General features: G+C 48.4%; 5 protein-coding genes across 14 annotated transcripts; 1 reads left to right on the top strand and 4 right to left on the bottom strand.

Annotated features, from left to right (window-relative positions):
• Window positions 1–8,653: 8,653 nt before the first annotated feature.
• On the top strand, window positions 8,654–23,805 carry TBC1D20 (TBC1 domain family member 20). 4 transcript variants are annotated; one of them, XM_033094413.1, is made up of 8 exons: window positions 8,654–8,900; window positions 15,456–15,641; window positions 17,274–17,351; window positions 20,292–20,478; window positions 20,635–20,736; window positions 21,657–21,798; window positions 22,622–22,809; window positions 23,065–23,805. In XM_033094413.1, the coding sequence occupies exons 1-8, from the start codon at window positions 8,831–8,833 to the stop codon at window positions 23,318–23,320; spliced, it is 1,209 nt and encodes a 402-aa protein (XP_032950304.1). In that variant the 5' UTR covers window positions 8,654–8,830; the 3' UTR covers window positions 23,321–23,805. The 4 variants fall into 4 exon arrangements, with proteins under 4 accessions (XP_032950304.1, XP_032950302.1, XP_032950305.1 ...); XM_033094411.1 differs by having other exon boundaries at window positions 8,655–8,900; window positions 17,271–17,351; XM_033094414.1 differs by lacking the exon at window positions 8,654–8,900 and adding an exon at window positions 9,115–9,343 and having other exon boundaries at window positions 17,271–17,351.
• A 153-nt stretch (window positions 23,806–23,958) lies between these two features.
• RBCK1 (RANBP2-type and C3HC4-type zinc finger containing 1) lies at window positions 23,959–45,776 on the bottom strand. 5 transcript variants are annotated; one of them, XM_033094407.1, is made up of 13 exons: window positions 45,724–45,776; window positions 45,029–45,317; window positions 43,836–43,980; window positions 39,473–39,566; window positions 39,149–39,347; window positions 38,146–38,267; window positions 37,892–38,065; window positions 36,599–36,759; window positions 35,448–35,559; window positions 32,790–32,969; window positions 32,032–32,130; window positions 31,565–31,708; window positions 23,959–25,164 (listed from the first exon to the last, which is right to left on the bottom strand). In XM_033094407.1, the coding sequence occupies exons 2-13, from the start codon at window positions 45,048–45,050 to the stop codon at window positions 24,835–24,837; spliced, it is 1,782 nt and encodes a 593-aa protein (XP_032950298.1). In that variant the 5' UTR covers window positions 45,051–45,317; window positions 45,724–45,776; the 3' UTR covers window positions 23,959–24,834. The 5 variants fall into 5 exon arrangements, with proteins under 5 accessions (XP_032950298.1, XP_032950300.1, XP_032950299.1 ...); XM_033094409.1 differs by having other exon boundaries at window positions 45,029–45,117; window positions 45,724–45,773; XM_033094408.1 differs by having other exon boundaries at window positions 45,029–45,277; window positions 45,724–45,758.
• A 2,786-nt stretch (window positions 45,777–48,562) lies between these two features.
• Window positions 48,563–61,226, bottom strand: TRIB3 (tribbles pseudokinase 3). The gene is made up of 4 exons (XM_033095442.1): window positions 61,006–61,226; window positions 57,422–57,709; window positions 54,913–55,205; window positions 48,563–51,721 (listed from the first exon to the last, which is right to left on the bottom strand). The coding sequence occupies exons 2-4, from the start codon at window positions 57,707–57,709 to the stop codon at window positions 51,229–51,231; spliced, it is 1,074 nt and encodes a 357-aa protein (XP_032951333.1). The 5' UTR covers window positions 61,006–61,226; the 3' UTR covers window positions 48,563–51,228.
• An 18,499-nt stretch (window positions 61,227–79,725) lies between these two features.
• On the bottom strand, window positions 79,726–87,037 carry NRSN2 (neurensin 2). Of its 3 annotated transcripts, none has more exons than XM_033094272.1 (4): window positions 86,998–87,037; window positions 86,158–86,194; window positions 83,225–83,419; window positions 79,726–81,548 (listed from the first exon to the last, which is right to left on the bottom strand). In XM_033094272.1, the coding sequence occupies exons 3-4, from the start codon at window positions 83,408–83,410 to the stop codon at window positions 81,123–81,125; spliced, it is 612 nt and encodes a 203-aa protein (XP_032950163.1). In that variant the 5' UTR covers window positions 83,411–83,419; window positions 86,158–86,194; window positions 86,998–87,037; the 3' UTR covers window positions 79,726–81,122. The 3 variants fall into 3 exon arrangements, with proteins under 3 accessions (XP_032950163.1, XP_032950161.1, XP_032950162.1); XM_033094270.1 differs by lacking the exon at window positions 86,998–87,037 and adding an exon at window positions 86,646–86,832; XM_033094271.1 differs by lacking the exon at window positions 86,998–87,037 and adding an exon at window positions 86,483–86,628.
• A 9,335-nt stretch (window positions 87,038–96,372) lies between these two features.
• On the bottom strand, window positions 96,373–101,380 carry SOX12 (SRY-box transcription factor 12). The gene has a single exon (XM_033095398.1). It carries the CDS (start codon window positions 101,003–101,005, stop codon window positions 100,058–100,060), a length of 948 nt encoding a protein of 315 aa, XP_032951289.1. The 5' UTR covers window positions 101,006–101,380; the 3' UTR covers window positions 96,373–100,057.
• Between the last annotated feature and the right edge of the window lie 6,857 nt (window positions 101,381–108,237).

The raw sequence follows: 108,237 nt of genomic DNA, 5'->3' as shown, positions 1-108,237 counted from the left end.
CGAAATTCAGACTATTCTCCAAGTAGAACAGACATATAGAGGGTGTCACAAGAGGAATCTGTTCCTGGAGTCAGTCCTAATATAGAAGTACTTTCTAGATTTTATAACCTTACTATGACTGTGCTAAATTTAACCATTTCAGAGAAGCAACCTGTTAAAACTGCAATGTCCTGGTGGTCTAATCAGAGGTCTGTCTGGCTGTCTGGTTTTGGATCAGTTATGTAACCTCTTTGAATCTTCACAAGTGACTTAAATTATTATTGTAAAACATTTTAGACATGTACCAAGTTATAAAGAAGTTGTAACACACCCTTGAACCTACTGCCCAAGTTAAATCTACCAATACAGATGAAGCCCTTTTGTCCTTTCCTGATCATGCCCTCTTCTGTTCCTCCCTGCCACAGAGGTCCTCACATTTCATCTTAAAATTGGGGTGTAAACACCTGTTCTGTAGGATGGTTGTTCAGATTAGACGATAAATATTTGGAAAATACCCAGCAAAGTGTCTGACATATAGTAGAGTTAGATTAAATGTTCATTTCCACTCTGAATTGTGTAGTGCAAATTATGTGCAGAAAAAGTTCACATCTACAAGGATGCTATAGACTTGTACATTTATTCTTACAATTTTACAGTAGATGGCAGTCAAGTGTCTCGTTCTAGAAGGAAACAAATCCATGCATTAAATATAACAGGTTTTGGGGGTGGCTGGTTAGCTCAGCTGGTTAGAGTGTGGTGCTCTTAACAACGAGGTTGTCGGTTCGATCCCCACATGGGCCACTGAGATTCCCCCTCCACAACTAGATGGAAACAACTACTTGACTTGGAGCTGATGGGCCTTGGAAAAACACACATACATACATACATACATACATACATACATAGTTTAAAAAAAAAAGATAGGTTTTCAACAGATGCAAGTTTCTAATTTACATTGCCCTGTTGCCACTCCCACTTTCCTTCCAAGATCCTATCACTCTGTCTCCTCTAAATTTTTAATTTCTCTACTAAAAGCCAACAACTTTTGCACTGTAGCAAATTACAATCTGGATTTGCCTTCCTGTAGCCATAATTACCAGGGATTCTTAGTGGCCTCCATGTAAGAAGCTCTCCCCCAGGTACTTCCAGATGGGAGTTTATAGGATGGCTAATCTGTTTCCTGGGGAAATTCCTGAGGGGATTGGGTATTTCTGAGTCATCTTCATTCTTGCATCACCTGTTTGGCAGCATTTTCTTGGCTCCTCTAGTGAGAAAGGAAGAACAGCAGCATTTGGTAAGTGGTTTCCAGATCCCACCCTGTGAGTCAGAGTCAAACGTTTGTAGACTTCATCTAGAAAGGCAGGACCTTGTTCTATGTTGAGCAGTTCTAGTAACTCCACAGTGAACACCCTATGAAGAAGAAGTCCAGATACCCACAGCTCTCCACACTCTGGTGTATACCTCTCATTCTGTTCACTCAGCTTCATCTCAGACCAGGGTTCCTTATGCATTCACCTTCTTGAATGGTCTTGTCAGAGTTAATTTGTTTATATTAGATGCCCTTCAACATTCATTGGTGTCTACGAGCCTGGTCCTATGCTAAAAACACTGAAGATAGAGATGAGACACACGCCCATGGGGAAATGTATTCTTTTCAAATAGAAAAGCAGGAAACTAAACTGTATATGAAATAATTTCAACTGCGTAAAAAAATGAAGTTCCTCAGGAAAAAATCAGATTGCCAGTCAACATGGTAGACTGATCTAACTAATGTCGGTATGTACTTTCTGCTCCAAACATGTGAGGATGCTGACTAACAATTTGCTTTTAAATAGCCAATTTCCAAGAAAATAATGTCAGTTCCCAGGTGGCAGAAAGGAAGACAATTCATCCTGAAGGTAAGTGGGTCTTGAAGTCACAGTGGACATAGATGGGCCTTAGGGACTAGGGTTTGAATGACCCCGGGGAGATAGGAGACAACCTCAGGACCATAACTGTAGTTGTCAGGGAGTTGAGGTTAAGCTAGATGTCACAGAAAAACTCAATAGGAAGAAAGGCCTGAACTTGGGGCAGGGAAAATGGTCAGGGAAGCCTTCCCAGTGGAGGGGCTGATAGGGCTGGCTGGGAAAAATCCTGCTCTCAGCAACTGTGAGCTGTCAGGGCCAGCACCTGGGATCAGAACCCATGTCTTCTGGCTCAGTTCTGCTTCCTGGACTGTCTTTGTATAGCTGTGCTGCCAGGAATCTATCCAGGTTTCTAGCCAGTCATTATAGTTAAACTTTTTCTTTCACTTGCTTTTGTTCTCTGGTCCTTTCAACGAAAAGATTTATCTTCACACAGATCTTTAGGTCAACTGTAGTTCATCCGATCTAAACTGGGTGCAGCCAAGCACCTCTTCTACAGGTTGAGGATTGGCTGGGCTAGACTTCTAGGGCTGGGAAACTGTTGATTGGACTCAGGTTTGTTCCGTATGGCTCCTCTGGGTCCCATGCTGAAGTCACAACAGGCACCCAGGGCATGTCTCTTGGATTGCTGGAGAACAAGAGGCCAAATGGAAGTCATACAAACAAATATGTGAAGAAATAAAGGTTAGGAATTTTCCAAAATGGGAAACACACCATGCCACAGATCAAAGAAGTTCAAAGAACACAAAGCAGAATAAATTATCCACACAACTAGGCATATCATATTCAAAAGGCTAAAAGAAAAAAATCTTACAGGTAGCCCAGAAAATAAAGTGACACATTACAGAGGAAGCTAAGAATTACCAGAAATCATGCAAGCTAGAAGACAATGGAGTGCCTTTAGTGCTGGGGAAAAAAAAAACTGTCAACCCAGAATCCTGTACCTAGTGAAAATATCTTTCAAAGTGAAGGAGAAATAAAGTCTCAGACAAAGAAAAACTGAAGAAATACATTGCCAGAAGACTTACAAGAAATGTTAAAGGAAGTTCTTCAGGCAGAAGGAATATGGTACCAAACAGAAATTGAGATCTACACAACAAAATCAAGAGTACTGGAGGGGCGGCCAGATGGCTCAGTTGGTTAGAGCGCGAGCTCTTAACAAGGTTGCACGTTCAACTCCTGCATGGGATGGGGGGCTGCACCCCCTGCAACTAAAGATTGAAAACAGCAACTGGACTTGGAGCTGAGCTGCGCCCTCCGAAACTAGATTGAAGGACAATGACTTGGAGCTGATGAGCCCTGGAAAAACACTGTTCCCCAATATTCCCCAATAAAAAAAAAATTAAAAAATGAATACTGGAAATGGAATAAATGAAAAATATTTTAATTACCTTAAAAAATAACAATTCAGTTTTGTAGGTCATGATCTCTATTGCAACCACTCAACTCTACTGTTGTAGAATGAGAGCATGTCTTTGTTTCAATAAAACTTTATGGAGTGAAATTAGAATTACAATTTCTATGTGCCACTAATCTACTTTTGATGTTTTCCCCAATCTTTTAAAACTGTAAAAGCTATTCTTAGCTGATGGGCCATACAAAATCAGGCATCGGGCTGGTTTTGGCTCGGGAATGGGCCATCCTTTGCTAACCCCTGGTTTAAAGCAAAAATATTAGCAGTGAGTTGTGTATTTATAGCGTATGGGTAAATGAACTGTATAATCATATAATGAAATGTGAGCAATAAACAGAATTGATACATGTAACAACATGGATTAATCTTAAAATTGTACCGACTGAAAGCTATTCTAAAAAGACTACGTACTGTATTATTCCATCCATATAAAGTTCTAGAAAGTACAAACTAGCGACAAAATGCAGTCACATCGTTGTCTGCAAGTGTTGGGTGAGGCAAGCAGTGAGAGAAGGGGGAAGAGAAGGAATTTAAGAATAAAGTGTATGACAGCATGAAGAACAGAAGGAAGGAAATGGGAATCTTTTGTAAGGTCTTTAGACTTAACTATGTATGCAGCAGCGTATTGTTTGAAGGCAAACTGGTTAATTAAAGATGGCGTGTTGTAAATTTGAGAGCAATCAATCTCTTCCACCTCTTTCTCACTCAGTTCCAGGGTTTTGGACAGAATTCCACCCCTGGCTCAATGGTGGAGCATAAGACTCAGGCCTAACCAGTCAGCACATGGTGGCCTCTGTTTCAGGCTTAGGCAGGTGACAGAGTTAGCTGTGAGACATGTAAAGACTTTTCTTGGAAATGCTGGGGGCAAAGATTATTCAGCTGTATTTCACAGGGTCAGATACAGAAAGTATGGAGAGACCTGGAGCTGTCAGGGTCATGTTACCACTCCAAGGCCTGTGGGAGAATTCAGTCAACGTGAAGAGGTGGGCAGCTGAGAGGGGATGAAGACGGGCAAGAGCTTTTCAGTTATGTGAGCCAATAAATCTTTCAGCTTCTTTGGGGTGAGATTTCCAGTCACTTGCTGTGTAACAAAATACCACACATTTGATTGTCTCAGTTTCTGCGGTTCAGGTATCCCAAGTATGGGTTAGCCAGGTCCTTTGCTCAAGGTCTCACCAGGCTCAAATCAAGTTGGCAGCCAAGGCTGTGATCTCAACTGTGAAGTTCCGTGTCCTCTTCTAAGCTTACTGTTGGCCCACTTCAGTTCCTTTTGGTGTAGGGTTGAGGCCCTCCTCTCCTACAGGCTGCCCACCTCTCCCTGCCATGTGGCCTCCACAACATGGAAGTTCACTTCTTGGAGGCCACCAGGAGAAGGTCTCTGCTGCTTTGAATTTCTTCAGTGAAGGCCTGCACCTTCTTTTGAAGGACTCACCTGATTAGGTCTACCCAGGCCAGTCTCCCTTTTGACTGCTTCAAAGTCAGAAGGTTAGGGACCTTCATTACATCTACAGAATCCTTTCATCTCTTGTCTTACAACATCACCTAATCACAAGAGTGAAATCCCATCATACTCACAAGTGCTGCCAACATTCAAGGAGAAGGGATTATGCAGGCATGTGCACCATGGAGTGGAAAGATTGAGGACCGTCTTAGAATTCCGCCTACCACAGACCTCACATGCCCCCGTTTCTGGGATTTTCCATGTTTTCCCAGACTTACAGGTTGTGCCGACTCACCTCTATTCACTTGGCCTTACTTGTCTCCTCTATTAGAATCTTAATTCAACATTTGTCACTACGTCCCAGCTCACAGCCTGGCACGGGTTTTGTGCTTCATAAACCTTTGCTGTATTGGACTTGAATTCCAGTCCAGACTCGAGTATGGGGTCTTGCCTGACCTGCCCCAGCACACTTCTCTGCCCTCACTAGTGTCAAAGTCCACTTTCTCTTTTGGACTGCTGTAAGAACACTAAAGCATTTCCAGTTTCTAGACTGATTTGCTTTTGTTTAGCTTCACAACAGTGCCTGTGTTATTTCCTCAGCCAAGAATGCTCTTCCCGACATCAACTGACTGACTGCTACCCTCCTTCTATGTAAGCTTAGAAGTCACTACCCCAGGAAATTTTCCTTCATCATCCTCTCCTGCCCCTACATGTGGTTGGTGCTCCTCTTTGGACTTCTACAAACCTCTAAGCTTCTTCCCCCTTTCCTAGTACTCATCACCTTTTGTAAGTTGAAGAGGCCATCTCCCCTACCAACGTGAGCTGTCCTGGAGAGTAGAGAATAAATAAAGCATTATGTCGTGTCTCAGCACAGGCCTGGTCTGTGTAAGGACCATGAATATTTGTTGATCAAACAAATGGATTCAGTAATCTCCGTGTTTGTGGTTGGGGGTTTTACAAGATATTTATGCTTCCTGGTGTTCTGGGCCCCATGGCAGACCAGTCCAGCAGGCTCTGACTCACCTACAGGCTCCAAGCCCAGGCCACAGGGCAATGAACGTCACCATCACAATGCTCAGATCATAGGCTTATTTCTATTGACCCAGGAAGACTTCCTTAAAATTTTCATCTGCCACCTAGAGCTCTTTTTAAATAGAGTGGCCATGAAGAATTATGAGGCAAAACGACTGGCATTCCTGATCGCGCTGACATTTAGAGCTCCACGGTGATGAACTGCAGTTAGGCAATGTGCTGCCCAGAAAATGGGGAATCAGCCTGGGACAGGGACTGGTTATCTCCTTTGGACACATTGTTCATCTTCCTGAGCACTTGGCAGTAGCTTGAGTCTCTCTTTTCCTTGAGAGCCAGCCACTTCCTTGTTTTATGGAGGATGAGAGCTGGCCCAAGCCTCACAATGACCACTCACTGTTTAGTCCTAGAGTTGTGATGGTGGGGAGCCGAGCAGATCACTGTCCCATCACTACCACAGGCAAGAATCTAGCTGGCACACCAGCCAGCACAGTAACAGAAGGAAATAAATACCCCAGATTGCTGGAGCATATTACTCCCATATTGGGATGACAGTTCTTTCTTCAGGGCAATCAGCATCCTTTAACCTCAACTACGATTTAGAATAAGGACTAGAAATGTTTCAAACTCCCAGTGCTAATACTTTTGCATTAAGCGATCTATGAGGTGTGACCATAAAAATATGGTGAATGTTTAAATTAAAAAATTATAGTAAAAAAGACATTGCTATTAATCCCCCTCAAAATGCTTCCCCTCACTTCAAACACACTTATCCCATCATTCTTGCCACTTTGAAGCAGTTCTGGAAGTCCTCTTTCATGGGTTTCTTTAGTTGTGCTGTCGTGTCCGCCTTGATATTATGAATTGATTCAAAATGTTTACCTTTCATGGTCATTTTGACTTTGAGGAAGAACCAGAAGTCGCCCGGTGCCAGATCCAGTGAATAAGGTGGATGAGGACACACCATAATGTTTTTGTTTGACAGAAATTGCCGTACCAGGAGCAATGTGTGACACGGAGCCTTTCCGTTGTGGTCACAAAATACAGTGAATGCTGCTGCTGAGTGCCATCCAAAGGAAAGGCAGGATCTTCAATATGGGAAGCAGCACATCGAACCCTAGTAATGGTGTGTGACAAGTTTCAACTTGTTCAGTGCAGTCAGTCAGGTGTGAGGTCCGGTTGAGAGAAGGTGTGTTTTAAAGTGTGCCATAAATCATCCTCCATCATGACAATGCTCCGTGTCACACATCGCTTCTGGTATATGGCAATTTCTGTCAAAAACATTAAGGTGTGTCCTCATCCACCTCACTCACTGGATCTGGCACCAAGCGACTTCTGGCTGTTTCCCAAAGTCAAATTGATTCAGGACATCGAGGCAGCCACAACAGCGCAACTAAAGACATGAAAGAGGACTTCCAGAACTGCTTCAGAAAGTGGCAAGAACGATGGGATAAGTGTGTTCGAAGAGAGGTGGAGTATATTGAGGGAGATTAATGGCAATGTGTCTTTTACTGTAATAAATTTTTTTATTTAAACATTCACCATATTTGATCACACCTTGTATATAAATGTGATCGTTTAAATTTCTTATATATTTAAGATAATTTTGAGAATTCTAACAGATTCCTGCAGTACTAATTACAAATGTATATTTGAATAATAGATTTAGACTTGTGATTTTAAGTTGAAGGCTTATTAAATTTGTACTGATGTTTAAAAGTTCATGACAACATATTTATAAGTTTATTTCATTTACAGGAATTACATAAGGACTCAAGGCTTTGTTAGAAAATTGTGGTATTTAAAGAAGGAAAGTGAATTATTAAATTTATAAATGCAGTTTCAAATCTTCAGTTCCTTTGAATCTTCAAAGGAATTTAATTAACCAATTTTATTAATGGGACCAAAGTCCCATTAATAAGTGACTGTTATAATTTACTAGATTTATGAATGGAGTTGTAAAATTTGTCAGTTGGAATTAAGAAATAACTTTGGGATTTCTAATTTTAATAAATTGAATATTAGTTTTAAAAATCAAATTATCTTCAGAGTGATCTTTTTTGCTCATGAAAGATACCCAGAGGACCTTTTAAAAAAAAAAAAAGTTACAATATAATGCTAGACCATGGAACCTGGATTGAACAGGATGGGCATGAAACCAAGGGGAGCCAGTAGTAATGGGTTGTGTGCATTGCAGATTTCGGAGAATAAAGAACTGTTATGGTAGGGGTCATCCAGCAACCATTATCATGGGAACTTTGAGTGGGGGGAGGTGATGCATTGGAGATTTGTAAAGTGGGGTAGTTTCTGGCAATGACAATAGGGGTGTGTGTGACCGAGGGAATGGGTGGCCAATTGGAGAGAAAGGGCTGTCGCTGGAGACGAGAAGATGGTCAAAGACCTCAGCCAGATTCTCATTTTGGAGGCGTGGCCAGTTTTGTACAACTCAAAGGGGATCACTGCTCTCGTAATCATCTATATGAAGGGCGCCTCCCGGCGTGGGGCAGTGCACAGCCTGCGGAGCCGTGTACGGAGGTTCTGATAAAACCCCGAAGTAGACAGGAGTACGTGTGGGAAGGAGAGACGGGAGGTATAATCCCTGGCAAGCAAAAATAATAGCTCATAATTATGGCGTAGTTACTATCTGCTTGGTAGTATTCTACGCACTTTCCCAATAACTGAGTTCAGCACTTTTATTATCATCAGTATCATTATACAAATAAAAGCAAAAGCAATGACAACATCTGGTCCTGAACACACTTGTTCAAGAGCGCCACGCTCCACAGCTCAGATGGAAGTCTCCTGGCGCGCTCCCTGCGCCCTTCCTCAGCTTACCGCGCCTGCACGCGTGCTCCGGAGACCGCCGCCCGCCCCAGCGTAGCGAACGGTCACGTGTCGGCACCGGGCTGGGGCCCGCGCGGGGATGCCTACGCGCCTGCGCACCGCGGGCGACCGAGCGGAGCCTGCCCCGCGGAGCGGGCGGTGGGTCCCGCGGCCACAGCCGCGTCTTCTGGAGGCTCCGCCACCAGCCGGAGCTCGGGCCCGAGTCCGGGCCCCCGGGACATGGCCTCCCGGAGGGCGCAGGGCGACGGCCTCACTTCCAGCCGCTGGGACGGCAACACGGAGAAGGCAGGTACGGAAGCCGGCCGGGGCGCGGAGGAGTGGCTTGCGAGGACGGCCTGAGGGGCAAAGGCGGCCGAGGGGCAGGGGACAGCTGTCGGAGGAGAGGGCCCGTGCGCAGGCGGCGCCTGAGGGGCCGCCGGCTGAGGGGGCCCGGCGGCGACTGCGCAGGGTGCGCCCCGGGCCGCGGGCGGGGTCGGGACGGCGGGAGAGGAAAAGGCTGGAGGAGAGGAGAGCCTGGAATCGGGGGGTCAGCGGGTGATGAGACCGGAAGAAACCGGGGGGCAGAACCGCGTCCCCAGTGAAACGGACAGGGTGGGGGGACTCTGCTTTCGGCCTCGTCTCGCCTGAAACGGAGCATCGGGTCCCTCCGAGAACTCAGGCCAAGCCTCAGCCGGGGCCTGAAACTGTCCGGCCACGTCCGCAGACTCCTGGTGGCGCCTCCCTAGTTGTAAGGCAGGTTTCCCAAACTTCATTCATCTGTCGCCGGCTTCATTTACGCGGTGTGCATGCCCACCTATTTCTTTTAATTACCATAACATACACCCCTTTCAAGTGTACGGCTCAGTGGTTCTTAGGACTTTCACACGGTCGTCCAACCATCACCGCTGTCTAGGTCCACAGTGATAATTCGGGGGGGAAGAAAAAAAAGGCTGTTACCTCCCATTCCCCAGTCTCCACCGCTCCTGGCAGCCACTCATCTACTTTCTGTATCATGCCTGTCCCACCTATTGTAATGTTATTTGATTGTGTAAAAAGCGATTTTCTATTTTTTAATACCGTTTCATCTAAGCAATAATTTGTGTGAAATCATGGTTTTGCTGTGCACTGTATTTTCAACTATATTTTACATATAATTAAGACATGACAGTTCAAGTTATTGTTTACTCCGTACCAAGTAAAACAATCTGTTTTTCCTCTGGAGAAGACTAACGGAGCTTTCCCACCTTTCCCTCCTCTAATGGGTGGTGCCCAGAATAGAACCAGCAACATATTCAACCCATAAGTTTCGATGCAGCATCCATTCACATCTTGTTTCTCTGGTCTCATTTTCTTTTATCCTCTTTTTCTCCTATTCTAGTCCTGGATGGAAGTGGAGCTCACTCATATTACTTCTCTGGGCCCTTTGGCCTTGTAACCCTTTGCTGGTGTTTGTATGACATCTGTCCTGGTGGCATAATAGTGTCCCAGGTGGTATGGGTCCTTTGACCTGTTGTAAGTGCAACTGTGCCTAAGTTAAGAGACTTCACCCCCCACCTAGTTTCCTTGACTTTGCTTCTCTGAATGGATTTAGAAAACGGTTTTTGTTGTTGTTTTGTTTTTTCCTGTTTGTTTTTAATCATATTCGCAAGTTATTAATACTAGAAGCTCTCCTTTGTAGAGTTTATGATCAGATTGATTTACTCTGTAGAATATTTTTCTCCGTTTTGGGGGTAAAGCTGTCTTAGCACATACTTGTCTTTATGTTTCCAGTAGTTAATGAATCTGCTAGTTCCAGTACTGTTTGTTGAAACTAAATAGAACCTTCAAAAACAGAGGCTACTTTGTTTTATTTTGTTTTTAATAGGAGCCTTAGAAAAAGGTAAGGTTTCCCTCTCCCATTGTCTTTCCAGTACAGATATGAAGTTCAAGCATAAAATTTTAAGTTAATTTCCAATGTCAACTTCAGGAGTTCATAGGGGTGGGATAGGAGATCTCTCTCGCACGTTCTCTCCCTCTCTGACTAGTTCTTCCATTGTTTTGATTAAGACTAGCATTGCTTAGTTTGAGTTTAATGTCTATTGACTGCAAAGCTTTCTTGATAGGCAAGATTAAACCAAATAATTGGTATGGAATTTTGTATTCTCACATAAGATTCCATTATTAAGTATATGGATCTTCTTAGCTGATGTAAGTCACTAATATGTATTTTGGAAAAATACGTAAGGAAAAACTTTTAGAGGAAGCATAGCTAGTGTTGATCTTTAGTCATTGTTCTTTCCCTATATGTTTAGTTCCCCAAGCAGGTGCTTTCAGAGATACCTGTTGTTCTGAGGAGGCAGAAATCTTTACCTTGCTTCTGTAGCCAGAATTGGGGAAGGTTTGCGACAATAATGGGCTGAACCATCATTATCTGAGCCGTTCAAGAATTGCTTCAGTGCCTCTTATTAAAATGATCATTTTAATGGTGAGCTAGCCAAGCAGTATCTATATCATTTCTTTTTCCTTTGTTGAATGAATTGCTTTTTCAGGCATCAGGGATTTACTTACAGCAGTGTCTTGTATTTTGCAGCCAACTGTAGGATAGTCATTTCATTCTGTCACAGTTATGATAGCCCAGACCTTTTACTGTAAAGGAATTTGGAAGATATCAACTTTGGAATATGTAAAACCTCTCATATAAGTCGGGCAAAAAGAAATTGGAGAAGAAAGGATTCAGGGATTTGTATTATCACATATATGCTACCTCCCGATGAAATGTGGGCTTTTTTTTTTTTTTCTTAAGATTTTATTGGGGAAGGGGAACAGGACTTTATTGGGGAACAGTGTGTACTTCCAGGACTTTTTTCCAAATCAAGTTGTTGTCCTTTCAATCTTAGTTGTGGAGGGTGACGTTCAGCTTCAAGTTGTTGTCCTTTCAGTCTTAGTTGTGGAGGGCGCAGCTCAGCTCCAGGTCCAGTTGCGGTTGTTAGTTGCAGGGGGTGCAGCCCACCATCCCTTGGTGGGAGTCGAACCCGCAACCTTGTGGTTGAGAGGACGCGCTCCAACCAACTGAGCCATCCGGGAGCTCAGCTGCAGCTCAGCTCAAGGTGCCGTGTTCAATCTTAGTTGCAGGGGGCGGAGCCGTGGTTGAGAGCCCACTGGCCCATGTGGGAATCCAACCGGCAGCCTTCGGAGTTAGGAGCATGGAGCTCCAACCGCCTGAGCCACTGGGCGGCCCCGAAATGTGGGCTTTTATCCCAAGCCCAAATTAGCATTCTCAAGTCCAGAAATGTGTGTCCCACCCCAAAATCCATGTATAAAATATTTCTTAAAATAGCTATTAGGCATTAATTTTAATCTTTTCCTGAGCATCCCAAGAACAGCTCTATGATTTTTCTCTTTCTGAGAGGGAGGGGATATGTGTAAATCGGTTGTTGAGTTGAGACTGCTAACCTTCTGTCCCTCAGTGTGTAGTTTAGAAGTTGACCTTATCACTCTGTAATTTACACATCCCTAGCTCACTTGAGTTTTCTGTTTTCTCCTCCCTTTTTAGGTCACAATGAGAGCCCATGTATTAGGTGTCATAAATATTTGTGGGGGAGGGGATGGCACACTTAGGAGGACCTTCCTCATCTGCCATTAATACATAATCACTAGAATTGAAGAACGTGATACTGGAGCCTGAACAGACTGCAGCTAAAATGCACATTTGAGCAGCATCCTACTCTGGGAAGTACCAGTAGCTTTAGAAAAAGGGCAGAGCCTACAAAGCTACAATCATGTGCCACACATAGTGATGTTTCAGTCGATGGGCCACATGTACAAAGGTAACACACCACATAGCCTAGGTGTGTAGTAGGATATGCCACGTAGGTTTGTGTAAGTGTATGATACTCTGTCATGCTGGCACAATGACAAAACGCCTGACGACACATTTCTCAGAACATATCCTAGTTAAGCGGTGTGTGACTGTATTTAGAGGTGTGCAGTGGGCATATCCTTAACAATAGTATGGAGAAATAGTCATTTACTCCGGGCCAGTTTTTCCAGAGGAACAGTAGCTAACCTAAATTATTTTTTCTGTTCTGCCCATGTTTATTGAGTTCCTACAGAGCACCGAAATCCAGAAGATCATAATAAATTTTGAAATGCAGGATTAAAAATAGAATCAGAACAGAGTGCTAAGAGGACTAGGTATTGGAGCTGTGGTTTGGGTTCAGAATTAGTAAAAATTCTGGCAGATTATTTGTCAAAACCTAACAGAAATCCAACTGATTGCAAACAGCGTTATTTTCCTCAAGACAGAAGCAACAGTTTTCCCTTCCCCCAGATTGCTGAACAGTTACTTGGAAAGAGGGGCAAGGGGATATATGTCTAAACAAACTGAGAAAATTTTTCTACACTCATAGCAAGTAGGTTAACAAGATTTCTACGTGTCAACTTACCATATTCATATTACCATGTAAGTGTTCTTAATTTGTGATAGTTAGAAAGGTACAAGGAAGCTCTTGTAAGTAAAAAAATAATAATAATGTAGGCTATCTGGGACTTTTTTTCTTTGTTGGAAATTAATTCAATTCCTTGTTATATTTTGTCTCGTCTGTGTTATATAAAAAGTCTTCTCTGTTTCCTGTGTCTGTCATCCCTCTTTGGAAGCAGACAGTCTTCTCTTACAAAGGATGGCCCTTCCACCCAAAGTGAAATCCCTCCCTGTCTTCCCGTGAGTGCAGGACAAAGCCCCGACTCTTCCATAAGCCACATTTACTGCAGTGTTTCCAGCCTCTGTTTTCTCCCTGTACCTAACACTTCAGCCTCACAGAATTTTTGCTGTGTTTTCTGGACATGACATTTCTTTCATGTGACAAAGTCTTTACACACGCTCTTTTCTCTGCCTGGAATACTCTCCCTTCAACTACTCTTCCGTGTGCAAAGTTTTCTTTGAGAACGTACCAGAACATATTCTTGGCGAAGCCTTTCCTGATTGCCTAAGAAGTAGTCATTCCTTCCCCTGGATTTTCATAATTCTTCATGATTCTGTTATATCATGTGTAATAATTGTTTGTGTCCCTCAGGGCTGGGAGGGAGTCACATTCATCTTTTTAAGCCCAGTACAGTGCTTGCTACAAGTAGACGTTCATTAAATGATGGACTGATAAATGAATGGATAGACTAATGAACAAGTGGAAGGATGGATGGACAGATGAATGGAGGGATGGATGGACACACTCAAGCCAAGAGCTTAAAGCACCTTGTAAACCAAGCATTTGACTAGTTCGGTGCTGTGCTAACAAAGGGAATTGGGATTTGATTTTTCATGATTTCTAGATAGAGTAACCATTTAATTCAGCATACAAACTGGGACATTTTTGAGAGTGCAAATAGCAGGAAGGGTTTACTATGAATAGTTATACCAGGATTATAGGTAGGAATCAGGACTCTCAGACGAACTGAAAGAGATAGACGGTCACCCTACTCGGCTACCAGGGAAAATAACAGTCTAGCCAGGAGAACAGGTTTACCGAGGTGAAAAGTCACCCGTGTTCTTTTCCTGACTGCACCTCCAATTGCATATGACGCCAGCCCGGTCGGTGTACATGTCGCAGCTCTCATAGGTGGGTAACCAGGACCATTAGTACCAGCTTTCATTTGTGTTAATAATGTGCAGCTTTGTCATGGAAACAGTTTGTAGACTATTGTCTCAGAATAGAACATTACTGAGGAAAGCTGCTTATGTCCTTTCTAAAACCTAATCTACCTTCCGATGTTAGTCCCTTCCAAAGCCTAACCTACCGTCTAATCTTCCACTTCACATAACTCTAGTGCCTTATACCTGGTATGTGCTACATAAATGGTTTTTAATGAGTCTGTTCACAGTGCAGTGAAAGGGTCTTGTGTGTCCTGTCTCGAGCCTTTCTTCTGCTCTCCACCTCTACTCCCAGCCTCTTGAAACCCTCCTTTTCCTATTTAAGCTACGTTCAGTAATGCCCTCTCAGCTGAGCCTGACCCACAGTGCTCTCTGAGCCCTTGGTGTCTGCACGTGCCTTTTTTGGGCAATTATAGTGCACTGCTTTGTGACATCTCTTTTGTGGTGTCTTGTTTAACTTTCCTTGTGTTTGCCGTTCCTAAAATTAGACATTGTGTATGAAAACTCTGAGAACCCATCACTTCATTATTTTAAATAGTTAAATTATAATGTGATAAACATCAACCACAAACTCTCAACCAATTTCCTAAAAAGTAATTTAAACACAGTAAAATGCCAATGTATAAATAACGAACTATCACATAAGGATGTAAGATGCTTAAAATCTTACTTCCTGGTCATAGTAATTAATATGGTTGTTAAGCAGTTGCTTTGTGTGCAGTATTATGCCTCTTACCGCCAGTCACACTGGAGACCTGAGTGTACCCTTTGATATTCTGATTTTGAAAATATTTCTGTGTGATTCTGATCAATATTTCTATGTGATTCATATAACTGGAGACTGTTGTGGTTTTGTTTAAAAGTGTAGTATTGAATTTTGGTGGCCTACATATACATTTTTCTTCTGTAAACAACAGGAAACAATTATTATATTAAGAGATATATATGCTCTGAAGGTTAGTATTAACAAAGAACAGGCATTCTATTAGGAAAACATTAACAGTAACTGTTAGATATGCCTGAATTTACTGAGCATTTATTATAACTAATTCCTTACTTGTCACTTACATGGTATATCTCTCTAATGTTTTGCACATTACGTGCTAATTAAACATCTGTAGGTTGGCTTTAAATATACCAACCTGTACCTCAGACCATACAAGGAGATTGAGCCCTGAACAGAAAATGTACACGTGCTGAGTATGTGCCTAATGCCTCCCCGCCTCCTTTTTTCTTTTCCAGACTTTAATGCCAAAAGGAAAAAGAAAGTGGCAGAGATACACCAGGCTCTGAACAGCGATCCCACGGATGTGGCTGCCCTTAGACGCATGGCGATCAGCGAAGGAGGGCTCCTGACCGATGAGATCCGGCAGAAAGTGTGGCCCAAGCTCCTGGATGTCGATGCCAGTGACCCACCTCCAACGGCAGGTAAGGAGGGGGCTGGTCTAGTGAGGGGAGCTTGTCCAGGAGGCAAGAAAACGAGAATTCCAGGGTCCTTGATTTTTATGCTCATGTCAAACCAAGAGTAGATGAGTAAATCTAAAGCATTTTAGGATATGCTCGGGCCCCGTCTCAAAAGCAGGCCAAACTATAAGTAGAATTTTATTCAAAAATGGAATGAGCTTTTATTATTAGGTAGGTATGTAGATAGCTTTTATTGGCTAGGTAGGGGAGTTTATTAAATCTGCATATTGCAGTCTTGAACATCTTAGAGGTGGGTTGTGCGCATCTGTATTTTAATAAGCACCCCAACCTACTTCTGATGCAGATGGATTACATTCTGAGAAACATTGGCTATGGAGAGAGATGATACCTTTATGGTCCTTTAAAAAAACCACAAAACACCTTTTTATTGGACATACTGAGATCCTTTTGAATTCTAAAATTCTGTAATTGTGTGAAAAGCTGTTAAGTAACTTGCAAGGTCCTTGTAGTAAAAGGAGTTCCTTGGAATACAGTGCAGAACAGGGAGCCTACTTCGTCACTCATTCACTCAACAAACATTTATTGCCCTCCTGGTACGCATGGCCAAAATCCAGGTGCTGGGGATTCTTTCACTCATTTGGCAGATATTCACTGTGCTCCTGTTGTGTGCCAGGTATCGGAGATGATTAAACCAGCCTCTGCCAATAAAAGTTCACAGTGTCAGAGTGCAGCCGAGTACGCGTTAAGTTGCCGCTTGTTATCGTCTTTGAAACTGGCTGCCTCAGAGCAGTCGGCTTTTTCTTGGAAGGAAAAGGCATTGCCATAGTCACACTCTGAATCCTGAGATGATGTTCTTCTGTCACATTCCAAATTTCCCAAATCTTTATAAGAAAAAGTCTGGGGTGGAAAATGGGGGAAGTATTGCACAGGCTCCTCTGGTAGCTTTTGATGTCAGTTTGTGAAGGAAATGCAGACTTGTTATACAACACTCGGTTGGGGTGAGGGAAATGTACACTTGTGAGACATAACAGCTAGCCGCTGCCTCCTTACTTTCACACTGTTGTGGGCTTATCACCTGAACACAAGTACTATCTCCTATTTGCAGTGTCTTAGTTTTAGGATTTCTGGGTCAAGAGAGGTTATCTTATGAGTTTCTTAGTAGTCCTTTCTGAACAGCTCAGTGCTCCTTGACTTTATAGATGCTAGAGTTTTTCCAGTGGTCTGTGGTTTCCACATTCATGATCTTGTTTGATCCTTACACTAACCTGAGAGGTCCATTAAGGAAAGGATTATTGCCATTTTACAGACGTGGACTTTGCAGTTCAGAGCAGTTCCCCCCTGGCAGCCACACTAGGCCTCTGGCCTCCTGACCACTCCTCTGCTGCTCTTTCTACCTCGCTCAGTTGCCTCCTGGACAGTGCGTTCCCTCCTCCTCGATCATCAGGACTCGCATCAAACAGCATGTTTGGAACTAAATTAAAGATTCCTCTCCAAGTGTTGTATCTTGAGTTATGTCCTTTTCAGGAAAAAAACCAAAGTATGTCCTCCAGGCTGTTGCTGTCATACCAGAATGTTTTACTCCTGCTCTGGCTTCCCAGACTGTCCTACAATAACACGTTCCTTTTCCTCCAGCAGGGAAGGACCTGCGACAGAGCAAGGACTACCAGCAAGTGCTGCTGGATGTCAGGCGGTCCCTGCGGCGGTTCCCTCCTGGTGAGAAACTCTCTTGGTCTTGCTACACCGGCTTTCTGTCCCAGTTCCACTTACTGTCTTGTGTTGGTGCCTGCCAGCCCTGGGGAGTTTCCATCCCAGCACACAGTGTGAACCAACATGCAGGACCTTGCTTTCTCGGGGACCCTGTGTGCTCCCAATCTGCTGAGTCATTCTTTCATTTACCAGGTCACACTCACACTCCCGACTGTGAAGGCATGAGCCAAAAATAATTTCTCTTGGCCTAGAAGTGGTAAATGAGAGAAGAGGTTTTTTTCCCCCTTTTCAGAGCCAGGAAGAGACTTCACAGGGATTGCTAGAGCCATAAGTCTGGCTTTAGAACGTAGCTTGGTTTAGAAGTGGGCACTAACAAGAACTATTAATATCTTCATTTGATTAGATTTATAAATAGTGATATCTTGCATATACATATATTGAGTTCTTTGGACTGGAAAGGAGGCCATTCCATGAATGTTTAGAGAGTCAGTCCTAAAATTGCCTCCCCATTCCAGGAAGAATGAGAATGACCATTGTCTCCAGTTTTACAGTCAAGGAAACTGGGCGACAAATCTCATATTTGTGATCTATTTCTCTTCATTTGGCAACTCCATCCTTAGGTCCATAAAGAGAGGGGAATTGCTAGAGGAAACAGGACCTCCAAACCCATTGCTTCACTCTTCGGAACCTATGCTCTTGCTTGGATTTTGTCTTTTTAAGGTCCTTCTTTTCTGCTTGCATCCTTACTCCCTGGAGAGGTTCTTGGGATTCTCACGTAGCCAGTGGCCTGCCATCTTGCTTTTCAAATTTTTATTTATTTTTATTGAGGTATAATTGACATCCAACATTATATTAGTTTCAAGAGAACAACATGATTTTATATTTGTTTGGATCCAACTTGGTTTTGATGAAAACATATGCCCATGGTCCTGTCCCCTTTTCCTATCATGCTTTGGGTGAGACTATACAGGACGGACACCTCCCATTTTTCTCCCGAGGTAACCCATTTTCCCTCTGAGCCATTTAGTTATCTTCCGTTTATGAAACATCAGTCTATGGTATTCTTTCTAGACGCTGAACTTTCCATGTGGTTTCTTTTTTTTTTTTTTAGTTTATTAGGGTGACAATTGTTAGTAAAATTACATAGATTTCAGGTGTACAATTCTGTATTACATCATCTATAAATCCCATTGTGTGTTCACCACCCAGAGTCCGTTCTCCTTCCATCACCATATATTTGATCCCCCTTACCCTCATCTCCCACCCCCCACCCCCCGTACCCTCTGGTAACCACTAAACTATTGTCTGTGTCTATGAGTTTTTGTTTCTCTTATGTTTGTCTTGTTCTTTTGTTGTTTTCGGTTTATATACCACATATCAGTGAAATCATATGGCTCTCTGCTTTTTCTGTCTGACTTATTTCGCTTAGCATTATACTTTCAAGATCCATCCATGTTGTCACAAATGGTCCTATTTCATCTTTTCTTACCGCCAAATAGTATTCCATTGTGTATATATACCACAAATTCTTTATCCATTCATCTATCGAAGGACATTTTGGTTCCATGTGGTTTCATACTCTGCATTCATGTTCTCAGCTTAGCTGACCACTCTTATACGGAAAATTCAAACATGGTTTAATTTTTTCTTTCACTACTTCCATGACTTTACCTATCCATAGTACTTAGTTTACTTCATTTTCTTTTTTATTTTATCTTTTAGAGTATGCCCTTTTGAGAAGCAGTAGGGTAAATATGGGCAAGAGATGAGCTTTGCTCTTGTCTTAAACCCTTTGTTCAGTTTAGTCTGAGCCCTTCCATTAGCTGTTTCAACTGGGAAAACTAATGGCGTAGGAAATCTGTGCTATGTGCCATTGTTCTAAAGCAGGTCACAAGGCCAAGGTTTGGCGTCTTTATACGAAAAGCCAGATGAGCTGAGAAGCAACACTGCCAGAGTCAGCTGCATACTCAGAAGGAGCTCCCAAGACAGGCTCCCCTGCTTCCAGCTGCATCTTTGGATCAAGGAGATCAGTATTTCCTGTGATAATTTGGTTTGGTTTAGAAGGGAACACGCAATTACATTTTTTTATTTTTATATAATTTCATACCTACAGAAAAGTAGCAAAAATAGGACAAAGAATTCCCCAGATAGCTTTTACCAGATTTTGTTACGTGTTAACATCTTACTATATTTGCTTTCTCTCCTTCTCCATACACACACACACACACACACTTTTTTCTGAACTATTTAAAAATAAATTACAGACATGGTGCCCCTTTGTCTCTAAATATTTCAGGGTGTATTTCCTAAAAGCGAGGCTCTTACCTAATCACAGTACACTTGTCAAAATCAGTAAAATGTTGAAAAATACTGCCACCTTGATTACAGATTTTATTCAGATTTCACCATTTATCTCAATAATGTCCTTTATAGGAAAAGGAAATGCAAATTCATGCATTTCTCATTCAGGCATCGATTCTCTTTAGCCTCCTTTAATCTGGAATAGTTCTTTTGTGTTTTATGACAGGCCAGATATTTCATAAAATTTCCCTCAATTTGGATTTGTCCAGCATTTCCTCATTATTCGATCTAGGTTTATACACTCTTGATAGAGATTGCACAGAAGTGATGCTGAGTTCTTCTCAGTGCATCGCACCAGAAGATACATGGTGCCAAATAGTCACACTGCTGGCAATGTGAACTGTGGTGTCTTGGTCAAGATGGGTGCTGTATGTGCCCCCAGTGTAAGGCTGCTGGTCTGTGGCTCTTTCCTGTATGCCACGTATTTCCTGTATGTATGTGGGCCTTGATATGTGTTACCAAGACACAAACTTTCTTTTATTAAATACTTTCTAAACATCCATTACCCACTGTCTTGCGAGCCTCCGTGTTACTGGGTGGCTCTCCGTGTTCAAGTGCGTCTCTGTCCCTCTCACCCCGTGGCAGGCATGCCGGAGGAGCAGAGAGCGGGGCTCCAGGAGGACCTGATTGACATCATCCTCCTCATCTTGGAGCGCAACCCTCAGCTGCACTACTACCAGGGCTACCATGACATCGTGGTCACATTTCTGCTGGTGGTAGGCAAGAGGCTGGCAACTTCCCTGGTAGAAAAGCTGTCTACTCACCACCTCAGGTACCAGTGCAGAGGCACATAAGAGCCCCCCGCCCCCCGGGATAACTCCTCAGCCCATTTTCTAGTCAGTGTTTTCAGCGGTTTGAGCCCCATTCCATCCCCACCCCTGACCTAAGTATTTGGTCTTACCAAGCTCATTGAATCGTCTCCCTCTAGGGATTTCATGGACCCAACAATGGACAACACCAAGCATATATTAAACTATCTGATGCCCATCATTGACCAGGTGAATCCAGAACTCCATGACTTCATGCAGAGGTATTTATGTGACTACGTTTATGTGTACACGCACACACACACACCTTCCACTTGCTCTAGCCTTTGTTTCTTCCTCACAAGTCTAGCTCATCATCATCTTACATTGATTAGTGTTAAGTTCTTCCAAGGTGTCCTTTTCAGTTCTGTACACAGATAATTCAGTTCTGTACACAGTCTTGGAGCACTTTTGGGGTGCTATGCTCTTTGGGGATACAAGAGATGTCCCAGCCCAGGGCTTGGAGGAGCTTGCATGTAGCTGGGAGAGGTGGATACGGTAAGTATGCCAGGGTGGACTTTGCGGTTATTGCCACCAGAGAAGTACAGTCCTGTAGTACCCGGAGGCGAGAAAGATAAGCCCACCTGTGGGGGGTTTTATTCACCACGTACCAAGAAGAAATATTTCTTTGTAAATCTCTTTTTTTTTTTTCCCCTTTCTCTTGAGTTGGAAATGTGTCCTTGGCCAATGCGTCACTTTTTTCTTTTTTTAATCATGGCTATGTCTTAAGATGTTTCAATCATCTCAGGTTAACTGAAAAATTAATACAGTGTGTTTTCAAGCCTGAATATGTGCCTGTGCCCCACTAAAGGGTATGAATTTCTCAGATGGAAAATCCTGGTATAGTGTTCTGAAAACAGATACTTCTTGTTCCTGTAGTAGACATTTGTTGGCCATTGGGAGAGCACCCAGTACGATAACGCAACCAGGACCCTATTGTAGTTGATAATGTCAGGATGGTAGGTACATTTTAAGGACTTTGTATTTTGTGAGGAGGAAATGCTGAATTCCTAGGTGGCTGAATTTTCCAGAAAGCATATTTCCCAGATGCTTTCTTCAAACAGCACTGAGGACAAAGAAGGCCCAGAGAAAGGAAAGGGATGACTCAGCAGGGAACCTAACCTCTGGATTTCCTTGCTCCTAGAGCCGAGGTGGGGACCATCTTTGCCCTCAGCTGGCTCATCACCTGGTTTGGCCATGTCCTGTCTGACTTCAGGCACGTTGTGCGGTTATACGACTTCTTCCTGGCCTGCCACCCCCTGATGCCCATTTACTTTGCAGCTGTGGTAGGTACAGGCCGTAAGCCTACAGCAAGGTTCACCATCACACGTTCTAGCTTGATCATTTCTTAAAGGGAAACCTGGTGATTTTGGAAAGACGTGAAAGACAGCATTTACCAAACTGGTGTGCCTGGACACCATTCTGTGCTACAGTAATGGCAGTGTCATGGAAAAATATGTTCTGTGTAAAAATAAGTTTGGGAAATGCTGGTTAAACGAAGTTAAACAGATTTGTTTATGGCATGATTTTTCTGACCTTTAAAATGCTCACCTGCGTTGTGAATTATGTACTCCTGCTGACATCTCCTAACCTAGTACAAACTGCCAACTCTGGGTTTAAGAAAAGAAGAGATGTGGTATTATGATAGAAAATTGAGATGGTTTGCGGGGGGCAGGGGTGCAGTTATTAAGGACCTGAGTCATTGGGGGGTGGGGTGAGGGTAGGGACTCGTGGGTGCTCTTCATTGCTCTTTAAAGGGCGCAAGACCAATCTTTTGACTGTTTTGAACCATTTTTTCCTGTGCTGGACCTCCAGAAATCTTCCAGTAATCCCTCTCCTCTTCTCCCTCCTAAAAGAATCTCCTTTATTTCATTGGTCAGTGTCTCGTATCATGGAGTAGAGGTTTGCCTCTAATAGGAAGGGCCAGCCCAGCAGGACAAGCACTCAGATAGGTACATTATTGCTCCCTTGATGGAGACAACCATTTGCCAGACATTTGGGGTGAGCCCCGTCTGGTGCCAATTTAAATCCATCCCTAAGGAGAATGAAATGCATATGGCCAAGTCCTTGTGTGTTCTGGTCTCCAATGCAAAGTCTTGCTCTTCACAGATTGTGTTGTACCGAGAGCAGGAAGTCCAGGATTGCGACTGCGACATGGCGTCGGTTCACCACCTGTTGTCTCAGATCCCGCAGGACCTGCCCTATGAGACGCTCATCAGTAGAGCTGGCGACCTGTTTGTTCAGTTTCCCTCCTCCAAACTTGCTGAGAAGGCAGCTGCCCAACAGCAATCCGTGAAGTGAGTGAGACTGAGGCACTGCGTGGGAGTGGGGAGTTGTCAGTGAGCAGAAATGGCGGGAGCTTGTGTCAGTGGGGACGGCTGCGGGGAGGTTTCCAGAGCTCGAAGCTTAGGCCAGCGGAATCCCCACTTTGGTCCTCATGGGTCTTTATAAAGAAGAGTTTCCTGAGCAATGAATGGCTGAGCCCTCAGCCTACTTCTTTCCTTCTCTGTTTCTTTCATACTATTTCCTTCTTTCTGTCTCCTTCTCTACAGAACGGCAGCCTCCACCTTCAAAGACTTTGAGCTGGCGTCGGCTCAGCAGAGGCCTGACATGGTACTGCGGCAGCGGTTTCGGGGACTTCTGCAGCCTGAGGAGCGAACAAAAGATGTCCTGACCAAACCAAGGACCAACCGCTTTGTGAAACTGGCAGTGATGGGCTTGACAGTGGCACTTGGGGCGGCCGCTCTGGCTGTGGTGAAAAGCGCCCTGGAGTGGGCTCCTAAGTTTCAGCTGCAGCTGTTCCCCTGAACGCCAGAGAAGACACTGCCTCTGACGTTACGTTAAGGTCTTGTCCTTCTGTGGAAGGATGGGGAGGGGTGGGATGTCCTTTATTAAAAGGGTTTCTGTCAAGGGTTTTCTGTTCCTGCCACCCTGCCCTGCCCGTCCACAGTTCGCCTTTGCTTCAGAGGCCAGTAGCAGCGCCTGCCTGACACTGGGCCCTGGGGGGCCTGGGCAGCGAACTCCTGTTCCCTTATGGGGGCTTCTGAATGAGCTCACCGTACCTCCTCTTGTGTTGGAGGAAATGAAGTTTTTTAGCTCCCCGATGCCTTTGGAACCCACTGGGCCTGGTTACTGGGGACCCTCCGGGCTGCCCAGTAGTAAGTAAGCTGGACCGCTGAATGCCCGCCTCACAGCTTCTCCTGTTCTGTCTGCTTCAGCCGGACAAGGAAGGAGGGAGCTTCTGCTGAAGAAGGCTGGCCCGGGAATAAGACTGGCCCCTGTAAGAGCAGCCCCACTAGCTGGTCAGAAATCAAGGAGACAGATGTGAATTAGGTTACTGGGTAAATCCTACCAATTTTCAGCCTAGAAAGCGCTGGGGCATTTCCCGTCAGATGGGAAGGAGTGTTAGGTTTTAGGGCCCGGACACAGGCTGGTTTTGCCTGCACTTTTTTTTTTTTTGCTTTTCCCCCTACCTACTTGATTCTACAAGCCACACAAAGTTGCTTATAAAAGACACTTTTATTACTATTTTTAGAATTACATAACACCCAACATGTGAAGTAACTTCACTTTAAAAATAATAGTTCCTTCATGGAAAAAAATAGCTCTTATCAGAAGGATGAGCTTCCAAGGCCTTTTTATTCAATTATTTAACATTTTATTTTAGCCAGAGTTGCTATTTGTAAATGGCCCCACACTTCCAAAGTGCCCACTTCCTGTCCAGCTTTCCTTCCTGTTTTCCTCAGATCACCCATCTATTTCCAAATAGGTACCCACTCACCTCCTTGACTTTGTTTTTTTGGTTTATCTCAACTGTTGGTCTCTCCTTCTCAGTTGGAAATGAAATGTCACTGGAAACTTGTTAACACCCAGAAAGGGACAGCCTGCAGCCCGAATAGTGTGGTAGGAGCCGGGAACACCCAGCTCCCTGCCCCAAGCTGCCTGAGGACTCTCCAAGCCTCAGGGAACGAGATGGATCATTTCAGTCCTTCCCAGACAACTTTTCCTGTAAGCAAAGCCAGGTGTGTTTTAGATTAACTCTGGCTTGAAATAAAAGTGCCTTTTGCTGCTTCAAAGAATTGGGGTAAGTAGTATAAAGCAGCTGTGTACTTTAATATTCCTGGTCTGTCTCCAGCACTGTTCCCTCTTGACAGGTGTTTTCTTAAAGTGAACATGCCAGAGGCACTCTACCCTACCCTCCACATCCTTCCCACATACCCACTGTGCAGAGTGGGGGGCATTTAACATGCTGGGCAGCCGGCGAGCCCAGAGAGGTTAGGACAGGTGTCAACACTAAGTTGCACTTTAAAACCAAAAAAAGCTCATAGTGATGGATCATTCTTCATAGCCGAGTCCCACCTGGGGTGAGTTCGATGTGCATGAATTAATCTAGAAAGTGGTGGATACATCGAGACAAAGGAAATTCTTCCAGGATCCACAGGTAATGATGTGACAGATATTCCCAGTCTTTCCCCACAGCAAGTTCGTCCTTTGTCATCTTTACAAAAGAACAGCAGCGTTGGCTGCTCCTGCCACAAGCACTGAAGCCTGTTGGCAAATACGGAAGGAATTGATGGGGAAAAGGAAAGGAGGTCCCAGCACCACAGCATTTTGAATTCCAGGAAACAGGCGGCATTTCCTTTCATTGTGGCCTAAGGAAAAGAAAGTTCATGTGTTTTAGAGCTTTGCTGACATCAGGATTCTCCCCACCAATGAGAAGAAGGCATTATCTTTTTACCTTTAGGTGGTTTACTATTCTGTAAAGAATGTGTGTAAATATTTTGTACAGAGCCCTGTATGAAATAAACAGCCATATGTGGTTACTAATCTGTCATTCTGTCCTGTCCACCACTTGTGGGCCGTGGACCCTGGTCTCCTGGCCTTGACGTTGCCTCCCCGCCTTCCACCCCTGGCCCGTGACTGTGTCTGGTCTGTGGACTGGTCTGTGGACTGTGGACTGGTCTGTGTCTGGTTGGCGTTGATGTGTCTGGAGGCCTGCAGTCTGGGTTCTATTTCCACTGCAGGAAGTGTGACCTACACGTTCCAGCTGCTGCCTGCGCCGCTGGTCACAGTTAAGCAGCACAAGTGGTGTGGGATGTTAGTCTCGGGTGATCTTGACTGTTTGTCACACACTGTTCTGGGGATGCCTTTGTCTCTGACGGCTGACATTCGCTTTTGGAACCTAACCAGAGCCTGATGTGAATGCAACCGTGTCTCTACATATAATTTCCATCCACCAAGGAGCTGTGAGAACTGTTCTTGCCAACCTCTTCCAACATCTTAACACGCCCAGCTATTGGGTAGTGGGAGCCCAGAGCAGCCAAGTGCCTGTCACCTCCACCCTGAAGGTGGGCCGGTTACGGAGACAAGAATCCATGTCATCTGGGATGTTTCTTCATGTTTCTCTGGCACAGAGGGGAGAGGTGAGCTGGCATCGCAGCTCCCTGACCACGTCCCACCACCATAGCCCGGCCACCTGCTGACCTCTGATCTGACTCCGAGAATACAGGGCAGGCCAGGACGCTGCCCTGCCTCTGGGAGCTCACACCAGAGTTGCACTGGAGGAGTAATTTCAGTGGCAGTTTCATAGGAGTTGATGGTTGAATGTAAAGAGTAGAATTTTGAAAATTGGAACATTGAAGAAAAGGTGTATGTGGTATAATAAATACTTGGTCTTTGTCCCCGGTTCCCCTAAAATTCTTAGAATTTCCTGAGTGATAGGAGTCTGTTTTTGTTGCCTTTTGATCAGTCCCACCCACGTTGATGCTCAGGAGATGACTTAACGTGGCATCCCCAGATCGCCTCAGAATGGGGCAGGTCACCGGAAAGGACCAGTGATTTGAGGGTGGGAACTTTCAGCCCCACCCCCTGACCTCTTGGAAGAGATGGGGCGGCTGGAGATGGAACTCTACAAAAACTTGATTTAGAGATTCCCAGAGCTTTTGGGTTGAACACACCAAGACGCTGGAGGGTGATGCACCCAGAGATGGCGAGGGGTCTCTGCACCCTTCCCGCATGTCTTGCTCTATTCATCTCTTCCATTGGGCTGTTTCTGAATTGTATCCTTTATAATAAATCAGTAAACGTAAGTGTTTTCCTGAGTTCTGAGAGCCCTTCTAGCAAATACTGACCCTGAGGGGGAGTTGTGGAGACCCCTGAATTTGAAGTTGGCCAGGCAGAGGTGTGGGTAGCCTGGGCACCCCATTTGCGGCTCGCATCTGACGTGGGGCTGAGCCCTGTAACTTGAGGGATCTGATGTTAACTCCAGGGAGTGTCAGGACTGGATTGAATTGTTGGGAACCGAGTGGTGTTGGAGAAGTGGTGTCAGAAAAAGAGCACACAACCTGCAAAGCTGAGGGGACAGTAGTCTAAACATGACAGCTGCATAAAAAGTGTGGGTGTTTTGTAGACAGCAAAGCCCGGGAGGACCGGAGTTGGGGTCTGGAGAGATGGAGTGGGTAGTGTCTGTGGAAGGGTCCTTCGGTTCAGGCCAGGCACAGCTTTGAGCACGATGGAAGGGAGCTGGGACTCTAGGTGATTTGGGGAAGGGGGAGGGAGGATGGGCCATGACCCAAACTGGGTTTACAAAGAGAATTACTGGTGTCCTGATAGCACCCTTGCAGTTGTGAGCTTCTGCAAGTCACAACTGAGACTCATTGTCAATGACAGTAAACTAGGGATAGTCCCATCGAGCATGGGCGGTTTAATGAAATGATGTTTGAGAAAATGTTTTACAAACTATGAGGTCGTGCAAGTGTTTTGATTCCATTTCAGTGAATACTTATTAATCAGTGAATGCCTTTAGCCAGCGGTGCAACTGGGCCCCGTGCTGCTGCTCATCCAGGGGATGCAGTGGTAACTGACTAGGCCAGAGGCTTTTGCCAAACCCGATCAAGAGGTGATGGGGCCTGAGGCTTAGCCTGGCTTTCTTTTCTTTCCTTGCCCTGTTGTCTCCTTCGTGTTTTCTGCTGGTGGCTCCTGCTGACATTTCTCCTTCCTCGCAAAGACCTTCTACTTGCTAGTGATCTTTGCCCCAGATTTACATACGGTTGGAATGTGCCCAGAAGCCTTTGTGAACTGGCAAAGCTGTGGGCTTAAGTGAGTGGCTTTCATGCCAGTTCCAGACACCGGAGGAAGACATGTGCTGGCTCTGGCACAGGCTGTGGGCCCAGCAGCTGCTTTTATCTGAGCAGTGGGCTTCCACATGCCTTCTCTTACTCTGGGAGACAAAGGTTGTGTCTGTCACACCAGTACAGCTGGGGCCTCCTGCTCTTTCCTCAGGTAGCTGGTTTGGGTCAAAGCCCTTGGGGTTTGGCTTCAAGTCTGCTCTGGACAGTTGGCAGTAGGCTCTTAAGGTCTGGGGCCCCGGCCTGGGGTGACCCTTTGGGAGACGGACGCATCTCCACTTGACCCTGCAGTAGGGAGCACTTGTAAGTCTGCCCATCTTTGGTCCTTCACCCACGGGTGCAAGTACAGCACTGGAGGCTAGAACCCCAGAACAGCTCTGCCCCCTCCATTTTGGCTGCAGCAGGCCAAACTCCCTGCGCATGTTGGCATGGATGGAGCGGGCCAAGTGAGAGGCAGCCAGCGAAGCCCCTTCTGTCTGCCTCGTTCTCACTGCAGACACAGCCATAGGTAAAGAAATATGTCATTAATACTTTATGAGAAAAAGAATGACGCCAGGGCACTGAGGCCTTGGCGTGCTGAGGGCCATGTGAACTGGGGGGGTGTGTACCCTTCTGACAAGAGCCACTGTCCTGCCTCTGGGCCGTTCCTACCACCTGGAAATGGGGACCCACGGTTGCCAAGCTTCAACTTTTCCAAGAAAGGCTGGGCACCTAGATTTTAATATAGTAGCTCTCAATTTAAATATAATGGCAACCAATTCGCGTTTCTAAAACAATACCCGTGGACTGGGTGCAGCCTGTGGCTTACCCATGTGCAACCTCTGCACCAAGGGAGTGGTCCCTGCTTTCCTCTGCTGCCCAGGCCCCTGAGGGGTGCCAAGATGGGCCCTGGCAGGAGAGGAGGGAGGAACTGGTAAGAGAAAGCTTCTGCCCCCACCCGGGCCCCATCTCACTCTCCTGCGGCTCAGCTCTCAGCTGCTTCTGTGTCTTCCAAGGCAGCGGCTCAGCCTGACCAGTTCCCACTCCCAGGGTGGGAGGCTGGCCAAACGTGCCCTTCAGCCACGACAGCTGCCATGAGCCAACACCAGCAGAGCAGGCAGAGCAGAAAGGCACATTCTCTGATCTCTCTGATCTCAGTGCCTGGGGTCAACTCTTTCAAGTCTTGGCACCCAAGGACAGGGCGGCCATGCATTTCCAGAGGCTTTGTGGTGACCCTCAAAATACCACATCTCACCCGGGGAAGGGGGTTGGGTCATAAAATACAGTAAAAACTTACAGAATGGACAGCCGGAACCGTGTTTTATTAATCTCTCACCAGCACAGAATGGGGACTAAGCAATAGTGCCGGACCAATACTGTGCCAGCTTGCCTGAGACGTTAAAATCAGAACAGACAACCTCACCCTCAATTGCAGCAGCTTCACCTGATCCTGAAATGTCTGTTTCCCGATCCCGGATGCCAGGAGGCCAGAGGGAGCAGCAAGCCTATCCTGTCAGCCTGTAGCTGCTGCCTCAGCCCCTTGCTGCCCCTCCGACCCACATGGCTCTGCAGACCCTGCTGTGTGGACTCCACACACTGCAGCTACCTGGGTGAATACTGACCCAAGAACATCCTGACCCTCACGCAGGCACGGGGTATCAAGGGGCTCGTCCAGCCACTTCCTGCCGTAGTTCTACAGCCTGGATCCTGCCTGTGTGCAGGCCCAGCCATGCCCCTCGAACAGAGCACACTCATCCCCTCCTGGAAAACCACTTTAATCAGCTTACAACAGCAGCAAAGAGGAAGATGCAGAAGCTGGACCTGATGCAGAAGCTGGGCTTTACAAACTGCCAGGTCTCCCTCTCGGCTCTGAACAGAATTAGCAGCAGTTCTAAGAGTCCCCAGGCCTCCAACAGCAAAGCCAGAGCAAAGTCTCCCCCAGAAAGAGGCCAGGGGGTGGCGGGCTATGAGTGTTCAGCAGACAAGGATGGTGGAGGGGGAGCGTGGACTCACAGGGGCTCTCAGGGGCTCTATCCGCAAGGCCAGGGCAGCGTTTAAGGCCGGGTCAGGCAGAGGTGGGAGCCGCAAAGAAGAGACGAGCGGTCTGGCCAGCAAGCCCCAGGGGGAGGGCAAAGGCACTGGGGCAGAGGTGGCTGTGGACAACAGCTGGCTGGGGGGAGAGGAGGACCCTTGCAACACCCTAGCAAACAAGGCCATCCCCATCCATGCAGCTCAGGGGCCTTGGCATCTTCCAGGCTGGAAATCAGAACCAAAACACCTGCCCTGTTCTCCAGCAGCTTGTGAACGGAGGGTCAGCGTGGGGACCAGGCCATCTTCAGCTCAGTGGCAATTCTGACAGCTGGGGTGGCACGGAATCCCACTCACCCGGCAGCGGCAGCCCCCACTGGTGTCTCCTGGGCCCTAGAGGATGGGTGGGTGGGTGAAGAGAAGGTCAGCAGGGAAGACAGTGCCCCGCCACGCTATTCCATCACACCCCAACGCAGTGCACACTCCACTCTGGGCCTTTGCTCGGGCAGGTCGCCTGCTCCTCAGCTGGCCGTTTTAGCTTCAGCTACCTGACGGAAGCCATCATGAGGCCTTTCTGGGCTCCTGCAGCACCCCCATTACATGACCTCAGTCTGCCCACGCCTAGACCCCGAACAGGGAAAGGAGCTGATGGATTTTGCATATTCTGGAAGGGTCAGCACATCGGCAGCATGGGAAAAGGTGGCTTCCTCTGCCTCCATCTGTCTCGATGCCCATCTGTATATAACGAGCACCCAGTTCTAGGAACACACCCCTAACAATGACAGCTACCCTATGCAGAGCGCTGGCCATGTGACAGGTACCCTGCTAAGCGCTTCTCTTGCATTTTTTTTTTTCCCAGTGAAAAATTTTTATATTTAGAGTTAGCCAGATGGACTCAGTTTAGGTGATCCCAATTTTCTTGGCAACATCCAAAGCACCATTGTCAGGAGCCAGTGGAACCTGTGCCTTCTCTCCATCAGGCCCGACCAGGGTGCTGACCTTGGCCCTGTCAATGTCATGGAGCTTCTCCACAGCCTATGTGATCGGGTGCTTGGTGGCCTTGACACCCACAATGAACACACGTGTATTGTTGGCTTCTATCTTCCTCATGCTGGCTCGGCAGTTAGGGGAACACGATGGTGGCACAGTGGTCAAGCTTATTCTCCTGGAGGCGCTCTTCTGAGGATATTTAGGCTGCCTTCGGAGCCGCAGTGTCTTGGGCCTTCATAAGGTGGGTGACCTGTAGATCTTTTTTTTGTGGCTGTGGACGCTTTTCAGCACGGCTTTCTTTGCCTTCAAAGCCTTTGCTTTGGCTTTGGCTTTGGGTGGGGCAGGGGCTTCCTTCTTCACTTTCAGCACCATCTTTATGAAAAGCCTCTTGCATTTCTTTCATTTGATTCTGATAGCAGGCCTGAGACAGGCTCTGCTATCACCCCCATTTTGCAGATGAAGAAACTGAGGCTCAGAGAAGGCAGTAAGAGCCTAACCCCATGGCAAGTGTGCACCAGAGCCAGGGACCCATGCCAGCTCTGACTCCAGACTGAACCCTTAATCGTGGTCCTCTAGGACAGGGGTCTGTAAAGAGCCAGGTATTTTTGGCTTTGCAGGCCACCCGGTCTCTGCCTTTGCATGTCACGCAAAAGCAACCATAGACAGTTGATAAGTGAATGAGCTGTGCTTCCTGAAAACTTCACTTTTGGCTAAAATTTGGATTTCATGTAATTTTCACAAATCACAAAATATTCTTCTTTTGCTATTTTTCAACCATTTAAAAAACGTAAAAATGTTACTTCACAAGCTGCACAAATACAGGTAGTGGGTTGGACGGGGCCGGTGCACTGCAGTTTTCCAATCCCCCCTCTGGGGCAAGGTCCCCTCCCCACACCTCTCCTGAGTCCTCTGCTCCCCCAGGACTTACCCCTGGGCCCCAGCGCGGGCCCTTGGTGACCCAGCAGATCTCGGTGTGGCAGACGGTGCAGCGGATCCAGTCGCACCCATCCTTCTTCTGCACCACAATCCTGCACTGTGGGCAGTGCATGGCCTCGCCCTGCTGCAGCATGGACTAGGACAGGGCAGGGGCAACCATGGAGCCAGGCTCGGGCAGCTGCCCAGTCCCGCCCCCTCCCTACTGCAGGGGGAAACTGGCAACCCTGCAGGAGCTGGGGAATTGCTCACCTATACTCCTTGTCTAGGGTGTCCTCCCTCCACCCACACATCCTGCTGCTCCCAGCTGACCACTTGACCCAAGTCCCAGCTCCAGATGGGAGCGACGCCAACAGGGAGGTTAAAGCTTCCAGGGCCGTGTGAACCTCAAACCATTTCTGAGAAGCTCCAACCCCCAACTAGCTCACGAATTCCAGGCCCTCAGCCCTGTCCCAGCCTCACCTTCAGCATTTCCGTCGTCTGCCGGGCGGCCACATCGTTCTGGGCCCGCAAGGCCAGGTCGTCCTGATACTCCTTACAGTTCATCTGCTCGTGGATGGCCTGCAGCGGGGTGAGGGGCTCGACGTGAGAAGCCTCCCCAGGGGGTTAGAAAGCTGGGAGAGGTGGGGGAGGCCGAGGAGGCATCCACACGGACACTAATGCCTCTAGATGTTGTCACTGACATGCCCTCGCTTTGGAAGCCATACACCTATTTTACAAAAGGGGGCACTGAGGCCAGAGAGGTGAAACCAGGGGGATCACATAGGATAATAACGTATACCTATTTAAACCACCTCTCCCCCAGGCTGCAGCCCCTAGTGCCTGGTTAGGTTCTGGCCCGCTTCGGGCCCAAAGCTCTGAGACAGCCTGCTCAGGTTGCAACCAGGCTCAGACCTATCCACTCTTCACCAGTCTGTCTAATGGTCAGCTGTCGAGATGACGGAGGCAGGGATCGGCCTGGCGTGAGGGTTCAGTCCAGGGCCAGGGCTCAGTCTAGGTTGAACTTCCATCTGGAGCCAGGTCTAGGACGTGGGGTCAGGGCTTGGTCCAAGGCTTAGGCTCAGTTTGGGGCCCAGGCCAGACCCGGTCACTGACATGCAGCTCTAAGTCATGACAACCCGGCCAGTATCATAGCTCCCTTCCCAGGAGAATAAGCACTGAACTGCAGTGACCTCTGGGCAGGACCAGGGTGACTAAGCAATGTGGGTGCCCATCCCCACCTTGCAGAGCAGGCAGTTGATGTGGAAACACACGGGGCAGGTGAACTCATTGACGTCATCCTCAAAGAAGCACCACCCCTTGCAGTCCGGTGTCTTGCAGTGATAGCTGAAGGCACTTCGATTCTCAGCGATGGATACGCCGAGGTCCAGAAACCGCTGGTAATCCTCAGGGCTCAGCAGCTGCCAACACACCACAGCCTTGGTCTCTGGGGTTCAGAACACCTGGTATGTGGCCCTACTTGCCACCAAGTATCTTCCTAGAAGCCCCCAATTCATCACGTCCAACCCAGCCCCAGGCTCTTTTTTTCACATTACCCTCAGTGTTAAAAAGTCCATTCAAAAAGTGGATTAAAAGTTTTGAAGATGGATAGTGGTGAAAGCTGCACAACGTAACGCCACAGAAGTGTACACTTAAAAATGGTTAAAATGGCAAATTTTGTTGTATTTTACCACAGTTAGAAAATGGACAAAAATAATAACACACAAGGCTGGAGAAGATATGGTTAAACTAGTGTCCTGGTACATTTTACTTTGAGAAAGCAATGTGGCAATAATGTTTCAACGGTCCCAAACTTTTCTTCTACAAGTTTATCCTAAGAAAATGTATAAGGAAGAGACACCATAAAAAATGTTCCTTGAAGCATTACTTACAAACTGAGACACTTGCATTATTAAGAGGTATAAACCGGATACATGCCACAGAGATTTAAATAATCTTTAGAAGATTTGTAGCAAAATAGCCAAAGCTATTGTATCTATGTCGGTGACAGACAACGAAGTAAAAATCATGCCTATCCTCTGATCTTGATTGGCGGTGGTTAGTTAGAAGAGAAACATTTGTTGAAACTCATCCAACTGCACACTTAAAATGTGTGCATTTTATTGTGTGCAGTGTATATTTTAATAAAGTTGATTTAAAAAGGAAAATGTGATGTCAGCGCAGGAACACCAGAGTTAACAGGAGAAAAATGTAGTCAGGATTTCCTGGGATAGCAGGGTTGTGGGTGGTTTTTTCTCTTTCATTTCTGTTCTGTGGTTTAGGTTTTTCTTTTTTCTTTCTTTCTTTTTTTTTTTTTTTGTAAAAACACTCTCCCCTGCATTACTTTGCTGATCCCTACCCCTTTCTCTCTCTGCCACACTTGACCATTTTGAGGTCATTCTGAGGCTTGCATAAACCTCAGGGGCTCCAGAGAAGCACGGGCCCTGCGGCGCTTTGGCATGAACACTGGCACCATCACAATGCCCCCTGGCAGGGGTGACTGCACAGGAAGACCGCTGGGCAACGACTATGGGTGCCAGGCCATATGCAATGACTGTACAGGCCAGAGCAACGAGGCCTCAGCAACCTCCCGGAACTGCCCTTCTCTGGTGACGGATAAAACAGGGCTGCTCTTGGGGTAAGGGGTGGCAGTTCCCAACTTCTACCCCTGTGCCTGCCCTTTTTCCCTTGAGGTCAAACTCCCTGGGCCCCAGGAAACACTTGGTGAAGTTAGGGAGGTTCTCAGAAACAGGATCATAGGCGTGACAGGGAGAAACGGGCTTGTGTATGTGCCTGAGGGGCTCTCCCATTTGGATCTCAGTGACCTTTGCTTTGGCCCTCCCTCCATGTTTTGGCCAGAGAACCCCAAGATGCCCAGTTCTGGGAAGGCCATTCCCCAGCTGTTGAAATCAAGCCCAAGAGTCCACTTTACTGATGGGGAAATGGAGGCCCATGAAGGGAGGGGACCTACTCAAGATCACCATTAGTCAGGGAGAGAACTTGATAATACCATCGATTATAGTAACAACAGTGCACACACACACACACACAAGCATATACAGCCCTGTGACAGACGGTTGGAGGAATGGCCCCAATTTGTACATGTCTCCCTGACTCCACACCTGTGGGTGGTCCCCTCCTGCACAGATTCCGGGTTTGAGCATGTGACTTGCTCTGGCCAATGGAATAGCAGCAAGTGACAAAAAACGCAGACATGGGAAGCACTTGTGCACTGGGGCTCCCTGCCAGCTGCTCTTGGAACCCTGAGACCACCACCATGTGAACAGCCTGCTGCGAGATGGGAGACCAAAGTGGAAAGACGCCCGGTCATCCCAGCCATGGAACATAACACCATCATAAACCAGTCCAGGGCAGCTGACCCACCAGCTAAGCCCAGATGAGACCAGCCAGGCCCAGACTGGACCAGAATCATCCAGCTAAGCCCAACCCAAATTATTAACTTGCAGATGGATGAGCTAAATAAATGGTTGTTTTAAGCTACAAAGTCTGGAGTGACTTGTTACACAGCAAAAGCTAACTGACACGGGCCTTATGTCAAACACTACTGTAAATTCTTTACCTATACCATCTACTATAATCTTTACAATCTTCGAAATAGAAACGAACTCTAACTTTGACCCTAACCGGGATGAGAAGACTGAGGCTCAGAGAGGCTGAGTATCGGACTGGAGGTCACCCAGGCCCACTCTAACTGCTGGGCTCTTTCCTTCCTCTGGGTGGTTCCTTTACTATCTACCTCCCCCAACTCCTGTCCTGTTCGCTGCTTGGGCCTCCAGCATCCCATACAGAAGCTGTGATAAATGTCTGCTGCCTGAGACTGGCACTCGAGCCAGTCCCCCCGCCAGCTCAGGGCGCGCTCCTCCCTCCCCAGGCCTTACCGCCCGGATCTCCCTCTCCAGCAGTTTGCCAGAGCACGAGTAGGTGTTGTCAATGAAGGGGCAGGCAACCTCGGCCTCCTGGCTGTTTCGGATGGTGCCCTGCAGACACTCCCTGGGAAAGGGGTAGGGTGGAGGTGAGGGTCATCTGAACCCCATCCACCGGCCTCTACCCCTGGTGAGCTTGATCTCAGCTGGGCTTCTCCTCAATACCTCCTTTCCTTCCTGTGCCTCCCACCAACCCATCACCATGGCCGCCACTTCTGCCCATCCCACTGCCACCCCTACTGCTCCAGGCCAGGGCCCCATCACCCCTCGCCTGGAGGACTGCAGGAGCCTCCTCCTGGGCTCCCTGTGTCACCACGTCGCTCCCCCGTGGCCTCCCATCCCACCCAGAACAGACCCAAGCCCCTCACTGCACTCCCAAGAGCCCCTATGACTGGCCCTCCCTAACACCTCTGTATCCATCCCTCTGCTCCGGCCACATGGACCACTTTGCCCCCGCAAACAGGTCAGGCACACACCACACCAGAGGCTCTGGTCTGTGCTCAAGTGCTGCTTCCTAGGGCCCCCCCCCACCCCTGCTGGAGCAGGGCCTCTGTGTTTTTCAATCGTAATCCTCTGGTACTTGACATTTGACACAATTTCTATCAGTGATTATTTGATGAACATCAGCCTCCCCACTGGAATGTCAACTCCGGGAGGCAGGAACTGAGCTTCTTTGATCCGTCCTGGATCCCCAGGCCGAGCAGTCCCTGGACCCAGGGGCCGCTCGCCAAACATCTGCTGTGGCGAAGAAGGATGTGTTCTCCACAGCCCTGGATAGACTGGCCAGGAGAGCAGCCTCAGAGGGGGCACAGTGCCCACCAGCCAGGTGGCCAGGGCTAGGGCCTCGATGCCCCTGCATGGGCCTGGGTCAGCAGTAGGCAGGGGCACAGGCTCTGGAGCTAGAAGGCCTGACCCGCGAGCCCTTGAGTAAGTTGCTGGCCTTTCTGTACCTCACATTCCTTCTCTATAAAATGAGGAGACAGCGACTACCCCCAGGTTTTTGTGGGCATCCAACGAGAGGTGAGAAAATAGGCCCCTCCCTTTCTGCCCTGGGTGACTGGTGGCTGAAATCAACGGCACTTTAATGGGGTGACGAGGGGACACACCTGCAGAAGGCGTGAAGACACTCCCGCAGCACCACCGCCTCGCCAGGCGCCAGCACAGAGTAGCACACAGGGCATTCGGTGGGCTCCGCGTTCAGCACCAGGCTCCTCTGATCCAGCTTGATGTGCTGCAGGTAGTTCCCCTGCTGCTGCTGCTGCTTCCGCTGGGCACAGGGGGTGGGGCCGAGGGGCGGCTCAGGGTCTCAGAAGGGGGTCAGACCAGGAAGCGGGTGGGACCAGGGGATATGGTCAAAGCTGGGAGGGACTCAGGATTCCCGGGTAGGGGTGCCAGTGGCCAGGCAGTGTGCGTGAGCGAGAAGGGTGGGGCTGGGATCAGGGCCTGGCAGGGAAGCCGGGGCAGCAGGGCTGGGTTGGGGCTACGATCAGGGGTCAAGTCAGGCGAGGGAGCGACGATGAGGGTAGGGGAAGAAAGGGGGCGAGGGTCTGAGGAGGCAGTCATGGGTAACGGATCACAACTCTGCCAAGCAGGGCGGGGCTAGGGCCAGGGGATGGAGGTGGAGCCGGGTCAAGGCCACACAAGTAGGTCAGGGGCATGGGGAGGGGGAGTGATGAAGCTAGGCAGCAGAGCAAGGCAGGAGAGAGGACAGGCGGGCCGTGGTTGTAGACAGGACCAGGAGAGAGGTCATGGCTGGGGGGGGGAAGGGCGGCACTAGGTCCAAGGGGAATGCAGGTGGAGGATGGGGGCATTCGATCAGAACGAGGGAACACTCAAGGTCAGACACCTGTTGTCATCAGTGCTTGGGTCACAATTGGGGGGGACACTATGAGAGGGGCAGGCCAGAGGGCGGGGGTCAACCTCCCTGGGAGCAGTGAAGGGCCAGAGCCAGGGTCAAAGGAAGTGAGGGATGGGCCACAGCCAGAGAGGCAGGAGAGTCCGTAGTAGGGTCCGAGGTGAGGTCATGGCTGAGTGAGGCAGGGCTCAGTCACAGGTGGAGGAGGGCGTAGCAGGGAGGCCTTGGTCAGGGTCCCAGCCAGGGGGTTGGGGTCTCAGCCAGGCAAACTGGTGTGTATGTCAAGCTAGGGGCGGAGCCACAGCCCACATGTGGGCGGGGCATGTGAGCCTGGATGGGCCTCACAGCAGGGAGCAGGTTCTGTCACAGGATGACCTCCAGGAGAGAGAGGATCACAGTCAAGTGCGGGTTCGCTGCCTGTGGCATGGTCATGAGGGGGCAAGGCAGCAAAAGGGAAGGAGTGGCCACGTGGAAGGGTCTCCCTTCCTGGACTCCACCTCCCTGTCCAGTCTGCAGCTGTCTGTCGGGGGACATCTCCACCCACCTGCTGGTACTGGCGCAGCGCCTCCGCCTCTCTGTCCATGCGTGCTAGCTCCTCTGCATCAGGCTGGTAGGAGGCTGGAATTTGGTAGGCCTCGGGCCGAGCCCGGCAGCACATTTCACAGCCCGGCCGTGTGGGCTTGTTGATGAAGGTGCAGCCTGGGCACTGCCAACCCACCTGAGGGCGGAGGGGCAGTGAGCTCAGCAAGCACACCGAGGGGCTAGGGCGGGGTGCTCAGGGGCACTGGGGAGGCTTACCGGCGGGGGCTCAGGCGTAGTGTCAGGCTGCCCCCTCCCTGGCTCCTGGGGGGCCCCAGGCTTCGGGGGCGCCGGCTCCAGTGGGCCCCGGGGTTGCAGCGTGAGGTCCTTGAAGCCCAGATCTGGGGAGGAGGGTTAGGGGGCTGGTGGATCCATGCAGCCCACTTTGTCCACACCCCCCAGCCAGCCAGGAACCCCGCACCCTGTGCTGACTCCCCTCCTATCCTCTCCCTCCTCCCTGGAGGAGTCTCCAGCTTGGTCCTGCTAGGCAGGCCTAGACCTGGCTGAGTATCCTGGCTCCCACAGGGCCAGAGTCCCTCCTCTAACAGTGCGACAACCAGCGAGATTTGAGTGAGATCCGTAGATTAGATAATAGTACTTCAATGTAAATTTCCTACAGTTGATAGCTGTACGTGGTAATACAAGAAAATGACCTTTTTTAAGGAAATATACACTGGAGTATTTATGGGAGAGGGACACGATGTCTGCAACTTACTCTCAAAGCAGTTCACATAAAATTTATATGCATATAAATAATTTTTATAAATAATGTATACGTTATTAGAGAGAATGATAAAGCAGGGATATATGGTAAAATGTTAATATTTTACCACACAAATCCACACAAAAGGTCCATGGGAATTGGTTATACAATTCTTTGTACAATTTTGTAACTTTTCTGTATGTCTGAAATATTTCAAAATAAGAAATAAACAATTTAGAATAAACACTAGCTATTATTTTCATCCTACCCAATTCAGGATGGGCCGTGCCCAAGACCACACAGCTGATAAACGCCAGAGCCAGGATTAAACTCAGCCCCTTTCCCCTAGGCCGCTATTCTCAAATGGTTCCAGAAAAGCCTCCCTCCTTTGTCCTCTCTTCCCTACTGTGGATAAGACCCTCGGGGTGAGTCCCTGACAGAAAGCCCATGGGCTCTGCTCCCTCTTGCCCCAGGACCTCAGGTGCACCTCCTGTGGCTCAGGAGCAGAGACAGCCTCACCTTCCAGCATCCGTAACTGGCGCTCCCGCTGCAGCTCCTGAGGGTTGAGTGAGGTGTTGCAGGCTGACAGCAGATAGAGGTAAGCACTGTCCCCATTGCGCCGTACCCCATGGGAGTGCAGGGTCTCCTGGTCCCGGGCCAACCGCTGACCAATCACCCACTGCTGCAGGGCTGGCGGGAAGCCATAGTCCAGGAACACCTGGTGGGGAGGGTGGGGAGGGGGGAGTGGGAAGGGAGGACCAATGTAGAGCGGTACAGAAAACAATGGGAAGGCTCCACCCTGATGTATCCCTTCAGCCCCGCCCCCCCCACACACACACTCACCATGTCCTTGAGGGAAGCCACTGTCATGTCAGGGCGCACCATGAGCCAGATGGTGACAGTGTGCATCTGGGCATCCTCCACACTGACGCACAGCCTGCAGAGAACAGGGGTGGGGCAAGGGCTCTGTCCGCAGGTCCGACCTCAGCCACCAGCTATAGGCATGGACATGTTTGCACACCTGTGCATGCACAGGCACGTAAATACACACCCACAAACCCACACACATGACCCCCCAGTGTGGGTTAGGGTCCTCTCCTGGCATCCTGCACCCGTGTTTCCTCCTTTATCAGAACCCACGGCTTAAGCCCCTCCAATGGCTCCACACTGCGCCTAGAATAAAATCCACACTCACTGTGCATGCAAGAGCCTCTGTGACCTGGCCCCTCCCCATTTCCCCAGGCCCTTCTATCACTCTCCTTTCCTCCTTGGTCAAGCCACCCACGGTTATTATTTACCATATGCCAAGACTTTGCAAAGCACTCAACACATATTAACTCATTTAATCCTCTCAACGAATCTATGAGGCCGGTACTGTTGTTAACCCTATTTTACAGCTAAAAACATGAGACACAGACAGGTTACAGTGACTCTGCCAAGTCAGCAGTAACTGTTAGAGGCAGGATTTCAAGCCAAACAGTATTATTCCAGAGAAACTGGCCGTAAACATCCATCTTCCCAAGGATCCTCAAACATTTTGGAAGACCAAAAGCATAAAAAGGGAAGGCTAAGATGAAAAACCAGAACTGATCTCAGAGGAAAAGGATAAATTAGGTACAAAACAATAACAGTAAAGTCCATTTAGTACCTTCAGAGAGATTTGGGAGAACACTGTATCCATAAAGCAAGAACAGCAGGAAACGATCAGAAAATGAGAAAGGACTCCTGGGAATTTACAAAGTGACTCTGGACGAACCTAACCTTTAGATCCAACTACAAGTTCACAAGGAAAATGGGAGATATTAAATGACACCCTGAGGAGGCAATTAATAACTCCAGAATGTAGGAAAATTCTAGAGGTCAAAGATCAGGTTTCTTAAAAAAATTAATGGCATAAAAATGGAGGAGAATAAAAAAGGCTTAGACAACATTAAGAAATGCTATGTGTAGATCTCGTTTGGCTCCTAATTGGAACAAACTAACTATAAAAAAAGCAGTAATGAGATAATCAGGGAAATTTGAATATAAACAGAGTCCTAGGGGATATAAGGGAATTATTGTTAATTTTTTAGGTGTGATAATGGTATGGAGGTTATTTTTAAGTCCTTATTTTTTAAAGATATATCAAATTATTTATGAATGAAATAATATCTGAGATTTGCTTTAAAATACTCCAGAAAATACTCTCAAAATTCCTCAGGATAATGATTTTCAACACCCAGCCAACTATCAATGAAGCGAGGGAGCAAAATATAGAAAATTTTAAACATGTACAGACTCCAAAGTTTACCATCATCCACTTTCCCATATGAAAAGTTTTGAAATACAAGAAACAAGAATAGCTGAGTCTGATGAAGGAGAATGTATCAAAACCCCAATTGCTTGAAGAATGTTTTGAAAGTTAAGATCTAGTCCTTTTAATTTCCTTTTAGTTTTCTTCTAAACGCTATTTTAGTGTGTTTACATTTTTAGAATCAACCTAAAGGTAAAGCATAGAAGCCTTAATTATAGTTAGAAAACAAAATCTAAAAGCTATAATCTTGGGGTGGACGGGGTGGCTCAGTTGGTTAGAGAGCGAGCTCTGGGCAATGGGTCTGCCGGTTCGATTCCCACCTGGTCCAGCAAGCTGTGTGCCCTCCTCAACTAGAATGAAGTCAATGAGCTGCCGCGCAGCTCCTGGATGGCCAGATGGCTCAGTTGGTTGGAGTGCGGCTCTCAACCACAAGGTTGCCCGTTGGACTCCTCGACTCCCACAAGGGATGGTGGGCTCCACCCCCTGCAACTAAGATCGAACAGGACACCTTGAGCCGAGCTGCTGCTGAGCTCCCGGATGGCTCAGTTGGTTGGAGCGCGTCCTCTCAACCACAAGGTTGCCAGTTCGACTCCTGCAAGGGATGGTGGGCTGCGCCCCCTGCAACTAACAACGGCAACTGGACCTGGAGCTGAGCTGCGCCCTCCACAACTAAGACTGAAAGGACAACAACTTGACTTGGAAAAGTCCTGGAAGTACACACTGTTCCCCAATAAAGTCCTGTTCCCTTTCCCCAATAATATCTTTTTTAAAAAAATAAATAAATAAAAGCTATATAATCTTAGCACCAATAACCAAAAAAATACAGTTGGAGCCCTATATCCATGTCATCAGGGTCAGGGGTGATCAACAAAATCAGAACATTTAATGCAGAGAATCACAGAAATAGCTGCAGACAAACTTTAAACACTTAATTTTACCTTACTAGTTATAAATACACATTCATTGCCCCCTCTCTAGGTGAAGGGCAAATAGCTTTTTCTCTGAATGTGACTCTGCTACTGGAGTTTCCTATGACTTTTTCTCTTGTGTGAACCACATCCATCATACATGGTCTATCATTTGCAGTATCAGTTTCTTTAAAGTGGCGCAAAAACTGAAAGACATTCTCAAAGCATCTGAGTACGGATCCTTCTGGATTTTTACAATATTCTTTAACAACTGTCTCACCCTAAAGTGGTTACGTTTTTTTGGTGACTCGTCTCCATCTTGTCTTTCTAAAGCAATCAACTTAGTTTTCTGAGACTCAATTTACAATGTGTTGGGGAGGGGCTTCCCACACACCCAACAATTCTCAGACACCAGCCCGGCATCCTACAATTCAACTCAGTTTTGACACTACCTGGAGATAGCATCAGCTTCCACAGGTTAAAGGATCAGTTCTACAAGACTGCTACCCCCCCATTCAGATGCCAAGCCCAAGCCCAGGTTATTACCTGGGTGTCTGACCAATGGGATTTAGATTACGAGTTCCAACCACACCCTCTCCTTGGACTTCAGTTGCCAGTTGCAAGTCCAGGTTGTTACGTGTACTTCTGACAGACAGGCTATAAATCAGAGATCTATGTGTCCGTATCAAAGCTTGGACACAAATGTTCATAGCAACTTTATTCATTTAACCAAAAAGTAGAAGCCAGCCCATGTCCATCAACTGATTAATAGATTAAGAAAATATGGTAATCTACACAATGGATTATTTGGCAATAAAGTGGAATGAAGTTCTGATACATGTTACAGCATGGATAAATCTAGAAAACATGATGCTAAATGAAAGAAGCCAAACACAAAAGGCCACATATTGTATGATTCCATTTATATGAAATTTCCAGACTAGGCAAATCCCTAGAGATACAAAATAGGTTGATGGTTGCCTTAAGGTTGTGGGGTTGGGGACAGGTAGGGAGGCAGAGTGACCACTAATGAGTACAGGGTTCCTTTATGGGATGATGAAAATGGTCTATAAATGATTGTGGTGATGTTTGCACAACTCTCAATATACAAAGAGCCTTGAACTACATACGCTCTAAACTGCTGAATTGTATGGTATGTCAATTATACCTCATAAAACCACTTAAAAATTCAAATGGGATCTACCAGAATCACTGTAAACTAGAAACTGTAAAAGCTATTCTCTTACTACGCAGCAGTTAAAAAAGTATTAAATAAATAAATAAACAAATATCACTGTTTATTGAGTGATTACCATGTGCCAGGTACTGTGCTAAGTGTTTCAGCATCCAGTTTAAGCTTCCTGGGGCAAAGACTAACAGTACCCATTCTCCTTTGCTTCTCTTGCTAAGAGAACCCCTGAATTCTTCAAGCTGAGTATGGCTATGAGAGTAAGTTCTGGCTCATAGGAATTAAGGAAAAGTGTATGTAACTTTCGGAGCTGTGCTCTTAAGAGGAGTGTGGGAGGGGGTACCTTTCTCCCCTTCCTCCTCCCTGCTGACAAGAATGCTGAAGATGGCTGGAGCTGGAACAGCCATTTTAGACCACGAAGAAAACCTCAGACTGGAGGCCATGAATGACAGAATAACAAGACAGAAGCAGCGTGAGTCTCTGAGGACTCCAGAGAGCAAAGCCTCCACATCTGGACTGCCTGCCATCAAACTTGTTTATGCCACTGTTATACCTCCAAACAACCCTATGAGATAGCTACTATTATTGCCCCATTTTTAAGATGAAACAAACAAACAAACAAATAAAAGGAAACTCTGAGAGGTGAAGTGATCTGCCCTAGACCTCAAAGTTGACTAGTGGCAGAGCTAGGGTTTGAAGCTAGGTCTCCTGACACCAGAACCTTGTATTAGGAATAACTGTTCTATTGACAATACATTGGGGCCCACTGGGGTTCAGGAAGCCGTGTCCCTGACCAGCCCACCACACACTCCTCACCTGATGTCCTGTGTTGGGGAGATCTCAGGCTTTAGCTGCACATTCAGGGGCACCCGTTGCTCTGCCAACCAGATTGCACACTGCACAGCCACCTTTTCATCCCCGCCTGCCACTGCTCGAGTGAGTCTCAGGGCCATCTCCTCGGCTAAAATCCAACACAGTAGATGCAAGTAAGCATAGGGTCTATTTTTCAGGAGCTGGGGGTGAGGGGGTGAGAGAGGTGATCCTTTGTATATGCTCCTCCTCTGTCTTCCTGGTGAACTTCTACATATCCTTCAACACCCAGCTTAAAAGTCCCTTTCTCTGAGAGGCCTTCTCTGATACTCCCCACTCCCCTTCTGTGCTCATTTTGTTCCATTTTTCCTTCATATCTCCAGGTGTCCCACACTTCCTTTCATTATTTGACAAGCATTTAACTGTCCCAGAACTGGGATTCAGCAAGTGAATAAGATAAACAGAGTCCCTTCTCTATATGGACCTCCCACTCTGGTAGGAAGATAATGAACAATTTTGACAACAAAAAAATTCAGATTGTGATCCATGCTGGCAAGGAAACAAACAGGGTAAGGAGATCAGGGAAAGTCTCTAGGAGGAGGTGACATTGAAGCTAAGATCTGAAGGAGGAGAAACTGGATATGTCAAGGCCCAGTTGGGGAAGAGTGTTCCAGGTAGAGAGAGCGGTAAGAGCAAAGGCCTTGAGCAAGAAATGGTTGGATTACAACAGAAAGAAGGCAGTGGGGCTCCAGCAGAATGAGCAAGGGGGAGAATGGAGGAATACTGTGAAGTCAGCCAACTCAGCAGGGCTTGTGAGCTACCCAATGGCTCTGGGCTTTGTTCTAAGGACACACAGGAGCAGGGTGGTGACATGACCTGACTGACTTATGGGCTACAACACAGGGTGGAGGGGGCAAGAGAGGAGGCAAGGACATCTGATATTCAGGTCAGTGAGGTCTGTATCCCCTACCAGTCTGGAAGGTTTCCTGTGTCCTCTGGGATCTCCCTTCTCTGCTCAGAGCTGGTCCACGAGGCCACAGGGGCATCACATAAATGAATGACAAGATGCCTCTGGAAGCAACCCAGCCCCAAGGGAGGAAACTGAAGGGCAGGTGAGCAGAGGGAGGCCAGGGAGGCCAGGTCCTGGCAGGGCCCACCTCCCACCCGAAGTTTCCCAGTCGCCTCCAGGCTGTGCCCACCTTTCTTGGTCTTCTCGTCCATCTGGCGTGATTGCGCCCATCCCCCCAAGCGGGGGCAGCAGCTCCGGGGAAATGTACCTCCGGGTCACCTGGGAGAGGGCAGGCGATCAAGAGCAACTCAGCCCCAGGCAGCGGCCTCTGGCATGGCCCAAGTCTTCTTTGTGCCTCGGTGTCCCCGACAGCAGTCGGCAGGCATCACACGACCCGGGGGGCGGGGACCAGGTCTGGGATAGGGGACAAGCCGGGACTCTGCGTGGGAGGTGAAAGGGCAGGGGGCACCGAGTCAAGCCTGCAAGGGATGACACAAAAAAATAGGACAGGCCTGGCGTGTGGGAGGGCGACACCGCACAGTCGGGACGCTGGAAGGCTCCGGGTAGGGCCCCCACTTCTCCCTGCTGGGAGCGCCCCCCGGCGCCCAGGATTTCAGCTCAACTCCTTCCACTCCTGCCCCAGTCAGTCGGGAGGAGGGGAGCAGTTTCGGGGGAAGAGAAAGTGAAAGTGGCGTCCCCGGAAGTGGGGAGGAAGATTGTCGCGGGATCCGGGACACCAGGCTCCCGCCCGGCCCACTCCAGGCAGTTCCAGGCTGACACCACCCCCCGCCCTAGGTCATGGAGGTCCCAGGCGCTCAATGCTCCTGCCCCGGGCGTCCCCACCCCACTCCCGGATGGACCCTGGACACCCACACCCTCACTCACCCACGGGGCCACGCCGGCGGCGCGGCAGGAGTGGGGGAGGAGGAAGGGCGGGGCCGGGTGGAGGCGGGGAGGCGGTCCGAGGGCGGGGATTGGGCGCATCCAGTCCCGCTCAGCCTAGCCTCTAGCACCGGAGTGGGCAGACCGGGCCGTAGCTCCGTTTGCAGAAAAGGAAACAGAGACTGCGTTTGACCTGCCCGAGGCCACAAAGTCGGATTTGAATCCAGGCCTGGTAGGCTTAGGAACTCACCCTTACGCTGCCTCTTGGAGAGGGGCGCTATGGAAGTTTGCATTCCCCCGGGACAGGCTGGAAGCTCTTTGAATCTTGAAGCCTTCTCCCTTAATTTTCCTCCTATCCCTCATCCCATAGATCAGCAGACCCTATGGTCTCCACCTGCAGAATAGATCCAAAGTCTGTCACCTCTCACCTCCTTCACTCCCATCCCGCTTTTCCTCCGTCATATCTCCTCTGCTGTCCTGCATCAACCTCCTCATTGAGTTCTTTGCTTCCGTTTTAACCCCTACAGTCCATTTTCCACCTAGCGTCACCAAAGGGTCCTGTTAGAATGTAAATCAAACTATGTCACTCCCCAAAACACTCCCAAGAACTCCGATCTCGCTCAAAGTAGAAACCTGTCAACTGCCTCCTCTCCTTTGACTACTCTCCCTGGCTCACTCCACTCAAGCACCACAGGACCTGGGTCCTGAAACAAGGCAGACACACTCCCGCCTCAGGGCCTTTGTACTTGCCATACCCAAATATCTTCATGGCTATATCTTCATGGCTTGCTCGTTCTTTTTGTTTTGGTTTTTACCCCAAAGTTTTCCCTGTCTACTCTAGCTGAAATATCACCTACACCCAGCACTTCATATCCTCCTTTCTGGATTCTTTTTTTTCCCTCAAAGTATGTATTACTATCTAACAGCATATTTTACTTTTCTATTTTGTTGTTGGTTTGTTTGTTTGTTTTTGTCTGTCTGCCTCTTCTAGAGGGCAGGGACTTTTGTCTGTTTTGCTCACTGATGTGTTTCTGGTGTCTAGAACAGATCCTAACATATAATAGGTGCTTAAGGATTATATGTTAAGTGAATGAATGTATCTCAGACTTTCATCTGGGATCACTTCCCTTTTGCCTGAAATACATCCCTTAAGACAGAGGTTCTCAACCTGGGCTGTACATTTGAATCACCTGGGGAGCTTTTAAAAATCCTGAAGCCCAGGCCACTACATCTCAGATCAGTTGATTCAGAACGATTGGGGGTGGGCCTAGGCAACAGGAGTTTTTAACGCTGTCTGGTGTCTGTATTGAGAAGCCAAATTTGAGAACCACTGTTTTAGACTTCCCAATAGGAAGACTCTTCTGGTGACAAACTTTCTTCGTTTTTTTCTGAAAGTCTTTATTTAGATTTCATTCTTGATAGATATTTTCACTAGGTAAAGAATTCTACCTGGCATTTCAGCACCTTGAAGATAAAATTCTATTGTCTTCCAGCTTCCATGGTTGCTGTTGAGACATCATTACCTGTCAGTTCTTTTTTTAAACAGCTTTATTGAGATATAATTTATATGCCGTAAGACCCATTCATTTGACCTGTACAATTTAATGGTTTTTAGTACATTTACAGAGTTGTACAGCCCTCACCACAATCTAATTTTAGAACATTTTTTTCCCTCTTAAAAAACCATGTACCCTTTATCAGACACTCCCCATCTACCCTTCAACCCCCAGCACAAATCTACTTTTTGTCTCTATAGATTTGGTTATTCTGGACATCTTATATTAATTAAATCTTACAATATGGGGTCCTTTGTGAAGGGCTTATTTCACTTAGCATGTTTTTGAGGTTCATCTATGTTGTACTGCTGTTCCTTTGAAAATAAACTTATTTTTTTCCTCTCTGAGTGCTTTTAAGATTTTATCTTTGTCTTTGGTTTTTTGCATTTTCACTATGAGGTATTTATGTGTGAAAATTTATGGAGTCTCCTGAATCTATGATTGATATCTGATTTCTGTCTCACTAATTTTCCCTTTTAGCTACATCTAAACTGCCATTTAACCCATATTTTGAATTTATTATTTTGGATTTTTTATTTTGGTTATTGTATTTTTTTTTTTAAGATTTTATTGGGGAAGAGGAACAGGACTTTATTGGGGAACAGTGTGTACTTCCAGGACTTCTTTCCAAGTCAAGTTGTTGTCCTTTCAATCTTAGTTGTGGAGGGCGCAGCTCAGCTCCAGGTCCAGTTGCCGTTACTAGTTGCAGGGAGCGCAGCCCACCATCCCTTGTGGGAGTCGAACCGGCAACCTTGTGGTTGAGAGCCCACTGGCCCATGTGGGAATTGAACCAGCAACCTTTGGAGTTAGGAGCATGGAGCTCCAATTGCCTGAGCCGTTGGGCCAGCCCCGGTTATTGTATTTTTTATTGTAGAAGTTCTGCTAGGTTTTCAAATATCAAGGTATATCACTTGATATAATTTCCTATACTTTGGCCATAGTTTCAAGCTTGTTATTTATGTAAGCCCAGTAAACATTTTTGTTTTACAATCTGTGTCTGACAATATTGCTATCTGAACTCTGTCTGTTTCCGCTGGTTTTCACTCTTGTTGTCTTGTTCTCTCCTGCTGCCCCTGCCAGTTTACGATGGCATGTTCCCTTCAGCCCTGAGCTCATCTGCACAAATTGGTAATGGGGACAGATAGATTCGTTCAGGAGTTCTGGTCTTAGCCTTGGTCCGTCAAGGGCAGAGCTGGCATTCACTTTGGACATCCTTCATCCCAGTAGGTAGACTGTAGTCATTCAAACTTGGGTTCACACTATCTGTGTGACCCTGGACAAGAGATTCTCCTTCTCTGGGCCTCAGTTTCCCTCTCTGTACAATGGTGATCAGATGGTCCCTCCCTCATCGGGTTACTGTAAGGATCTGTATCAGTTATTGGTTATTGATACATAGCAAGTTACCCCAAAACTTAGTGGCTTAAAACAACAGTTTCTATGGGTTAAGAATTCGGGAACAGCTTCTTACATCATTTGGCTCAAGGACTTTTATGAGGTTGTAGTTAAGATGTTGGCTGGGACTTCAGTCATCTGAAGGCTTGATGGGGCTAGAGGATGGACTTTCAAGAAAGCCCACTCATATGTCTGGTTGGTGTTGGTTATCTGCAGGATGCCTATGTTCCACCCCTCTCCGTAGGGCTACTTGAATGTCCTAGCCACATGGCAGCTGGCTTGCCCCAGGGCAAATGATCCAGGGAAGCAAGGTGGAAGCCGCAGTATATTTTATGGCCTAGGCTTGAAAGTCATACTCCATCATTTTTACAGTGTATTAGTTACACGGGTCAGCCTCGCTCCGGGTGAAAAGGAACTACACCAGGGCATGAATATCAGGTGTCGAGGGTCATTGAGGGCCATCTTAGAGGCTGGCTATCACATGTCTTAAAAGCAATGCACTTAAAAACATGCTTGGCACGTGGTACGTGCTCAGCAAACATTAACCACCCCTCATAAGTGTCCTGCCTTTGTTCTAGGCACGTAAGATCTGCATAGCAACCACTTTCATTCAGTCATTCAACAAACATTTATTGGGTGGCTCTGTGCCAAGCACTGTTCTAGGAGCTGGGGTGACAGTTATAAACAAAACATAGTCCCCAGCCTTACAAAACTAATACAAACAGACAAATCTAGAATGTTCTGCCAGTTGGTGCTAAGTGCTGTGAAGAACCACAAAGCCAGGTAAGGGAAGAAGGATGAGGGGATGAGGACTACATGTCTTTCCCCATGAAGCTGGTACAACGTAGTGGTGGCTTGGATTTTGAGCTCTGATAAAGCCTTCCCACACCTGTGAGCCCATCTGAGCCTCACAGGCAGGTAGAAGTTGTACCCATTTTATACCTGGGCTGGAGTCAAACAGGCACAGAGGTGAGCTGAAATGAGTTCTGAGTCCCCAGGGAGTCAGGGTTTCTCCCAGTGCAAGGGTTCTCCAACTTAGCTTCCAGCAACGTGACCAGGAGGCTTGTTGGAAGTCAGAAATTCAGGGGGCATTGTGACTCACTAAGTCTGGGGAGAGTCCAAGGATCTGCATTTTAAACAAACCCCCCAGGGGGCTGCCCAATCACAGCTGAAAACCCCTGTTGTGCCGACTTCAGAGGTGCAGGGGAGGGCAGCCCAACTGTGACAGTGTCAGAAGTGGCTTCAGGTCCAGCCTCAAGGGATGGGCAGGACTTAGGCACACAGAGGAGGGGAACAGGCTGAGGCCCAGAGACACTAAGCCTCCTGACTCCAGAGCACGGAGTTCTCAAATACTACAAGGCCACCCTTATTCTTCCTCAGGTCATGGATCCCTCTAATGTGACCCCAGGAACAACAGAGCAGAGATAGAATGAGCTTGGGGAGCCTGGTTCTTGCTAACAGCTCTGAGAGCTGATGCAACCATCCCTGAAGCCCACCCCACCTGCTGACTTCTTGCTTTGTGTGAAATACATTTCCTTCTTTCTTAAGCCACTTTGACTCAGGGTTTCAGTTACTTGCAGCCAAAAATTTACTCCAGCTGAGACACCATTGCCTCCAGAAGGAAGAGAGGGAGTGCAGAAGGCCCGCTGGACTGCAAGAAATCTGTTCTCACAAATTATTCTGATGAGGTTGAAACACAAGCCCTCTGGCCTTTCACCATGGGACTGGTTTGGGATGCAGGGAAAACTGACACGAGAGGATAGATAAAATGTCCAGGAGAAATAAAAGTATTTCATAACCCCTTTATTAGGCACAAGGTTGAAAAGTATATACTCAGGGTATCCAAAACCTATAGTGATTATGTGGGGTCCTGGACCCCAAGTGTCCCCAGAACTGAGCTTAGGACTTTCCAGGAGGCCAGGGGGCCGACCCTGCCTAATCCTGTCCCCCGACTCTGGTTCTCAGGTCAAGGGCCGCTGAGGTGGCCAGGCCTGGACCCTCATTCCAAATGACTCCTTGAGTCAGGTGAGGACCTGCCTCACAGTTTGCTCTCTTGATTTTCCAGCCCAAATCCTTGGCTCAGGCCTGACCAAGAGGACAGAGCTGTTGGAGCAGAATTCCCGGCACGGCCTGGGCTCTGGAGTCTTAAGTTATAGGGGAGAGGCCTGGAGCCTTTGGCACAGGATGCTTCCCTTTCTCTGAAAGGTGCAAGATACAAAGGCAGCTGGGTGGTTTGTCAAAGGGACTGTCCCATGACAGAAGTGCTGGGCTGCCAGCACGAGTGGACAGCAATACCTGCACTAAGTGCACCCTGCCCAGTGCAGACACTGGCCTGTGGGTGTGGAAAAGTACTATCAGCGCTGTGAGCAGGAGTTTTGTCTCTTTTGTTCACGACTGTGTTCCCAACACTAAGAACAGGGTGCGGCACACAGGCCACTCCAAAGAAGGACTTGCCTCCTAGAAGGCACTTAAGGTTTGTCTCGGTTCAAAGAGGCAGGAGAGAGCTTGGAGACACCCCAAACTCAACCCGCTGTTTGCAGCTGAGTCTGGGAGGGTAGCCCTAGCCATATAGACCCACTTCCCTTCCGCCCTCCTCTTCCTCAGCTTCTTCCAGTCTTGGCCCTTCAGGGACCACCTGGTCAGCCTCCCACAGGTGGGATCGGGATGGGGCTGAGGGGATTGAGTTCTCCCGCAGCCAGGGGTGCAGCAGGATGCCCGAGGCTGTGAGCCGCTCAGCCGGCTCCCGACGAAGGAGGCAGCGGACCAGGCAGCGGGCAGGGGCTGAGAGGCCCTGAGGCAGGGCAAAGGCCCCACGGCGGATCTTGCCAAAGAGCAGGGCAGGCTCTGAGTCCTGGAAGGGGTAATGGCCAGCCAGCATGGTGAAGAGTGCCACACCCAGACTCCAGACATCTGCGGCCTTGCCCGAGTAGGATGCCTGCGAGCTGAGGATCTCAGGTCCCACATACGCAGGGCACGCGTGCTTATCCCACAGGGAGTCATCCAGCCCAGTCAACACATAGGCGTCCTCCAGGTTCTCCAGCACCAGCTTCGTCCTGTGGCAGGAGGAGAGAGAGAGGGGTCAGCTCCTAATGGGACACTGTGGGGACAGAGTCCCAGAGAGCAGTTTCCAGGCTCTCGGCCTCACGTGGAAAGGTGCTGGCTCGGGTAGTAGATGGCCATCAGCTGTGGCTAGTTGGCCATCAGCTGTTACCAGTTAGCCATTAGCCACTGATATAACTGCCGTGGCTACACGGGCAGGGTGGTTTTTGGTTGGCGGAGAAATGGATGGCGAATTGTGCATCGTGTGGCTCTTGCTTCCTGTGTCTCCAACCCAGCCACCAGCGAGACTATAGGGGTATGACTCCCCTATCTATGGCTCCATCGGTGTTCCTTTTTGGCCTCACCGTGTTCTGTGTCCACCCGCCGAGAGCGGGAACGGGACCAGAGACCCTGCATGACAGCTACCCAACCCACCACTCCATGCTATCACCCTGAATGACACCCACTTCCCAAGTGACTCCTGGCATTTGGCAAACACGAGCCAGACTTGTGGGGCTAGATGATTGAGCCTATTTTACAGATAAGGAAGCCCAGGATCAGGGAGGTAAAGTCATTGCTCAAGGTCACAGAACAATTAAATTTGAACTAGGACTCTGAGAGGAACATATTTCCCACAGTCCCTCAGGGAGGGGGCTGAGGTTGACTGAGGCATTTAGTCTCTTGTTAAGCAGATGCAAACTTAGGGTCCAGGCAGGTTAAGAGAGAGAGTGAGAGAGAGAGAAAGAGAGAGAGAGAACTAGGAAATGGAGACTGTACCAAACATCTCAGCACAAACCCTGCCTAAAAAAGACACCACTAACAACATTACAGTTTACGGATTGTCCACTGTGTACCTGGCCCCTGAGCTAAGCTTGGTACCTGGTCTATCTCATTTCATCCTCATACAACCTGTGAGGAAGACACCATTTTATAGCCACAAGGCTGGGGGTTGTGGCTCTCACGCACCAGAGCCAGCGCTATGAACCATTCATGTAGTTCTCAAGGGGGGCTCACAGTCCATTTTCCCCCAAGAGAAACCAGAAATCATATTCTAATGAAAAGGTCCCAGCTTTTGAAATGTTGGCAACCAATTTCAATTGAAAACAGATGAATATGTATGCAGGTCCCCCCCAAAAAAAAAACCAAAAATGTGTTTGTAGCTGGCCATTTGCAACTTCTGCTTTAAACAACTCCCATGGAGCACTCTAGATTACTTTAATAATAACCATTCTATTCCCACTGCTATTCATCTTATTCCTATAGCACCACTTTTTGGGTACCTGCCAGCATTTCACAAACATTGACCAACTCAGTGAATCATAGAACAGGTGCATGTGTGTGTGTACACACAGGTGTGTGCATATGTGCATTATCAGCCCATTTTACAGATGCAGAAATGAAGGCTTAGGCAGGCAAAGCCATTGCTCAAGGTCAAAGAGCAGGTAAAAAGTAGAATCAGGATTTGAACCCAGCTCTGACTGACTCCACCATCCCTTTGCTACCAACAGTGCTTCTCAAATTATTGCTTAGCAAAGAGAGGGAAGCGCTTTCTTATTTCTGCGAGGTCTGGGAGTGTTGTACCCACCCTAATCTCAAAATGATTTGAAGTTATGCATTAGCCTAAAAATCATTATAATTTTACATTCCACTTTTTACTGAAGGCATGTTCATTTTAGTATAAAACGTAGAAGGAAAGAAAGAAATAGAAAATCACCCTAAGGCAAACATCACAGTAATAACTACTACAGGGAAGAGGTATGGCTGCTAAAATTCGTGGGCGAAAGTTTGAGGAGAAACAGAGTACATGCATAACCTCAAGGTGCTTCAAGGTGCTTATTAATACAAGGTATGACCCAAGGTATTTGTTAATTACAAAGGTTAATTACATTGGGAACCTTTCAGCGTAGATGGTTGTCGGGCAGCAGCCTATCCAGTGATTGAGGTTTTAACATCACAGTAATACATATCACCCTCGTGTGCTAAGAAGGGCCTATCCCTTCTGTGATATTCTTGCCCACGATGCATAACCTCAGCCTAACCGTGAGAAAAACATAAGTCAAATCCAAATTGAGGGGCATTCTACAAAAGAACTGACTAATACTCTTCAAACGTATCAAGGTCAAGAAAGACAAGGAAAGACTGGAGTCATCTAAGGAGATGACTATTGGATGTAGCCTGGGGACCTGGATGGGATCCCAGACAGAAAAAGGACATAGTGGAAAACAAGGAAAATCGGAACCAATCTGTGGTTTAGTTAATAGTATTAGACCAAGGTGAATGCCTTGGTTTTGGTCGTGGTACTATGGTCATTTAAGATGTTAACTTTAGGGGAAACTGGGTGAAGGAAATAAAGGAACTCGTTGGACTATTTATGCAACATTTCTGAAAGTCTAAAAGTATTTCAAAATAAAAAGTTAAAAGAAGTTCAATGAGGTCACCCTCCTCTTACAAAAAAAAATCTTGAAATGAAATCGATGTTCTCGATGGATCTTCATGTGGACCTGATGGCTTGGTGAACTCTGAGGCACACCCTTCATCCTCCCAGAAGTCTGTGCTGCAGACAGAATGCTGGGTCCCTTTCTGTCCCCCACTCCAAAAATCACTGGTCTCCAGTTTCACAGGAAATGTTCCTGTGTGGGGAATTCAGGACCCATTTTGGCTATTGTCTGTAGCCTTGAAATCCTAGAAACGTCTTGACAATCCATCCCTTTCCCCTACCAATGGGGAAACTGAGGTTCAGAAACACAGGGTCACCCACAGTCAGCAAGTGAGCCTAGCCAGGCCTCCCACCTCTCAATCTCCGAGGCTACTGGGACCCTGGCTCTGGAGTCACATCTGGGTTCAAATCCCAACTCTACCATTTATTTAGCTGTGGGATCTTAGGCATTACTGACCTCTCTGGGCCTCTGTTTCCTCACCTGCCATAGAGGGACAATAACAGTGTCTACCTTTTATTTGTACAGTTCCAAGTCGGTCAGTGCAGCTATGCTGTTCTTCACTGTCCGCTATGAGCACAGGGCAATGCTCCACCCCTACGGGCTTCCCACAAGACCGAGTCAACTTTTCCCCGAGAACCAGGCAGCGGCGCTAGCCCAGGATCCTCCACTTTTGATGTAGGTTTCTTTGCCTTTCTGAGCTTCCGTTTCCCCACTGTGGCCCCTCTCTTGGGTGTGTCTGTGGGTGGGTTCTCTATGGCCACACTCACCTCTCGCAGTTGGTGAAGACAAAGCGACGCAGCTTGAGATCTCGCAGGACTAGACCGTGTTGGTGACAGTGCGCCACAGCAGCGGCCATCTGGCGGAATAGCGCCGTGGCCTCGGGCTCAGGGAGGCGGTGACGGCGGCGCACCAGGCTGTGCATGTCCCCATGGGTCCGCGGGAAAAAGATGTAGAGGTTGTGTGTGCCCTCCAGGACCTCCGCAGGCCGTGCCACGTGCCTGTGGGGGGGCAGCCGGGAGTAGGGCTCCAGCACAGCCAGGGCCTCGCAGATGGGGTACACCTGTGGGCGGAGCATGGCGTGAGCACAGGTGGGGACCGCGTGGAGCCTGAGTTGACCTTGGAAACAGTCACAGCCAACCCTTTAGACACTACCGGATGCTATGAGGCACTAGGCCAAGCGCTTCGGCAGCAAGCCATGCAACCCTGACAAAGCTGAAAGGCCACACAACCTGCACGTGCTCTTAAGTGCTACCTGATATGACCTTAAATTTCAGACAATTGAAAAATAACAGGTAACCCAAACAAAACTAAACCCCGAAGCAGGGGAAATCCAGAAGAGCAGATGATGCAGAAATACCTGTAAGCCAGTCAGAAGCAGCATGGTCATCTTCCCTACCATTCTCTAGAATTTACTGCCCGCCCACCCTTTCATTCATTCCTACCTGTGCCAGCCATTGGGGATCTAACTTGACTGACAGCTATGGTCCCTGCTCTCCTGGTACCCACAGTCCAATACAGGAGACAGTTAATATGCAAAAAAACCCTAAATATTTTCAATTCTGACAAGTGTTGCAAAGGAACCAAGAAGGGTGCTGGCATACAGAATATTTTGGAAGAGGGCACCTAGTTTAGAACGTGTGGTTCAGAAAGGACTCTGGGGAAGTGGCTTGAATGATTCAGCAATGCCCATGGGATAAGCTTTCCACGTGGGGGGGGGGGGGGGCACAGACAGTACAAAGGCCCTGAAGCAAGAAAGAGCTTGATAAGCTCTAGAAAAATCAGCATGGCAGGAACGGGGTGGGGGAGGTAAAGGGGCCTGTGGTGAGAGTGGCTGAGGCTGTCAGGAAATGTGCTGGGGTCTTTATGGACATTAGATGGAAGCCTCGCGATGGCCCTCAAAGAATGTTCAAAGAAGGAAGGTGACTTGTTGGAAGCCACACAGCTGATCAGCAGCCACACTGGTATACTCACTTCGGTTCACCTGACTTTAAACTTTTTGCATGTCATTTTAGCTATGTCACACAGAAAACAGGAATAAATAAATAAAGCATATACATATTTAATTCATTGGGGAAAAATGTGTGTCTTCAAAAACAAAGTTGGGGGCCATAGAGGAAATAATCCAAAAACAGAGACGTTTTTTAAAGTTAGGGCAAGCGTATCCCTGCCTCTGTGCCTTTTCTGCTGCCTGGATGCTCTTCCCTAGATGCTTACAGGGCTGGCTCCCCCAATTCATGCAAGTCATTGTTCAAATGTCACCTCCTCGGAGAGGTCTTCCCCAACCTTCCCAGCTAAAATCACCTCCTACCCTCCCCACACCCCTCTCTCCCAGCACCTAGCTTTCCCTCCATAGCATGTATGATCACCTGCCATATATTTTATTCACTTGTTCATTGTCCACGTCCCCCACTAGGAATCAGCTTGATGAGAGCAGAACTTTGTCTATATTTGAACCACAGCGTGGTGCACGGCATGTGCAGTTGCTTGCTGATGTTTGTTGAATTCATGAATAAGGTGATAGTCTACAAAGACAGGATGTTGATCTCTCTACACATGGACCAGAAAACCCTAGGAAATGTGGAAATGGCAGGTCAGCCCCCACAGTTCATGCTGGTGCCGGGACAAGTACATCCAAGTACACTCCCCTAAATGTTTCTAAATAATTGGGGCCATATGAAAACATGGACCACAGGGTAGGCCTAGGGACCTCCGGGGCTCCCAGGAGTTCTGATGCTGGCCATATCTCATCCTTCTCTTGAGCCAATCTCTTCCGTGGCTCCCCACAGCCTAGTGGGAGCTCCTTCCTAATGCTTTCACACCCAGTGGCTGCCAGCTCTCATCTCTGGCCCCTGGCTGACTGCACACCTCCTCCACTCGGTCATAGTGAAGTCCTGTACTCCTCTAGGCCTTTTTCCTTATCTGGACCTCCCTGCTCCCACTTCTCCCTGGCTAACTTCTACTCAGCCTTTTCTGACACCCCCTTGAACACATTAGAGTCTTCTCTGTGCTTGCATAGCCCCTAAGCTCCATCCCTGCAACATGCATCACACTGTGGGGGACTAAGCTATAAATTCCCGGGGCTGGGACCATCTGGTTGACCTCTCGGGTCTCAGCTCAGCCCAGGGCTTGACAGAGAGTTGGGGGCTCATTGGCTGTTTCCCCAATAAACACAGGACTAAATGAATATAAGGACCCTTCAGCCCTGGCCATCGTCTGGAGCCCAGGCCCTTTCCAGGAACCCTGTGATGCGGGGAGAACGGCCCCCGGGGCACGTACCTTGCAGGTATACTCGGTGCCTGTGGGGCAGTGCAGGGCCCGGTAGGCCCGGCCGCCCTCCTCAGGCTCCAGGAGGACATAGGGCCCAAGCCGGGAGGCAGCGGTCACAGCAGGAGCATGGCCTGGAGCAGGGGGTGGGCTCAGGGGCAGTGGGCAGGGCGGAAGCCTGGGCTGGGATTCACTTCCAGCTTGTTTCCGGGTAGGACACTTGGTTTCTAGGTCATCGTCCAACTTCAACTTTTTCCTGGAAGGGGCACCCATAGGAGCTGCCAGAGGGGTGGCTCGCATCTAGAAAGAAAGGGAGAAAGGCGTTAAAGCGACACTGTTTGGTGGCCCCTCTCTACCCCTACTGGAGGGAGGGCACATTGGCACAGCCTTTACCGGGGTGATTTGGCAGTGTGCATTAAACTGACAACTGTACACACCCTTGACTGGGTGTTCCACTTCTAGGAATTCATCCTTCAATTAAAATGCTCACCAGGGGCAGACGGGTGGCTCAGTTAGGTTAGAGCGCGAGCCACGGGGGTGCCGGTTCGATTCCCACATGGGCCAGTGAGCTGCGCCCTCCGCAACTAGAATGAAGAGCTGCCGCTCAGCTCCTGGGTTCTCAGATGGCCCAGCTGGTTGGAGCACCGGCTCTCAACCACAAGGTTGCTGGTTCGACTCCCGTAAGGGATGGTGGGCTGTGCCCCTTGCAACTAACAGCTGGCAACTGGACCTGGAGCTGACCTGCGCCCTCCACAACTAAGATTGAAAGGACAACAACTTGACTTGGAAAAGTTCCGGAAGTATACACTGTTCCCCAATACAGTCCTGATCCCCTTCCCCAATAAAATCTTAAAAAAAAAATAATGCTCACCAAAAAATTAGATCAGAACCTTGTGTCTAAATAGCAAAAGGCAAGAAACACCCTCAATGTCCAGCAGTTGGAGGCTGGTTAAAACATTATGGTACAGCCATGCAGTAGAACACTATACAGTTCTGAAAAAGGACCGGGAAGCTCTCTACATACTGATGTAATAATACCAGTACAAGGTTATTCTTGCAGCCCATGTAATAGAAATAACTGAACATCCATCATTAGGGGTCTGGTTACATAGATTGTATTTCATCCATACATGGAACTCAGCCCCCAAAACCCACTCCCATCTGGCAACCATCAGTGTGTTCTCTGTATCTAGGAGTTGGTTTCTATTTTGTATGTCTGTTGTGTTGTTTTTTTTTTAAATTCCACATAAAAGTGAAATCATATATTTGTCTTCTCTATCTGACTTCTTTCACTTAGCATAATATCCTCTGGGTCCATCCATGTTATTGCAAATGGTAAAATTTCATTTTTTATATCCAAGTAATACTCCATTGTACAAGTATTATATATATGTACCACATCTTCTTTATCCAGTCCGTCTATTGATGGACACTTAGGTTGCCTCCATATCTTGGTTATTGTAAATAATGCTGCAAAGAACATAGGGATGCATATATCTTTTTGAAGTAGTGTTTTGGATTTCTTCAGACAGATATCCAGTAACTGAATTGCTAGATTATAAGGTAGTTCTGTTTTTAATTTTTTGAGGAACCTCCATACAATTTTCCATAGTGGCTGCACCAAGTTGCAATCTCACCAACAGTGCATGAGGGTTCCCTTTCTCCACATCCTTGCCAACACCATTTTCTGTTGATTTATTGATGATGGCCATTCTGACAGGTGTGAGGTGATATCTCATTGTGGTTTTAATTTGCATTTCTCTGATGATTAGTGACTTTGAGCATCTTTTCATATGTCTAGTAATGCCCATAGGATTTTTGTGGTGAAGAAATTAAAACAGAAATAAAGTAGCATGGCCTTGTTACAGGATAGGAGTCAGGAAATGGTCACTACTGCTGTTCCATTATTATTTATTATTATTATTATTAATATTATTATTATTAGCTGAAGATGCTCAAGTGCTACCATATGGAGACTCAGAAATCTCCCCAGGGATGAGGCTAGGATGACCTCACTGGCTGTTCTGAGTCAAGCAAAATGACCCCTGGCTGTGTAGATGCTTTGTGCCCTGTGAAGCAGAGACTCCCTGGAGTGGCTTTCTGGTGGTTGTACAGCACTCCAGGCTGCTTTGGCCCTACTGTACCTCAGAGCCTGGTGGGGCCTGGGATGCCCCACACCATTGAACAGGGGTATCTGAATCTATAGATGAACATGGGACTTTGCAGGCCACACTGCAGGATCTCCACTGTAGGATGGAGGCAGCCCCTAATATCTACCTCTTACTGGTCCCTGACAACCCCATGGGAAAAGGGGCAGGTCGTACTAAATACACACTCACACAACAGGGGAGACAGGTGTACACACACCCCTCAAAAACACACTTTGTCCAAGCCAGCCAGCAGAGACACATACATCCAGGGTAGACACAGGCACACACATCAAGTGATACACACTTACCTCTCCCTCCACGGGCAAGCGTGCACGCACACACACACAGCTCTCCCAACCATCACACTCACGATAGCAGGACTGATAGCAACAGGGTCACACGCACAGTCTGACACGCCCCCTCCCCGCCCTCGCCCAATACACACACATTCACTGGGCCTAAGGCAGTCGGCTGCCTCGCCGGCCTCCCGCAGCCAGGCTCCTCCCTTGGGAGCGGAAGAGGCGGCAGCGGGTGTCTCGGGCAGAAGATTCAGCGGAAACCGAGGTGCGGTGGGGAATCAGGAGGGGGTGAGACAGAGAGAGGGAGGCTGGGCCCAAGGGCAGGGGGCAGGAGCGGGGCTGGGCCCTCGCCTCCCCTCCCCAAGTCTCCAGGTACAACACACGCCGTCTGCTGGATCGAAACACACGTGCGCACAGTGCAACGTGCAAACCGGTAGGTACACACCTGCGGCCCAGGACCGGCGCGCAGCAGGGTCCCGCATCCGCCCGCTGCCTCCGTGGTCCCACTTGACCTGCACGGGTCCTCCGCCTCCAGGAAACCCCTGCCCTACCCCGCCCGTACCCCCTACACAGCCAACACCTGCCACCAGGTGCTCTGCCCTCCCCGCAACTCTCACCGTCCGCGGAAACACAGAGTCCCGAAACACATCCCCACCCAGACCCCACAGGCTCCCGCGGACTCCCGCGGATACCCCCCCACAGTGACAGAGACTGTACATACAGTCCTCCAGTCCTCCAATGCAGTCCCTCACACACACTCCTCCCCCACCAAACCACACGACTCCCCTGACCCACACTCACCCAAAACACAGACAACCGCACACCTCTCTCGGACCCACACACGGACACCTCCGTCCTGGCTCCCTCCGCCCCCGGGACACAGCTAACACCCCCGGGGTGTGCTCCCTCGCCCTAGCGGGTGTCGGCCTCACTTGGGCGACCCCAAGGCCTGAGGGGCTGCGTCACCTGAGACCCGGCAGGAACATTCGGCCCAGATCGCCCCCGGACGGCCAGGTTTGTTCAAAGGGGTGTGTGTAACACGCGGCAGCCCGGAGCCATCCCGAAGCTCGCCGGCCACCCTCCGCCGGTCGCCCCTCCAACCTACCCGCCCCTCCAACCTTCCTGCCCCTGGCTCCCAGCCGGGTACCTTGCCCTGGTGCGGCGGTGTCCTGCGGACCCCTAAGTTCAGAGTCGCCTGGGCACCCCTGGTGGACTGGGACCTGCTCCGCTGCTGCTGAGCTTGGGATCTGGCGGAGCTCTGGCCTCGACCCCCCGCAGCCCGAAGCGTGCGGAGCCGCCGCGGCTTCCGCGGCGAGTGTCTCTTGGACGCCTGGCGCCAGGCGACGGTTCTGGCCCGGGTGATGTAAACCTGAGCTAATCAGCAGCCGCCTGAGGCGCTCCGGCCGGGGATTGCACCATCCCCTGCGCTCCGCCCCTCCCAACGCGCTCCGCCCCGTCCCTCCGGTTAGGTTCCCGGGCGGGGCCGGGGCACCCCTCGCCTCTCCCGCCCTCGAAGGGTGTCTCGTCTCCACCCCACTCCCCTTCCGCCCCGCGCCCGAAGTTTGAGTGTAGACACCAGCCACTGACTCTCCCTATCATCTTGGAAAAAGCATTTTGCTTTTCTGAGCCTTGGTTTCCCCATCTGTGAAATGGGAAAAACATCCTTGCTTCTCAGGATGGTGCTGAAGAGAAATAAAAAAAGCAAACCATTACAGCCTCCTGGCTACCTTTCCACCATTGCTTTTTAAACCTTTAGAGAAGCTTTGGCAGGCAGGAAGCTCTAGTCTCCCCATTCTACTAAGGAACTGCCTGAGGCCCAGCTATGGGAAAGCAGCCCAGGAGCTTTACAAAAACCACAGATTTATAGGAGCTGATTCCTGGCTCAAAAGAGCCAGTGTGGTGCCCTGGGAAGGCCTGAGGTAAGGTGAACTTCACAGCATTCATTTGATAAAGGCAGTGCAACCATTAGTAGTGGTTAAGAGCAGGCACCCTAGAAACAGCCTGCCTAAGAGTGCACCCCACCTCTGCCCAGGCCACTGTGCTACCTCAGGAATGCTACCTAAAACCCTGCTTCAGTGTCCTCCACTATAAAATGGGCTTATAATAGCACAGCATTCACTTCATAGAGTCGTTGTTTGGATAAAAGAAGTTAGTAAAATGCTTAGAACAGTGTGTGGCACATCATAGGTGCTCAATAAAAAGAGTATACAAAATGGAGGCTCAGCGAGGGGAAGATGCCTATCACGGGACTTGCACCCCAGGCCTGGCAGGCCCTGGTGGCACTTGCTATTTGGTAAAGCATCCCTGTGCAGCCCCGGGGATCTACACTTTTCAGTGGAAATCCTTTCTAGGTCTTGATGTCTGGAAAAATATGATGTCAACCCTCAGTTTTTCCTCTGTCTCTGAGACTATTTCTGATTAGTTCATTTATTCTTTTCTTTATATTCCACATATAAGTGAGATCATGTGGTATTTGTCTTTCTCTGACTTATTTCACTTAACACAATGTTCTCTAGGTTCATCCATATTGTTGCAAATGGTAAGATTTCATTCTTCTTTATGGCTGCGTAATACGCCATTGTATAAATGTACCACAGTTTCTTAATCCAGTCATCTACCGATGGGCATTTCAATGGACTCTCATTAGGGAGACCACCTCAGGGATGACGTACATGCCTGATCACTGCACTGTACACCTGAAGCTGAAGCTGAACAATAATGAATGTCAACTACAACTATATACATATATAGTTACAAGAAGCGGAGTACAGCATGAGGAATAGTGACAGTGGAAATGTAATGGCTGTGTGCGATGTCAGAGGGGTAGTGGATGGGGGGTGGGGGGTTGTCACTGTGTGAGGGCTATAAATGATAAATGTCTATTACATTGTTTTGTGCACCTGAAACTAATAAAAACAAATGTTAAAAAAAAAGATGTCAAAAAAATAACTGCTCAGGCAGAGGTTGGATGGGAGGCGGTTGGAGTCACCTTTGTTTCCCTAGTTCCAGAACCATAGGGACCAGCTCACTAGTGTCTCAGATCCTTCAGGGCACACTAGGGGATTCTGGGATTTCATTTAACCCTGGAGACTCCCCTGCCTGGGAGGGATAAATGAACTCATTTTCTACACCAGGACATCTAGACTCAGGTCAGAAGTTCCCATAGCTGTTAGGGGTAAAGAAAGGTAGGGATGGTTGTCTTCTGAGCACCTTTATGAAGCTGGCACTGCGCTGGGTTGGCTCACACATTCCTAACTTTGTTTCGGGTGTCAGACCCATGCCTGTCACGACTCATCGGAAACAAGACTGACCCATCGCTGTCCTCATGGATTGTATAAATCAATGGGGAGACAGGCCATTATCAATAAAATAAAATCAATAAACCACGATCATTGAAAATAGATTATAAGTGTCATTTATTTTCTTGAATAAAATAGGGTAGATTTTTCTGTATCAGAGATGACTGAGGGATGGCTGTTTTCAGTAAGTCTCATCAGGAAGGTGATGCTTAAAGTAGGATCTTAAGGAAGAATAGGGGTGACTAGTGCAAAGATGTGAGGGGGAAAGAGGAAAAAGTAAGCACAGAGATTCTGAGGCACTGGTGAGATGGGCACTGTCACCTACATTCTATAAATGAGTCAAGGTGAGGGACTTACCCAAGACCACCCAGCTCATTGTATGAGGTAGATTTGGATTTGAACTTGGGGCCGCTGACCCCAGTGTCCACACTGGCCAGGGACATTTCACAATCTTTGCAAACCAGCAGCCTCCACCCTCACTTGTAGGTATGTTCTCTGGAACCACACCCTGGGCCTCGGCCCCAAGTTTGAGGCCCTTGTCACAGCTGGGGGTGTCACATCCCAATTCTCTAGACCAGCACTTTCCAATAGAATATAACATAAGCCACATATGTAGTTTCAAATTTTCTAGTCATGCACTAAAGAAGAATAAAAAGAAACAGGTGGAATTAATTTTGATAATATATTCTATTTAAACCAATGTATCTAGCATATTATCATTTCACAGATAATAAAAATTATTAATGAGTTCATCTAAAATATTTTCATACTAATGTCTTCAAAATCTGGTGTGTATATATTACACTTAATTTGGACACAAATCAGCATGGAAGCTAAATTGTTAAAGTAATGGTTAAAGTAAAATGTAGTCCTACTAAAAAACTTAAGCTGTATTTAATGGAAAAAATATGTTACCTGACCTGTCTTAAAATTAAAATTCAATAAAATGAAAAATTCAGTTCCTTGGTCACAGTAACCACATTCTAAATGCTCAGTAGCGAGCCGGCCCGGTGGCCCAGGTGGTTGGAGCTCCGTGCTCCTAATGCCGAAGGCTGCCGGTTCAATTCCCACATGGGCCAGTGGGCTCTCAACCACAAGGTTGCCCATTGGACTCCTCGACTCCCACAAGGCATGGTGGGCTCTGCCCCCTGCAACTAAGATTGAACACGGCACCTTGAGCTGAGCTGCTGCTGAGCTCCCAGATGGCTCAGTTGGTTGGAGCCCGTCCTCTCAACCACACGGTTGCCAGTTCGACTCCCGCAAGGGATGGTGGACTGCACCCCCTGCAACTAACAGCGGCAACTGGACCTGGGGCTGAGCTGTGCCCTCCACAACTATGACTGAAAGGAAAACAACTTGACTTGGAAAAAATCCTGGAAGCACACACTGTTCCCCAATAAAGTCCTGTTCCACTTCCCCAATAAAATCTTAAATAAATAAATGCTCAGTAGCCACACATGTGGCCATATTGAATAGCACAACCCTTGACCAAGAATTCCTGACACATGGTCCAGGGAGTACAACAAAGAAGTGAAGAGTCTGTCCGGTCCACAACGTAGATGCCAAATAGCCTTCAGCCTCAGTTCCTGCATCTATTTCCTGCATCTATAAAATGGGATTAATCATACTTTTCTTGCATTGCAGTCTTAAGGGTTAAATGCATTGAGGCAGCCTAGTGTCATAGTCAAACCACATTTCCTGGGTTCAAATCTTACCAATTCCAAGGTGAAATTTTGTGTAAGTTATTTAAGCTCTCTGTGTCTCAGTTTCCTTATCTGCAAAATGGGGATAATAATAGTACCTATTGCATTGGTTTGTCATGAGGATTAAATGACGATATTTGTGAGGTGCCTGGAATATAAATGCTATGTAAGCATTTTTTAAAAGTGAGAAAATAAATGGTTGCCAGACCCCCAAAATTAAATGCAAAAAAGTGCACTTTCCTGGAGAGAGAGTTATTTTTATGACATCCCTTCTCTCCAGGCTCAAAACATCCTCCACCCAGGTGTCTGAGCCAAGCAGGCTGCATTACTATTGCTGTAGTTCTGATGAGCCCAGTCTCTGGCCCTCAGGGAATTTAATTCCTCTTCTCTCTTAAATCCATTCCAATCACAATTCTACCTGCTCGCCCTTCCCTAGGGAAACTGCTCTTGTCAAAGTCACTGTGTGTCTAAGTCCAATGCTCAGAGGACTGTGCCCCAACAGAGGAGAGGAGGTGGGAGTCTGTGGACTGCTATGATGGGAGCCACGACAGGAGCCACACCTGCCTCCTGCCATTCCACCCAGGTGTCACTAGTGATTGCTACATGTCTCAAATTCTACGATTGGTGCCCTTAAACCTTTCATCTCTGTATGTTCTCCCCACGAAAGGGAAACAATGCCTTGGAAAGATTTCCGGTTAGACTCTAGGTCTGGCTGAAGCCACAGACCTTGTGAGATCGTGGGCAAGTCACCTCCTCTTTTGGAGCCTTAGTTTTCTTATCTGTAAAATAGGAAGAAAGATTTGGATTAGCTCAGTGCTTTCCAAAATATGATATGTACAGCAGTGGTAGATGCCAGATAGTTTTAGGTCTCCAGACTCTATTACATAACATTGAATCATATCATGATACATGTATTTCTTTTTTGTTTTCTTCCTGTTCCTCCAATTACTGGGGAAGAAAATCTCATTTAACAGCTTCTGTGTCTTTAACACTTCACTTGTTAAGGAAGAGAGAGCAGGGCTCAGCTCAGAGCCTTCAGCAAGAAACAGGTTCTAACTAGAATTCAAGAATAGTGTTTTTGCTTTCCTGGCATTTAATGTTACTTCCCTTTTATGGCAAATGGTAGTGACTTTCCATTTGAGGTGAGTGATTTAAATTTAAAATTTCCATTTAAAATAAATTTGCCTAAATTTTTTTTATTTTATGAGCTAATAGAAAGAAAAACATTATGGAACTAGTAATATAGTTGAGTAAATGGATTTGGGCCAATTGATTTGGGAAAGACAGTGGGTGATTCAAGAGTTACAGCTCCAGCCTGTGCTCCTCTTGGGGAGCCCTTAATAGGAGTCTGGGCACCTCCCCCTTCTCAGGGGTCTCCCAGGGGCTTTGCAGAAATCCTTTGTCATCTGAATCTGGCTCAGGCTGGGCCCCAGGAGAGTAGGCAGGCCAGTGCCTGGGCAGCATCAGCCCAGCTGTGGCCCAGTGGCAGCCACAGCCCTGGCTGGGTGATGTGCTCTGCCCTGTGAGCCTGGGTTTTCTTCACAAAGAATGTGATTCTTGTGCCCATGCATGGAGCATGGCCCCGTGCGGCTGCTTCCCTTACGTCATCTCACTGCATCCTCCATCCTCCCCATCAAGTTGCTGTTTTTATCCCTAGAGACAGCTGAGGAAACTGGGGCTCAGAGAGATGACATCACTGGCCTGAGGAATGAGGGGGAAGTGGGATTAGAAGCAGTTGGTCTGGCTCAAAGTCTGGGTGGTCTTTGTCCACTGCTTTATGCCACCTCCTTGGCCTGTACTAGTTGTATGACACCGAGCAAGTCACTTAGCTACTCTGAGACCCAGAGCCCTCATCTATAAAGAGGAATTGATAATAGTCTCCTCTTGATAGGGTTATTGACCTGCTTATTGTTATTGGGAGCTGTCGTTGGGTTAAATGGAGGTTAAATGAGTTCATACAGGTAAAGTGTTTAAAAGAGTTCCTGGCACGCGGTAAGCACTTGAGGCTAAGTGGTTAATATTATTTCCTTGGAGCCCAGGCTGCCACCTCTCCCCCAGGCCCCCAAACACACACCTGCTTGAGAGCTGAGGGTGAAGGGATCCCCCTTGTGGCAGGTCTGGGCTGTGTCCTTCATCTGCTTTCTTATGTAATCCTGACCACACCCCTGTGAGCTGAATTTATGCCCTTTTTACAAGTGAGAAAACCAGGGATCAGAGAGGAAAAGTAATCTGCCCAGGATCACACAGTAAGCCAGTGGGGTGTGAACCCAGGTCAGCGTGGTACCAAAGCCCCTGTCAGTCCACTATTTCAGGAGCCTCCATGAGATTGATTGAAAGTTCCTGGGGAGGTCCCATGCCCTCCTCAAGGGTGAGGGAGGGGTCCCCTCCCCAACCTGTGGTGAGAGGAAGAGAGACCATGGGAGGAAAGCTGGTTTCTGGTTCTGAACTTGACTGTGACAGTTGGGCAGCTGCCAGGCCCTCTGGCCTCAGCCACATGGTTATTGCTATGTGTGTCAGGGGTGGGGCTCTCTGAATTTCCAGGGTTCCTGATTGTCTCCGCTACCTTCCAGCTGGGAGAAGGAGGGGGCCCCAGATTCACCCTTCCTAATATTGGAGTTAGCACTGAATTGCTGTCATCTGATCCCTGCGTGCCTTCCTTCCTGCCTCCTGCAGGTCCTGAAGCCACTGAGGCCAGAGAAGGAAAGGAATTGTGTGTGTTCAACCCAGGCCACTTCCCAGCCCTTCCTTTTCTGAGAAAAGCTTGAGGGTGGGGTGGCAACGAGGAGGGGGGTGCCGAGGTGTCCAGCCAGCAGCCAGTTACATAAGGAGACTTGCGCAAGGCGCCCTCCAGGGTCAGGCACAAAGCCCTGCCCCACCCCCCACCCCCACGCTGCTCTCCTGGGGTGCCAGAGTGAGGACTGTTAGGTCTTGGGGACACCGACCCAGGCCTGGCCCTCAGGGCGTGGCCTGGGGGAGGGCCAGGGGATGGAGGGGAGCTTTGGGGCGAGTGTTGCTCGTCTGCCTGGGGTTGGAGCTTTCGGCTGGAAGGTGTCCTTGAGGAGTCCAGAGCCAACCCTCCCACTCAGTCCTTCCCTGGAGAATGAAGAGACTAGGCCGGTGCCCTGGACACCGACTGAGCCCTGATCCTTGACTCTGGTCATAGAGTGAGCCCTAGCCCCTGACTTTGGACTCCAACTGAACTCTGACCTGAAACCTGGGACACAGCCTGCTCAAGGCCTGATAACTGCCCCTCGCCATGGCTAACTCCTGACCTTGGCCCCAAACGGAGCACTGTCTTGGTCACTGACTGGGCACCCACTTTTTCCCATGCTGATCCCTGACCTAAAGTCCAGCTTCTGACTGAATTACAACCGCGCAGACAGATTTAGCTCTAATCCATTGCCCTTGACCCCAGTCCCCAGGTAAACCCTGGCCTCTGGCCTGGTCAGAAATACTCTCTGAAGAGTCAGGAGAGCTGTGCTTAGGCACAGGCATCAAGAGCTTAGTGCCTGCTAGTCTCCCTTCTGGTCGTTTTCCCCTCACCCAGATTGAGGATGGCTAAGGGGCTAGGTTGAACTGGGGGCCCCAGGGAGCTGTCTTCTGACCAGCCCAACACTGTGACTTAGCAAGATGAGGGCTGGATGTGGAGTCAGGCAGGCCCACTGCGGGTGGACCAGGCAGTGCTGAGTCAGGGCAGAGAGAAGAGAGGACAGTCTCTCTGAGGTTAGAGCTGCAGGTGGGATGTGGGGAGGCCACAGGTCGGCAAATGACGCTGCCTGTGGCCGGCCGGGACCATGAAGCTAAAGCAGCCCAGCCCAAGTCCTACCCACCGTCATCGACCCACCTGTTACCCATTTTCCGTCATTCATCCGTGGTCTCTTTCAGAGCATCCTGTTCTTTCCCTTCAAAGTACATATTATAATCTAGAATTATATATGTATTTAATTATATGTAATTATTACGTACTAACATATAATAATTACATCTATTATACATATATATGTCTGTCTCCTCTACTAAACTGTAAGCTCCCTTAGGGCAGGCGCCTGCCGGTTTGGCTCACCATTGTATCTCCAGCTTCTCGTATAGTTCCGGGCAGTGTGTAAGTGCTCAGTAAATAGTACTTGAATGGATTAAATCCCTCCATCTATTAATTCACCCCGCATCCACCCATTTACCACTCACCCAAAACCTATTTCCCACCTTCTACCCGTTCAATTTTCTCCTACCATCTCCCCACTCTTTATCAACCCCCTACTCAACCATCATCCATCCACCACCTATATGTCTTTCCAGCATCAGTCAAACCATTTATATTTCATTCATTCATTCATTCAACAAATATTTATTGGGTACCTGCTACTTGCCAGGCACAGTTCTAAAGGCTGAGGATTCTGCAGTGAAAATAACAGACAAAAACAGTGCTCACATCCCGGTACAAAGAAAATATGCAGGAAATAACATAATAAATATTTAAGTTGTAGAGCATGTTAGAGGTGATAGGTGCTAGAGGGAAAAGTAAAAAAAAGCAGAAGGGTGAGTAAAGAGGGGGGCAGGGGGGCAGGGGGAGTCAGGCAGAGGCCATAGCAAGTAGGGTGTTTCGGTGGATACCATGAGAGTCTCTGGAGGGCAACATGTTCCGGCAGCGGGTATGGACTATGCAAAGGCCAAGGGGAAACTTGACTGGTGTGCTGGCCAAGCAGGGCAGTGTGGCTGGAGTGGAGAAAGTGGGGGGGGTGGTAGATGAGGACGAAGAGGTAAGGGGGGGGTCCTCGCCACTGGGAGCTTTGGAGGCCTTTGAAAGGACTCTGGGGAGAAGGGAGAAGGTGTTGCAATAATTCTGTGGAGAAATTCCAGTGGCTCAGAGCCGGGCAGTGGCTGTGCAGGTGGTGAGACAGGACTGGATTCCGGGTACAGTTAAAATGTGGAAATAACAGGATAGCTGATGTTTCAGATGTGGAGTGTGAGGGAATGGCAGGTGTCAAGGGTGCCTCCAAGGTGTCTTGGCCTGAACAACTCCAAGTAGGAAGCTGCCATCAAATGAGATGAGCAAAGCGTTTGGGGGAAGACCAGAGGTGCAGCGTTGGTGATGCTGGGTTGGAGGTGACTTTTAGACATGCTGGAGGAGACACTGGGTAGGCAGTTGTGGTGTGTGCTGGAGTTCAGGGGAGAGGTCTGGGCTGAAGATATCGAACTAAAGTCATGGGCGTGAGACTGATGCCAGCACCAGGGACTAAGTCCCGGGCCATTCCGACAGGAAGAGTTGGGAGAAACAAAGGAGTGGCCATGAGGTAGGAGAGCCAGGAGAGTGTGGCGGCCTGGACGCCAAGTGAGGAGAGAAGGCGGATTAAGAAGCAAGAAGTGGTCAACAGTGTCAAAGCTGTTGGACCAGTCCCAAAGATGAAGACTGAGAACTGAGCATTGGACTTAGACACACAGTGACTTTGACAAGAGCAGTTTCCCTGGGGTTGGGCGAGCAGGTAGAATTGTGATTGGAATGGATTTAAGAGAGAAGAGGAATTAAAGATAGTGAGTACAGACAATTTTGCAAAGACCTTTGCTGCAAAGGGGAGCAATAAATGGGTGGTAGCTGTGGGGAGGGCGGTAGCATCAAACGAAGGCTGTTATCTTAAGAGCTATCCATCTACCATTTATCCATGAATTCAGTCAGCCACCACCCACCTGTCCATCCACCATTCACCATTCATCTACCTGAATATCTAATCCCCATCTGTAAGCTAAGGAATCTGCCCTGAACTCCTTTTCTACAGCTTATCAATTCCCATGCCAGGTACTGGGGTCGGGATGGAGAACAAGAAATGGAGAACCAAGAATCTGACATATAGTAGATACTCAATGTAAGTGAATTGAATGAATAAAAGAGCAAGAACACACGGCGTCTGCCCTCCAGGTGCTTGGTCTAGCAGTAGGACAAAGAATACCAGAGCTAAGGGCATTGTCTGGCTGTCATCTAGTACTAACCCTAGAAGGGAAGTGTCTTGCCTGAGGCTACACAATAGGTGAGCAGTGGAGACAGGAATCCTACCTGGGCCTCAGTGTTGGTAGACAGGTTTTTTTCTCTTCCAGGATGTTCTGTCCAAGGGGACAGAATTTGGCTGGGGACAGGAAATATGTAGGAATATAGTACTTTTAAGAGGACAGATTTTTAACCGTTTTATTTGTTTATATTTTGGCTCAAAATTCAAAAGGTACAGGGATGGAACTTGAAAAATCTCCCTCCCAAACCTGTCTTCAACCCCCGAATTCTTCTTTCTGGGGGCAACCAATTTTCTTGTGTTTTCTTTAAGACATAATGTGGGGACAGAGCCCCAAAAAGCAGTTTCCAGGCTCTCGGCCTCACATAGAAAGGTGCTGGCTCAGGTAGTAAATGGCCGTCGACTGTGATCAAATGGCCATCAGCTGTGGCTAGTTGGCCGTCAGCTGTAACCAGTGAGCCATTAGCCATGAATATAACTGCCGTGGCTACACTAGCAGAAAAAAGGGGGAGCTAGCAAGAAGATGGTGGCTGAGTCTGCAAGCGGCACAGTGAGGGTTGAGAATTGTGTTGCTCCTGCTTCCTGTGTCTCCAACCCAGCCGCCAGTGAGAGTATAGTGGTATGACTCCCCTACCTATGGCTCCGTGGGTGTTCCTTTTTGGCCTAGCCACATCCTGCGTTCTTGTGTGGGGAGCGGGACCAGAGACCCTGCAGGCCGCCCCGCATGACACATAAGTTATGACTTTATTTTCCCCTTTTCATGCACAGAGGGGAGGATACTCACAGTCCTTCAGATTTCCCACCCCCCTTCCTATTTAATAATTTGTTCTGGGGATTATTCCACATCAGTTCAGAAAGACCTTCCTGATTTTTTTTTTTTTTTTACAGCTTTGTAGTTCTCCATTGTAAGGATGTACTGGTTTATTGAAACTATCCCTTGTCCATGAACATTTCATTATTTCCAGTCTTTTGCTGTAACAAGCAATGTTGCAGTGTTTATACATGGGAAGTAGAGAGAAACCTTGAGCTCATTTCCTAGAAACAGAATTACTAAGTCAAAAGTTTGTGCATTTGCACTTTCCATGGAAATTTCTGGATGGTCCTCCGTTCACATTGTGCCAATCTACCTCCTGCTAGCAGAGCATATGAGTGCCACAACTTCGACAGCAGAGCGCGTTATCAAGGTTTTTGATCTTCACCAATCTGATTCAGAAAAGCGACAGTGTCTTCATGCAGCTTTTATATGTTTTTCTTGTTCTGACTGATGAATCTTTTCCTATTTTACAGCCACAAAGGCAGATATCAGGAAGAGGAACTTCTCAAGGTCAGCGCCGCCCAGGCTGCCTTGGTGGGCAGCGAGTGTCCCATTTTAGGAGGTGATTCAGCGGAGGTAAGCATGGCAGGGGCTATGCTTCTGAGAACAGTCTCAACTCCCTCTGCTTCCTCTGTTCTAGGCTCCCCCCTCCTCTCAGATATGCCCATGGGCTGTCACCCCCCAACACCTCTGCACCCCCATAAGCTACCCCAGCTTTCCCGCCCCTTCTGTTCCTTTTCTCTCTTCCTGCCTTTTAAAGCTTCCTTGGCCCCCAGTTTCAGCAAGGCTGGGCTAAGGTGACATCCTGCCCTCCTATTTGGCCTCTCAGTACACCAAGGAAAATGTTTGAATCTTAAGCTGTTTCCGCTAGTCTGGCGCTTAGTGATCGTGAAGCCACACCCCCTCATTTGGGTCAACACACGGAGCGTGTTTGCCGTGTTTGCCTATGTGCATATATTGGTGGAGGGTTTCCAGGCGGGAATTCCCTCCCGTTCTCGGATATTTTTTTTGCTTTTCCCTTCCGGAATCCTGAGAAAGGTTGGTCGGGAAATCGAGAAAATCGGCTCCTCGAACCCAGGTGGTTGGTAGTATTGGCTGTCACTTTGTGGAAACGATTCATCCATTCATCGAGGAGAACAGAAACAGCTTATATCTCGGGAATGGGACAGCGAAAAAATTCCCGAGAACGGGCGGGAATTCCCACCTGGAAAGGCTATATTGGTGGGTAAACGCTCCGATGTGTGTCTCGGTGGCAGCCTGGAGTAAAGGCAAAAATGGCCGGTTCTGGAGCCAGGACAGACCTGGGCTTGCACCCCTGCTCAGCCACCGATCAGCAGTGTGACCTTGGGCCAGTCAGCCACCTTCTGTGAGCGTCAGGTCTCTTGTCTGTAACATTGGAACGATCATCAAGGAGCTGAGTCCTCTCCTTCCACTCCCACCTTGCTCCCTCCATTCCGGCCACACTCCCGTTTCTGTAGTCCTTGAACAAGCAGTGGCCCTTTCTGTTCCATCTGCCTGGAACTTTTCTCACATCTTTCCAAACTCCTTCTCCTCTTCCAGGTCTCAGGTCAAATGGCACCTCCTCCGAAGGCCCTCCCTGAAGAGTCATGCCCCCACCACCGTCCCTGCAGTCTGTCTCTAATCCATAACTCTCTTATTTTATTCACAGCACTTGTCAAGGTTTGAAATGATCTCATTTATGGACTAGATTGCTTATTTTCTGTCCCTCCTGCCCAACCTAGAAAGTAAGAACCCTGAGGGTTCTTACGTTGCTGTATCCCTATGTCCAGCACGGAGCCCAGCACCTACTAGGCGTTCGATTAATTGTTGAATGAAAGTTCTCAGCACAATGCCTGACATGTACTAAAGCTCACAACTGCTGGTTGTTATTATTATATAAATGCTAGTGACCATCATTTTTTATAAGGAATGAACAACTTTACTCGGCAATTCTTACAGCAAATATTTGAGTCCTGTGTGATGAAGTGTCATGGGAGAAACAGGGCTATGAGACCCAGGGGATTCTGTTGAGAAATAGACGATCTAGCTGGGAAGACAAGGGCCATGGGAGAATAATCATGATATATTGACATCATGAAGCATTGAGTTATTTTCACAACAAGACTTAAGGTGGGTATTATCACCCCAAATTTTAGATTAGAAACGGACTCAGAGAGGCTGCATGCCTAAGGTCACCCAGCTGGTCAGTGTGGCTCCAGAGCACTTAGCACAGTGCCTGCGCCAGCGTGGGGGCTTAGTGGCCAAAGTGTCATTTGCATATCTGTCTGGACTTCCCTGGGGCACTTCTGGTGCTTGGAATACAAGGTGTGTGCCTGGATACACCCCACACACCTGGGCACTAGGGACATAGCTTTGGGCTGCATGTGTTCCTCCTAAGTCTGGGGATCCTGGTGGAGAGGTTTATGCCCAGGGGCACCAGGGCTCTCTCTGCTGGGAGGTTTTTACCCGTGAGAGTAAAACCTCTGTATCTGTCCGTACCTTTGCTGGAGTCCAGGTCTGGGCTGAGGAGGCTTTGTGCTATGATTGCAAGAAGCAGCTTTGCCATAGAGCAGTCCTGGCAAAGGGAAGGAGGCTGTGTTTGTGCTCACGAGGGCAACCAGGCCGTTTGGACAAGCACGCGTGCGTGTGTGTTCTTGCGCGTGTGTTTGTGTGTGTGTGTGTGTGCGCGCCACCCCAGAGCAGGCACTTAAGAACTGTGGAGAAGATAAATTCACACCCTTCCTCTTTTCATCATTAATATATTACCCTTTCCTTCATTCGCTTACTCACTCAGGGCCTCCAGGGTCAGGAGGGGCCGGTGCTGCTCACAATCCTACTCCCTCCCTCTCCGCCTCCCCACCCCCCCACCCCCCCTCACAAGCATGCACCTGCTGGGTGCCCATTAGATGTCAAGTCTTGGCAGCACTTTCCCTGCCAAACCCAGTCCACGGACCCTTCCCAGGTACACACCCCAGTGGACATCCTGTTTTCCTCCCTCCTTCTCCCTGCCCTGACCACGTGTCCTGGGCTAGATGCTTATGAAATCCTTTGAGTTCTTCCATCACCAGGCTCCTGATGGCCTGGTGCCCAGGGCGTGGCTTTGAGTCATGTGCTCTGGGGCTCAGTGAGGCTGAGACAGGAAGCTCACAGCCCTCGGTGGTGCCGACCCACGCTGACTTGGAGTGGGGCCAGTCACTCATCCCTTCACCACACATCCGTGGGGCACACCTGTGCACAGATATGTGAGGATGTGGTCTGAAACAGGACGTGATATGTCCAAGGTCACAGGGAATGTCAGTGTGGGAATCCAACCGTGGCATAGCTCATGACCAAAACTGCACAGCAGTGGAGACAGGCTCGACTTCCTAATATCACAGGACCAACATTTGAAGCCCAGCTATTTACTAGCTGTATGACCTTGGGCAAGCCACTTCACTTGTTAGCCTGTCTTTACTTACTTATACCTAGTAGATGCTCAAGAGATGTAGCTTCTAAAAAAATCAAGATCAGAGTAAGTACAAATGCACACTGAGTCAGTATGTCTATAGACATACATCATCGTAATAATTTACATGCCTGTTGGTGTGCACATGGATGTATTGCACATGCATTGTGCACATGGATGGTGTGCACATTGATGTACACCCATACACGTGACACGCTTATTCAAGGACTTGTGTATGGGTCCATGAATTAACATGGATGCATGTGTCTGTGAGGTCATTTGGGCTGATTATTTTTCTGATAATGCATACCATTTTGGGGATTGTCTTCCAGAGGATTTTCTGAACATTTGTCTTGGGCAGAAATTGGTGTTTGTCTGGGTAGACATGCACATGCTTGCCTGCATGGTCTGCATGGCCCTGGGTGAGGGGTTATTAATACGACCCCATTCTTGATCAGGTTGGTGAGTTGGTAGAATCTGTGGGGATTGGGGCTACTTCTGCAGCTATGGACGCCACAGGTATAGGGCATTCTGGACCTGGACTGTTTGGGTTCAAATCTCACCTGTACAATCTTGTGCAGGATGCTTAAACACTGTGGTCAATTTCCTTTCCTATAAATTGGAGATAATGGTAACCACATTATGGTGGTATGAGGATTAGTTTATGTAAAGCACTGAGTACAGGGCCTGGCACAGACAAGTGCTACATGTGTCACTCTCTGAATCTCCCTGTGTCTGTCTTTTGTGACATTACCTTGTCCTATTATAGCACTCACTCTATTATATCGCCATTGTCTTGTCTACAAAACTGTCCCATCCACTAGACTGTGAGCCCCTGGAGGGCAGGACCATGTCTGAGTCATTCTTAATTATAACCTGCACATTGCCTGCTAATTCTGCTTTCTCCTCCTTCATAACAATAGCTGGCATTTATTGGGCACTTCTATGTGCCAGGTACTGTGTTAAGCTCCTCAGATCTTCAAACAGTCCCAAGAGATTGGTATCCTCCTGCTCCTATTTTAGAGACAAAGAAACTGAGACTCAGAGAGGTTAAGAAATTGCCCAGGTTCACACACTGACAGACTGCCTCATTCTCAGCCTGCTCTGGACATAAGATTTGGAACAAAGATCTTGGGGCACGAATGTTACAGAACATCTGTCTCTTGGACTCCCCACAGCTGGCTCTCTCTCCACTTCCCACTAACACGTGCCCTGTCTCATCCTGGGGCATCTCAGCTCCCTGCCCAGGCACAGCACCCGCAGAGCCCAGGCAGTGTCCCCAGATCACCCTTTCTTTGGTTCAGTTGGGGGCGAGGTAGAGTCGCTCCTCTGAGGCTGGGTTTGAGAAATAACTTAGGCTCCTGGGTCAGCAGGGATGAGGGAAAATATGCAAGACTCAGCAGGAGGGAGGGGCAGCCTCTGGGTATTGTGGGGTGGGGTGCTCAGGCTCTGGGATAAAAAGGTGTGGACAGAAGGTGGAAACCCATCCCTCCTCAGCCTCCCTCCCCCTCCCAGTTCTCCCCACCTCAGAGAGGAAAGGAAATGCTGGCGGGAGGAAAAACAGCTTCCCTCCGAGGTAGGGGGAAGCTGTCAAACTGCTGAGCTGCCACAACTTTGAAGGACCACTAGAGGGCGCCCTCAGGCAGCTACGGGCTCTATATCTGTTTAGTGCCACCACGCGTGCCTTGGGTCTCCAGGAGCTACCAAGGCCCAAGGTAGTGTGCATTCTGCTGTTGTTGGGTGGAGCACCCTATAAATGTCAATTAGGTCAAGTTGCGTGGTAGTGTTGTTCAACTCTTCCCTACCTTTACTGATTTTCTGTCTACTTTTTTTGAGAAAGAGTATTAAAGTCTATTCCATGGCCTGGAAACTCGGGGGAGGTCAGCTGGGGCAATTGTAGGGCTCTTCTCATTCAATTATTTCCTGATCCATTCTTTGGTTCTTTCAGATGGGAGAGTAAACCTGATTTCTGTTTGTCATGTAGGGTCTAAGCTGCCATTCCCCACACAAGAACGCAGGACATGGTGAGGCCAGAAAGGAACACCAGGGAGCCATAGATAGGGGAGTCATACCACTGTATTCTTGCTGGCGGTGGGTTGGAGATGCAGGAAGCAGGAGCCACACGATGCGCAATCTGCCATCTGCTTCTCTGCCAAACAACCAGCCAACCAACCAACCCCCCTAGAGTAGCCACGGCAGTTGTATTAGTGGCTAATGGCTAACCGGTAACAGCTGATGGCCACCCAGCCACAGCGGATGGCCATCTGATTACAGCTGATGGCCATCTAATAACCGAGCCAGCACCTTTCCACGTGAAGCCGAGAGCCTGGAAACTGCTGTCTGGGACTCTGTCCCCACACTGTTACTTCAGGAAAAATGTTTTTTGTTTTTTTTTTTAAATAATGTAGATTTATAGAAGAGTTGCAAAGATAATACAGAATTCCTATACACCCTTCAGCCCTGTCTCTTTAGTCTCCTTTAATCAGTGACAGTTTCTGGGCCTTTTCTTGCCTTTCATGACCTTGACACTTTTGAAGAGTGGTGCTCAGATATTTTGTAGCATGTCTTTCAGTTTGGGTCTTCCCATGGTGAGGCTGAAGTTATGGATTTGATGTTGTGGGGACACCATGCAGGTGAAGTGTGCTTCTCATCATATCATTGCAGGGGTCCACACCACCAACCAGACTTGTTACTGGTGACGCTGACTGCGGTCATTGGGTAAGGTAGCACCTGACAGATTTCCCCACTGTGAAAACCTCCCCATGACATCTCCACACTATTTGTTGGGAGCCAGTTGCTACGTCTAGCTCACCCTGAAGGAAACAGGAACTAAGCCTCACCTCCCGGAGGGCGGAACATCAAAGAATTTGTGGACACACGTTAAGGCCACCAGTGAAATTAATAAATATTTGGAGGGGAAATAGTTTGAGACTATGCAAATAACCTCTTTCACCTGAAAATTTCCTCAATTATTTTAGTGTTCACAGGTGCGTTTTGCTTGCAGCAATTATTACTGTAGTGTGCTACGGGCAATTTTTCTATTTCTCTCAATCATTCTGTATGTATTAATTGAAATTCCTCTTTAAGGAAGGTCTGCCCCTTCTCCCCCATTTATTAAATGTATTCTATCAATTGTATTATTTTTAAAATTTAAAACTAATTCTATTTTCACATATAATACAGTCACACCGTTTGAAATTCAAAATGGATGAAAGAACATTTGGTACAAGTCTCCTTCCCACCCCTGTCTCCAGCCACCCTGTCCCCAGTCCCCTCCCCAAAGCAACTAAAAGCAATAGAGATTTTATGCACGTACAAGCAAGGTGCAGAAATCTTCTTTTCATACAAATGGTTTCAAAGTATTCATAGTGTTCTGCGCTTTGCACTTTTCCACCTAACAATGTAACTTGGAGATGTGTCTAAATCAGTACATAAAGAGCTTTCTCATTCGTTTACATAGTGTTCCAGTGTGTAACTGTACCATGCATGATTTATTAACTAGTCCCCTATCAAAGAACATTTAGGTTCCCAAATGTTTTCTGTCACAAACAATGCTGCTGTGTTCCAACAGGCAGAATTGAACCTACAGATATAGCCGCACAAGAGGGAGGGATCAAAGGGCATGTGTGTTTTCCATTTTGATATTGCTACATTGACTCTCTTGTGGGTGGCACCAGTTTACAGCCAGTTTCCTAAGGCTGCTGTACAAAGCACCGTCAACACATGGCTTCCGACAACAGTTCCTTCTCTCACAGTTCTGGAGGCCAGAAGTCGGGAGGATTTGGGCTTTTACTCTGAGTGAGGTGGCTGTCACGGGAGGGATTCCGAGCAGAAGAGGGACACGAGCTAAGATGTTATAACAGGATCTATCTGACTGCCCTGTAAAGATCAGATTTGGGGGTGGGGGGTGGGGGAGAAAAGCAGAAAGCAGGGAGACCAGGGAGAAGCTGGTGCAATTATCCAGATGAGATGTGACAGTGGCTCAGGCCTGGTATCTAGCTGTGAGGTTGGCAAGAAGTGGTTGGGTACAGGATGTATTTCCAAGGTTTTGACAGGACTTGCAGATGGATTCAGGCTGTGAGGAAAGAGAGGAGTCAAGGATAACTCCAAGGTTTTTGGCTAGAGCAGCCCGGAGGCTGGAGCTGCCATTCTCTACGGTGTGGACAGAACATGGGGTCTGTAAAGCACTGAGAACAGGGCCTGGGCCCTGGTAAGTACCAATAGGAATTAACTGTTCTTATTGTCCTGGAAAAGATCCCAACTTTGGCTCCAGTTCCCTCCCCAAACCCCCCCGCCCCCTCTCCTTCCTTCTCAGGGATGAGGGCAGCAGATTGTCAAGATGGCTGAGAAATTTCCTTCCCATCAGGCTAGCACTTAAATTCACCCCCCAGGAAACCTAGGCAAGTGGCTTCAGTTCTCTGACCATCAGTTATCTCTTCTGTAAAACGAAGATAATAACCTCCTTTCTTTTAAAAAGCATATGAAAAATTATGGATTCAAGTGCCCAGCGCACCTTAGGTACTCATTCCGGTAGCAGTCTCTTTCCTCCCTCCTCGTGCCCAGGGGTCAGGAAGAAAAGAAGCAAAGTCAGTATCCATCCCAGCTGTTTATTGAAAGGGAAGGTGGGATGGAAGGGGTGCGGGATGGGGAGGTGGCCTGGGGCACAAGGGCAGTAGGGCCTGGGGAGGACTGAGGACTCCCCCCAGGAGGCCCCTCAAGGCTGGCGGTGAGATTGAGTAGGGAGGGTAGGGGCGGGGCCATAAGCGTCTCTCTCCAGCTGTCTTGGAGCTCCCCCTAGTGGCAGAGAACAGAGATGATGCGTTACCTGTGGGTAACGGTTTCTAGGTGGGGGACTTTGAGGGACAAAGACATCCCAGTTCTCCTGCCCCCTGGCTCTTAGAGACCATTTAAATGCATGTCCAAAGTATTTTCTGAGCCACCTGGAACCATTAGGACTCCAGCAAATCTCTCTGGGCCCAGCCTGTCCCCAACCCCTGGAAGTCCCCTGGAAGCCAGGAAGGTGTGGGAACCCTGCTCCAGCTGTTGAACAAGAGCTGGCCCAGGAGTCTGAGGATTGGGTCAGAGTTCCTGCAGACTGCCAGCCTCCCTCAGCCACCTCATCTGTACCCTGGGGCTAGTAATAGCCCGGGATGGGGTGGACAGAGCAGCTCTGATGCCGAAATGCATGTAGAAAACATACTCTAGAGCAGGGGTTTACAAACTGCGGCCCGCGGGCCAACTGCGGCCCATGATGCATTGTTAATTGGCCCGCAACAAATTCCAAAAATATATTTAGTTTACTTAAATAAACCAGGTGAGGCAATACGTATTTCACCTTGAGTGAGTGGCCCGTCTGTTTGTGTATTTTACCGCATACGGCCCTTGGTGAAAACCATTGAAAAAAGTTTGGACATCCCTGCTCTAGAGGGTAAGTGTTTTCATACCATCCTGGACAGAAATTCCAGTATCTTTGACCCATCCTGATGCATCCTGGTACAGCTGACAGAGGGAGGGGTCGATGGATGAGAATGACCCCACTACCCCACTGCCCTCATCTGTGCCTATAGAGTGTAATACATCCTAGGGAGAATCAAAAAACTCATGGAACTCGAGAATCTGGTCCAAACCCCTTATAGTACAGAGGCAGAAACTGGTGATCTGAAAGGGCAAGGGGCTTGGCCATGGTCACACATTGGAAAGAGTGGGGACAGGTTGAGGGAAATGCTTTCTGTCCCTGGAGTGTCTGGGGATAGAAGGGTGGGTGGGAAGTGTTGGGTGGACTTGAGGAAGGTTGGCATCTTGAATGAGTTGAGGCCCTACCCCCTGAGAATGAGCACACAGATGTGAGCCCGACTTTCTGACCTGGAGTTGAGCCTTCTGGGGGCTTAGACAGAAGGGACCCTGTTGAAAGGGCAAAGTTAAGGAGACAGTGGGAGGCTGGGGTGTGGTGGGGAGGAGGAAGCCTCCAGACTCCAGGGCTGGTGCCTCCTCTGGCCATGTGGACAGCTCAAGAGTCCCGCTTGGGCTGGATGGTCTGCACAGAAGATTGCCCAAACGGGCTGGCAGGCGGTGAGAACCAAGACTGGCCGCTGACATCGTGGAAGATGGGGGACAGCTGCTGCTCTGACTCATCCCCGAAGACCTCCACATGACCGTCAGCTTCAGTGTCCAAGGGTTCTGCCTTGATGTCCTGACTCAGCCAGCCAGTCATGGCCCAGAACAGGCAGATGGCCAGCAAGACCCCGGCTGCCACACAGAGTGCTGTGCCTGCCAGGCGGCAGGTGCCTAGGGCCTGGTTGTAGTCGGCTGCCCGCTGATCCAAAACCAGGAACTCACCCTCTCCAATACCCTCCAGCTTGGGGGGCACCGCATAGCCAGTGGTCAGGGCTGCCACACCCAGCAGCAGAAGCAGGGTCCCCAAGGACAGGCTGATCTGGAGAGGGACAGATAGATTGGGAGGCAGTCAGGGTCAGCCGGAGGCCCCAAGCCAAGGGGTCACCTTGGATCCAAACTGGACTCAAAGGTAACCTCTTTAAGAGGTTGTGAATCATAGCACACACCTGCTAGGCTCTAACTCACAAGGGGCACACACTGTCATGTTCTATTTGGAATCTTGAGACCTCTCGATTAATTTCCCTCCCAGCTCCCACCTAGCAGTGAGTTTCTCCTGCCAACTTTGAGTCGGCCCTCCATCATTATACGGGTCCCATCTTATCCCCCTGTGCCATCTACCCTCTATCTTTATCTCTCTGTTGGGTTAACTCCTATACGTCCCTCAGGTCTCATCTCAGACCTCACCTCCTCAGGGAAGCTTTCCAGGATGTCCCTGAACTTGGTCAAATCCCCTGCTCTACACTCAAGCAAATGCTGTGCCCGTTCATTCTTCTGTGCACTCACGTTGGTGCACACTGGGACATGTACTTTGGTTACTATGTAAGTGATGTCTGCCTGCCCCACCAGACGGAGAGCCGAGAGAGCCATGAGAGCAGAGACTGTCTGTTTTGGCTGACTAGGTGTCTTCCGTGACTAGCGTGGTGCTGGTACAGAGTAGTAGCTGAGTGAATGTTTTCAGAATGACTAAATGAACCACAGCTAGAAGCTCCTCAAGGACAGGGACCACGTGTTCTTCAATTCAATTCTGTGTCCCCAACAGCCTGGCACTATGCCTGGCAATAGGAAGATGCTTAAAAGTTTAAATACATACTGACTTTTTCCTGGAAGTCACCCTAGGCACAGAGCACATTTCTTTTCCCGGCATCCTTTACACACCTGGCCTGATATTGTACGTTAATTTTGCAGATTGGCACCTCTCCTTCCCACCAGAGTCAAGCCCTTTGAAAGCAGAGGGGAGACACTCTCTGCCTCAGTCTTCCTACAGTGTTTATCAGAGCTATGCCCATTGTAGGGACTCGGCTCACTGCCACCTCCATACCTTTACCCACCCAATGTGCCCTAACTGACCAGTCTCCCTGGTAGGAACATCAGCTGTTTGTCTCACGTCTTCCACTGCCCTGGCAATAGTATCCCAACATATCATCGTGAAGCACAATAAGATTAAAATGGGATGAACCCCGCTTCCTGCCAGTCAGCATATACCATCCTTTTGGCCACAATAATTAGTTCAGGGCCGGGTAAGTGACCCATTCAGGGTCAATGCAATACTTTCTAGGACTTCTAGAAAGAAAAAGCATTGTTTCTTTTCTGAATGAAATGCTCGAGGAAATTCTGATTTCCCTTGTATGGTATGGAGACTGAGGGTCAGCATAGTAACAGCCATTTGGGGAACATGTGGGGAAAACCTGAAGCTCACAGAAGCTGGAAGGGCTGGGTACTATGGGAAGCCTGAAGACCAAGAGAAATCTTGAGTCCTCAGTGTGATGGTTTGAACTGCTAGACTGAACTTTGCCTGAAGGCACACAACCTCTGGTCTCTTCTATAACATGAGCAATATTTTCCCTTTATTCTTGGAGCCCATCTGAGTTGGGTTTTCTATTGCTTGCATGTGCAAGACTCCTAACTGCGACACCTTCCCTTTTCTTCCTATCCGCTGATCCATCTTCTACCTGAAGCCACAGGAAATCACCCGAGTTGCTCCTCCTCTGGCCTTACCTTCCAGCACAGTGAGGGCCAGGGCCGGCGGGGGCACAGAACCGGGGGCCCCTCAGGGTCATCACTGAGGGTGGTACTTGCACAGTCCTCGTAGAAGAGGTGCAGATAGGAGCGGACCCCATACCACTTGCCATCTTCCACATTGGGGCCACGGCTACAGCCACAGGAACGGTCACAGCTCGGCATCGTGGATCCCTGTGGGGTAGGCAAGGTGCAGTGGACAGAGGGAGGGGTCAGTGAGAGCAGTCCATGGCGACCCTCCCAGGCCCCTGAATCTTTGTGCCCCATACATTTCTCCTCTGATTTAAGATACCATGTTTCCCTGAAAATAAGACCTAACCGGAAAATAAGCCCTAACATTTTTCAGGAGGACATCCCCTGAACATTAGCCCTAATGCGTCTTTTGGAGCAAAAATTAATATAAGACCCGGTCTTTTTTTCGGGGAAACACGGTACCTCACACTCAGCACAGTCTAGCCTTCTGGAACCCCACCTGGCTTTCTCTAGTACATGGTGAATGTCAACGCACTGAAGTGCTTAGCCCAGCACCTGGCAATTGTAGGTGTCAATAAATGTGCATATTTACTCGGGAGGCCACCTGGTGTCAGGGACTGTGAGCCTCACTATCTGGACTGGAATCCCAGCGCCACCACTTCCTGGCTGTGTGACTTAGACAAGTGCTCTCGCCTTTCTAAGCCTCAGTTTCATCACCTGTAACACAGGGTTAAGGGTTATAACTGCTTTGTACAGTTATGGTGTCTGGTGCCAAGAAATGGTAGCTGTTGTGATTATTATTACTGTAATTTTTTCATTATTATTTTTATCCTGAATTTTTCGAGCCCATGTCTGGAATGAGAGGTCCTCATCCCCATCTTCTCTCAAAAATCTCCTCCCTTTCAGGGTATTCTTGCGGGTAACTGTCCTGGCTGACATTCGTCCAATCAGGCAGAGCTCCCCAAGTTGCAAGACCCTAAAATATCCCTCCCTAGGGCTGCTCCTCAGGAGGCAACAACTTCCAAGTACCAAGGAATCCTGACTCCACAGGAGGTGAAAGTCAGGGGCCCTCGGGATTAGGGACTCTTAGGCTCAAAGGCGGTTAGGTTTCTAGAAAAACCTGTCTAAGAAGCCCTCTCTTCACAAATGGAGGCACTGAGGCCTTGCGAATGGAAGGTACGTGTATATCCACACACAAGTAGGACTAGAATCAGTCAGGGGACGGGAGCAGTGCTGGGGAAGGACTGGTGTCTGCCCTCCTCAACCCCACGATAACCCTCAACCCCTCTGAGCAGCTGCAAACAAAAGAAAGCAGTGCGCTTACACCGAAGGGTAAGACAACTGCCAGCCCCCTCTCATTTCCAATCAGACATAGCCCTCATCTCCCTGTGCAGAGAAACTCACCAGCACACACACATGCCCCAAACAGCAGACACAGACAGACAGATGCACACACACACACACACCTGTGAAACACACAACACAGACACACAAACACCAGTCATACCGACAGATACACATATGCTACAGAGACACACGCAGATAGATACGCACAGCACAGAGAAACACACACAAACACACATAAACACACAGATATACACACAGCACAGACACACACCCATAGACACACGCAGACACACACATAGATAGCCACAGTGTGTTGGGGGTGATTCTTGGAACCCCCACGGACCCACACAAACCACAGGACGGCTGTAGTTAAAGCCTGTCCATAAATCGTAGTTCTCCACAGCCCTCACCCACACCTCGGGGGGAAAAGAGAAAAAAAAATTGATAGAGAATGAGAAAAGGCAGAGATCAAAAGCGAAGGCGGAAAGAAGAGGGCAAGAAGTCTGGAGAGGGAGGGCAGGGCGGGGCTCTGAGGAGAAGTGGCCAGTACAGGAACCGCCCTAGGCTGAGGAGCTCGGGAGCCCAGGTGGGAGGATGGGTGGGGCCGGTGGGGCTGTCTGAGTCTGCAGCGACCATTCATTAAAGACCCTAGGGGCGGGGGTTCAGGGTTGGTTGGCCTGAGTTAGCTCCTCCCCTGCAACTCACTGTCGTCCTCCCGCAAACATACATAATCGCTCAATCCTGCTGGCCCCGGTGAAGGAAGGTGACCTTGACGCTGCCTCCCCTTCGGCCTGGCCCCGCCCCCTCCCATTCTAGTGTTGCAGGGAGGCGGTCTGAAGGTCTGGCTGTCTGGAGGAGGGAGGAGATGATGCTAAGGAGCCGGAGCGCGTACCCGGGATGAAGGTTGCCATAGGAACCTCCGGGGAGTTGTCTCTAGGCGAGGGGGGAGGAGCTCGGTAGGAAGCGAGCGGGAAGAGGAGGGGGCTCCAGGGTCCAAGGGGGAAGACTGCGGCGGAGGAGGCGCGCGGGCAGGTGACAGGCGCGAGGGCCTGAAGATGAAAGTCTTCTCTCGCCTTTGAGCAGCCTCACTCAGTGCTCCTTCCCAGACCCCCAGACCCGCCCACTCCAGTGTCCCGCGCTGCCCAGGACGGGAGAAAGGGCGCCCTCCTGGAGGGCGAGGACAGGAAAATCAGGCCAATTCCCCCGCCCCCGACCACACCACTATTTCTGCCCCGACCACCAGTTCCCTCGTCGCCATTAACTACATCCTTTCCCCTAGAGGGAAACTGAGGCAGAGGGGGAGGAATGGGGTTTTAGTAGAGGTGGTGGGAGTCTTGTCCTTTGAAGATTCCGCCCAACCTATCACCCCTGAGGTGTCTTGGGGCGATGGGGCTGGTGCGATCTCTGCCCCTTGCTACTACCCTGGGACCCCAACTCCCCAAACCCGAGGCACACCAGGGCTTGGGCACCGTCGTCTCGCCTGAGGCGGGACACGGCTGGGACTGGGGATGCAGGCAGGGGTGGGGGCTCTCCGGAACCCCGGAAAGGACGGGATGGGTGTCGGGCCGCCTGTGCAGCAGGGTTGAGCTCACCTCTCTGCCTGCTGTCTCTGCCGAGCCGGAGCAGGAGCTGGAGAACGAGCAGAGCAAAAGCAGGTTGGGTCGCGCCTGCGCCGCAGTCGGGGGCGGGGGTGATACCGGGTGGGAGGGGGCCCCCCCCCGCCCCAAGGGCTGGCTCTGCAGATTGCGGACCCCTGCAAGATCGGGAGCCCCTGTTCCCTTCCAGAGTTCCTTTCTGTTTCTGAGACTGCAGGCCCCTCGCGGAGACCCCACCACCTCCCTGGACCCCACCCCCCTCACACAGTCAGTCCTTCAAACTCCTCATCCGGGTCCTCCCATCGCCCCATCAATGGCCCACCTCTCTTACTGAAGACCTTGCCCTCGCTGAAGCCTTCATTTCCTCACTGTATCCTCAGTCCCCGATCGGGGTTTGCCTTCCCCTCATGTAGCCCCGACCCCAGTATAAAAAGGCTCAGCTCCTCGCTAAGCCCCAACCCTCTTCACAGACTCCTATCTCTCACCTTTTCTCTGAGCCCCCGCCCGTCGTTGAGCCTGGCCTTTCTCTCAATGGGTCCCTAGCAGGAAGTCCCTTCCTTATTATATCGCGGCCCCTTATCTCTCACCCGAAGACTTCACCTTCCCACTGAGTCCACTATCCTTTCTCCATTCTCTTTTCCTCTTTGAGCTCTTACTCCCTTGCTAAGGATCTGCCCCCCTCCCCTATCTAGAGAAGGGAGTTGGGGTTGGGCAGGAGGTGTTGAGAGAGAAGCTTCCTCTTCCCTTGGAAGAAGCCAATGAGACAGCCTATCTTGTTCTCTCTCCCAACCTACCACTACTTCTGCCTTGGGCAGTGTGTGCCTGCGACCCATCTACCTGGAAAGCCAGCCTTGCCAGGCAGCTGCATCTGTTTCTTTCCTTGTCATGTGCTCACAGCCTTGCTTTTGTCCCACATTTGCTGTGTGGTCTTGAGAAAGTTTCCACACCTCTCTGAGCTTCATCAGGCACCACTGCACAAACATGCATCCATTCTGTCTCTCCTTGTGCTAGGGTCTGGGACACAGGGATGAATGAACTCTGTGAGATGGGGCCACATCTTTTTCATTCACTATTGTATCCCTGAGCCTCACATAGAGCTTGACATTGAGTAGGCAGCTCAATAAATGTTTCCTGAACACAGACTAATAATAATAGCAAATATATGGTGCTCATTAAGTGCAAAGGCTTGTCTAAGTGCTTTATATTTACTACTTACTCATTTTACTGTGTGTGTGTGAGAGAGAGAGCGATGGGAGTGGGGTCATGGGGGAAGTCCTGGAGCTCAAAACTATAGGCCTCTAGTGGTGACAGGAGATCAGCTGGAGAGGAAAGCATATGTGAGCCCCTTCAGGGCCCCAGAAGCCAAAGTAAGGAGTTTGGACTTCAACCCAAGAGAAGCGGGGAGCCATGGACGGGTTGTAAAGAGGGGAGGGATGTGATCTGATTTGCACTCTGAAAAGATCCCTCTGGCTGCTGATCACTCAGGAGAACAGGATAGAAAACTCCAGCGTGGCAGCAGAGAGGCCAGTGAGGAGGCTCCAGGTCAGAGATGACAATGTCTTGCCTCGTGGGCTGACCAAGAAATGGAGGGGTTCAAGAGACGTTAGGGGCTAAAATGAACTACTGCCAGGATAACAAAAGATTGGAGACAACCTATGGCAGTTTTAAACATGGCTACAAATGCTACAAATCAGGTGGGCTCTCTGTACACTCTCTGTGTTTCTTGGCAGATCACTGCTCCAACCAATAGAGAATGGTGGTGATGCCCTGACTTCCAAGGCTAGGACTTAAAAGGACATGCACTTCCCTGGGAGCTCTAGTGCTGGGAGATCTGAGGTGCCACGCAAGAAGCCTGTCTCCCTGGAGGCTGCCATGCTGTGAGGAAACCAATATCATGGAGAGCCCACATGAAGGCACCACAGGCCCAGATGAACTTGGCCTTTGAGTCATTCCAGTTCAGTCATCAGATAATCGAGTGAAGAAGCAACCAGATGATTCCAGCCCACCGCCGCTGGAATCAGCTTCAGCTCCGATGATGATGGAAAGGGGATGGATAAGGTTCTGGAGGCGATGGGAAGGGATAAGGTCAACTGTATGAGAGGGTGGGCTGGCCTTGAGCGAGCACAGAAAGACACCAGTGTCCTCTGCTGCATAACAAACCAGCCCCGTCCTGGAGTGGGAGGGGAGGGTGGCCACTAAGAAGAGGTAAAGTGTGGTGGTTGTGAGGAGAACTCTGGAGTCAACCAGACCCAGGTTTGAATCTTGGTTCTGCCACTCATTGATTGCATGATTTTAGTGTTCTGAGCCAAAGTTTCCCTAACGGTAAAATAGAGATATTAGCAGTTGTCTCTCAGAGGGATTATAAGAGTGAAATGAGATGTGCATATAAGACATTGAGCAAAGCACAAGGAATGGAGTCAGAGATCAATAAAGTATTGTTGTTACTACTATTATTGTTACATTAATTGTTACATTAGGAGAGTAGGAAACAGTGACAAACACCTGATTAATCAGTGCTCGAGAAAAACAAGAGACATTATCTATAAAGAAAGAGGAAGATTTTAGTTCAATAGGAGGCTTAAAAAGTGTAGTGAAGGAGACACAAAAGGCCAAGTATTGTATGATTCCATATGTATACATACATATATATATTCATGTGTGTATATACATGTGTGTGTGTACATGTATACACAGAGAGAGAGAGAGAGCACCAAAAAAATGTATACACATTTTAAGAAAGGAAAAAACTGTATTAAAATTGTATTATAATAATATACACTGATAACAAAAGATGAACACAAGTCGTGTTTGACTTCTGCAATTGCAAGAGGTGCTCAAAGTGGTTACCATCAGCGTGATTTTAATACAGTTCTGACCAATGAGCTATGAGTAGAATGATGCATGTCATTTCTGGGCCAAAGTGTTTGTTCTGGTTGCTATTGCTGCATAACAAACCAACCCAAAGCATAGTGACTTAAAACACCAACAATCATTATTTTGCTCACAAATCTGCAATTTGGGCTGGCTCAAGTCTGCTCCACTTAGCGTCAGCTCGGGTGGGTTGACTGTCGATTGGAAAGGTCGTCTCCCAAGATGTCTTGCTCATATGGCTGGCAAGTTGGTAATGGCTGTTAGGTGGGAGCTCAGCTGGGGCTGAGGGCCAGGGGCCTCACTTCTTCATGTGGCACTCCATAGTTTCTCAAGCTTCCTCACAGCCTACTGGCTGGCTGGATTTCAAGAATAAGTACCCCAGGAAAGAGGAGGTGAGAGCTGCAAGTTTCTCAAGGCCAGAGTCTAGAAACTGGTACAGTGCCACTTCTACTCTATTCTGTTGGTCACAGAGGTCAGATTCAAGAGGAAGAGACCTAATCCCCAACTTTCAGTAGGAGAAATGTCAAATAATTTGGGGGCCATGTTTTAGAACTGCCAGAGCATTTAGGAGCTGGTACATGACCCTACCGTTACCTTTTCTCCTGCCATGAGAATTGTGGAGACGACATGTTCACAGGGTAGTGTCAGAAGATGGAAGTACACTGGATTGCTGAGTTGCTGAGGGAGGACAGCTAGACAGCTGCTCTGGAGAGTCACAATATCAGAATATGTTTCAGTAAGAAATAAACCTGTCAATTTGCTGATATTTCTGAGTTATTCTGTTACTATGTCACAATCTAGCCTACCTTGACTGATAAGGAAATTGGTACCAGTAGTAGGTTTTTTAGGTTACCTATGTAATCAAACCCAAAACATGTGGCAGTACCTTAGTGGTTGGGACAGCAGGCAGGAAAGTTGACAGTCCTTGTTATACAAAAGGAAAACATTTGGTAAAACTTTCATTGTAGTAACTTGAGAAGCAGACTATATGGACATCTTTGGCTGCATTTGTTGAAATATTCAAGAGAGAGATGGACTCAGAAAAGAACTGACTGGTTTGCAAACAGAAATAAAAGGAAATAGAATTCAGAAATTTAGGTCCTTGCAGAAGTGGGAAAGTCCAGTGCCTCTAGACCCCAAATAGAAAGAAATGAGCTTTTTAAATGTGCTGAGCACAGTGAAATCTTTTAATTCATTAAAATGTTCCAAGGCAAAGATTAAGTTAATGGTATGGCCTTCACACCCATTTAAAAAACTTCTCCTTTGATTAAAGTATCTCAGGCAAAAGTCTATTAAAGTAAGAGATTGAATTTTAAAAGGCTTTGGATGAAAAATACTCTCGGATAAAATGATTCAGGGCTAAGATCATATTAGGGGTGTGGCTTTACCCCTTATTATTCCTGATAGCTGCCTTTAAATTCAGAGAGCTCTTTGGGGGTAGGAAAGCAAAGAAATAAAGCAAACCTAAGCACTAGGTGTTGAAATACATTGTGGGTGTGGTTTCAGTACATGGAACTGGCTGTAGTCAAATGGATAAGAAGCCTAAGTTTTTAAGATAACTGTTCTGCCAAAGAAATCACAAGTCTGGGATAAAAAGCCCATGATTGTTTGAATTTCGAAATGATCCTAGGTACCTACATCCGTTATAACAGCTACTATTAAAAAAAAAAAAAAAAAAAGCAAAACCAGAGAATAACAAGTGTTGGTGTGGATGTGGAGAAATTGGAACCCTTGTGCAATGTTGGTAAGAAAATAAAATTGTACAGCTGCTGGCAATTCCATGAAAAATTAAAAATAGAATTACCATATGATCCAGCAATTCCACTTCTGGGTATATACTTAAAAGAACTGAAAGCAGGGTATCTTGAAGAGGTATTTGTACACTATGTTTATTGCAGCATTATTCACAATAGCTAATGTGGAAGCAGCCCAAGTATCCATCGATGGATGAATGGATTAGCAAAATGTGGTACAGACATACAATGGAATATTACTTAGCCTTAAAAAGGAAGGAAATTCTGACATATGCTGTAACATGAATGAAACTTGAAGACATTATGTTAAGTGAAATAAGACAAAAAGACAAATGTTGTAAATTCTACTTATATGAGGTACCTAGAGTAGTCAAAATCATAGAAACAGAAAGTAGAATGGTGTTTGCCAGGGGCTAGGGAGAGTGGGGAATGAGGCGTTATTATTCAATGAGTACAGAGTTTCAGTTTTGCAAGATGAAAAGAGTTCTAGAGATGGATGGTGGTGGTGGTTATACAACAATAAGAATACTCAATACTATTGAGCTGTACACCTAAAAATGGTTAAGATTGTGTATTTTATGTTATGTGTATTTACCACAATTTTTTTTAAGTATCAAAATGTTAAAAAAAAAAAAAAAAAAAAAAGATCCTAGGGTACCTAACAGTTTACAGGCAGGAAGTGGACCAAAAAAGCTGTGGGCCTCCCAAGGATCATGAGGCAGCTCTGGGCCTTTTTGCTTTCCAGTCCATTCCTTGCTTGTTCCCTGCTCTGCAGAGCAGACACCTGGAGGCTGCATTTCCCAGCCATCCTGGTCAACTGGCCTCCAGCTGAGCTCTGCCAAGGGGAAAAGATAAGACAGGAGGTTGGCAGGAGAGAGAGAAGCTGCAGTTTTTCTGCCCTTCCACCTCTGCTTCTCTAGCCTATCCTGACTGATAAAATCACCTCATCTGAAGTAGTGGCCCCTCTTCACACTTTATCCCCTTCACCACATGACATTATTATATATTTGTTTGTTTATTTGTTGTATGTATGTTTCCATCCACTAGAGTATAAGCTCCATGAAGAAAGGGACTATGTCTGTTTTGCTCACTGAAGAATCCCCAATCCTCAAGGCAGTACCTGGCACAGAGTGGGCACTCTCAGTAAAGATTTGTTGAAAGAATCAACAAATTTAGCTGTCGAATCAAACACACCCGAAAAGAAGTAAAGCTCTATTGAGTGCCTGACAGGTATTCATAATCTGCAATAAAAGCCGGAGAGGCCAGGAAACTTCTTTAAGTCACACAGCAAATCTTCCACTGACCTCAAACCCAGGACTCCTTCCATTCTGGGTTGATATCCAGGTCTCCAAAGAGATTCTTGGTCTAAGACTTTTTGGGAGGAGAAAAAGCAGAACTTGACATTCATTAGCTATCAGGAAATCCTGAAAACAACTCAGGGAGAGAAACTGGGTTGCTAAGAAACCTCTGAGGATTGGGAGAGGGTTGGCATCTATTGCCAGGCAACCTAGAAAAAGCTAGACAGGCAGATTTGAGCTATAAGCACTTTTCTCCCACCTTTTCACAGGTTCCTACAATACCAGGCTGGATGTACTCTTAAAGACTTCTAGTCCAACCACCTAACTGTACAGATGGGGAAACTGAGGCCTCAAAAGGTGAGGTGATTAGCCCCAAGTCCCTCCAATTTTTCAACAAGAGCAAAAACAAATGACATGGGAGGGCATTGTCATGGTGAGTGGTCTGGCATGGCTGAGGCAGAGCTGGGTAGAGTTGGTAGCTGAAGAAGAATCTATAAAACAGTAAAGAAGTCAATTGCAAAAGGCCTTGAATGCCAGGCCAAGAACTTTAGACCTTATCCTGAAGGTAATGAGGAGGTACCAAAAGGTTTTCAGTGGTGGTCAGATTTGTGTTATCAAAAGTCTCTTCAGGCTACAGTGTAGAGACTCCGGAGAAAGACCAAATGCCTTCAAGTCCCTCATGCTCTTGCCAATCTATCTGCTCTCTCCCCACCACCCTCTCCAGCCATAACCAACTTCTTTCCACATCAGCCTCTCTTGGCAAGTCTTCCCACTTGCTGTAACTAGTGTCTGGAAAGTGTTTCCTTCCCCTGAATCTGCCTCATCCTACTGTTCTAGTTACAATTGCAGCCCCCAAACTCAGTGGTGTGAAAAACCTCCATTTCATTATGCTCATAGACACTGTAGGTCAGGAGTTCAGACAAGGCAAGAAGGGATGGCTTGTCTCTGCTCCATGATGGCTGAGCCTCAGATGGAAAGACACTGTAACACCTGGGAGTGACTTGAATGACGGGGGCTGGAATCACTTGGAGGCTTCTTCGCCCATGTATTTGGCCCCTGGTCAGGTGTCTACATTCCTGGAGCACCTACCTGTGGCCTCTCCACGTATCTTGGGCTTCTTCACCACGATGGTTTTAGGGTTGTTGGGCTTCTTACATGACGGTTCAGTGTACCTAGCCTTGGAACGCTACAGCATCATTCTGCTGTATCCTGTTGGTTACGAGTGAATCATGAAGGCCAGCCCAGATTCAAGGGGAAGGAGGTTTATGGAAGGAATGTCAAAGAACTTACAGCCATGTTCTAAAACCACACCTTACTGAGGTCTCACAGCTTAAACATTACCTCCTTCAGGAAGTGATGTGACCACACCCTGCTGTATGTCTGGATTAAGTGCCTCCTGTGATCTCCTAGCCCCACTGTCCATCTCCATCAGTGCATTTCTATCCTCGTGTTTGTATGTCTTTCTAGGATGGACCACATCTGTCTTTTTCACCTTTGTATGCCCAGAGTCTAACAAAAGCAGACCCTTAATAAATGTTTGTTGAATGGGTGAGTGAATGAGCGACTAACTGAACCAAGGCATGGAGTCCAATGTAGATGTCATTCCTTCCTAATGAAGCCGCGATACTAATTGGGAAGACAGATGCAAAACAAAAACTACCTGTGATAAATAACAGATAGTGATAAATGCTATTAAGAAAAATAAAGCAAAGTAAGGGGATAGCATAAGAGGGATGGTGATACTTTCTGTGAATGTTTGGGAAGACCTTTTTGAGGTAGTGACATTGTAGCTGAGACTTGAAGGAAGTGAGGGAGTAAGTCATGTGAATACCTGAGAGAAGAGGAATTCAAGCAGTGTGAACAGCATGTGCAAAGGGCTTGAGGTGGGTGTGTGCTTGGCAGTTTTGAGGAACAGCAAGATGCCAGTATAGCTGGAGTATGGTGAGAGAAGGAAAAAGTAGTAGAGAGGAGTCCCAAGGTGGGCCACAGACAGACCAGATCACATAGGGCTTTGGAGGATATGCCGAAGACTTTGGCATTTATTCTGAATGAGATGGGGACCATTGGAGACTTTTGAGCAGAGGCAAGACATGGTCTGATTTATAGTTTAACCAGATCCCTCTGGCTGCTGTACGGACAATAAGACTGTAAGCAGAGCAAAGGAGAAAGCAACGAGTCCAGTGAGGAGGTTGGTACAAGATCCCAGGCAAAAGATGTTGCCAGGACCAGGGGGTAGTCATGGAAGAGGTGAGAAGTGACGGGAAGGTAGAGCCAAAGGATATGAAGCTATGAGGAAGAGAGAAGTCAACGGAGAGGTTTTTGGCCTTGTACTAATGAGATGTGAAGATGTGGGGTTGGGGAGCAAGCTTGGGAGCACTGTGGAAACAAGAATTCCTTTTTAGACATGTCAAGGTCAAGGTGCCAATTACCCTGTTTCCCTGAAAATAAGACCTAGCCTGACAATCAGCTCTAATGCATCTTTTGGAGCAAAAATTAATATAAGACCTGGTATTATTATATTACATTATATTATATTATGTTATTATATGAAAGACCTGGTCTTATATTATAGTAAAAATAAGACTGGGTCTTAATTTTTGTTCCAAAAGTCGCATTAGAGCAGATGGTGTCTGGCTAGGTCTTATTTTGAGGTAACATGGTAGCTATCCCAATGGAGATGACAAGAAAACAGCTAGACACAGAAGTCTGGTAATGTGATGGAGACACAGACCTAAGGATCCGCAGCCAAGATAAGCAGAATTCTAAGATGGCTCCCGATTCCCACTCTTTGGGGGGTGCCTAACATAAGCCCCTTCCCCAGTGAGGGCCAGACCAGTGAGAGTGGTGGGTATCACTCTGGTGATTAGGTTACATTATATATGGTAAAGGCCAAGGGATTCTGCAGATGTGACGTTGGTCCCAAATTAGGTGATTTTTAATCCAAAGAGAGACTTTCCTGGGTGGGCCTGATCGAATCAAGCAAGTCCTTTAAAAAAGAGCCTTTCCGGGGCGGCCGGTTAGCTCCGTTTGTTAGAGCGTGGTGGTAATAATACCAAGGTTAACGGTTTGATCCCCGCACGGGCCACTGTGAGCTGCATCGTCCCTAAAATAAATAAATAAAATCCACACAACATATTTAAAAAGAAAAAATTTAAAAAGAGCCTTTCGAGTCAAGGGACGTGAAGTTGGGAAAGAGTCACGCACTGGCCTTGACAAAATAAGCTGCCACACTGAGGGTCTGTGAAGAAAGAAACTGTGAGTGGCTCTTAGGAATCAAGGATGGCACCGGCTGACAACCAGGAAGAAAACAGAGACCTCAGTCTTTTAACCACGAGGAACTGAATTCTGCTCACCACCCTGTGAATTTGGAAGAGGACGCTGAGCTCCAGAAAGGAACACAACCTGGCCAACACCTTGACTGCAGCCTTCTGAGACCCTGAGCAGAGAACCCAGCTAAGGCACACCGGGACTCCTGACCCACAGAGACTATGAAGTAATAAATACATGTTGTTTTAAGTTGCTAAGTTTCTGGCAATTTATTATGCAGCAATACCCAACACATCAGTGTATACAGTAAGTGTCTTTCAAGTCTTGGAACCAAAATGGCTCAAATAGCCCTGGCAAGGCACCTGACAGATGAGTCAAGGACTGCATAAATAGAGTGAGATAGTAGTGGGACAAACCCTCACCCCCAACACCAGCTGCTTCCTACTCCTCTCAGCCACTAGGTGTCCCCAGAGTCCACAGACACAGGTCTCCCCACCTTTCACAGATCAGAATCCATTTCCTCCTGAAATGGAAGGAACCAAAATAATAAAGGGTCTCTCTTCTATTCCCATTTCCCTTCCCCCACCTTACATATGGGGAAACTAAGGCCTGCAAAAGGGAAGAGTGGGGCCCAAGGTCCCACAGTGCTCTAGCACTGTCTCAGGCCATTTTACCCTCCCCCTGCCCTGCACCCTCCCAGGGCTTTCTGAAGGGCAGACTGATAACCTCCCTCTCCAGCTTTGAGCAGGGAAGGGCCTGCGAATGAGAACGACATTAGCAAAGGGCTCTGGAGTGAATTGTGGGCTGAGGTTGGAGATTTTTTGTGATACTGACCCGAGGTTGGGGCTAGTGGTGTTGGTGGCAAAGACGGGAAGTCTCCTGACACCCACTCCTGAGGGTGGGGACATCAGAGGTGCCTGCTGTGGTTGCTGTGCCAGTGACCCAGTGCCCTCTGCCCAACCCCTTGTACCCTCATTGCAGACTGGGTTCTCCAGAAACAGACACTGAGACTGAGTTTGGAGTGTAAGGTATTTATTAGGGATAAACACCTGTGAAAAGAAGAGGGAGGAAGCGGGATTGGGTACAGGAAGTCAAACTGCCCTGCAGGCCTGGCAAAACCTCCACAAACCTGGAGGGGCCCTGGTGTGAGTATGGGGTGGGGGAAGGTTCAAGTACTGCCTGCCAGTGTGTCTCACACTGAACCGAAATGGCCAGGCAGTTAGTTATACCTGATCTCACTCAGACACCAGATGCAGGCTGCCCTGAGAGCAGTGGCTCTCTGCAGCTGGAGCAGACCCTCAAAGAGCTGACCACATTTTGCACAGCCAGGAAGTCCTTCCTCGAAGGGGGTTCTGAGTGACAAACACTTATCTGTCTTCCACACCTCAACTCTTTCTTACAGGATTTTTTTTTTCTCACTTTTTGCCATCTTGCTTCCAATTGCACAGGCTGAGAGAAAGCAGTCACTGTAATTCCTGCACTCCCCCCATCCCTAGGGCACCTTTCTGTAAGTGCCCAGTCCTCCCAAACCTGCTATAGTCCCCCTTTAAAGCATCTATGGGTATCCCAGTCCCCAAATACCCTCTCTGAATGAGGTCTGCACACTCAGCCTTGGTTCTTCTACGCTTTGTCCAACCTTAGGAATTCACTGGATCTGGTTAGAGGAAGAATTAGGCGGAGGGGTGTCAGGGGGCAAAAGAGTTTTGAAAATTAGCTTTGGTCTGTTTCCAAAGACACTGGTAAGAATCTCAAGGAGAGGAACAGTGGCTTGTTGCTTTTCTTTACTCATTCAGTAAATCTATACTTCGGGCCAATTACGTGCCAGGCACTGGGACCACTCCAGGCTCTGAGCTGACAGCCTAACACACCATCTGCAGATTCAAACAGGAAGGGAGAGGCAGTAATACTTCACCAGGAGACAAAAACCAAGATTTGGAGCCCCATATCTGACTCTGGCTGCTTGCAGGCCGTCCTGCAAGTTGCCTCATCACTCTGACCCTGTTTCCTCCTCTGGAGAAGGGAGTAATACAATTTATGGAGCACCATGTTAAATGGGTCTCACCTCAAACTTCATTTCACCCTATGCAGCAGGTACTATCATCCCCAAGTTACACATACAGGGTCAGGGTTAAGTAAACTTGCTCAAGGTCACACAGGTTCTCAGTGGTATAGCTGGGCTTTGAGCCCAATGTGGCCCAACCCTGCTTCTTAATCCTCATTAAGATCAGAGTCAAATTGGCCACCTTGGACCAGGAGTGCCTGCACATTACGTTTGGTCCATAAGGATTTAAAAATATTTCAGTCAGCTTTCATTTTGAAATTGAGATGTTCATAGAAACATCCAAATTTCCACCTACTCTTGAAAAATCTAGCCACCTGGCCACTGTGGACTGCATTCTCTGATTCACAACTGGCAGGAGGTAAGCAGCTGGCCCCCTTGAAAGTGGGTCATGAAGCCAGTGTCCACCCAGATGCTTTCATTCATTTGTTACCTGTCTGGCCACTGCAGGAATGAGTTTACCATCCTTAATGTAGACCAGGGAGTCCTGAGATAGAGGGAGACAGAGGCTTGGAGGGGCCAGGTGCCTTGGCCTAGGATCCCCAGCTCTTCCTGTATGGTGCTAAATCAATGGACTTGAATTTGTCAAAATAGGGAGGGTTGAGGAAAGGCACAGACATGTAGAACCACAGGGCAAGGTCGGGGCAAATACACTTTATTCAGTCCTCGCATCAGACTGGCAGAAGTCCTGCGGCGGGTGCCAGTGCCCCAGATGGGAGGGATCCCTCCCCTCAGCTATGAGACTAGTTCTCCAAGACCACAGACAGTGACATCTCTTCACTCACATGACATTTTCTGGGGGTTTTTCATTGTCTTTTTTTTTTTTTTTGTGGTTGTTTTTTTCTTAAAAAAGAGAGAGAAGAAGAGAAGAGAAGAGAAGAGAAGAGAGAAGAGAAGAGAAGAGAAGAGAAGAGAAGAGAAGAGAAGAGAAGAGAAGAGAAGAGAAGAGAAGAGAGAGAAGAGAAGAGAAGAGAAGAGAAGAAGAAAGAACGCGCGAGAAAGGCCCAGAGCCGGAGCACCAAGCTTAAAGTAGGCAGCTGGTGGCTTTGTCAGCGACGGGAACGCGTGGGGCAGAGACCTGCAGAGACCCTGGGCAGGGGTCCCGGAGGACTCTGGGACCGTTTGTTCCTGAGATTTGTGTGTGTGAATGAGAGTGTGTGCACACCTGGGAGGGTGAACACACGCCGGTGAGATACAGGTAGTGAGGGCAAGAGTGGGGGAGGCCGGAGGGGCGGGACTTGAGCGGTGAGTTGGAGTAAGAGGGGTAACATCAGGGGCAGGGTCCAGAAGGCACCCCGAACTGGACACAACTTCCTCCTACAGCAGCGCTATCCCTATTTTTCGCATGGAAAAACTGAGGCGCACAGGGCACACCTTCACTGCTCTGACCGTCCTTCAGTCTCACTGGTCCAGTCGATGGGTCTCTCTCAAGCCAGCTGCTTAAAGGTGGGGCTCTTCTCGCCACTCCATCTGCTATCACGCCTCAGTCTCAACCAGCTAGTAGCAACGTGCCTCAGTTTCTCCCATTGAATACTGTCACTGTGGGCACAGAGGGACTCGGGTGATAGCAAGGGGCTGTGGGCTTTGGGAGGAGCTCAGGTTGGGAGAGTGCCCTGAGGTGACAGAGCACTTCCCCCGGGGTGGGGGGCAAGCAGGGACCTTGTCTCCAAACAGACTGGTATCTGTCTTCTCTCTGAGTTTTCTCGGGCAGCCCCTTCCTCTCGTGGTGGATTTCCAGAGAAAGACCCCTATTCCCAATTCCCAGATGGGGGAATGAAAGGTAGGTTTCTGAGGACCAAGATAGGCTGTAGGGGCATTCAAGCAGTCGGTGTGAGGGGGGTCCACGTGGATCTGAGCGACCCCGTAAGCGAAAGGGGGCTATGCGACTTGGGAAGAGTTCCAAGCTCCAAACCAACCCTTCCGGGCCAGCTAGTCCCTTTCTCCCCTTTCCTAGTGCTCCTCCCATTAAGGCAGTGACGCCCCGTCGGGTTGAAAGGAAGCCGCGGCTCCCGGATCAAAAGATTTCTCAGGATCGCTCTATACGCGCTCCGCTTCTCCCAGGAGCGGGCCACGGAGGCGAGCGGTTCGACAGGGACCAGCCCTCTCCTCCCAAGAAGAATTAAGCATGCGCGAGAAGGAGGCGGGTTCCAGCGCTCCCGGGGTGAAAGGAGCGCGCCCCTCCCCCGCCCTGGGAGGGGAGGGGCATGGAAGGAGTGCACGGGGCCGCCGGCTGCAGCGCCCCCCTACACGAGAAAGGAGGCGAGCTAGGCGAAGGCAGAGGGATTCGGGAGCAAAGGCAGGGGCGTGTCCTCCGGCCAAGAGGAGGGGCTTGTGCATAGTGGGGGAGGGGCGCACAGGTCTGTAGGAGGACGGGAGGTGTATCGGAGGGGGCTGGCTGCTGGTGGCTGTGCAGGAGAGGGCAAGACGGGGAGGGGCTTGGATGTCAGGGAAGGGTGGGGGTTGGGCTGCCTTTGGGGTGTGTCTGCGGGGGAGGGGCATGACTGGATTCGAGGGGGATGGGCACGTCTGGGAGGGGGGAGGCTGCGCGGAAGATGGGGTGCCAGCCTCGGCCTCCGAGGGGCCCCAATACCTGATTCCTGTATGTAAACAGCTGGTTTGGGGGCGTGCGCGCCCCGCTGACGGTGGGCTCAGTAGGTGAAAACCAGGTCGGCGATGCTAGACGGGCGCCAGTCCCCCGCGATCATCTCGGTAACCTCGGGGGTGCAGTAGTCCGGGAACTCGAAGTGCGACGTGCCCGAGGGAGGCGGCAGGTCCGGGTCGCGGTCCAGGGCGCTGCAGTCCAGGCCGGCGGGGCCGGGGGGCAGTCTGGACAGAAAGCCCAGCGGCTCCTCCCCCGACGCCACCGTCTCCTCTTCGCCTTCCTCCGCCGCCGCCACCTCCTCCTCCTCTTCCTCTGGCTCCTCGTCCTCCGACGGAGTCGGGGAGGCGGTGGTGACAGCTGCCCCCTCGCCCGACGGCCCCTGGGTGCGCTCCGCTGGTCCCCGGGCCGCCCGCCCCGCCGGGACCATCCTCCACAGCTCCCGCCCGGGGGTCTCGACCAGGCGCACTTCCAGCAGCTCCTCGTCGTCGTCCTCGTCGTCGTCTTCGGGCGCCGCCGCGCCGCCCCCCAAAGGCCCACCCGCCGCTCGGCGGCCGCCACGGCCAGGCAGCTGCGGCCCGGGCTTGAGCCGGCTGCCACCACTGCCGCCACCGCCGGGGGGGCGGGGCCGCGCCTTGGCGGGCGCCCCCTTGCTCTTTTTGCGCGGCCGGTACTTGTAGTCCGGGTAATCCGCCATGTGCTTGAGGCGCAGCCGCTCCGCCTCCCGCACGAACGGGATCTTCTCCGAGTCCTGCAGCAGCTGCCAGCGGCGGCCCAGGCGCTTGGAGATCTCGGCGTTGTGCATGTCGGGCCACTGGTCCATGATCTTCCGCCGTTCGTGCTGAGACCACACCATGAACGCGTTCATTGGTCTCTTGATGTGGCCGCTCGGGGTCTTGCACCAGCCGGGCTCACGCGCCCCCTCCTCGGCCGTCCCGGGCCCCGGGGGCGGCGGCCCGCCGTCCCGCTTGGCCCGCGCGCCCCGCTGCTGCACCATCGCGCCTGGGCCCGGGGCCGCTAGACGCCGCCGGGGGCCGTCCGCATCCTCCGCGGCTGGGGGTGGGGGAGGAGGCAGCAGCGACGGAGGGGCGGCCCCGCCCCGCAGCTCGGCCCGGCCCCCGCGAGCTGGGGAGCGAGGAGCTGGGCGCTCTCGCCCAACGGACGGCGGGGGGAGAAGGTCAGTGGCGCGGTCTCAGGCAGGCTCCGCGCGCCCCCGCCGCCTCCGGCAAGTTGCGCCCCACTGCACGCCACACATTGTTTTGCAGGGGCGGAGGAATCGCACCCCCAATGCTCCCGCGGGCTCTCCTTGCAGCCTCCTGCTCTGCCGCGGCCCGCGCGCGCCGCTCCCCGCCCCGCCGTCTTCCAGTGTCTTTTTTCCCCGCGCGGCCCCGCCGGCGCGCGCGCCACTCCTCCCCCTCGCCGTCTGCGGGCCGCTGCGGCGCGCGCGGGGCCGCCCCGTGTAAACACCGAGGTGCCTGCTTGGGCTGCGGCCCGGCCACGCCTCGCGTTCGGGAGACGCGTCACCCGTTGCTGGGCAGAGAATCTGGTATTTGCATCTCCCAATCGCTGGCTGCCGGAGACGGGCGGGGCTCGGGGTGCGGGGCTGGGCGGTCTCGCAGCTGGGATTGGGGGTGTCGGATGAGGTCGGTTTCTTTTCTTAGGCTAGGGACTGGAGGGAGGGTGGGGGGGACGCCGAGCGTACTTCCCATCTGGCTCCGAAAGCTTGTCTCCGCCCGGTATTGCCTTTGAAATTTTAGCTTATTCAATGACACCTGCCGCCAGGTAGGACCTCCCCCCATCCTGTTTCGAGGGCGTCTTTTTGGACCGCCTCAGAATGTGGGGGGACTGAAGCGCAGGAGAGCTCCTTAAGGGAACAGAGTCATCCTGTCATAGATGTAGCCTTTGCCTAATACACACAGGGGGTCCAGTCACATAGGGGCGCAAGAAATGCTTTTGGATCCAATGAACCCTTTCATATTTTATCTCGTTCGAGGCGCAGTTGGATCCTGAAAAAGAAGGGAGTATGATGTTCACTTTTCTGATAGGAAAACACCGAGGGAATGCAAAATAGGGCTCGAATTCTAGGCTCCCAGCTCTGTTCCCTGTTCAGCGCAAGGAGCACATTCGCCTGCCTGCCGAGGGTCCTGAACAGGGCGGACGTCGCTTTTCATAGTCCTCGGGCGAGGTTCGAGGATGAGTGGGTGCCCCAAGCTTAAGTCCTACCCTACACCTCGGCCAGCCGGGTGCGGGACTAGGGCGCGACGCCCCTCCTGGGTCTGGTGACTTGTGCGCGGGCACGGGGGCGGAGCCAGGCCAAGGGGCGTATCCGCGACGCACGCTCTAGGCGCGTGGCGGGGAGGGGCTGCGCACTACCCGCTCACCACGTGTGAGCCAGCTTCGGCACCGCTGGGCGTGTGCTGCCCCCGGGGGAGGTCACCTTCACGGCGCCTAGGGCCTAGGCGATGAGAGTGGCCGCTGAGGCCTCGCCCCTCGGAATCAGGAGCTGGGAGAGATCGGGATTAGGGGCGCTAAAGTGGCATTCTACTGGGGCGTAGTGGGCACCGTTCAGACAGGAGGGGTATGTGTCTCTGGCGGTCCACATACCCTCTTCACCCACCATTCGGCAGGAGGGAGCTGAGAGCCCAGCCAGAGGGTGAAGGGCGGGAGGAAGGGTGGAGGTGCGGCTCCGCAGATGCGGGGGGCGGAGTGATGCTCTGAGTCCCCGGGGGAGAAATTGGAGCATCGCCGGCGGGAGTGGGCGACTCTTAAAGGCACAGGGCACTCGGAAGGAGAAGGCCCTGCTCCTGACCAAATAGTTCGCTGAAATCTGGCGATACCCACTTTGAACATTCACAACGGCAGCCTGGCCGGTTCAGTGCTCGTTGGAGTCAGAATTACTGTATTCATATCCCGATACCTCTTTTGCTTATCTTAAAATGCGGAAAAAACAGTTTCTCCCTCATATGGTTATTTTACAAATTTAATGGGATTTGGATGTAAACATCCCAGACGTCTAGTAAATAATAAATGTTAAGTTATCTGGTACTTAGGGCACCAACAACATAGACACTAACATAAGAAAAGAATTCGCGGGAATGGATTTAATATTTCAAAAACGTATCAAAGTAGTGATCATGGGAAAATAAATGCTTTTTTGAGTTATTTGCTAACACTATTCCACTTTTCCCATTTAATATTCGTTTTATTTTAAATGACATGGGCAGTGCCATCTTTTCAGTGCTGGGGCCTCTCAAAGGTCTTCATTCTGGCCCGCTAACTGCTGCTGCTGCTGTTGTTCTTCTTATTATGATGATTTTCACACTGGCCTCCTGGATCTTCCTGAAACACAGAAGGCTTGCTCCTACCTCAAGACCGTTGTACATGCTGTCTCCTCTGCCTGGAAAGCTCTTCACTCCCATCCCCACATGGCTGGCCCATCTCATTCTAGCCTCAGCTCGGGGTGGACTGTCCAGAGAGGCTTGGCTTGCCCTGACCACTTTGCTGTTGCTCATCCTCGCCTATCACCCTACATCTGAGGTGCACAGAATTGCTTGCTTGTGACACATTTTTGTCATTGTCCATGATTGATGCTCATTTTATGTTTGAATTTATTTATAAGTAATATAATAAAAACCAGTGAAATCAGCAACCCAGCACAACTGGAACATTGATAATAACCTACCTTCCCCTGTGAACTTCTTTTCCATCCCATCCCCTGCCTTCCCTCACCTGAAATAATGTCTATCCTGAATCTTCCCTTACATTAAAAAAAAACTTAACAGCTTTATTGAAATACAATGCACATACTATACTACTCACTTATTTAAAATGTACAATTCAATGGTATATTCAAAGTTAGGCAACAATCACCGTAATCAAGTTTAGAGTATTTTCATCATCCCCAAAACAAACTCTGCTCACTAACAGTCACTCCTCTGTCTCCTCTACCTCTGCTCTAACCCCCCAGCTCTAGGCAACCATCAATCTACTTTCTGTCTTAATGGATTTGCTGCATCATTTTACATTCCTACCAGCAGTGTATGAAGGTTCCATTTTTTCCTTTCTTTTACTTTTTAAAATGTATTTTCTTAAAAATGTATTCTCTTGCCTTTAGCTTTATCAAAAGGGTATCACGCTGTAGATAATATTCTGGTATTTACTTTCTCACTCAATATTACAGTGCTAAGATTCATCTAAATTATTGCACCTGTGTGAGGTATGTTAATTTTCCACTGTGGTTACCACAACTTTCCTACCCATTGGCCTGTCCACAAACATTTGGATTATTGCTAGGTTTTGGCTCTTTCGAAGAGTGTTAACTATTAACAATCCTAGAGGTGTCTCTGGAGCTCAAGTGTAGGAAGGTCTCCCCAGTAACTTGTGCAAAGTGTGATGGCACCTCTGAGGACATGTGACTGCTGACTTTTACAAGGTAAGGCCAAACTTTCAAGTTGTACCAATTTACTTTCCCACCAGCAACATAGAAAAGATCCTTTTCATCCACATCCTGTCCAAAATTTGGTACTATAAGATACCTCAATTTTGGTTGCATTATTCTCTTTCCTCACCCTTTCTATTCATAGCACCTTCTACAGCTGCAATTATTTTATTTGTTCACCTGTTTTTCTCCCATTTCCTTTACATTAGAATGTCATCTCCAAGAGGGCAGAGATTTTTGTCTGTTTTGTTTACTGCTTAATCCCTACGAGAGTGCCTGGCACACAGTAGGTGCTCAATAAGTATATTGAATGAATCAAAGTCAGTGCTCTATGATGAGTGCATTCAAATTCCTATGGAAGCCCAGAGAAAGAAATAAAATTTTGGAAAACAAAACCCAAAACTCCAGTCTGCCAATGAGATGTGGTGGTTATAAGTGCACACAGACTACCCTGGGTCCTTTCAAAATGGTGCCCAAGAGTCTAAACCTTTCAGACCACAGGAATTCAAGGCTGGGCTCACCACTGAGCTGTTCAATCCACACTGCAGTAGGCAGGCAGTGAGGTTCTTGGAGAGATGCTGACCACCACTACCCCACCAGTCCAGGCCACCATCATGTCTCATCTGGGCAATTGCCCAGGCTCCTTTCTGTTCTCTGCACCCACCAGGTCTCTTTCCATTCTATTTTCCTCCCTGAGGCCAGTGTGAAGGGATTTTCCAGAAACAGATCTGACTGTGTGGGTCTCTTACTTTCTTAACACCCTTCAGTGGAAAAAGAACCCCACCAAAACAAACAAAAAACAAACCCTTCAATGGTTTCTCCATTATTCTCAAGATAAATAACAGACTTTCCCCTGGCCTAATAGGCCAAGCTTGGTCTGACACTTGCTCACCCATCTGACCTCCTCTCCCACTTCCTCTGTCTTGAGCCAGCTTCCAGTGACACTGGCCTCTTTTCAATTTGTGGAATGAGCCCTGTTGTGTCCCCACACATTGCCTCAACCTTTCAGGGACTCCCACCTCTATCTGCCTCCTTATAGGTCTCCTGCCTCCATGTTTCTTTTCTTCAGTGCACCAGCAGCCTACCTAGTTCATTTGACACTTGGAACAGATCGTTTTTTAACACCCACCTCCTCTAAATGACATTATTTTCAATAACAGTCATGAAATATGATGAATAATTCTAATGATAATGGCCAGAAAAGAAATGGAGATGGTGAAAATATTCTTGTATTTAACTTTATATATGCAATCATGTCAGTAAAAATAAATATTAAAATACAAGAAAGGAAAAGAGTATTAGATTAATAATTTTCAATTACATTTATATATTTCTTTGAAAAAAAGAAAATAAAAAATACCTATATAGTGGTCTGTTGCAAAAATAATTACTTTAGATTACGTTAATTATAGTTTAAAAACAAACAAGAAAACACTTTAAAAATAAGAATCAATTTCAATATTAAATATATTATTTAAATTCAGTAAAACAATTTTACTAAATAATAAAATTTGCAGTTTCCACACTGTAGTTTGCTCTTTGTTTCACTGTTCTAAATTTTAAATACAAAAGTTTTAAGTGGTCCCAAGGAATGACACAATTGAAGCAACACAAGTTCTGGTTCTTTGGCTTCATAATCACTGTGCTATCGTTGTTTATTTTGAATCTATTGTTTCAGCACAGACATATGTTGTACCAAAGCGGCTGGAGATACAAGTGCTCAGGAAATGAGCTTCAACGTTTCCAGACTGTTATGGACTTATTCTCAAAATCAATGCATGTAGCTGCGGCTGAGTTGGCATGTGTTAGGGGCTGACTGCATAACTGGGAGTGCTCTGAATTAACTTCCTTGTAGAATATAATGTTTATTAGTGTATACGTATTTAAAATATGCTGACTTGAAGCTTACAAATATTAAGACTCAAATTAAACCAACAACTTGATCTTTGGGGAGGGCATTTTATCAGTGGCATGGTTTAGAATTGTGGGCACGTGGTGATAATAAAATGCAGACTGTCAATCAGTTTTATTATTGTTTTTAAATTCTCTGCAGACAATACACCCTCTCATTGCCAGCACAGCTCCACTTGCTATACCACAGCAGAATAGAAGCTCCATGAGATCAGAGGATCCACCTGATTGCCACTCTCATCATTGTATCCCAGCACCCAGCAGAGCTTGGCACAACATAGACTCAGAATATCTGTTCAATGAAGGGATGAAGGATCCATCTCAGGTGTGGACATAGCTGTCCCAGACACCAGCGTGCAGCTCTACCCACCCCAACTGTGTCTAGCTCCAAAACATCAGTCTGCAGACTGGCATATTCCTCAAAGACATCCACAATGAAGAGAGAGAACAATAAGAATAAGGTAATTCGTTTTTGTTTTTTTGGTAATTCATTTTTTGATGTATTTAAATGCCTTCTTTAAAAAAATACAGTGTATATGATTGTGTGTATGCACACGTGCATGCGTTTGTGTGTGTGCTACAGGGCTTTTTTACTGAATAAGCCTAGAACTGCCTGTGCAGCTCTTGAGCACTTAAATGTGGTTAGTACAAATTGAAATGTGCTGTAGTGCAAAATTCTCACCACTTTCAAAGACAGCATAAAAAATGTAAAATATCACAGTAATATTTTTCTATTGATTATATGTTGAGATTATAATATTTTGGATATATTGGATTAAATAAAATATGTTAAAGTTAATTTCATTTGGGGGTGGCCGGTTGGCTCAATTGGTGGGAGTGCGGTGCTCTTAACAACAAGGTTGCCAGTTCCATCCCCACATGGGCCAGTGAGCTGCTCCCCCCACAACTAGATTGAAGACAACGACTTGACTTGGAGCTGATGGGCCCTAGAAAAACACACTGTTCCGCCCCCCCCCCAAAAAAAAAAGAATGCCTGTTTCTTCATAGTCTCAAAAAAAATTTTTTAATTTCATTTGTTTCCTTTCTTTTTTACCTTTTTAAATGTGGCTTCTGGACATTTTTAAATTGCATTTATGGCTTGCATTATATTTCTAATAGATAGTACTACTCATAGAAGATGGAGGTTTTTCTTGTCTTTATTTGGCAAAATAAAAACTTCGCAATCTTTTTGCTAGTTCCTAAGTTTTAAAATGTGTTCTTTTTGGGGTGGAGAGGATTATTTTTTTTTAACATCTCTGTGAAATCCCAAAGTCTTAAAATCCCACATGGAATGCTGGGTTGCCAATCCATGAGATGTAGCTTGAGACTCAAAGAAGCACAAGGTAGAGAGGAGAGACCAGAAGTGGGAGCGTGTTCACAGTGAGAAGAGGACAGCATCAAAGTCATGTTAGCAGCATTGGCACGACTGATGGAATTGAGGAATAATCAGATTGGGAAAACGAAGGGGAAGGTGACTAGAGGGGAGAGAGGATTTTATCTGGATGGTGGGTCCCATCTGGTGACTCTGAAATCACACCCCATTGGTCCATCTTCACATCTCCTGGATTATAATCCTTTCCCGCCCCAAATCTGACTCTGAAATTCATTCGACTTTTCCTTTTGGGGGTGACTATATAATTTATCATGAAAAGGTGCACTATTAATAATTATGCTGTAACAACAGAAATAAACGGAGACTGCCTGGCTAAACGGAGAATTAAGTCATCCTCATCTTATTGGCTTAATTATAGTGGATTCCCATAATGCTCAGGAGTCAAGCAAAGAAGTGCTGGGGCTTTGAACATTCAAAGCATCCAGGATATTAAGTCAAACTTTGTTCAATGTTATAAGTCTTTAGGGAATTACTTTAACTCGTTTAC

The sequence above is a fragment of the Rhinolophus ferrumequinum genome, chromosome 23 (genome assembly GCF_004115265.2).
Source record: "Rhinolophus ferrumequinum isolate MPI-CBG mRhiFer1 chromosome 23, mRhiFer1_v1.p, whole genome shotgun sequence".
In the NCBI taxonomy this organism is placed as follows: domain Eukaryota; kingdom Metazoa; phylum Chordata; class Mammalia; order Chiroptera; family Rhinolophidae; genus Rhinolophus; species Rhinolophus ferrumequinum.
Note: the sequence above shows the minus strand (reverse complement) of the source record. Positions and strands in the feature narration are given on the sequence as shown.

Excerpts from the sequence above, each read along its gene's own strand:
- TRIB3 (XM_033095442.1), bottom strand. The coding sequence starts at position 57,709 with ATGCGAGCCACCCCTCTGGCAGCTCCTATGGGTGCCCCTTCCAGGAAA. Across the intron at positions 55,206-57,421 it reads GCACCGAGTATACCTGCAAG|GTGTACCCCATCTGCGAGGC; the intron begins GTACGTGCCCCG and ends CTCCGCCCACAG. Across the intron at positions 51,722-54,912 it reads GTCTTCACCAACTGCGAGAG|GACGAAGCTGGTGCTGGAGA; the intron begins GTGAGTGTGGCC and ends CTCCTGCCACAG.
- NRSN2 (XM_033094272.1), bottom strand. The coding sequence starts at position 83,410 with ATGCCGAGCTGTGACCGTTCCTGTGGCTGTAGCCGTGGCCCCAATGTG. Across the intron at positions 81,549-83,224 it reads GGCCCTCACTGTGCTGGAAG|ATCAGCCTGTCCTTGGGGAC; the intron begins GTAAGGCCAGAG and ends GTCCCTCTCCAG.
- RBCK1 (XM_033094407.1), bottom strand. The coding sequence starts at position 45,050 with ATGGACGAGAAGACCAAGAAAG. Across the intron at positions 38,268-39,148 it reads CCAGTTACGGATGCTGGAAG|ATCTGGGCTTCAAGGACCTC; the intron begins GTGAGGCTGTCT and ends CCTCCTCCCCAG. Across the intron at positions 32,131-32,789 it reads TCAACTGCCTGCTCTGCAAG|GCCATCCACGAGCAGATGAA; the intron begins GTGGGGATGGGC and ends ACCCCGCTGCAG.
- SOX12 (XM_033095398.1), bottom strand. The coding sequence starts at position 101,005 with ATGGTGCAGCAGCGGGGCGCGCGGGCCAAGCGGGACGGCGGGCCGCCG.
- TBC1D20 (XM_033094411.1), top strand. The coding sequence starts at position 8,831 with ATGGCCTCCCGGAGGGCGCAGGGCGACGGCCTCACTTCCAGCCGCTGG. Across the intron at positions 15,642-17,270 it reads TGACCCACCTCCAACGGCAG|CAGGGAAGGACCTGCGACAG; the intron begins GTAAGGAGGGGG and ends CTTTTCCTCCAG. Across the intron at positions 20,479-20,634 it reads CTGTCTACTCACCACCTCAG|GGATTTCATGGACCCAACAA; the intron begins GTACCAGTGCAG and ends GTCTCCCTCTAG.